The 142,275-nt window shown below is 42.5% G+C and overlaps 11 protein-coding genes across 18 annotated transcripts; 7 read left to right on the top strand and 4 right to left on the bottom strand.

Moving 5' to 3' along the window:
- Positions 1-9,618: 9,618 nt before the first annotated feature.
- On the top strand, positions 9,619-11,205 carry chrm5a (cholinergic receptor, muscarinic 5a; the record flags this gene model as incomplete). Its single annotated transcript, XM_079285944.1, has 1 exon — positions 9,619-11,205. Exon 1 carries the CDS (start codon positions 9,628-9,630, stop codon positions 11,203-11,205), a length of 1,578 nt encoding a protein of 525 aa, XP_079142070.1. The 5' UTR covers positions 9,619-9,627.
- Positions 11,206-12,657: 1,452 nt separating this feature from the next.
- LOC306790479 (fibrinogen-like protein 1-like protein) lies at positions 12,658-14,102 on the bottom strand (the record flags this gene model as incomplete). The annotated part of the gene is made up of 2 exons (XM_079286770.1): positions 12,658-13,352; positions 13,958-14,102. 2 exons carry the CDS (start codon positions 14,100-14,102, stop codon positions 12,658-12,660), a joined length of 840 nt encoding a protein of 279 aa, XP_079142896.1.
- A 717-nt stretch (positions 14,103-14,819) lies between these two features.
- Positions 14,820-17,758, bottom strand: LOC306790697 (KATNB1-like protein 1). 2 transcript variants are annotated; one of them, XM_079287143.1, is made up of 10 exons: positions 17,633-17,758; positions 16,901-17,013; positions 16,766-16,803; positions 16,397-16,673; positions 16,183-16,298; positions 16,050-16,100; positions 15,876-15,965; positions 15,618-15,722; positions 15,325-15,418; positions 14,820-15,248 (listed from the first exon to the last, which is right to left on the bottom strand). In XM_079287143.1, exons 2-10 carry the CDS (start codon positions 17,006-17,008, stop codon positions 15,216-15,218), a joined length of 912 nt encoding a protein of 303 aa, XP_079143269.1. In that variant the 5' UTR covers positions 17,009-17,013; positions 17,633-17,758; the 3' UTR covers positions 14,820-15,215. The 2 variants fall into 2 exon arrangements, with proteins under 2 accessions (XP_079143269.1, XP_079143268.1); XM_079287142.1 differs by having other exon boundaries at positions 14,820-15,418.
- On the top strand, positions 17,342-32,455 carry acp7 (acid phosphatase 7, tartrate resistant (putative)). 2 transcript variants are annotated; one of them, XM_079287140.1, is made up of 15 exons: positions 17,342-17,493; positions 18,178-18,269; positions 18,413-18,534; positions 19,251-19,451; positions 19,535-19,717; positions 20,791-20,816; positions 22,052-22,149; positions 27,833-27,895; positions 28,701-28,815; positions 29,019-29,132; positions 29,716-29,782; positions 30,170-30,237; positions 30,327-30,398; positions 30,785-30,922; positions 31,028-32,455. In XM_079287140.1, the coding sequence occupies exons 3-15, from the start codon at positions 18,426-18,428 to the stop codon at positions 31,091-31,093; spliced, it is 1,320 nt and encodes a 439-aa protein (XP_079143266.1). In that variant the 5' UTR covers positions 17,342-17,493; positions 18,178-18,269; positions 18,413-18,425; the 3' UTR covers positions 31,094-32,455. The 2 variants fall into 2 exon arrangements, with proteins under 2 accessions (XP_079143266.1, XP_079143267.1); XM_079287141.1 differs by lacking the exon at positions 18,178-18,269.
- A 44,833-nt stretch (positions 32,456-77,288) lies between these two features.
- On the top strand, positions 77,289-86,101 carry thbs1a (thrombospondin 1a). Of its 2 annotated transcripts, XM_079287125.1 has the most exons (22): positions 77,289-77,423; positions 77,523-77,606; positions 77,890-78,449; positions 78,572-78,650; positions 78,739-78,828; positions 78,924-79,033; positions 79,363-79,488; positions 79,925-80,021; positions 80,145-80,318; positions 80,414-80,590; positions 80,685-80,858; positions 80,947-81,227; positions 81,314-81,532; positions 81,643-81,750; positions 82,154-82,313; positions 82,439-82,557; positions 82,925-83,159; positions 83,299-83,526; positions 83,612-83,883; positions 83,981-84,078; positions 84,185-84,324; positions 84,422-86,101. In XM_079287125.1, exons 2-22 carry the CDS (start codon positions 77,543-77,545, stop codon positions 84,427-84,429), a joined length of 3,519 nt encoding a protein of 1,172 aa, XP_079143251.1. In that variant the 5' UTR covers positions 77,289-77,423; positions 77,523-77,542; the 3' UTR covers positions 84,430-86,101. The 2 variants fall into 2 exon arrangements, with proteins under 2 accessions (XP_079143251.1, XP_079143250.1); XM_079287124.1 differs by having other exon boundaries at positions 84,185-86,101.
- Positions 86,102-88,689: 2,588 nt separating this feature from the next.
- On the bottom strand, positions 88,690-112,701 carry fsip1 (fibrous sheath interacting protein 1; the record flags this gene model as incomplete). Its single annotated transcript, XM_079287324.1, has 10 exons — positions 88,690-88,910; positions 96,505-96,657; positions 108,057-108,218; positions 110,673-110,798; positions 111,031-111,170; positions 111,747-111,836; positions 111,940-112,021; positions 112,142-112,311; positions 112,402-112,441; positions 112,540-112,701. The coding sequence occupies 10 exons, from the start codon at positions 112,699-112,701 to the stop codon at positions 88,794-88,796; spliced, it is 1,242 nt and encodes a 413-aa protein (XP_079143450.1). The 3' UTR covers positions 88,690-88,793.
- Positions 112,266-119,816, top strand: LOC306790811 (sushi domain-containing protein 4-like). 2 transcript variants are annotated; one of them, XM_079287323.1, is made up of 10 exons: positions 112,266-112,335; positions 114,589-114,730; positions 115,397-115,588; positions 115,848-116,039; positions 116,353-116,544; positions 117,280-117,471; positions 117,626-117,820; positions 117,906-118,038; positions 118,135-118,523; positions 118,601-119,816. In XM_079287323.1, the coding sequence occupies exons 2-10, from the start codon at positions 114,613-114,615 to the stop codon at positions 118,624-118,626; spliced, it is 1,629 nt and encodes a 542-aa protein (XP_079143449.1). In that variant the 5' UTR covers positions 112,266-112,335; positions 114,589-114,612; the 3' UTR covers positions 118,627-119,816. The 2 variants fall into 2 exon arrangements, with proteins under 2 accessions (XP_079143449.1, XP_079143448.1); XM_079287322.1 differs by lacking the exon at positions 112,266-112,335 and adding an exon at positions 113,654-114,003.
- A 311-nt stretch (positions 119,817-120,127) lies between these two features.
- On the bottom strand, positions 120,128-124,076 carry LOC306790057 (hepatic sodium/bile acid cotransporter-like; the record flags this gene model as incomplete). The annotated part of the gene is made up of 6 exons (XM_079286156.1): positions 124,039-124,076; positions 121,948-122,384; positions 121,625-121,829; positions 121,245-121,423; positions 120,439-120,638; positions 120,128-120,267 (listed from the first exon to the last, which is right to left on the bottom strand). Exons 2-6 carry the CDS (start codon positions 122,334-122,336, stop codon positions 120,128-120,130), a joined length of 1,113 nt encoding a protein of 370 aa, XP_079142282.1. The 5' UTR covers positions 122,337-122,384; positions 124,039-124,076.
- A 1,884-nt stretch (positions 124,077-125,960) lies between these two features.
- On the top strand, positions 125,961-130,317 carry LOC306790300 (protein max-like). Of its 3 annotated transcripts, none has more exons than XM_079286480.1 (4): positions 125,961-126,120; positions 127,882-127,989; positions 128,714-128,837; positions 128,931-130,317. In XM_079286480.1, exons 1-4 carry the CDS (start codon positions 126,085-126,087, stop codon positions 129,113-129,115), a joined length of 453 nt encoding a protein of 150 aa, XP_079142606.1. In that variant the 5' UTR covers positions 125,961-126,084; the 3' UTR covers positions 129,116-130,317. The 3 variants fall into 3 exon arrangements, with proteins under 3 accessions (XP_079142606.1, XP_079142605.1, XP_079142607.1); XM_079286479.1 differs by having other exon boundaries at positions 128,699-128,837; XM_079286481.1 differs by having other exon boundaries at positions 127,882-128,022; positions 128,699-128,837.
- A 708-nt stretch (positions 130,318-131,025) lies between these two features.
- On the top strand, positions 131,026-134,877 carry LOC306790162 (ras-related protein Rab-15-like). Of its 2 annotated transcripts, XM_079286291.1 has the most exons (8): positions 131,026-131,140; positions 131,455-131,549; positions 132,165-132,225; positions 132,338-132,398; positions 132,492-132,569; positions 132,691-132,780; positions 133,696-133,761; positions 133,893-134,877. In XM_079286291.1, exons 2-8 carry the CDS (start codon positions 131,462-131,464, stop codon positions 134,049-134,051), a joined length of 603 nt encoding a protein of 200 aa, XP_079142417.1. In that variant the 5' UTR covers positions 131,026-131,140; positions 131,455-131,461; the 3' UTR covers positions 134,052-134,877. The 2 variants fall into 2 exon arrangements, with proteins under 2 accessions (XP_079142417.1, XP_079142416.1); XM_079286290.1 differs by lacking the exon at positions 131,026-131,140 and having other exon boundaries at positions 131,265-131,549.
- Positions 134,878-135,057: 180 nt separating this feature from the next.
- On the top strand, positions 135,058-136,594 carry gpx2 (glutathione peroxidase 2). The gene is made up of 2 exons (XM_079286292.1): positions 135,058-135,505; positions 135,940-136,594. The coding sequence occupies exons 1-2, from the start codon at positions 135,284-135,286 to the stop codon at positions 136,291-136,293; spliced, it is 576 nt and encodes a 191-aa protein (XP_079142418.1). The 5' UTR covers positions 135,058-135,283; the 3' UTR covers positions 136,294-136,594.
- The last annotated feature ends 5,681 nt before the right edge of the window (positions 136,595-142,275 follow it).

Below are 142,275 nucleotides of genomic sequence, written 5' to 3'. Positions count from 1 at the left end.
AGGATGAATGTTCAAATTAAAAAGTTTTATCGACCAGAAAGCAGAGACTGCATGTGGGAAAAGTTCTCTTTGTTCAACAGAGTTCTTTGATTTAGTAACAAGTCGCAAATGTAGCAGCGCTTTGATGTGATGTGTCCTCTCAGAGCTCCAATGTGTTCTGTCTTTGAAGCAATAATTTATATAATTTCAACCAAAGACCTTGTGTTTGTTTTGAGTGTGTCTTCTTTTTTTTGAAGTAGACATGCGAGGTTCAAGAGGATGCAATTGACTTCAAACAAGCTTAACTCTCCAAAACAAGCAAACAGTTCTGTTTGTAACTGGGGTGGAAGATATGCTGTTGATGCAAAAGTGAGCAGCGATAGTGTTGAATTTAATAATCAGATCGAAGTTTGTCAAGAGTAGAAAAATAGATGTGAAAAAAACACCATACTATAATATGTATAGAATACAATACATACAACAATGACATTAATGCCTGGACAGTAAACCTTTTGGGATGAATACAAGTGGACATGGATCAATAACATTTCCCAAATGTTGTTATGATAATCTACATTCTGTGCCTCTAAATGGTGCACATGAAACATCTTTTTTATTCACCACTGACATAATTGCAACACTTCCCCTCATGGAGACAACCGTCATCTCTCATAAGCAGCCTGAGCAGAAACAGCAGGCGGCTTATAGATTTTCCACTTTGAGAAATAGTGGATTCACTCAAACATACTACACCCCAGGATACTGCATGAGAGATGGGCCCCTCCTATTAGAGCATAGCGTGTGAATGAGGCTGATGAGAACAATGTCCTGGGGATGGAAACAAGAATTCAACAAGCAGAGTTACTGTGTATGCATGAATTAACAGAGTCCTGTTTATAAGAAGCAATGTGAAGACTTCTCCTGATCCACGGAAAGTGATGGATCTATTCGACTGAAGGTTGCCTTCTCTCTTTTGAGGATTTTTCCATCTTTCACCTCAGAGTGGGGCAGATGGAGGCATACAACGGGTGGTCCTAAATTACAATAATTAAAGAGACACAGAGCCATGCAAAGCCAGCCCAACGTGATAGCGGGGCAGCGCCAGACAAACAGAGTCAGAGAGAGAGGGAGAAAGATCAGATATTTAGCAATTGTTCTTCTCCTTCTCTGTCTCTCTAGGGTTAGGATACACGGGTCAAGCTTGGTTGAAAAGGTGTTTTTTTCACTCCACACAGTAGAAATTTGGCATTTGCTGATAAGATTGTCCAGCGGCATTGGCCGAGCTCATTTGAAGCTTTCACACCCTTTTTGATGGCCGATAATTCAGACAGATGGTGACTAGATGACCTGATGGAGAAGGGAGGGTGTCTGGACATGCTGCACACGGTGTCCTCAACAGGATCTGCGTCAGTATGCACATGAGCACCTACGCGTATCACACACCTGCGTACAAGGACAATGATGTAAAATGGGGAGTAAACACTAATACAGCTGAGCTTGTTTGTATTTTTCGTTCTTTGCAAATATGCCATCGTAAAGGTGTGTGTTCACCTCTGCTGTGTAAAAGTACATACTTTTATTCGTTCTGTTCTCTTTTTTTTGTTCTATAATTTAAATTCTTCAGATATCAAGATTGTTAGCCCACAAATTACAGTAAAATCAGACAAACGTCTATTTATATACGTTTTTATTACAAGAATAGGATATTATAATGATTATAAATGAGTTAGTGACAGTGTTGGCTTCATAGTAGCTCTGACAGAGTTGCAGTGGGGCTTTGCAAAGGTCAGTTCAGTTTGTTTTCCGGGTGAAAGTGTGGCTCCTTAACTGTGATGATCATCATCTGATGATGATGATGATGGTCGGACTAATTAACACTTTCATGGGCTGTGATCAAAAGCTTTAGCACAATGGCTTTCAGAAGGAGAGCTTATGTTTTGGTCTTGGGTTTTTTAATCTGTTTCCTCTTTTGTAAGTTAATGTGTCAGGTTTACTTCCTGCATCTGTCTTTATCGAGCTGCTTTTCTTTCCACCACACCCGAGTTTCATTTGTTAATTAGTTCCTCGTGTATTTTAGTCTGTGCGTCTCCCTGTTTCAGTGTCAGGTCGACTGCCTTAGTCGCTTGTTTCTACGGGCCAGCCTTGCTCCTTCTGTTTCATTTGTTTTCAGTGTTTTCAGTGTTTAGCGTTCTAGGTATTGAAATGATCTTCTGTTGCCTGCCTGTTTTTTGGACTACCAGCTATAAGTTCTTCTCTTAAATGAATGAATTGAACTCTACCGGCTGCTTCCGAATCTCTGCACCTGCGTTTGGGTCCAATCATTTCATTCCTGAATCGTGACAGCTTGTTCCTTTCCCAACACACACACTTACACGTGCACAGGTTAGCCTGGGTCTCGTCCAGACAAGGTCATTGTTGTTGACGCAGGAGTGTCCGAGGAGTCGGTGTTGGATGTCCTCAAAGGAGTGCAAACCACAAGTCCCCAATAGCAGCTCAATCAAAGTTGTCTATCACCTAATCTCCTCTGTCGAGGCAACATTAAAGTTGCATTGTAGAGAGGAAGAGCTCATGTGCCAGCCAGCCACAGCTGATTGGTACCTAGAGTAGGTATCAGGTGGCTCGCTCATTTACTGTTAGTCAGTGACATGGATACTGCTTCTGGATTCCAATTTCGGTAAGCACTTATGCATTCATGACCCTAAGCAGAGCTTTGATCAAATATTAGATAACTTGCTAAACGTCATACGATCATCAAAAGGCTTTAAACAAGGTATGCGTGCAGCAAATATCTGGAAAAGGGAACACGTGTATCTTTTCATCTCAGGAACAAGTATTTTATACTTGGGGATAAAAGCGAGCGCCACAGTAGGAGGACTAGTAAATCCACTGAAATAGTACAAGGTATTGGCAAGTCATTATGTCAAAAAGGAGTTGTTGCTTGGGGCCAGAGGGAGACAGAAAAAAAGGGAATCGGCAGGCAAGACCGCAGATAAACATTTGTTGCACATCAAAGCCTTGAGAGGAGGACATCAGAAGAGCCGACCCGCATGCCGGGGATCAACTAGATTAAAGGAGGCTCCAAAGTGAGCTATTGATTGATTCTGGTTATCCTGCTGGATCTTTATTGTTTATGGTGGGAAAAAAAATAAATTGCTCTCTAATTTGGCAATATCAAGAAAAGTACAAGGGTAGTATTCACGCCAAGCACAAACACTTCCAGAGTAAAAATAAGATAGCCGAATTGCGACATGTCGAGGCAGATGTTCTTTATTTTGTCATCATGTGGGTGCACAATTGGGTCAGGAGATAAGCAAGCCCCTGTGGACAGATGCAATCCATCTCTGGCTGCGTCGATGTCCTTCCTCATCTTGTCTCTCTCACAGTCATGCAGCGATCCGACAGTGACCTGTGGAAAAAGCAAGCCGATGCAGATGACCAGAGAGGAGGATGCCTGAATGATGCCCCTACATCTGCTATCATTAGAAGCCTTGTGCATATTGTTTTTCCAGAGAGGATGAGATGAGGATGATCCAAATCAAAAAAGGTACCTGGAAGAAAAAGCACTTTTAGGTTTCTGGTATTGGTATTGGTGCTTCATATGACTTATTGGTTTTATTATCAGTTTTTAACGAGAAAGTTAATAACGCATTAAGCCTGACATTATTTCAAATAGACTTTTGTGATTTAATCATTAAGACAGATCCTGAGAATTTATTCAATATGAATGAGCTTGTAAGGCAATAGCACGCCGGTGTCCGCACCTGCACCTTTGTGTGAGTGTTAATGTGGAGCTATATCACATAAAACACATGACTGTGCTGTAAACTTTGTGTCGGTCAGCGATTTATCGGTAATGATGAGCCAGGTGCCTGTCCCTTGGCCGGATGCCTGGAAAGGGCTTTAGATTAGACTGTCAGCCAGTGTGGAGGGGCGAGTTGGAGATGCACAGTGCTCTGTGGAACAGATGTGGCAGGATTTTCATGAAACGCATCGATCATGTCATTGGCATGTGGTCGCAAAATCGTTTCAGAGTGAGAGCCGCATGATGACAAATGTCAATATGACGTATTGTAGGGAGTGTCGTCTATCTATAGTCCACTAACCAGATTCCCCTGCAGCTCTTCAGTCTGTGTGACAACACATGGGACTTTATTATCATTGCTACCAACTTCTATCTCCGTTCTTTATATTTCTTTATTCATTCTATGTCGTTTCTTGTGAAGCACTTTGTGACGTTTTATCCCAAATGGTGCTATAAAAAAGCATTTTACTTACTATTTTATTTACTTTTTGTAATCCAGATAGTTTGGAAGCAAATTCATTTTTTTTCAATGAATTGGACCCGCGGTTCCCAACCTTTGTGGCGTGTGACCCTTCAAATTAAACCTGACATGATCCAATGAGGGAAAATACCTCCAGTATATTCTATAATTCAAAGTAATGCATTGGGAGCAACTGGATTCATAACTGTTATTGTATCTCTCTGATGATTTGATGGGAGCTCACGGAACGGATCAGCAACCGTCATCTGGATTAATACATATGAGGACTTTTTATCAATCCAGGTCAGTCGCCGAATGCCAAGCGAATAATTCCCCAATCAGCACAATGACATGCATGCTGTATGTACCACGTGCACGCACACACCAACACACACATGCAAAGGTCCCAATGAAAAACATCTGTCACTTCAGTGGTCTGCTTATCTTGCCCAGCCATGTCAGCTCTCTCCCTTGAGAGCACAAAGGCAGCAAGGGTGTTTTATGCTCCGCAGATGAGTTTGCTGATAGCCACATTGCTGTTCAAACACAGTCTCTTCTTGCTTTTCTATAAAACGCGTGCAAAAGGCACGCCATTGGATGTAATTAATGCTCTATGTGGTAAAACCACACAAAAGCCAGTCTTGGCTTCACTGCTCTGACTGAACACCACCCTCTCACCACCTCCACACATTCTCCCTCCTGCCCCCACACCTTCCAAAACAGAACCCTAGAAGTCACCCAGCCACCTCCCCCCTCCTTCCTCTGTGGTCTGAGCTGCATGCTCACTGTCCCGAAACATGATGAACCATTCAGCCCTATGGGAATTTCTCCTCCCAGCCAGCTAAAGTCAGCTACATCGGTGTCTGTCAGCCAGAGTAGATGCAGCAGCAGCAGCAGAGTGGAGCAGCAGTGACTTGGCTCAGGCGTCATGCAGCCCCTCAGTGACATTCTGCTTCGACTTGGCTGAGTAGCAGCTCATCCGGCTCAGCTCACACTGGGAGGAAAAGTGCTCTCCTGTCCTCTTTCTTTCGGCTCCTGAGCCGATTGTACTAATTTATGAATGACTGAGGAAGGATGCTGTGCAACTTGAGACTACTTTTCTCATCCGGACGCACGGTGGCCGTGTTGGATGGCCGAGGGGGAACGTGATGCTGTACTCTGCGCCTCTTGAGCAGGGATGACCGAAGCCTCCCGGCGTACACCCTCATCCTGCCCTTCGTCCTCTTTCTCCTCTGCCTCGGCGCTCGCACTTTTCCCTCGGACCCCTCTGGCATGCGAGGGGTTAAGCAAGCAGGATTTTCCCATCCACCTCAATCTTCTCTCAAACTGTGTTGTGAACCTGCTCCTCAGCGCCACACTTGACCCGAAGGCTTCCCAGGCAAAACAATGGAATTAACCATGAACTTTGCTCTCGCCAGGAGACACAGTGTGCCCTTAAAGAGGAGACTGTGAGATCTGATGAAAGTTAACTGTGAGTATGTTCATCTTTTTATCCTTCCTCTTTACATTAGGGACTTGTTTCACAGCCTCCAGAGAATCACGAGCGATTGAATATGCACTTTTTGATGAATGCACAAAGGCATGACCTGGTTTTAAGGGGACTCAGCATCATGTGTGCACAAGTGCATGTCTGAGAGGTCTCTGCATGCATTTTTAATGTAGCCTTTTACCGTAATGAAAGCAACGGAGGATGTGCTGCTGGAAAGCAGTGCTTCCCTTCTTCTGGAAGACTTGGTGTACAGAAAAGTGCCGTACATTAGATTGTGTATATGTCGGGTTTTTTTTGTCAATATATGGTATGTTTTAAAGCCTACTAGTTATTTTTCAATACCTTGAGGAAATATGTGTTTCCATTGGCTGTAAGTCGGTAAATATCTTGCCTCTTCACATAGCATATCTATTTTATAGTATACACATCCATCTTCAACATATTTCTATGTCTCACCCAATTTAATGGCACAACCCTATTTTCTCTGTCACTCCTCTTCTTCTATCTTTACACTTGTCTTTGAAATATCTGAAAAAGGTATCATTTCAACTGCGTATCTAAAATTTTAAATTCCTGTGTTTTTGAAAATGCTTTTATTTATTTATTTATTTATTTCATCAATCAATATTTTCTTCAAAAGTTAAATCACAAGGCTCTCGCCGCCTTTTCCCTTTTTCTCTTTGATTAAGTGGAAATGACAAAACACGATTAAGCGAAGGATTAAGCGGAGAAGCGTGATATTAACGAGTTCATCCAGTCCCCACAGATCTTAGGAGGTGCTGCAGCAAATGTACAAAGGTGCTTAAAGTAGTCACCATGAAAGAAGCAATGGTTTGGTGGGTTAGGGGAAATTTGGACTAGATTGTAGATCCATAGACTTGACTGTTTTTGTGCAGTAATTTCACCTCAAATTAAATTTTTTGTGAAATTGTCATTAGGGAGCTGTCCAGCTGGGATAGCATCAAATCATTTGCTCTAATTTTGCAAACAGTGAGCTAGATTAAGTATATCAACAATCTGAGACAGAAGCTTAATGTACATGCATTTTTGAGCAATCTTGTACCCTCAAGGTGCCAAAGTTCCACCATTTAACTGAAAATTAATATTTGAACAGTATGGCGGTAATTCAAACTATTACCGTTACTTTTGCAGAAAAATCTGACATCAGCATAGAGAAAATTAGGTGTGTTACGAGTTGGGAAATATCATCAACCGAGAGGCACAAACAGCGACAGACACTCATATTTAGAAATGTCTTCATCCAAGAACTCAAATGTGTTTATTGCCAGATCATTATCCAAATGATGGGGCATTAATGAAATGTTGTTGTCGCTCATAAAAAAGAACTCCCCGATACATTAAGCGTTTGCGTTTTATTCCCTTAAGTACCTGCCAAAACCACTGGGGCGTCCATACACAGATCATAATATTCATTTAATGACCATCATTTCTCTTTCGGAGAAGAGATGTAGCCTAAATCATGTTTTTTTCTTGTTTTAAACTAACAGATTTGCATATCATACATACTCGCCACGCAGACACTTGGTGTCCTTTGCCTCCTTTGCTTTGACTTGCCTCTCTTTTGCTCTCTCCTTCTTCTATTGGTTTCGCTCATCTTCTTTCCCTTTCTTCCACAAAAGCCACACACACACACACACACACACACACACACACACACACACACACACACGCGCGCTATTTGCTATCGTGTTTCTGCTGTGCTGCAACCAAAGCTGAGTGTAGATAGAAAAAGGTTACGCATGACTGGGAGGCCTGGTGGGGGCCGGTGTGTGGAGCAACTGCACAGGAGCACTCATGGCCAGGTGCCAGAGGACCTGCAGGAAGCCACCCCTCAACATGTCTGCCTCTGCACTCAGTATGGAGGCCCAGGGCAGATTTTCTTTTGTTTTCTGTCCTCACCCACAGCCCACAGGCTCTGTTAATCACTGAATCAATGACCATTACTTATGGATAGCTCTCACGATATTTTAGGTGGTAGTCTAATACTCTTAGGATGTATCTGTAATGAGGAGGATTTTGTTTTCTTGGCAAGAGTGAGAGCAAGACATCTATTTGGCACTGATTTATACTAATGGGTATCATTTCTTCATTCTCATAACCAAGTCACAGTGCAGGCGGTGTGCTACCAGATATTCTGCAGCATTGCCTTTGTTTTCAACAACCCAGACAGCATCACAAAGCGCTCTCTCCTGCTTTTTGATACCGAACTGCATCCATAAAAAGTTCGTAAAGGGGTCACAACAGACCATATTCACTATTTATAGCGATGCAGAGCCCATGTTTACCCCACACTCTGAGCTCTGAGTGTACCATTAAGATGTTTCCTGCTTCGATTTAGAAGCTATTAGCAAGCTTTACTTGCTCTACCTGTTGAGGTCAAGAGGTAAAACAAGTCTTCTAATATGTGGGTGTGTGTGTGTGTGTGTGTGTGTGTGTGTGTGTTAGCAACACAACAGTCCTCGTTTATCAAATACATGCCTGTCATGAATAATTAATAATTTTTTCTGCCATCAAACATAATCACTGATGGTTCAGCCTATTTACTTTTTGTTCTTTTATGCCAGCTGGTGTATTTTGGTTCAATTCCTGCTACACTGACTTGGGTCCCTACGGTATAAAACGTGTCATAGAGCTCTACAAAATAGGAATAGTGCGTCCAGCAGCCTGTGATGAAATGTGCATGCACACCACCTCAGTGAAGGAAACATTTGTGCTGCGAGTTTCCATATGTGGAGGGTGTTTGCTGCTCTCTACTGGTGCAGGGTGTGTAGTTGCCTGTGGGTGCTGGACATACATACCTCTTGATTAGTTGGTGACTAGTAAGTCCAAACCTTATTACGAAAAGAGCAGACAATATGACTGTATGTACTTAATTGGACATAATCGTCTATGGTTGGCTTTGGAGACAAAAAGACTCCTGACATGTAGGTGTTCAAGCAATTTAAAGAGGGAAATCACCACACACGGGCAACTCTCTCATGGCTGAATGCACAGTATTGACTCCGTTAGAGCGCACCCAGGTTGGTTTTCACACTTATACCCAAGTCGCATTTCTTGTCTTTATTTCTACTTACAGTATTTCAGGGGAAATTATGTTGACACATTTGACTGATAGAACAAATACACTCCTCAATATTATTCCAGTTGATCGACCATTCAATATATTAATGTAATGCTGGGAAGGGCTCCATCTCCTGCTTCTTTGCAGTGATTAGTTTGTATAGAGCATGGACGGACAAGTCAACCAAAAAAATAACTGAAATCACGACCATCATTTGTTTGTTGGAGGATTTTTTATTTTAAAATAAACCAGAATTATCTGCCATATTCTCATCAAGAAATGGCCGTCTTAGGAAGCTATAAATTGAGTTTCTGCTCTAGTAAGATAACAGCAAAGATTAAGAGCAGGGGATACAATTACGTAATGACCTGGATTTTTGAAATGTGCCACAGATGTTTGCAGAGATTGCCTAAAACAGGCCATATGCGTGTACTTGCGTGAACTAATTGTGATGATTTAATTGTGTGAGCTGCATGATGTACAACAGCTTAATGTCTTTTTTCCAGGAGTCGCAGCTGAAACATAACAGAGAAAACAATGCCAATACCAAATGAATGCTTTATGTATTTATTCTGTTAAGGATGTATAAAAAAACACACACACAGTTTGTATATTCTTTTTAATGTCAAGCAAAGTGCAAATATGTGACGCTCAACATGCTGAGTTGATCTCATCTATTGGCTACGAATAAACTCACTTTATTTTTAAGCGATAAGGAATAACATTTTGCTTCTTTTCTCACCAGGAGATCTTTCTGAAAATGACAAATCCAAACACTCTTTTCATGGCTGGATTTTAATAAACACAAGGAGACCATGGAGGGAGATGGTGTCCTGAACTCCACTGTAAATACCAGCACAATGGATATCCACCTGGTCCCCCACAGTCTGTGGGAGGTGATCACCATTGCGACTGTGTCGGCCATAGTCAGCCTCATCACCATTGTGGGGAATGTTCTGGTGATGCTCTCCTTCAAGGTCAACAGCCAGCTGAAGATGGTGAATAATTACTACCTGCTGAGTCTGGCAGCCGCTGACCTCATCATAGGTGTCTTCTCCATGAATCTGTATACCTCGTATATATTGATGGGCTACTGGGCCTTAGGGAACCTCGCCTGTGACCTGTGGTTGGCGCTTGACTATGTCGCCAGTAACGCCTCGGTCATGAACCTGTTGGTGATCAGTTTTGACAGATATTTTTCCATCACCAGGCCTCTGACCTACAGGGCCAAGCGGACTCCCAAACGAGCTGGGATCATGATCGGTTTGGCCTGGCTGGTGTCGCTTATTCTGTGGGCCCCACCTATTCTCTGCTGGCAGTACTTTGTAGGAAAACGTTCTGTCCCTGAGAGGCAATGCCAGATCCAGTTTTTCTCTGAGCCCGTGATAACCTTTGGGACAGCCATTGCTGCCTTTTATATCCCCGTATCAGTCATGACCATCCTATACTGTCGAATCTACAAGGAGACAGAGAAGAGAACCAAAGATCTGGCGGAGCTGCAGGGGATTAGCTATCCCACTGACCCTGGGGTCCCCCAGCCTCAGAAGACCGTTATCAGATCCTGTTTTAGCTGTAAATTGAGGTCGGCTTCACATGACAGGAATCAAGCCTCTTGGTCCTCCTCCAGCAGAAGCAATGCGGCCAAATCAGCAGCCGCCACCAACGACGAGTGGTCCAAAGCTGGTCAGCTGACCACCTTCAACAGTTATGCCTCGTCCGAGGATGAGGACAGCCCCTCTGTGTCTCCGGGGGGCTTCCAGCCCTCCTTCAGGAACCAGGCTTGTGAGACCATCAAGGCTGGAGTGGGCAGTGAGAGCGAGCAGCTCAGCAGCTACGAAGAGGATAGCTTCTTCCAGACGCCACCGAAAAGCAACTCCCAGAAGAGCAGCAAGTGTGTGTCCTACAAGTTCAAGCCTGTGGCCAAAGACGCTCACGTAGAGCACCACAGCAAAAACGGAGACACCAAAACGGCGACGTTCTCCTCCGCCGAGTCCATGAGCGTCCCGTCCACCTCCTCGACGTCGAAGCCCATAGACGCCACTCTGAAGAACCAGATCACCAAGAGGAAGAGGATGGTGCTGATCAAGGAGAGGAAGGCAGCTCAGACTCTCAGCGCCATCTTGCTGGCGTTCATCCTAACATGGACGCCTTACAACATCATGGTGCTTATTTCCACCTTCTGCTCAGACTGCATTCCCCTCTCACTCTGGCATCTGGGCTACTGGCTGTGCTACGTCAACAGCACCGTCAATCCCATGTGCTACGCCCTTTGTAACAAGACTTTCCAAAAGACCTTCCGTATGCTCTTACTTTGCCAGTGGAAGACGAAGAGGATTGAGGAGAAGCTATACTGGTATGGACAAAACCCCGTGGTTAGCTCCAAACTGACATGAACTGTTGTTTTTTTAAGATGGCGTATGGCTGTAAATTATATGTTTGTGCTAATAATCTTGGCTTTATGAACTTGAATTCTACACAGTATTAAAAGAATATTATATCCAGGAGCTGGTTCAATTTATAATTTAAGTTGCTCAGTAATCAGTAGGTCGGCCGCAGTATATGTTAATTACTGCTCCAACATTGGAAATACATTATAAAATTGTCCATAATAATACAAAAATAAAACAGTCAGCGACACTGTAAATAGACTCTAAAATATTAAAAATACCAGTATTTTCCCCTCAAATGGACGCTCTTATGCAGAATATTCTATATTGTACTGTATTCGTATCACGATGCACAGTTTCATATCTTGAGCATGATAAAATTGCTCCAATCTAATAATTTATACCATATATTGGTTTTAAGAAAAGCCGGTATCCTCCCCTGAACTGATGTTGTTACACCTAAAATGTCATAACACATGCAGTTGTATTCTGTCGGTATTGTGTTTGTATTGAGGATGCACATTTTGGAATTTCTATTTTATTTTAAAGGGCTAATACATGTCGTCCTGATGTCCGAACCTGTTCGCTAAGTCAAGTTTGTAACTTGATGATAATCGAAGCCTTTTCACATGTGCCATTGCAATTTGTCAGATGAGGGAATACAGCTTCAGCTTCGTTGTTTTCACATTTCATCTTCCGCATTTTCTGTCCTGCAAAATGTCTGCGGAAAATATTGAGTAATGATTCCATAAATTAAATTACAAATATCACTGAACGCTTCTGGTCCAGCCCACAACCCTTACAAAATAAAAGACTTATTTTACTCAAACTACATGACAAACTTCCTAAACAATGTCAGTGTTTACAAACATTGTGGAGGATTCAAGAGTACACCTTGTTTATTATAAGTTTATTAGTTTTCATCCTCAGGATATTTTTTTTCCATGAGCATTGTAATACAGTATTTTTTTTATCTGAATATCTGTGGTTGAATCAATATGCCATCATATCTTCATTGTATTTCTGGCAAACGTGTAATGTACTGTGACAAATAAAATGCTGTTTGTGAAATGTTCTTTTGTGTCGGCATTGGATGGGAGCTATTTTACATGCGTCATAAGCTATAATGTCATGAAACCGTTTTTTTGTATCTGTGATAATAAAGAAATCTGCACTTGCAATTTGGGGAATGATGAGTGGCTTTGCTTCATGTATTAACATGGTGATTGATGGAGACAAAGCTAGAGCTAAAACCCTACTGCATTTTTATACTGTGTTCCAAGTTTGTGATTCATTTTCTTGTTCTCAGTATTTTGTGATCATGTCCATGAATTTCTGAATAAAATGTGGTGAGTTGAATGTCCAGAGAAATTGAGTGATGCAGCGTTCTGTGGTGTTTGTTGCAAAGAACTAAACTTTTGGCCGTCAGCCAAACCCAGTGTCACACATCCTGTGTCCTTATAGCTCATCCTTCTTGCAGTTTTCACTTTTAATCAGTTTAACTGTGTCCGTAGGTCTCACCATCATCCATGCATACTTGCACAGGTGCTCCTTGTTGCAGTCCTTCTGCCAGTAGATGACATTCCTGCGATTGAGGTTGGCACCAGCACAGGCGTCGTACCACCAACCTCCTCCCGGCACCCCCTGAAACTCCAGCTTGGCACAATTTTGGAAGTAGTTGTCATTGTCTCTGTCTTTAGTGGTGAATCTCTGGTTGTCGTGCAGGTAGTTCTCTGTGTCCAGGGTCAGAGCATCTACAGCCGTGCCCTGGAACAACCCCAGCCTCAGCCTGTATGCCGACGATTCATCCTCCACCAAGAACGGATCATACTCCCCCGTCTTCGTGACGGCGTCTCGGTCCACTAGTTTTACTCCCAGCTTAAAGCGTCCAGGGCCACGGGTGAGTTGATGAAGGTATTCGTTCCCGAGCCAGTGATCACCGGTTACGGCCCCAAAGCCCTCTTTGTATTCAGCCCAGGTACGATCGAAATTCACGCTGCTGTTGACGGTGATATGCTGCACCACGGTCCAGCCTCCCTCCTGCATGGCACAGTAGGCCACGATGGGGGAGTCACCTGGTTTGATCAGGTACACACCGTCAAGGGCCTGGCCCGAAGACGTCATCAGCATTTCATGGCAGTCCCTGGGCAGCGCTGTTGGGTAAATAAATAATAAACATATCAGGCAGAACTGTAGAGGAAATATGTCCAGATTTATCTGCACTCTCTGCAAGAAAACGAATAACCAAACGTCCAACTATTGATTCGTTACCAGACTGTGTACAATTTTAGAACATTAAACTTTGGCGCTCACAGTGTTAGTGTCCTTGTGGTAAACAGCAATGCCAGGAATTAGTCATTACATTGATGGCAACAGCGCACCAACACTATTTCTCAATGTCTCCCAGGTAAACATCTTAAACCTTGATCAATTGCGAAACTATTACAGCTGCTTGTCTGACAAACTGTTACTAAGATACACTAATCACCTCACGGGACGAACTGTCACACATATCATTAATGAGTTACTGAGCAGTTTTGTTCTACGGGCTGGAATTTGACCCACAGGAGACTCCACACTGATAATCTGAGATAAAGGTAATGCAATCACAGGATTGTTTTACACACTGAACCACTATTGCCAGCTCGAGTTTCGAGGATTCTGCACAAGTTACGGGCAAACAGAGTATTGAGATCAAACAAGCAAAGCCAGCAAAAAGAAAAGTCAAAATGAAAGTGAAAGTCACACTTATACATACCTCTCATCCCACGGTTCAGGACCAAGTTGTGCTCATCTGGGGGAAGGAGATTCAGGTTCTCAGCTTGGAGATGCTCCATGTCAACTCCAGTCACACTGAGCAGCAGCAGGGCCGCTGCCAGCAGCCAGCAGATCACACACTTCATCCTTCACTTTCCTTTGTCGTCAAGCCAACAACAGTGTTTAGTTCATGATAGAATGCTGAATTCAGTGAACATAAACAATACAAAAAAACTGTACATACGAAAGTGTTACCTTCAGTGAAGACCCCTGTATGAGGCTGCAGTGTACAGATATGTAGTTGTCTGTACCCAAGTCCTCTCCCACGCTCCGACTGTAGTCGTCTCTACACTTACTGAATGAAAAGCAGAATGCAAACAGGGCTGTCTACTGCTGAGAGTACACTGAATTGCAGGTCCTTTCACAGAGCCTTCTCCTGCCCAGTCACAGCTGGACTTCAGCCTCAGGTTCACATCTCAATAACAGACACCAACCAGCCACTTATCTGTGTCAAGTGAGATAAAGCCTCGTGTAAATGGAGCTTTGTAAACCCATATCTGTGACTTACCTAAATCACGTCAAGACTGAATGAGGCTAAAGTCCAGATGAGATTGAATTGTAGGGGTTCAACTGAAATGTGTTGCTGCTGATCTAGGAGTATATTTAACCGCACTTTAATTTGAGGTGAAGCCCGGTGTTGGATTAAAGTACAGCACATACACTTTGGAAACATATTGCCGCTGTCTTCTCCCACAGAAGAAGGTGATGACAATCTTTGTTTTGGTAAGAAATGCAAATACCAACCACAAACTTTAACATTGAAAATACTAACTTTATTCATCATCAGTGGTGCAATCAAAGATAATAGCCACACATGAAAGCCACTAAGTTTATGGGATACAACTGAAGTGCACCAATGACAAAACTCCTCTTTATGGTCAGAATTACAACATCCTAATAAATAGTTAAATGAAAAGACAATCAAGTCAAATTTACGACACGATTACATTTATATTGCACATTCTTAGCGACCGTGGCTAAGTGGAGAGCAGGGCCGTCCTTCAATCAGAGGATCGGCGGTTCGATCCCCGGCTCCACTAGATAGACAGATATCCCCTCAGGACAGGTACAGTACAATCTAAATCCCACTCATCTGTGGGAACAATAGCAGCTCCAAACTAAGGATTTTACTAAAGATTCAATACACTTTTGGGAATCTGCCACCAGAGAAAGACCCGTTATCTGGCTCTTAGTTGCTGTCAGGTAAGTTGAGACAGGAAAGAGTCAATGACCTAAGGGAGAAGAATGAGAAAATGCAAAACAAACAACGGCAGTGGTAATGATTGTATTCATACACGCAGCACTGACCTTTGCCATGTCTCCAGCAGGTCCGGGAACAGATTTTAGCAAAGGTTCCTGATGCCATAACTCCGCTAATTGCTGATTAAAAGCCTGGAAATTTCTGTAACAAAGTTGAATCAATACTTTACCACAATGGCTGTGTATTCTGATCTACACATTGGGCCAAATATTTAACAAGTGGCAAATTCTGCCAAGTATTAAGCCCTGCTGTATGCATTCATATTTGGACGGTGACGAGACAACTTCAACTAAATGTATGCAGTATGTATCTGTCTGATGTATCATACAACAATACTTACTTGTCCATCGGAAGTTTAGTTGATCCACAATAGCCACTTGTTTTTAGGTCCCCCCACCAGTGTTTCAAAACTGAATGTATCCACTTTAAACCAACAATAAGATACCTGTGAGAATAAAAGGCAATACTCGTTTATTGGTATTTTTGTAATTATCCTTCCACATACTGTCTGTTCCTCTATGTGCACAATGCATTTCATTCTATAGTAATTCAACTGCATATCAAAAACAAAACACCACATTGCAGGAGGAATACTCACTCTTCGTATGGATTGGTGAGGACCTTCTTAACTAAAGGAAAGAGGTCAACACAACAGCCAATGGTGACCCTGGGAGAGTCCTCATCAATGCTGCAGAGAAAGGTTAATTATATTAACACTTTCTCCGCTTGTCGACAGTGCCGCTCAGACGTTTGCAAATTTCAAATCACTCACCTTTTGCTAATCAGCGGGAGAAAATCAACAAACACACCGATGTCTTGTATTCTGCACAAAAACAGTGAAGTGCTTTTGAAATTCTAGTGAAAATACTGTGTCACATTTCTGAAACAGACCACACCTAACGTACCTCAGAAAGTAGGTCAACAGCTCTCCGACGTTTCTCTGCCACAATGTTTGAGATACTTTCAGTCTCAGATTTCTTCCAAAGAGCACATCATTCATTGTGCTATGATCCATTGTCAGCTGAAACTCATTGTTTAGTTCAGATTATCACAGTTATTCATAAAAAAACACAACACAAGAAACAGAAATATAGTCCGAGCTGTGATAGTGTTTCTGACCTCAGTGAGTGAACAGTAGTCGGCTTGTTCAGAACCACTTTTCTCAGTCTCTGGGTTGTTATTGACTTGTAGTGGGAACTCCCAAGGGTCCATGTCAAATATCTCTTGTTGCACGTCCTGCATGCACTTCATCTCATTCTCCTTGTTTGCAGCATCATACATTTTCCCAATCCCGAGCTGCTTCCTTCGAGTCACCGTCAGATGATGGGTCTTCCTCTTACAGGACACCACCCGCTTCACTCTACCTGGGTTGTTGCCAGAGCGACTTACTGGATACCTGGGCAAGGTGAAATATTCAAACGTTCATTTGAAAACCAAACCACATCACGCACTTGCTGTAATGTAGCCACAAAACATGCAATGACCTACCTCTTTGTGTTGAAATCCTCATTTTTATTGGAATCCATCTGCATATGATGGTGACAAATAACACAATTATAAGCAGCAAAAGAGGTCCAGCATACATAAATGCATCTGTGTGTTATAATGTGTCTTCCAGCTCACGTATTTTGTGTCTCTCCCACGAGGATATGTCACTCCGTACTGGGCTGCATCCTGTTGTAAGTCATGTTCAAAATGTTGGTCCTCTCCATCCTCACTGTTGGAGTCCATTATAGCTACAGAAAAAGAAGCCTTGATCAGTTTTAATATAAATATCTACAAGCACACACAGACTTTGTGGTCAAGCCAACCCAACAAGATAATCACAATATGGTTTATGTCTCTAAACCATTATTCACAGCAATTACATTGCATTTTGTTTTGTCTTTAGTTGTTTTAAAAAAAGAATAAAGTTTTCATCCTCCAGTTTTACAGACTAAAACGTATCAAAACACAATTTCCCACAAGCCACTTGGGCATGGTGGTGTTCTGTGGAATGACGTAGCAGGAACTGTTCCCGGGCCAACAGCTGACTTGTGTTGTGAGTGTTATAAGTTAGTCATTTTAACATTGAGCGTTAGCTTACTTATTCGCGTCAGGCTGTGTTTGCCACGTATTCACTATATTTAAACTGTACGTGTAGGTGAAAGACAAAATAAAAAGGCTTTTTATTGCGCGTAACGTACGTAGCGCTCACTTACCGACACTTAACAATGGTAAGTATTCGCCTGCTAACAGCTAACATTAAGTTATGTAACGTTCAATAGAAAAACCAGTGGTCTATGAACCTTCACAGCTAAATTTAACCGCGTTACAACACTTTATCCTGAACGGTGTAAAGTGAACGTTACTCACCTTGTTTTCCAATCCTATGCAGAGACAATAGAGTTAACGTTACACCTTCCCTTTGATTCTACTGCCAACTAGTTAACACCCGATTTCAACTACTAATACCGCCCTGTATCAGAGAATAAAGCACCCCATTCATCATGCAGTGTGCACCCTCTAGCGACTATTGAGATATGAATGGTGCACATTTCAAAAAAAGATGTGTGGTTTCAGGTCATCCCAATTAGCTGATCTCATATAACCGAAAGACATTCAACTGAAGATGCAGTTAGCATAGCTATTAAATTAGATCAGCTGATAGAGTGTTTTGGCTCAAACGAGCATGCCTTTTCTTTCATTGGCCATGCCTCTGGCAGTGCCTTCACTCCGATCAGTGAGGCAGAGGAGCAGTTTTGCCTTTGCACTTCATTGATCTAAGTCAAGCTGTGGCTTGTGAGATAATCTCGGCTGCACTTGAGCTCACTTCCCTGAATGCACAATGAAAAACATCAGCTGCTTTCGTGGACTCATCATCTCTTTCTAAGCTGTCTGCGCTGACTCTGCTGTTTCAGTTCTGCATTCTCATCATTCGGGTTGACTGATCATCATCATCAGAGACCGAAACAGGAACTGTGTGTGTTGTGTGAACTGGAGCTGAGGTCAGGTATCATGTTGACTGTGCAAAACACTGTCATTCACTTGGCATGAAAGCTTTTAACATCATGTGATTACAGTCACAAGAGTGTTTTATTTTCTGGGTGTGTGTGTGAGTGTGTTGCTACTTTCAACAGGTTGTTGTTCCCGCAGGTTGTTCGTTAAAATGCTGTCCGTTCACACTGCCTGGGCCTTGCTGAGCCTTGCACCCCTGTTGGTGCTTGGTGTTCCTCCCATTTGGACCCAGCCTGAGCAAGCGCACCTCTCTTATCCAGGTAAGTGTTTGAACTGTTGTCCTCAGCCTTATGTGTTTTCATTTAGGGAATCCGTTTTCCGCTTAGTAGTACAAACCAGTCTCCAAGTCAAATGAATTGCAGATTTACAGATGTTTTGTACAAATCACTCGATAATACAATGACTGAAAGCACTGGTAGATTTGGAGAGCTGGATGTTTTGTTCCTGTTCTGCAGCAAGTTCACTGAAGTTCAGATTCACTTTCAGTGATCTTGAAAGTCTATATGTTTCATGCAATACAGTAAATTGAATGGCTGAAGGCTGTGAAAAGATGTTATGGGTTTATTTTATGCAACAGCAACATATCCTGCTGAAGTGCCCTGTTGCTCTACCTGTGCACTCAATGTAAGTCATTTAGGTTAAAGGCACCAGATAATGGCCTGGGCTGCTGTACATATATAGTAGCTGATGTTACCCTTGGTTCACACATGTTCTTTCGTTCATTCCTCATGAAGGTGAAACGCGGTAGTCATTAAATGCGTTGATGTCTTGATGAAATGAATACCTGGCCAGTCGTCAGCTTACCTCGGCTCTCTGATGGTTATTATATTTTGCCAGCGGCAAGATCAAAAGCGCAACTCTTGTGCAAAGTCAGGTTTTTCATAAGCACCGCTTGGCTTTCATGGACGCATCAGTAAGTGAATCCAGTTGTCCTGTCAGAGTCACGATTCCAATAATATTGGGCTTTTCTTCACAGGAGCGCCAGGTTCTATGGTGGTGACCTGGACCACCTTCAATGCGACAGAGAGCCAGGTGGAGTACGGTCTTCTGGGGGGTCGGCTCTTTGAGATGAGCAGCAAAGGGCACGCGACGCTGTTTGTGGACTCAGGCGATGAGAAGAGAAAGATGTACATCCACAGGGTCACTCTCACCGACCTCAAACCTGCTGCTACTTATGGTGGGTGCAGCTTTAATATTACTGAATTTCTCTCACAACATCACTCATGTTAGAAAGTTTGTCCTCAACCTGTGTAATTTCAGTCTACCACTGTGGGAGTGATGAGGGTTGGAGCGATGTGTTCTCCTTCACCGCTCTGAACGACAGCACCAGCTTCAGTCCCAGATTCGCTCTGTACGGTGACCTGGGCAATGACAACCCTCAGTCTCTGGCTCGACTGCAAAAGGAGACGCAGCTCGGCATGTACGACGCCATCCTGCACATCGGTAAGCTCGACACTGATACAAAAAAATACTGCAACAATTTGCACTGTTAAAGCAGCAAAGAGGCGTTGTTTCATCAGCTGTTGTCTCAGGCATCAGTAATCCACAGATACCTGGCACAGCTTACGACAGATTACACCAACACAAATCAAATATATGTGTTATTATTGTGTTAACATTGATTGGATGCCGGTCACTTGTGGGGAGCAGAATCTAAACAGATAATTGGTCTGGGTTGTGACAAAATTCGTTCGCCTAAAAATCTGACTGAATCTCTGGCTTTCTAGCTTGATGGATAATAAAAGATGATGAAATAACGTTCACGTTTTTGGTGGCTTTTCAAATGAAACACACGGTTCAACACTGTTTTACAGCCACTTTACAAGTTTACAGAGAATATAATTCTGTAAATCCCTCATAAAGCATGATCAGACTTCTGTTTGAGGCTGACCATAGTCCACTAGTTATAATATTCAAGGTCTAGCTTGACATTTTGGGAAACGTTAGATGAGAAGATTGATACCATTGTCATGACTGCACACTAAATATAAAGTCAGAGCCGACAGCTGATTAGCTGAACTTAGCATGAAGGAAAAAAACTGCCTACTACCATCTCTAAAGTTCACTAACTGATTAGTTCCAGCATATAACTCGGTAAAAGCAAAAATTGTCATTTATTAATTTCAGATTTTTCACGGATTAGACAAACACGATATAATGTGTTAAATAATGAGCTTTGAATGTGCTGGTTCGCATATTTATTTACCTCTAGACAGAACCAGGCTAGCTGTTTCCATTCTTAATGCTAAGCTAATTGAACTAGCTTCATATTTAGCGTACATACATGAGAGTGGAATCGATTTCATGTAACTCTCTGCAAGAAAGCTATTAAGTGTGTTTCCTTAAATGTTGAACTGTTCCTTTAAATGCATATTTCCCATGATAAAGGTGTAAACACAACTTTTTGGAGGAAACTCATTTTGGCACAGTGCACAGATATGCCTTTTGTTGTTACTGTGGGAGAGCAGTCATCTTACAAAACTCTTTCGTTCATTGATTTTTATTATGTTTTACAGGTGACTTTGCCTACGACATGCATGAGGTATTTCACTCTTCTGTCTTTTCAATATCATAAACTTTGATCACATTGTGCCCATGTAAAGGTAACTGACAGCACATTTCTTTCAACATTAGCGTATATCCTTAAAGGCACTCTTCTATTCCTCTAATTCCACAATGACAGATGAGATAAGCCACTTTACCTCTCTCCACTGCCCCCCATCTCAAGACTCACCACTGTTTATTATGAGTGGATATGAAGGCCCTCAGCTGTGGTTGAGACACACAGCTTGTGATTAGCATTACTCTGAAATGCCTTAAGCCTGCGGTGAAAGACGAGAGTCAGGGTCATGTCGCCCAAGTATTTGTTAAATAAAATAAGTGTCACTCAAAACCCAGAATCTTCAGTCTCAATAAATTTGCTCATCTGAAGACCTCCCAACTGTCATCTGTGATATTTAGCACAAATTTATCTTGGAAACCGATATCATTTTTCTAAAATTAGTTCTTGCATTATTCATGCATATTTTTTTCAAATAGGGAAAAATGTTAAATACAATCAGCACTACTACTGCACACATTAATAACCATAATTCTTCCAAGCTGTGTTTTGTAGCTGGAATGTGCAAGTAAATCCTGTGGCTTCACTGATATTATAAATAGATATTATAAACAGCGAGAGAGAGAATTGTGTTTGAAAGGTCATTAATGTTTGTGGCAGGTGGAAGCCATCATTACAGCCGTTAACCACAGTGTGTTTGCATTGGCAGTGTTGGCTTATCTAAGACAAAAATGTCTATGATTTCAGTAAGATCTGTTTGATAAACTATACTATAGAACTAGATTAGAGTAGAACGGACATTTCCATTCAGATCAAAGTTGCGGGATGGTCACAGTGGCGGCCTTTTTTTATGTACCGTTGCCTTTGTGACCGTTGTCGTGGGCTAACTTGCATATTAACTATATTGACTTTTGGCAAGTCGCCGACTCACTGCAATGAGGTTTTGCAGTGAAGTAGTAACGTAACGGAGGGTAGAGAGAAAATGTAACAAGTCAATGCTTCATCCAGAGAAGGACAAGCTAACTAGCTAACTAGCTAGCCATACTTCTCCGGAACTGCGACAACCCTTTATGGCCCCACCGACGTGTGTTGTCACCATAACCTTCTATTTCTACATTCCTGTAGCTATGGAAAATAGAGCAATCAAAGTAATCAGTGAATGGAGAAAAGGTGAAATCTTTGGCGTCATGTTTAACAGCTGAATGTCACTGTTTCAGGACAATGCCAGGATCGGAGATGAGTTCATGAGGCAGATTCAGTCCATCGCAGCCTACGTGCCCTACATGACCTGTCCAGGCAACCACGAATCGACATAGTAGGTGGAAGCTAATTTCCAAATTTCTATATATGATATGAACTCTCGTTCAGTGAAGAATTGTTTCCTCAACTGTGTTGGATTTACTGGCATCTAGTGGTGTGGTTGCAGATTGCTACCTATTGTTAGATCCGGGGGTTTTCCTGGCCTGATACGGGGCTACTTATTGACTCAGCTATCTGTTAAAAGATTGGCAAGCTGGTGTTCTTTCGAGGAACTCGCCTGGCTCTGCTAACTACCGTTACTCCTGACGTCTTCCCTGCTTCCTCCGGTAAACACGCACTCGGCCGAGGGGCCACCCTAGCCCCGGGCGCACCTACCTGTCGCGTCAGTTATGGTAGCTTCCTCTTTTGGATCCGTGCTCTTGGTAAATTGCCAGGTTTGGTTTTAACGGCTTGGATGACATATAAAGCCGTAAGGGATTGTTAAGTGGATAGGTCATTCGGATAACCATTCAGAACTAAGTTGTTAGACATACATAGATTTAACTTTTTACTATCACGAGGAACATTTACTACGTAAGCAAAATGAATGCACTTGAGAAATTTACTTTAAATGCAGGTTAGATATTTATTGCAAAATATATTTAGCAAGGGCAAAGCTTCAGCTCACATAAAATAATAATACTACTCATGATTTCTTACTTTCAATTCTTTGATTATACTCATGTTTAGATGCCGAGTCCGCTCGGTTGGAGCTGGCTTTGGGTGCGGTGAAAAGTTCTTTTTTGGAGTTGTCAGGAGCGCTCGCTCCTGCCTGCTCGACAAACGACGCCCGTTCAGCGATCTTCGAGGCTCAGTACAAAGTGTCAAGGGCGGCTGCGGTTCTTTCGTTGTCCAGATGTTAAAGTTGAGCAGGGAGGATAGGTGGTTCTTCGTCTTCCAATCTTTGCTTACGAAGGGCCATCTTCTTCTTTCTTTGTTCTTCCTTCTCACTTGGATCTTCCCTCTCGGTTGGATTCTTCCTTCTCGGTTGGATTCTTCCTTCTCGGTTGGATTCTTCCTTCTCGGTTGGATTCTTCCTTCTCGGTTGGATTCTTCCTTCTCGGTTGGATTCTTCCTTCTCGGTTGGATCTTCCCTCTCGGTTGGATTCTTCCTTCTCGGTTGGATTCTTCCTTCTCACTCCAGGACCCAGTATGTCTGCATGAAAAGATGTACAAAGATATATTATATATTCGCTAATGCGAATCGCGGTTAGCATTTCCCCATTGGCCGTAATGTTAAAATTAGCTTAGAAGCTAGCGACATGTTATGATGTTCATCGAAGAAGACAACTTTAGTACTGTTAAAAGCATCTTGCTGTTCAACGGGGACACCTGCGGCTTATAGACCAGTGCGGCTTATCTATGTGCAACTTCTTTTTCCTTTTAAAAATCGGCTGGTGCGGCCTATATACCGGTGCGCTCTATTGTCCGGAAAGTACGGTAATACATGCTTGCTTTAAAATAATTATTCGATTTCATCTTTTAACTTTTACGCTTTGTGTCCCTTTAACCTAATTTACAGGCCCACCATATATTCCTCATTTAAGGCTGGTCTTGGGATCGCAACTCTTTTTGACACTATTGAATGCCCCTCCTCTCACCTCTCACCTTTCCAAGACTGCAGTAACGTGAGCCGCCAACTGCAAAGCTGTGGTAACGCCGTTCACCTCGCTCAGACGCCATCCTTACGATAATGACACAACTTTAGGAGGTCACGGCTCGTGGTACCACAGCTTTTGCACTAAGTGGCTCACTTTACTGCAGGTTCACAAAGGTGTTGGAGGACTACGGTGGCCTTCAGGTAACATAAAACCGCAAAAGGCCCTCTCTAAAGCCCGAGTTTAGTCTGTTTGTTCTGGGCTACTACAGAAACATGGCGGACTCTGAAGACGACATGCTCCCTATGTAAAAATACAGGGCTCATTCTAAGCTAATGAAAAGACAGCAATTCTCAGATTCAGCTGATTATACTCTAATGAAAACACAATAATAAACATTATTTCTGCTAATAGGCGTCCCGAAATTGTACACACTGGACCTTTTAACAGTGACATTCGTAGTCAGTGAGACAACTCGGAAGGTGTGTGACTCTCTCCTGTCAGGCTTCTGCTTTCGATTAGCTAATGTTTTCCTTTTTTGTTTACATTTTATGCCACATTCTGCTTCGGGGCAAAAGTATGATTCAATGGTTTTGGGCAAAATAGCAGTACATCCATATTGGTGAGAGAAGGTTGCCAGACACCTCATGACAAATTGCATTCAGAACTGGCTACTGTAAATACTGTGTGCGTGCTTTTTTTTTGTGTGTGTGTGTGTGGTGGTGGGGGGGTTGAACCCCTGAAAAACAACCTTTCTGGTGTGCCGCAGATTTTCCATAAAGAACACACTTTGGTCTGCTGAAAACTCCTCACTTTACAGTTTGAACAGATGGGAGCTATTTTGGTCTTTAAAGGCTGGAGCGGCGTCAGGAACCACCAACATGTCAACGAGACAAAGCTCTCCAAAACAAACCTTTATCTGACGGGAAACCATCAGCTCACAATCTGTTTTTCAGGTCCCAGAGACCAACTCTGCCTGCGTTCTTGACTCATCATCGCTGAACGCGTTGCTCACATTTATTGTCATTTTCTGGACTGAGAGACAGGACAGCGAGGAGAGAACAATGCAGAAACGTGTGAAACAATTAGCTGATTTATTGATTGGACAATTTAAATAATTTTTGATGATTTTAGATTTAAAAAAATCCTAAACATCTGCTGGTTTCAGATTCTCAAATGTGAGGATTTGATGCTTTTTTCAATACAATGATACAATACATTACAATAAATCGTGCACCAGGGTGGAAATTTGTCTTAAATAAAATTGAATATCTTTCAATTGTGAAAGTCTGTCAGCCAGACAAAATTGTGTTTTGGTGGGCATTTGTCCATTTATAGATAATTGGTTGAGGTTGATCTGATCTGCAGATTTATTGGTAATAAAAACAATCATTTGTTGTAGCCGTAAAAAATTGTAACAGCCTTGTTGTACATTGATATTCTGACATATTTTTTATTGCGTCTTTGTCCCGTTAGCATTTGTATTATGCCCCACAAAAATAATCGTTCAGGTTCGTTTACATTTTCAACCTAACAGGGAACAAAAATATACCGCTGTCTGTGAATTGTAGTCTATCATTTATCCGTGAGACATTGTCAAGTTCAGTTCAATGTTTTGTTGAAGATGATACAAGATGATTAAAGATCTGTAAAATGTAGAGCGAGAGCAAAACTTCCAGAAGCCACAGATACTTCCCAGCACATCTGCTGGAGCCAGCCGTGTGCGTTTATGCATTTTGAAACGTTTAGAGCTGCCTGATCTTGCACCATAATATTTACTTGCCGCTGCTGTACTGAGACAGTCCTCGCCTGGCCTTGCCATGTGAAATGTGACCACTGCCTGGTCTTTATTAAGGAGCTGCTAACAGTAGTCTCTTTTTCTTGGCTCCGCAACCTGATATCAAGAAAGAGCTCGCTGCATTACACAACCAGAAATCCAGCTCCCCTCTCTCCCTCTCCTATACGTAAAAAGTGTGTTTTGCTCTGTGGTGTTAAGAATCCAGATATTCCCAGCAGCTGGCCTCTGCTTTTTTCTTCCTTCGCTTTCTGATGTGCTCCCTCTCACTATACGTTGACCACAAAAGTTTTCATTCAGCATTCCAGCAGGATGAGAGCAGTGGATCCACAGAGGATGCTGAGGCCCCAATCAAGACTGTCTTTGTTCACCGAGCACAATGCGCTTCATCGGCCCCTCGGAGGGTCAGAGAAATGGCCGTTGCTGTCCTGTGATGGGAGTTAGTCATTTCCTTTCCTCAAGACTTCAACTGGGTCCTTTCATTTCTGTAACGGCCTGGATTAGGCTCATCAGATGATGAGTCTGGTTGTTCTCATTGACCTTGACAGCCACCAGATGTTTATCTCAATCTTGGTTTAACGGAAAAGCAAATCCACATGGAAATAAGCATGCTTTTTGTTACAGATGAAGATACGTTGGACTCCCATAGTGCAGAATAATGAAACAAATATAAAATCCATGTTTGTACCAGATTTTCCACGTTTAGGCTGCAAAACGAGAGACTTTAAAGCCTGCAGTTGACTTTATTTCCACAGGCTAAACCTTTCCCTCAGGGCGTGCCTGGTTATAGCACTAGAGAGTGTGTGTATTGTTTAACTGGATACAAAATTGATTGTTTATCTCTACTGACTGTTTTCACCGTACATTGTTGCCGGTACACGTCCTAGCCACAAGATGGGAGTATGAACCCATCTTACGACTGTTGTTGGTTCAATACCATGACTGAGAACGTCCGATCATTTAGGAATAGATCTCACCCTTTAGCTCTGTTTTAGATAGCATGGCTTTGTGTGGTTGGATCAGAATATACTGTACATTTTAGTCGATGCCTTGTTGTAAATGCAATGATGCTCGTTTCAAATACTTTCCAAGTAATCAACAGTTAAATGTGAAATTGTAGCAACTGGATTTTGGGTCATAATAGTATGATAGACACCTGAGAGATCACAGCTCACAAACTGGCCTCTGCTGGATTACCGCACTTATTCATATTAGTAAAGGTCTCTTATGATCCTCATTTTGTGTCCCTGTTCTCTAGCCTTTGATCTCTCGTTACCCCTAACCCTACATTATGAAGTCCAGAATACTTTTTTCTCCCTTATGTAAGATAAGAAAACAATCATTCTCACCTCGCTTCCTTAATGGCCCGTTGAGACTGGCTCCTGCTTTCATGCTGAAATGAAACACCGTGAAGAGAGACTGGCGTGAGGGAGAGCTTTCCGTGAACGAGTTTTTCTCTTTTTGCACGGTGCTCCCATTGTAATACTTGGAGAGTGCTGGTTTAGTGTGCGTGTGATTGTGCGCTCGTGGATGTTTTTGAGTATTTCTTGATGATTTTGTCGTCTGGTGCCGTGCAAAGAGTCTAGCAATGAGTGGTGGAGATTATGGCAGCAGTGAAAGATAACTGCAAGTACCTTATTGTACCTGCGTCAAGTAGGAACTACCACATGTCAGTGCTGAAACCGCTGTGGTGCCTAAGCTTTGCTTCCTCTAATGGCCGCTGGATCTAAAATGATTCTGTTCCTTAAAGAGGATGCCCTGGTGTATATTTAGAGGCCTTTTTTTCTTGACTGACAAGTGTAGTGCGCTCAGCCATGATGTCTCTCGGGCTCCACCCCACGTCGCCCCAAGTTTGATTATCTGCCCATGATCCTCAGCTTGAAAACCTCCTATCAGGAACCGATAGGGTGAGGTCACAGAATCTACGTGCATGTTTTTCTACAGCCTTTAATTTGGACAGGCAGCCACTGATATGTTGGCGACAGAAAATTGTACGGTTTCTCAGAATAGCTGAAGTTTGAAGCAGATGTCACCACCACAGCTTGATGGTCATCTTTATCTGATGACTTACCACCCAGAGTGCTCCACGAGGTTGAAGTGAATGCAGAAAAGTGACATGAAACAAAAGAACTGCACCGAAACTAGGCAGTTACTTTAAGAATTGCTCGTTAATTATATCTCGTATCAAAGCTGAAAATTGGGTTTGCACCACAAAATAAAGAGAGAGCAGGAGTCTGTGTGTCGGTGCTGAACCTAGATTGTGTGATCAGTCCGTCGAACTTTTTTCTGCCCTTCTTTGTCTGCAGTAACTTCTCCAACTACAGGAATCGCTTCAGCATGCCAGGCCAGACTGAAAGCCTGTGGTACAGGTAAGAGAGAACAGAATATGTTGGCTTTATGGAACAACACAATATTTGACTGAGTCAATTGTTGCTTTAGTTAACGTGCTTTGACGTGCTTAACCAGCAGTTTTTGGTTCGATGGAAGTGAAAGCTAGCTGCAGGGACAGAGCTCGGAAAGAGAAATCATTTATTTTCCGACCTGGACGCCACGTGAAGTAGCACGGGCAGATTTACCAAACCGCCTACTGTAGTTCAGAACACATTAATAAGCTGTAAGAGGCAGCCCAGAGGAATTTGCAGCTTAGGAGCGCTCTCCTATCTCAGGGACATGGGCACCATACAAAGGAGCTATACATCTAAGTAGGTGACTCATAGTCCACTACAGACCACCTTTTCTCAGACAGTAAGATAATACCTTGCTAGACCACGGGCCAGCTGCCCACTGATCAGTCCCTATAGGCGCAGACGGGCCTGCTGGATGAGAGCCGGTTAGCAACAAGGGGAGGCAACCTGAAATCCCACAACTGCTGGAAACTGTTCAGTTCATAACATGTAGCACACATGTACAGAACACATGCTTTTATGCTTTTCCATTAACGCTGCAGGATGAACACGTAAGCGCTCGTATTACAGCAAGGAGGTTATTCCCTCAAGTGCACCTGGCACCGCATTCAGCAGCAGAATGTCAGAGACGAAACATTGCCTGGATTTGAGAGTATTATTCACACTTATCTGGCGTCTAAAGTGGGGCCTTGCTCTTCCGCTGACTTTCGGCATGCTTTTCTCTACTGGGCCATACTGTGTTTGTCATTTTAACGATGTGTGTCCGCAGCTGGAACCTGGGGTCAGCACACATCATCTCCCTCTCCACTGAGGTTTATTTCTATCTCGAATTCGGCCAGGAGCTGATCTTCAAGCAGTACGAGTGGCTGGTGAAGGACCTCGAGGTCAATGACCACACCAGAGTTACATGTGTAGACGATTGGCTAAGTGTTCTCTGTTTCCACACTTGCTCCCCGCCTCTCTTTTTACATTATAGATATAAATCTACTCATTCCACTTTCTGTTCCAACACTAAATTGTCTTCCTATCCCGATGTGGCACGCAATGATGTATGCATGCTTTTTACCACTTCCTTCTCCCAACCTAGGAGGCCAACAGGCCAGAGAACCGAGCAGTGCGTCCATGGATCATCACCATGGGACACAGACCCATGTACTGCTCCGATGACGACCAAGACGACTGTACTCGGTTTGACTCCTATGTGTGTGTGAACCACAGAATCCTATATGTTTCTGTATGACAGGTCGTTTTTTAAATTTATTTGTAGGAAACGGGAAGTAAAGAGAAGCTGTGTAAAGCAGGAGGCTACTGCGTGGTCTCAAGTGTGGACATTCCTGTTGTAATAACTTAGCTGCATTCCTGATGGCAGACATTTTATTACCAAAACTATATTATATCATCACCTTAAACACTTTTGATTGCCTCCAAAGCTCTCATAGTTTATTTTGCAGTGTTCTTTAGTGAGCAGCACATTTTTTGTCGGTAAAGGTTTTAATTTATCATCATAAAGGTATCTGTAGGATTGTAGGAAAACTTGAATTACCCCTGGATGGCCAGTCCACATCGCAGCCCATAATAAGCTAATTCACGGTATGCTGTCATAATCACTGTAATTTGGACCAAATACTTTCCACTTAGACTTACTTCCCTCAGCGCTTGGCTCGGTTTATACCGAAGCTGGCACATGCATGATGGGGCTCTGTCAGGTAGTGTTTCAGGTGGCAGGTAGTGTTTCATATGCTAATGCCAGGTCATGCTGACATCTTTCCTCTGTTATTTCTCAGGTCCGACTGGGACGGAATGACACCCAACCGCCAGCTCCAGGTCTAGAGGATCTATTTTACCGCTATGGTACGGTCTCTATTTGACAACCAGCTGTGTGCTGCTAATGGGTGTTTAAGTTTACAGATTAGCAAGCTCAGACAGACTAATGTCCCAACAGAGAGCAGAGCAATCCAAACATCCTTTATTAAAAGAGCAGGCCTTTGGTCTGGCTGATATCCCTGCAAAATGTTTTTCCTGTATTATATTTCCCAGGCTTCTGTTTGTTGCATTTAATTATTGAGCTTATGGTGGTGCAACTCTGACAGTTTTAGTTGCTCTGATTTTAAGCTTTTTGTTAAGATTGCTGACACATCTCAAAATGAAATGGGCAGAGGATCTGAGAAACATCAGATCACACAGCAACAGTTATGTTTTCTCTGTGGAAGGTTGCTAACGATCAGATGTTTTTCACAGGAGTGGATGTGGAGTTGTGGGCACACGAGCACACATATGAGAGGCTTTGGCCTGTCTACGGTGACAAGGTCAGCACCTGCATTCTTAATTCACCACACGCTTACATCTACAGCCTTTGTGTTGAATGAGTGAAAGAGACGGATGTTTTTCTCTTTAGGTGCACAATGGAAGCAAAGAGCAGCCTTATGTGAACCCAAAAGCTCCAGTACACATCATCGCAGGCTCTGCTGTAAGTACCTTCACATCGCTGCGTCACTGTTTACGTTTCCACAAACAGATCAATGCATAAATTGACAGCAGCATATACAAAAACAATGTTATGTATTGTTCGCAGTCCTTTCTGTGCAACAATTGGTCTGCCACATGAGTTTAGTACCAGCTGTTCCTCTGGTGAAGTGGGTTCTGATGTGGTGAGCGGTGCGTGCTTCGTCATCCAACCACAGAGGGATGAGTCATCGGCATATCAAAATGCGGCCAAACTCGCACCGAGGCTCAGCCGCAGTAGTGAAGTCTGTGAAGTGAAGTAGTCGCACAGGGCTTCGCGGACAGAGCTGGAGAAATGCATGCGGCTCATCGCTAACAGATTCAGTTGACTCGCTGTCGGTTCCTCTGCAGGGCTGCAGAGAGAAGACCGACAAGTTCAATCCCAACCCCAAAGAGTGGAGCGCTCTCCGCAGCACGGACTACGGCTACACCCGCATGCAAGTAGTCAATGCCACCCACATTTACTTGGAGCAGGTCTCCGATGACCAGGTGAGCACACATGGAGGAACATGCACACCAGTAGAGCAAAGGATACATTTAACGGTCAAAGAGTATTGCCTCAAGTCATGACAAAGACCTTTTTCTGTGTTCCAGTATGGGAAGGTGATTGACAGCATATGGGTGGAGAAGGAAAAGCACGGCTTCTCCGCCTGGTTCTGAAGACGGCTTTAAACTTCAGACAAGCACATTTTTTGCTGCGTCACACCAATCATGCACTGATGGAAGTTTTCTTTCCTATTCATTCAGCTTTTCAAATTAAGATTCAGTGAATCCTTTTACGTTTTATCCATTTAGAAGACGGATGATCATCTACTGCGAATGTATATAGTAAAACATGCGTTTGAATCATTTGTTTGAATGGATCTCTCATTTTGCCCTGTCTTCAAAACCATCATCACTATAGTGTAACTTCAGTTTTTTAGTTGAACTTGTCATGGTCAGGTAGATGTACTGTAGGTCCCTTCATTGCTGCCTGAATAATCTGTTGACCGTAGACATAAACGGCATGAGTCTGGCAGACACCAGACCTCATTCCCTTCAGAGCATTTTCTTCATTTCGAAACCTGGAAATGCACTTACACAGATCAAGTCTCCCTTCTATCAGCCGATGAAGATTCTGGCGTGGAGAATGCTATCAGGATATTGGAACCTCACTTTATTGTCCATCTGTGTGGCTGTCCATGACCTGAGTCGAAAAAGACAGAAGTCTACGCCTACACAACAGGACTGTTGTGTAACTCAGGGATGCTTGTGGCTTTGGGCACTTGCAAAGTGAGAGAAGGCGCTTTCCGTAAAGGACTGTTGCTCACGCCATGACTTTCACCACTATGTTGGTATTAATTCCTTAAAACAGCATGCTGCCTGCGATGATTACTGGCGGACAACCAGGGCACATCTGCATGAGTCTGTGTTTTGAGTTATCAAGCTGTCTGTTAGCGCCAGAGAGCAATCATGTCTCTGCATAATTCTACAGTCTATACAAAATCAATGATTTGTTAACGCTACACACGTGAGTTAACACACAGCACGTTATGTGGCAGACGTTTCCATCCAAAGCACATGCAGTACTGTGAGAGGATATATGTTAATCACTCATGAAAACACTGCAGGGAAAATGCCCAAATGAAGGACCAAAAACCAGCTCACGCTTGATCATGATGTGTCACAACAAGTTAGCCATACGAAGCCCAGAGTTCTTGTAGAGAGGACAAAAGTAGCCGGGCGTAAGTGGCATGTCTTCTCTCTGATGTCGATACCACGCAGCGCAGCTGGGGTCTGGCAGACGAAGGAGACACAAGCGCACAGTGATCACACCTCACACTTGCATGGTCTCGGTGTGCCGACCCACTGCTAACTGCCACTCACACCCGGCCTTATGATTGTACAAGTATCTCAGTAGAGAAGGCCCCGCGCCACTGAGTTCCTGACCTTTGACCCGCTCATGCTACACTCTGTATGTCGATGTCTCCCACTGAGTGACCGACGCGAGAAAGAAGCAGCGCTAAGTGCAGACTGCAGAGACCAGCCGGGGTGGGGGGGGGGGGGGGGGGGGAGACTGGGGAGGAGAGTATGTGCTGCCAGACTGTAGCCTCCATTGAATCATTGTAATTATTTACAATTGTTAGCAACCACATTTATAGTCTAATAAAAGACGGTTGTTTTCCATTTCACGTATGCTGCGAAAAACGGACGGATGGAAAGTTCTTGCCTTAAATAACATGCGCGTCACATCACGTTCCTCATCCTTGAGTTTGCGTGATTTTACTAAACTAAACTGGGGAAAAAAAGCATTGATTGCAATCCAGGAAAAAAAGAGCAAGGAGAAAATAACATGTCACTTCAGATTGCATGCCTGTTGCTGACTTATGACGTGCTTATTAACGTCTATGATGGAGGAACAGCAGGTTTGCGGTTGTGTGGCGAAGGGCTTTTTGTTGACAGAAATAGATTCCTGCCTTTAACGAGGCTACAGATTTTCTAGCACTTCCTCGTCTACTCCATGTTAGCCAATGTATTCCTCTCACAGTAGGGATTTGGCAGGTCAGAAGTCAGATCTTCTTTCTTTCTGTCATCACACTTCACACACAAGACACAAAGCAGACTGGAAACTATTTCACTATTTCAAATAATAGCTGCTTCTCAGTGGTTGTGTACATCAGTAGATTTGTTGAAACCAGTGGTGTACGAGGTCAAGGAGATGTGGTGTCCTCTTGTGCACTGACGGCAGTTTAATGTGCTACATTTGACTGGACTTTGCCTCCGTTAGTCCTCATCAGGTTGGTATAACACTGCCAGTTGATGACCACATAACCCTCACAGTAAACTTCATGGCAGCACGCTAATTTCTAATGACACATCAACAGGTATTTATCCTCTCCCAAGCTAATGGCTCAATAAACCCTAAAAGTAATGAACTCTCTAAAGACCACATGTGGGAAGCAGACTTCTCTTTCTGTACACCAAACAGCCGCGAAGCCTCTCTTTAAGACTCCTTCGAATTTCCTTCAGTTACATTCTTATCAACGCTTACAGACATTATTTATCTATTTTCAAGAGTGTAGCTCTCACACTCAACAACAAACACCCTCAGAAGACAGAAGAGGGCTTTTGTGTGGTATTTCTCTCCATGGGTGATCAAGGGGCAGCACTTGATCACAGGGTTGAACCGGGGATGCTGAGGACATGTGTAATAAATTGAAGGCCCTCAGATGCTTGATCTCAGGGGATATTTTATCAATCCAGAAGCTCCGCATTCTTCCAGAGTCAGATCGCCACCAAGACAAACAGCCAAGTACAGTGTGCTCAGGAACATCACATTCTTACCCACGTCAACACCGCAATGACTTACAGGGCTTCAGAATATGGCATCAACAGGAACACAGCATGTGCGCTGTGAACACAATGTATTGCCAAAGTAAATCCCAGGTAAATGTAAACCAGCTGAACAAAACGGGTGAACATAGATTATTGTTTTGCCTTTTTTGTGAGTTTTTCTTCCGTCGCAAAATGGGACTCCAAAACTGTATTTCGTATTGCAACTCTGTTTTGTACAATGGCTTTAATGGAACCTTGAATAAAGTTATAAACAATTGAATTATTGACTTATGTTTTGGTTTTAACCTAATGCCTTTTATTTCTATTATGAGACACCACAGCTGTGATAATGCAGTGAAATCTCGGCCGGGAGCCGTCGGGTTGAGCTAGAAGTAGCTGCAACTTTCAGCTTCACAAAAGTGAAGAACCGGTTGGACCTGAGTCAAAACGGTTAATGAAGACCGTTGGAAGTAGAGAAAGCTAAGTAAGCAAAATAATTTGCTAATGGATAAATGGTTGAAATGGCTAAAAGACATGCATACGTAGTATCTAAAAGTATATCAGTAATGGATCAGTGGTTATCTGATCCATTACAACCGAGCTATTTAGGTTGAAATAGCTAAAAGTAATGTATGAATGACTTAGATAGATGATAGTTAAAAGTAATTAACAATGGTTGAAACATTCTCACTCCAAGTGGTTGAGTGCAAACTTGACCAAAACAACCTAATGATTCACTGTTCAGTTATATGAAAAATATAGATGATATCCATTAATATATAATCACTGTTGGTGTTGAGGATCCGTCTGTATAGTATTATGGTTCATCAGTCATCCAACAAATATAGTGCACAGTGCGTGATTGTTTACAGATGGGAAAGTTCCCCTGCAGTTCTGGCCACAAGCACATAAACAGGCATCTCAAAAATGAAGCTTGCAAGCATCAGTGGCAGTGCTCCTGCAGTCATCCATCCTGATTAGCAATGCTGCAGTCTATCAGGAAGACATTAAGTTAACTACTCTTGTTTAGTCAAGCAAGAAGAACTCGGCATTAGACCCATCAACATCATCATCCTGCAATTTTACAGTGAAAGGGCTTGGCCCCTATTTTTGTGTGTGTCCTCATATCTTCTCATTTCAAGTCATCAATCGCCCCCACAGAAGAACGTCAGAATACACAGGTACTGTTGTTCTGCATACAGACAAGGTTGCTCTTAAAAGCTATGGCAGGCCAACCTGAGACTCCTCTCAGTCTGCAGGAAGTGCTAGCTGTGTGCCAGGGGCAGAGATTCAGCTCATTAACTTTTGAGCCTCAACGCTTGAGGAGCCTTGAGAGCCGAATGACAACAGGGGTGTGCTACCACATCGGCTGCTGTTGGCAGGCAGAACTGGCCCACGTCACTCGGTTCAAGAAGTCCGTGTTTGGGTCTGTTAAATCCGAAAACGGATCTCATTCGGCAGCCCGCTCAGTGTGGGGAAGCTAAAATCGCTAAGCCTGATCCGTCAACAATATGACGTGCAGCTTCTTGCCAGTGACTGACTGTGAAGAAAGCCTTGCTATGCTGAAATGAGCAGGATTATGCATTGCGCAAACTATGTTATGTTGTGGGCTTTGTTATCACCTAGCTGTCGCCACATCAACCTGTTTTGTGATCACACCTAACCTACTGTGGAAGCTGAAGACATTTACCCTGTTCTTTAGTCAGGCCACAAGGATCCAACTCATTTAACTCCTGCACCATGCCCTCAGGGCTCCGTCATGCCCGGTTGGTTCAGACAAATTGCAAAGCTGTCTTCTCTTACAGACTGGCACTGCCGTCCGAGTGCTCTCCCAGAATGCAGCGTGCTGTCGAGAACAATGCCAGGCTCATTATGCCTATCCTGTGTCCTAAATGTTGCGCATGCCAGGCTGTCTGTCTTCTTTAACTTTGGTTAATGTTACGTTCTCACAATTGGATCCAAATATCAGCGAGGCTTGTCATTGTTGGCCCTTTTTGTTAACAATGTAATGTTCTTGATAATCCTTGTCTGATCTGCATTAACGCAGAGCACAGGCTGTTTTGCGGTGAGTAGCCCACCTTTGTCGTTTCGGTACAAAGCCATCACTCTATCGGCACTTGAGATCTGAGCTCCAGCGAAGGAAAGGTCAGTGGGTGGTTTACATGTCCAGTGTTTTACAGGAATGGTAACACAAGACCTCCTTTAAAGCTGTGGTTTTAAAACCATTTAGATAGGAATGAGGTGATTAACGGTCATAATGGATTTTGCACTCAAAACTCTAAACCTTTACCCCCTTAAAACTGTCTCCAAGAGAGCCTGAGGAGTCTTTGAGTGTTCTCAACAATCCAGGCCCGTGTAGACGCTTTACTTCACACTGCTCTCATTTGGAAACAAATAGAGGAGTGGAAACCGCAACCTTTTGAACATTTTAAACACATGCCTGCTGCTACTTTTTGACACGACAGTCCCCCAGTAGCAATCCCAGCATTGCCCAAAGGAAGTAATTTGCTCTGTAGGCTATGATATAAGCGAAAAGGACATGGTATTCACAGTGCTACTGGCGGGGTGGTGAGCACCAATGGCTCTTTCAGCACTCAGTAAAAATGCAGCATGTCAAAGCTATTTCTTTTCCTTATCCACCTGAGGTAAGTTTGGCATTTAAGATTGTCCTCTCACCTTAAGTTCATGTGGGTTTGGAGGGCAGCAGTGAACACAAAAACACTCAGAGGTGCTCCATGTCGCCCCTGGTTTTGGCTAAAACATTGGTCAAGAAAATAAATGTGTGCATGTGGGGAGGAGCGGTGCTTGGGATAAAATAGGCCGATATGACGGGGAGCATTGAAAGCTGTCTCTGTCCTCAAAGCCACATTTCAGGCTGTAAAGGTAATCATCCCGGGGAGACGGTATCCAGTGTTGTTTTTGAAAGAGTTGTGATCATACTAGACTGTCTTACTGACGGTAAAGTGGTTTTCAATGTTTATGGAGAAATTTAAATGAATGGGCAATGTAGATCTCCAGTGTACCTTGAAAAAAAAAAAAAAAAGTTTTCACCAGCCTGTTGGGTGGGAACTAAGTGGCTGGCTTGCTACAAAAACACAGATGTCTCAGATCACTGAATAGAAAATATTCAGAGAATCTGTCCAGCAATAGCAGGTGGTTTTGTCATTAGATGACATTTATTTCCTTGGCCCGATGACATGCTACGTTTAGACTCAGACAGGTATGTCCCCTGTCTAGACTCGTGAGGATACCGTACGCCTGTCTACGTAGATCACCGATAAATCTGACTTGGTTTTAGGGACAAGACTTGGTGACGTGGATGAGGTACAATGTAAGCAAACAACAAGACAATGCAAATGTTGTGTGTTCTCTATTGAAACATACAATCATTTGTGGGATTGTTTTAGCTATAGTATCAGCATGGCACTAGAGGTGGTAATGTCGGTCAAACTACCACTTTGGTTCAGATTGAAGGACATCGACAAATATTGGATGGATTGCAATGAACGTTTGGACAGACGTTCATTGGACTCAGGAGATTGCGCATTCTGACTTTGGTGATCCCTTGACTTGTCCTCTAATGCCACCATCAGGTCAGAATTGTCATCATTCCATTACTTTGGTTTATGGCCACATGACTGCAACACTACTGGCATTCCTATTAGCCTCAGCTGTACTTTGGTTTGTGCTGATTGGCAAATGTTATTGTGCTAACACAAAAACAGATTGCCATTGTTTGAAAATACAAAATCTGTGCAAGTAACAGAAGCACATGCCGCAAAAAACCGTCATGGAACCTTACCGATCGCAATGTTTTTTTCCCCAACCATGGCAAAGGCATGACCCGCCCTCTGTCGCCTTGATACTCACTCCTCATGCCAAACCCTAACCAACCCAACCAAAAAGGTAGAGTCATAAGGCAGGGTGGTGGGTCATGCCTATGCCAGTCGGGGAGGTCCTATGACGTCATTCTACATAATAATTAGCCATGTGCCTCTGTTTGTTGCAGGGAGTGTGTGTATTTTTGGAACAATGGGTGTTTGTTTCAGGATAACGGGACCATGGGGCATTTTTTGGACTGTTGGAGACTGTTGGAGTAACAACTGAGACGTTAAACATGGCAAACATTACACCAGCTACCTGTTAGCATTGCCTATAAGTGCCTAAGTATAGCCTCACAGAGGTGCTTGTGTGGCTGCAGACTCTTAGATTTGAATCAGAAATTATATCAGGATTTGAATTTTCAGTGAATCGACAAAAATAAATGTAAGCCACACATTAACAGCATACAATGTTGTTCTTCGATGATAACATAAACAGGTGGTTGAAGGTTATTTTACCCTTTCATCACAAGCAGCCATGGAAACTTTACAAAAACACGTCTTGGAATGTTTGTTCTACCGAACAATAAGTGTGTTTGACCACCCATTAAATGGACCACGGCATGAATTTTGGCAGAGAGAAGCACATCATCCCGTGGCTGGGAATTGGTTTTGTCTGGCTACTGGCCGCCAGAGGAGCTTGTTTAAACAGACCCAGACTGAAAGACTTAATGACCATGCTGACAGCAGTCATTCGAGATGTCTAGTGAGGCTGGAGCGCTGTGGCTGAGAGGGAGAGGGAGTGAAAGGGAGAGATGTTGTGGTTGCCGTCTCTTTATGTATGCTCCAGAGAAAAGAGGCGCACGAGATTCATTTTTAAACCTGACTTAAATATTTGTTCTCCCACCAAACCTAAACCAACAGAACATAGGATATACAGTCCCGTGGCAGCCTGCTGTGTTTTTCCTGCCACCTCAAACGTGTTCTGCTGTTTGCTCCAATGTCATCTCAATTGAACATAAGCATGAGGACAGAGAACAGCTCGGACTTAAAAGCAGGTTTGTGTTATTGTAAGGTAGTGGTGAGCTTGGATTACATGCTAAACATAATTACACATATTTTTTGGAGTAACTTTTGCTGATTTGATTGATTCCCACAAACCAATGAGCTATTTACACGTGCCTAACACGTGCTGACCAGCAGTGGATGGGCATATGAAGAGAAGACGGTAGCGGGAAAGGCTATTAATCTCAAGAACTAAAAGAGCTGTCTATTTTCTAAAAATAAAAGACAACACTGTTGCAATCAAGAGTTTATATTTTTACTTGATATACCCCTTTAGCGTAATAATCACGCACACTATTCTTCATATGTTTTGACCTGTGATCCTCTGGGTAATTCTTATCTCGAGCCCCGCCATTCCCGAGTCTTAGGTCCTGCAGGAGACCACATATACATGAAATGTCCTCAGCTCTTCGGGACTCGTTATCTGATAGAGACTTGGTCTGCTTCTACTATTTGATCCCTCTAACTTGGACCATGCCAAAGCAAAGAAGATGATCCAGATATCAAAAGCTCCGAGGGTCTCATCGGTTTTACTCTGTACTCTATATATAGGCTCACTGTATAAATTATACCAAACCAAGACTTATTTTTTCTCTCAATATAATCAGATTCGCGAAAAAAGGTCCACAGAGCGGAGGGGAACCTCAAAGTCAGCTTTGAAGGTGCGTAATATGAGATTAGGAGCGTTTCTCAACGGCTCTCAACATGGCCAGCGGCTCGTAACCAATAGCGCTAACAGTGCTAACAGTGCAAACTACAGGGAACGTGCTGACAGAGGTAACGGTTTTAACCTGAGGGGAAACCAGAGGGTTGGTTCTACACTTCCGCAATGACGCTGTCGGTCGGGACGGCGTTATCAGCCGTTACTGCCATATGAGCTCAGTGCAGAGCAGCGGCCGTTAGCTCACCAGTGGGGCACACTGACATGCATGAACATCTCAGATAACCACACAGACAGAGGGAAAGTGACTACATTCTCTTCTCAAGTAGACATTATGCTACTATATCTATACATAGCAAATAGTTGTTTGCTGCTATATTGATCCTCACACTGTCGGATATTGCTTCTTTAAGATTAGTGACATGTTTGATTCATACATAACAGAATATCAGGCTAAGGCATGATGGGAACAAGAACAAATGTGAGAGTGAGAGAGAAGAAAGCATGAGTCTGCAGAATAAAAGAAAATATCTGTTGGTGATTTAAGATTTCCCAGCCTGCATAATCGTGACTATCCTCCACATTCCAGCCTGTAAGAGGACAAGATTAAATACTTTTGGACAAGAATGCTGGCTGACCTTCCGGCTTCGGTTGGTGCTATCCTCTTCAAAAGAATGTCACAAAAGTTGTTGTGAACAAACTGTTTCTTTTGGAAATCTTTTTTTGCTTTATCTTAAAAGTCAATGAGCGTTCATCCCTTACTCAGCAGTCTGCAACACTATGCAAGCGGGCGCTTTGATAAAAATCCCGTCATAGGAGAAGTTTAATGTGACGCCTGTCTTCACTTTTAGGCATCTGGTTATTGCGGAGAAAGAAACAATTTGATTCTTTAAGCTGCCTTTAAGCTACAGGGATGCAGTACAACATGTGGGATGCACATGATGGATCAGACATGAAGAGGAGCAGTAAGCAGGAAGCAACTGCTTTAGGCTGTATTGCGCAGCTAGACTGAAACATACAATATATCTGAAAGAGCTTACTTTCGCCAGACTACAGGAAGTGATGGGAGAAATAAACTGTGTCAGCAGCTCATCTCAACACAGTCCGCTCATATCCCCTCAGTTTCTAATTTTAGCTAACATGAAACCCGTACGGGGTCAGCTATGGGTTAACATGAAGGTGAGATATTCTTCTTGTGTTTGGTTTAGTACTTCCTGTCTTTGCTCTGTGTGTCCACATCATTTGTCTCCTCTGTGGTATGTAAACTATCACAGACTGAGACAGCTCTTGCCCTTCTCCCCTTCAACAGAAAGTATTTAAAATGATATCAGTAGTAATAAACAAATGCCACACATGTTAATTCTTTTGACGTTGAATAGATATTGTTATTAGGTTTTTAAGAATAGGAAAGATTTCATTTGCACAGTGCAGAATACGGAAAATAACATTTTTGAATGTGCATGTTTGCGTGTGTGACTTTTGACTTAACAAGTGTGTGGACTCATCAGCACACACTCCAGTCAAGTATACACAAGTGGAGTGTCTTTCCAGTCGTGGCTTAGATTCCAGCCATTTCCACGGCTGTGCGGGATCCAAACACCAGTCAGTCAGTCACCCGGTCCTGCATAGAGGCCTGATTCACTCCTTTGTGCTGTGTGACTCAAAGCCCTTTGCACTGCCTCATGTCTCACTCCCACTGTCCTCCGCAGAGTTAGGCTTGCCATTTGACCCGCTGCCAACTTGGACAAGCCCGCAGTCGAATGGTCGACTGCGGGCTTGTATACAGCATTTCCACATAGCAACAGTTTGTGGACATACACTCTGAGGCATGCAAAAATGACAAACAGATGGCTGTGGAAGTGAAGTGATTTGCATTTTTCCAAATAAAATGATTGATTGTCCTTTTCTACATATTGATTTCATACTTTTAATCAATATTGAGCTAAGGAAGGCCCTAAATCAATGATACAGGCACTACGCTGTAGGCTCTAGTGAGAATCAACACGTGCAGATTATTGCTTTTGGAAAGTGAAGAATTGACTCTTTCATAAGGTGGCAGTCGAGAAAATCCCTTCAAATTGTTCCAACAATGAAGAAAACCCAAAATTTGTCAGATCCAGCCAAAGACTGAGCCCAAGCGGGCGGATCTTCTGCCGGGTGTTAAAGAGGACCAGATGATGGGGCGAAGTGTTTGCAGCCATAGGATTTCTGATTTTTTCTGAAAAGATAGGAACAAAGGAGCACAGCCGCAGATGTTGAGGCTTGTTCTGCTGCCCTGAGGTCTTATTTGTATTCATCACAATTCAGATTGAGCACTAACTGAAGGTGATTATGCAAGATCGGCTCCACAGTTCTGTCTTTGTCAGTTCCTTTAGTAATAGTTACTGATCTCAGTGGACTTGCCACTGCAGTATGTTTTGAAAAATGGGTCTGAAGTGGTCCCCTGGACAGAAGAAACCCAGGGTGAGACGAGGTCGAGACGAAATGACCTCAGAATCCAGAGACAGGTTCTCTCCTAGGAAGCTGTAAAAAAAGCTTTCCTGTTCCTATATTCATGAGATTTAGAACTAATTTCTATACTTTCTCACCAGAGCTGTGTGAAATTGAATGTCAGACTAAGCAGTCACTGAAGTCAAATGAATGGGAAAGTTATTCTGGCCAGTGTACAGCGGCATGGTGTCATGTAAGACTGGGAGCCAAACACCACAGCTCACACACAGGGAGGGAGCGTCCAGTCTCTATATATCACTCAAGAAAAAAAGTCCCCTTAAACATTCATAATGGCCCTCATCAGGATAACAGTATCTTGATTATCTGAAACTGTTGTTGATGGATAACTCAACACAATCAACCATCCAGAGTCGAAAACAAATTACACGTAATTGATCATTTGTGTTACTGGATCAGCAATTACATTTATAAACAATCATCATTCTCTCAGAGCGTGGCAGAACCCAGACATCATTATTAAATCCATTCTGAGGTCAGATTTCTGTTTCACATCGCTATAATTAAGTAACTTATGAACTAACTCTCAACACATATTCTTCTGGACTTAGTTGGTATCGAATCTAAACTCCCAGAAAACTTGATAGGACCGAAAGAGTTTAAAGAGTGCAAACTTGATAATCATATACAGTAGGTAATGAATACATTGTATTGCTATTGCTAAAGAAATGCTGCTCATCAACATTATCAAAAGAAGCGGGGCGTGATTTCATGAAAGTGAATTGATTGACAGTCACAGGCGTAAACATTCACAGTAGTTTCCATCAGAAAGAACAAGGCTACCTCTTTGGATGATAATTGCTTCTACTTGAATTGATTCAATTCAATTCAATTTATTTTTGTATAGCCCAAAATCACAAATTACAAATTTGCCTCAGAGGGCTTTACAATATGTACACATTTGACATCCTCTTGTCCCGGAACCCTCACATCAGAACAGGGAAAACTCCCCAAAAACCCCTTTAACGGGAGAAAAGAGGAAGAAACCTGTGGGAGAGCAATAGAGGAGGGATCCCTCTCCCAGGATGGACAGAAGTGCAATGATGTCATGTGTAGAACAGGATAGCCAGCGCAATGCCATCTAGAGAAACTATATCATTAGAGAACTGATTTCGGAGGTGTTCTGGGCCGAGTAGAATAACTTCAGTTTTGTCTGAGTTTAACATCAGGAAGTTGCAGGTCATCCAGGTTTTTATGTCCTTAAGACACGCTTGCAGTTTAGCGAGCTGGTTGGTTTCGTCTGGTTTGATCGATATATATAATTGAGTATCATCTGCATAACAATGAAAGGTTATAGAGTGTTTTCTGATAATATTGCCTGAAGGAAGCATATATAAGGTGAACAAGATTGGTCCAAGCACAGAACCTTGTGGAACTCCATAACAGACGTTCGTCTTCATCGAAGCTTCATCATTTACATAAACAAACTGAGATCGATCCGATAGATAGGATCCAAACCAGTTCAGTGCGGTTCCTTTGATGCCAATATAATGTTCCAGTCTCTGCAACAGGATGTAGTGGTCTATAGTGTCGAACGCAGCACTAAGGTCTAACAGGACAAGAACAGAGACGAGTCCTTTGTCTGATGCGATTAGAAGGGCATTAGTTATTTTTACCAGAGCTGTCTCTGTGCTATGATGCTTTCTAAATCCTGACTGAAAATCCTCAAATAAACTATTGTTACACAGAAAGTCACACAACTGATTTGCAACTGCTTTCTCAAGGATCTTAGAGAGGAAGGGAAGGTTAGAGATCGGTCTATAGTTGGCCAACACCTCTGGATCCAGAGTGGGCTTCTTAAGAAGAGGTTTAATCACAGCTACTTTGAAGGACTGCGGTACATGACCTGTTACTAAAGACAGGTTGATGATATCTAATAAAGTTGTGCTAATTAATGGTAGCACTTCTTTAAGCAGCCTAGTCGGTATAGGGTCTAAGAGACAGGTGGAAGGTTTAGACGTAAAAATAGTTGAAGTCAGTTTGTCAAGGTCAATGGGAGTAAAGCCATCTAAACATACATCAGGGTTTACAGCTGTTTCTAAGGTTACTCTATTTGTGGAAAGATCGGTCGAGGGCAGGAGATTATTAATGTTCTCTCTAATAATTATAATCTTATCATTAAAGAAGTTCATGAAGTCATTGCTACTGAGGTCTATAGGGATACTCGGCACAACAGAGCTGTGACTCTCTGTCAGCCTGGCTACAGTGCTGAAGAGGAACCTGGGGTTGTTCTTATTTTTCTCTATTAACGATGAGTAATAAGCTGCTCTGGCATTACGGAGGGCCTTCTTATATGTCTTAAGACTGTCTCGCCAGAGTAACCGAGATTCTTCCAAGTTAGTGGAACGCCATTGATGGCTGTGTTTACTCTTGGCTAATTCTGCAAAGCTTTCATTCATTAGAGACTACTTCCACACAGACAGAAACAATCTGTTGAAGTCCAGTCATCCTCTAAGTTATGAGTTAATGTTTTGGATCAACGAGTGTCTCTGCTTCAGGCCTACTGTTGAGCTGAAAAACAATGGTGCCCTGTGCTCTGATGCTAAAACATCTTCAGCTCGCCAAAGTCAGCAAAGCTAAATTTTTAATGCTTGACTAGAGGCTCCAAGCAACTGATTGCGCAATCTAGAGATTGTATCTCCCTTCTCCAAAAGGCAAAACACATTCGGTTCTTTCCACTGTTTTTTACTTTTTCATCAAAAACTGTGGACAGATGAGGCGGAGCAATAAACTGCCCACGAATAAGTGGAGGAAGGCCCTCGGGTAGGTCCAACAGCACTCCACCTGGAAAACTAAACAGGTGAAAGGATGGACAACTGCCTCTGAATTCAGGCTGTATTTTCCACAAAGCCTCGTGGATAAACATCGAGCAGAATGAGAGTGAGCTGTCAGTAAGCAGTGACAGATCCAGCTCCTCTCCACAGCTATGCCTACACTGTAACTCCTCAAATAAGCAGCACACGGCACGACACCTCCCTTTGCAGGAAAACGGGAAGGATGATGAGATGGAGCGAGACGGAGACCTGCCTGTCCTTTTAGCCAGTGGAATAGGAAAACTAAACACCTCGGTTTAAACATTCAATAATGGAATCCACTCATCCGTAATCAACAGCCCACACAAAAATGGAGAGCTCACTTTTGTTTTTATGATTCATTTTAGCTCTATGCAGTAAAATAAAAAAGTATTTGCTCTTGAGTTCCAACTCACAGGATAAAATGACAAAATAACCAATCTGAGGTTAATCCACATCCTCCATTCCAAGAGTTACTACAGCTGCCTCACGGATGCTAGCTCTTTAACCATGCAGGCGGCACGGCTCAAGGCATGACGATGATGGGCTCTGACTTTGGCGATTCCAGTTAGAGAAATCTAAAGAACTGTTGGATGAATTGCCCTTAAATTTGCTACAGACATTCATGCTACCCAGAGGATGAATCTCACCGATTTTGGTGATCCTTTTTTATCTCCAGTACCACCAACAGCTTGAATTTGTAGTCACTTCTTGATAATCCCTTAATTTTTCCGTGTCTGTCTTAAGGCTGATCTGTCGAATACTTTGTTTTATGATGCAATACCTGCAAAACTAATAAGCCTCAGCTGTTCTCTGTGTTTCGTGCTAATTACCAAATGTTAGCATGGTGTTTGAACACGGTAAATTTACCTGATAAACATCAACATGTTAGCCTTGTCATTGTGACCACGTTCCCATGCTAGCATTAGCATTTAGCTCAAGGAGGCCGTAGTGCCTACAGTGAGTACAGCCTCACAGAGCAGCTAGCATGGCTGCGGACTCTATAGCCTTGTTTCATTGTGGGAATTGTTACCATAAACGTGATTGAAACGACCAAAGTCTCTGGTGAAAGGGATGGCTGTTTAATATGCTTCCATGTGTTTTGCCTTTACATGTACTTTTCACTTATGGGACATGAGTGTAATGGTCAATATAAAATGCCATAATGTAGAGTTAGGAGGTCTTAAAAGAGGCAGCGAGGCTTTCGCTTCTTAAAAGAGTTTGTTATTTTAAACCCCTGCCTGTCCCTTGCTGATGTAGGTGGCCTCCGAGGGGAAAAAAAAAGCTCTGATCTCGATGATGTACAACTTCAACTGCTTCTATAGGGAAAACAAACTCTTGAAAGGAGGCAGTAAAATGAATTTGCAGCATTGTGCTGTTGGCGGCAGAACACACAGGGTTTGTTTCAACAAAAATCCATTAAACAAAACATATAAATTACAGTTGGACTTACATGAACGAAAATCTAATCATATATTTAATCATTAGAGGCCTTTTTTGTCTGCAGTGAAGATGTCCATAGAAGGGCAAAGGGGAAGTGATGTCGTCAGAGTGTAGCGATCCGGCAGCTGGTCTCCTGTGGAATCCTGGGCGATATTGGGGATGACGGAGACCAGCTGCTGACTCAGTGACTCATTTTTACCTCAGCAGGGAGAAGGAGGGAAGGAGAGAAGGAAATGGGAGAGCAGCAGCTCTCGCCCAGACAAAGAGCAGACACAGCCAGCTCCAGCGGGGAGAGTGGCCAACGCAACACTTCACGATGCAATTTTAAGTCTGCTATATCAGTTTGTGCTGTCCTTTTCCTTTGGCACCAAGCTTGGATCATGTTGCAATGTAATCATTTGATGTAAGCACAAGATATTATGAAAAAGTCATCGTAAAAGTATTCATCTTTTGTATTATCTCAGTAATTAGTGTGGGATAACTGGAAGCTGGAAACTTGGAAGGAAGGGTTTCGCGTGTAGCCTTTATCTTTGTGGCTAAGTGACAACGCCACAAATATCTGTTTCCCTTTCTTTCCTCTCTCTCTCTCTGTCTCTGTTTCACGCTACAAATTATGTGTGCAGGCCTGTGTTGTGTCTGGGTATTGGCATCAGCAATAATTGTATGTTCTGACAAATGAAAATGGATCGGCGGCTCTCGGTCCTGGCTGTTTAGAGTCACGCAAGGGCGTAGGTTTCCTTTCAACATTGGTGGGGACACATATTAAGTGGAGGTCGGGGAGTCCTCCTCCAGGAAAGTATCAAACACTCCATTTCCTCAGGTTTGATGAATTTTAAACACTAATTTATGGTGGAAAAGTCTTCATTCGTGTAATGGAATATGAGGAATAGAGTTATAGAAGGCTATAAACCTATAGATCACCTTTTGTCATTTAATGTTATCTCTGCTGAGTCATCACACATGTAGATATGATTGACTCTTGTGTCTTTTTGGGAGAATAACACCTTTAAATGTTCAATTGGCACTTTCTGCACATTCAAATCATATACCACATATTCTCTGATAAGTTGAAGAACAAAAATCGACCTGCCCTATTGTCTTCTGTGCGTTGCCTTAGTTTTCTGCGCTCTGCTGATATAGTTGTTCCCCCTTCAGACGGTGAATATGTGTGCTGCAGTCTAAGCAACAGGACTAAGGGACGGGGACCGGGTTCAGACGGGATCAGAACCGTCGTGTTAAGCAGCTGTTTACACCAGAAGTGCATTTCTTTCTGCCAGTCAACAAGCTATTCTTCTCCTCTCTCCTCCTCTCTCTCTCTGTGTGTTTGTGTCTGTTCACACCAAAGATAATGTCAACGCAATTGTTTCCTATAACGGTATGGCGATATCAACTTTACACGGTGATAGTAATGTTATGTTTATAGCTTGTTGTTCTGCCCCCAAGCTGCCACATATGAATTCATGCAACTCCTGACTGGATGATAACAGCAAATTACTCTGTAATTCTTCTTTTTACACCATAAGTACATGAAAAAACTACTCAATTATAGTAACAAATGTACTTTTATTTAACTGGTATTGTACCTAAGTTTACTTATGGCTTTTATGAGGTAGTTCCCATTTCCTATTTTAATGAAATCCAGTGCCGCATTGTTGACAGCAGCTAAACCCAATTTAGTGCATGAACTCTGGCACACCTCTCTCTCACTCACACACACACACTGTTCACCTCCACAATTGTGTCACAGATCTCTCTCACTTTTAAATCCGGGAAAGGAGCATCTTCTCCTGTAAGACTTCAGATTGGTATCACACAGCTTGAAGATATGATTGTGCATTCCACTCTGACAATGTTTGTCGCAGATGTTTCATTTTGCAGCTCTAAAGTGGCACATCCTCACCGCAGAGCGCCTGGGTGGTGTGTGAGTGTGTGTGCGTGGGTGTGTTTGAAGATGAATGCAAATGAAAACAGTCTTGACTTTGTGGCCTCTCCTCACTATTTGCCACCCCATAAATAAAGAGACTTGTGATTACAGACGCGTCGTCTTTGATGAAACTCTTCTCACTCCTACGGATAGATCTTTCTGAAACACTCTGCCTTAATCATCATTAGACGATACACTCCAACGTCGCTGTGGCTCAGTAGCACATCTCCGGTTCCACGGTGAATATGACTCTGCTTGAGCGACGATCAATCAATTCATTCAGCGAGCAAACATCTCATGACATCACCCGTGACTGCATTGGAAAGAACCTCCTAAGATAAACAAATGTCAGCCTCCCACATTCTCAGACAAAACAAAACAGACAGAGATAGAACTATTCTTCCAGGAAACTAATGCAAAAAAAAAAAAATGGACAAACAACAAACATACACAGATAATAGCCAGCTGAAAAGTGGAGCAAAGCACATACCATTTCTGTCTGGGAGTGTGTTTTCTTGAGATGACACAGTAGCCGTGCCCTTATATGGCAGCTGCTGTGCTCGTCCTGTGTCCCGCTGAGAGGGACAGCCACTGTGAAAGTCCCAGAAACGGCATACTTCAATTACATAACAGACTCGGCAGTGACTAAGAGTGTATGCTAACGGCTTAAACCTTCATCCAGGCTGGATTTGTCAATGAAGGCGGCTGGAATGTCTGGTATGGCTGGTGGTACCACCAGCCACACTAAACAGAACAATCTGCTGTTTGTTAATCCAGCACAAGAACAAACAAGCGTTTATTGTTTTCCAAAGTGAGCTTGTGTAACCAAATCAAAGAAAAAGAGACAGAAATGAACAAGCCAGACTGCGGGTCCTGACACTGATACCAATGATTATTCTGTGAAGACGTGACGACTTCTCGAAAATAAGTCAAATCAAGGTTTTCCACTCTGCCTGTAAAGTCTGAAGAGGCCTTTTTGAATCTTGGTTATCTGATGGTGCGTTTACCGAAATCGCCATGAGTCAGAGTTTTTCATAAAATGAACTGCCGGTTTAGATTATGTGTTGTTGTTGATACACACCATTTGATACACACCATTTGGAACATGTGTAGAGTTACAAAGTGATTTGTCATTTTTACGATAAATAATGTAATGTAAAAACCACAAACACGTTGATTCCAAAAATGGAAGGTGATGCGGCTACATTTTTTTCACCATAGTTTCTTCAATTTCTCATCACACATCGGCAACACGTTAGCCGTATTAGTACACAGCCAAAAAGACTGATACAGATTCCTTGCTGCAGCGCTGAGCAGCATTTGGGAGTTTGTGTTGACAGGCAAACATTGTTGCTATGCAGTGAGGGAATCATCAGATTTAGCTTGTTTACATCGTTCGCTGACCTGTGCTCTCTGAATACCAACTAATACTACATTTTTTATTTGCCGTACATTCGCGAGAAAACCGTTTTTGGAAATAAGGTTACACGAACAAAAGAAAGGCCACCACAGGTACAGGTAGTACATTATAAAAAACACTAAAGGACAAAAAGCCTGAGGCACTCCGATGCCAGTCACCGGCAGATCTTAAGTGATCCAATAATTGAGTTATTTGCAATCTGTCGATATTTGTATTTATAGACACGCAATATGAAATGCTTTTAACGACCAATATGTAGCCAAGGAACTTATGGAAAATAAACTTGCCCGGTCAGCATGCAGTGTTTCCAAACAGTATGTTTCAGTAAAAAAAACTTATTTTTATTGGACAAGTCACTGCAGGAATTTGCTGCAGGAAGTGCAAATGGCTGATGGGAAAGAGAGCGCAGCTGGGCGTTTGGCATTATTTAACAAATTACTGGAGCTGCGTCTCTTCAAGTCCAGTCACTTGTACTAAAACCATCGTGCGAGGAATCACCAAAGTTCATGGTGTTCCTCCGCAGGAGTGTTAACAACATTGTTATCGTTGGATACGTGTTAAGAGTAAGTGTAACAGTTCATGGAAAAAAAAATCTGCATGCTTGATATGATAAATGGACAACCGATGGTCCGCCATCAAACTATATGTGCCACTATTAATTTGAAAACACGATCAAGTTGACTTCAAATGCTGACAAGAAAAAGAGAATTTATCAGATTTCTTTCTAAAGAGGCTATAATCAATATTTTTAGATTACAAAATGCAAAATGACATGGCTGCTTGTATGTCAAAGGAGTCACTTTTGGTCATGAACCCGTAGTGAATTATCATTTTGCAGTTCCCCCTCAGTTCTACAGAGTATTTTAGTGTCTTTACTTTACTTTTTGGGTGACTCTCACAGCTCTCTTCAGCTTTGTTTCTAGCAGCAGAAAGCAGCCATTTTAGGCAACAAAGCTCTTAAAACCCACTTTCCACTATCTGCACAGAGACAAACAACACAAAAAAGTTAGCAACTAGCTAGTGAAGATATTGTGACATGTCGCAGAGCCAGATATTTCTCTCTGGAGTTGGTGGAGCTGAAAAAACAGTGAGTGAATATTGGACTTATATTTGCAAGGTGGCCAAACACTCAAGACTAATATTTCCTGATCAATAATAACATATTGCTGAACTGCTGAACCAGGTTCCCATTTTGGAAGTATATGCAGCAAAATGTTACACCAAGTCAATGCAGAAAATGTCATGATGAAGAAAGAGGCTTTATAATCCTCTCCAGCCGTGGCTGTTCTTGTTGGCAGCGTATTTCTTCTTGATCCTGGCGGCATTTTGAACTTCCCCGGGGAAGTTTGAACCCTAGGCCGTGATAAATGAGCGAGAAGTGCTGTAATTCACTGTTACTCTCCAATGGGTCTAGACTGGTGGTCCTATTTTCATTCAGACAATTTGCATGATAGCTGATGTTGTCAGTACTTACACAGAGTTCAGATCAGGATGATTGAGTCGAAGAATTATTTAAAAAACGAAAATGAAATCCAACGAAATAAAAAGGCAGTGATCTATTTCTCAGGCTGGAAAAAAACCTGACAGGTTGATGTTTGTGAATCATTTGAGAGTTTTCCTGTAAACCTGGTAGAGTCAGACAGTTGACTCAAAGCCCAGCGAGAAACCTGACATGATATATACAGTGTTAAAGCTGTCTTGTTTAAATTATATGAAGTCGGATTAAAACAAGGCAACTGTGTTTATGTGTAGCTTCTCTCCATTCATAGCTGTGGTCAGCCACAACATTCCTGCCACAGATACCACTGTAGTCATACCTGCTTCTATGCACAAACCGCAGCAGCAGACAGACACCCAAATAATTATTCCATTTGTCCAGATGTCTATATAGTATATACCATTCAGCCACCCAAGAAATGGTGCAAAGTTGAAAACTGCTTATATTTGAGTGAAGAAAGTCCGGTGAGTTTCATCCCGATGAATAACGCAAAAGCTGATGAACTATTAGTAATAACATCATCACTGATTCATCACAGTGGAGGTCAGACGACAACACTGTTGCTTCACATGGAAGTTGAGCTTGGTTTTAGGATGGATTTACGGAAATAAGAATTCAATAATAGCTCCATAAAAGGAGCATTTGGGGGAAAATGAACCGAGGTGATACGCCTTGACTTTAAAGACGGTGCGGTTTTTAATTCTTTGTGTGTGGCTCGCCAATAAATGTCAAGGAGCATATGCTATCTGAAAGACAATATGCAATTTGGGTGCAAATTAAACTGATTTCCAAGTGTGAAATATATAGAAACATTCCTTTTTCCATTTGATAAATTGAAATAAAGTGAATAAGTGAGGCGCCTGAAGAGTGAGGTACTGAACGAGTGATCACTCAACATGATTCAGGCTGCCTGTTATCACTACCTTGCTCACTCATTCACGACTCCTCAACTAATGGACACTTGATTATTGAGAATTATGATCATAATTTTGCATCACCACTGACAGCTGTAACGTCGCACGACTGTAATTTTCGCATCTATGAAATGCAGCTTATCACATTTGCATTGTAAGAAAACAACTGGTGCTCACGCCATGGACTATTTTCAGTCAAATGTTTGAGGGCACTATAGAGTGGAGACATTTACACACATTGGAGCGTGTACAAATAGCACATCAGCGAATTAAGACTAAACAAAAACAACCACGGATGGTGGGAATGTCAGTCATTTTGCAAGTGTTATGCAGGCAAAGCCATAATTACAATTCCACCCGAAGGGAACATGAATGTTTGTACTGAATTTCACGGCAATCCACCCAGTAGATGTTGAGATATTTCAGTCTGGACCAAAGTGGTGGACTGAACAACTGACTGACATTGCTGTCCCTGGAGCTTGCCTCTGTATCCATTTGTTATCTATGATATGACTACTGCATTGCATGCTATGATGCAGATCAGCTTTGTATGAGTCATTTGTCCCTTTGGGTGGCAGTATTCACCTTCACAGCTGAAGTCATTTCCTTTTTCACAGAATACAAGTTGTTCCGAATGTCATGCGAGTGAGGTAATGACCAAAGACTTTTTCGACAATCTGGAAAACCTATTGAGGTAGATGAATCAATGTCTATGATTAGTCGTGTCAAAATACAGTTTCTGGTCCTTTGAGGATCACGTTTTCTGCTGCTGAATAGACTGTTATTCCAAAAAGGTATTACAGACTTTGTTTTGGCTTTAAAAGGTCAATATTTCATGTGGAGTATTGAGTAACACGTGTCGCGGAGACATTTTTATTTCTTGTAATGCAACACTTTTATTTCATGTGCATAAAAAATGTCTTCCAGGAAATCATTATTGCAACATTAGCTTTAGCGCTGGATGCATTTATTTTATTTACAAACATACTCAAACATACTCTGTGTGTCTGATTGATAGAAGAAGCTGAAACAAATAGGAACAGTTTAATACCTGTAAAAATGTAAGACATTTCTGTTCATCTTAAGATGTATTTTGGGAGATGTTTCTTTCCTTTATTACAGAGTAATCAGGAGAGGGCTGACGTGTGGAGGGAAACAGAATGAGACACAGAAAGGTCCCTGGCCATATTTGAACGAGTGAGATTATATGTTACACATTTAGGATTGGCACCACTGTTCACCTCGCTTGCGTCACTAATTATTGTGTTTTATCTTGTTTGTTTAATACGGCTTCTGGCTGGAGCTTCATATTCATGAGATCCATCTTAAAACTTTAGCTTTAAGCCCCTTGAAATTAAATTCACCACAGGAGCAAATTAAGGTTTATCTAGGTGTTTAAAAAATAAGTATTTATTGTTTCCTGATGTGCAAAATGCACTTTCTGCCAATCTCACCAGCTGCTAATCTTTGCCTGTTCCTACACTTAGAATACCGAACTACATAGTAATTCTTATGCAACATGTTGCTCCAGACATCTAATGAGATCCGTTTCAGAAGTCATTGTTTATGACTCTTGAAAAGTTAAATCTGTGCCAGGGGCATTGACATGATTTAATAAAAGAACAATTTCATGGTGAAAAGGAAAGTGGAAAAGTGGAAAGTCTCCTTGTTAAGGAGGATAATTTAGCTTCTGTGGTTGTCTCATATTGACTTCCCCCTGTTGTGTCTGTTTACAATGAGGCCTTATTAATAGAAGTATTTTGGTGTTGATGAGTGGAACATTTGATCAAATTCTGATGTGTTAATATAATAAATGCAGTCATCCTTTGGGGGGAAAAGGGCAAAACACAGGTCTGTTCATACACACACCCGCTGGTTCCACTCCCCAAACACTCGGGTCTATCCAATGACTTCATTGGCATTATAACTTGAGTTGTTAATTATTATATTATGCTAAGATGACGGAGAGAAATATTTAGCTGTTACAATGTCATTTTTCTACCGGAAGCATACGCATCATAAATAAAATGATATATCATCTTTTGTATGAATTATTAATCAACAATCAAATTAGTTTTAACCTTTAATAAAGAAGTACTTATCAATGTGTGTGCCCCTTGGTCCAGAAACCTCAAAAAAAGCTTGACATTAAATGCATGTTTTGTGTAAAATAGCAATATAAGGCTGAAGGCGCCCACAGAAGGTCAGCGTGAAACCAACACAAGGAACGCTGAGGTCACAAATGGTTCTAATTACACATAGTCATTTAATCAATTTGTTATAAGAATATTGAGGAGTGCAGCTTCAATCACAGACGTGATTATTGAAGATGTTTTATTCGGCTAGTGATATTGCTATCATTGATATCTGCGGTGGTTTAGCTAAACCTGCGAAACAGAACCAGACACAAGGCAACATGTTGTCCTGTTTGAATGGGCTGATCAGTAAAGCATGTGTTGTTTTTTTGGTAAGGAATGGAACATCTGATAATAAGCCATCAATCTGTGACCTCTACCTAATGTGTTTCTCCCTTTTGTCTCGTGATATTATTGAGACTACAGATGAGAAAATTGTATAGTTCTGGCACACCTAGTCCACATGTGGTGTCTTTTTTCAAGATCCTGTTATAGGAATTGCAAAATGAAAGAAAAAAAAGCCATCAGGCCGCAATTGTTTTGAATGAGGCTGAGCGGTGACTGCAAGCAAACTCACAAAAAAACACTGTGAGGTCTTCCTCTGTGAACCTCAGACATGACGTGTTTGAGACAACCTGGCCACTGAGAAGGCTTCAACTGTTTATTAATGAGCTCCTCAGACCCACCACAGTTATGTTGCTGGATGCTTATAAAGACATGATCTAATCTGTGAACTTCTCAAACCTGTCAGATTGCAGCTTTCCTCTTTGCCGCACAGCCTGCAGATCACTTCATAATGTCATCTAAGAAGGTATTGTCACAGATGTTCGCAGTTGTAATAGATAGAGATTGTTTGAGAGTGAGGCAGCGGTCACATTCGCAGAGTTTTTCTTGCCTGCCGAGGAAGTTGTGTTGGAAATATTAACGTGGCGGTGAGGCCAAACGCAAGTCAGAATCATTAATGGGCCGATACCCAGCATTTGTGGTGTGGATATCTCTTTCTCTGCTTCTCAAGAGTGAAATCAACACAAAGGCAGCAAAGCTATCGGAGCACTAAGTGATTCAGCAGAAGGAAGTTGGTTGTCTAATGTCTACAGAGAGGTTTGTGCAGAGGTATGCTCACAAGTTTTCCATGATTGCATGTTCAAATCACAATAAATATCCCTCTCTGTTGAGCTACTGAGTCCGAGGTAAAATGTTATGTTGCCTTGCCAGATGCAATTGCCATTTAGAGAACCTGGCGAGGTGCTTACAGTGTAAAATACCTGCTTTGGTGCTTACCGCTAGCAAAGGGGGGGGGGGGGGGGGGGGGGGTCATCATCACACCAAAGTGTTTGGCACTTCCTTGACACACATGCCAACCACATGCGTATTTAAATTATATATATATATATTTATATATATATATATATATATATATATATACAGTCTGTAGGAAAGTTCACAAACAGTGCAGTCGTGTTTCCGTGAATCTAAAAGGAACTTTTTGGCCTCTTCCAGAAATAGGTGAATTCTTCTTGGGTTTACATTTCTATTTATTGCCCCTGATGTCTCCATGTGCTCAACAGAAAAAACTGAAGATTTTTCTCACCATATAAGAACTGTGTCATAAACTCATCCGTACGGTAAATGGTGTCATTGGAAAGAAAGAAAGAAAAGAGGTGCAATGAACGCCTCATAGCGGTCCTGAAGTTCTTTGAGCTGTCGATAATTTGCAGCGCAGACAGACACCATATGGAATTGTATTTGTGTGGGGCTATAATTCCAACACGGCAGCAAATGGGAATATTCTTGCTGTTTCATGCTCTGACTTTGTATGCTATACATAAAAAAAACTCTTTTCCTCAATGGTGAAATCATACTTAGACGACCCACAGGGTCAAGAAAACCGCAAGAAAGGAGCTTAACGCAGGCGACGGCTCTCAGTGTGTTCATCCCACAACTTTCCATGAGTTTTTCTTTTCAGTTTAGTTGAGTAGAAATTTGGCTGTTAGGTCCCCTATTACTGTTGTAGGTATAGGCACAATCAGCTTTTCCATGTGGTGGACATTCCAGGCCACATCTGTTTTCAATACAGCCAAATGTCCAGCTGTTTCAGACCTATAGGCTACCAGTCTTTTCCCAGTCAGTCCACTGAAGCTATAGATGTGAATGGCATGAACATTGTATGAATTCATGCTGTGTAGTCACAATAGTGTTATTCTACATTATGATATTGTGGGAGCATTTACAGTAGCATATCTGGTCAGAATAATGAGAAAGGTGTTATTTTGTTGCAAGCACAAGATTAAAGCTAAAGATATTCTCAACACGACACATCTGAACCCACTTGTTTACTCCTTTCATGACACCGTAAGCACATTTATTATTAAAGTAGCATCCAGGAGGTTGTCATTTGCTTGTGGAGGTTAGAGAAATTACAGCTCTCTTATGAAAGAAGTGAGCATACATCATAGTGAGACATCTGCTTTTGATGTACAATTTAAAAGACACAACCATGTCTTTTCTTGTCTAGCCACGGCCGCGTGATGAGCATCACATCCCCAGTAATGAGCTTGGCCCCCCAAATTGACTCGGAGAAGACGCTGCACTATAAAACTTGCTTCCTCCTGCGCAATGAACGAAACACTCTTGTGCTCACGAGCATGACTTTGTGACAGGTTTACAGTCAGTTTTAAGCATTAAAAGGCGTTTTTAACACATCAGATCAGTGCAACAGAGTCTGGTTTCAGTCTCTCATCAGCAGCATTCTGACAGGACAGAGGTAAATAAAATGACACATTTACCTCCTGTTATCCTACACATGATTCTGTTATCCAGTAAACATTTCCTTCTTGGCTTGTTACTATGCACCATCATTCAAAGTATCTTTTGCTCTGTTCATTACCACGGTTATCTTTGTTCTGGCTGTCAAGCAACTATTCCCTCCCCTCATCAACCCAAAATAAACCCTTTGCCATCAACTCGCCATCACCGACGTGAGACTTCATGTGGTGACGGAGTCTGGACTCGTCTGACCCTGGTCCTCATCTGGACCGAGTCAGGGGAGCGAGTCAGACTGGAAAGATAACTTTACTGGGGAGCTGTTCATTTATCTTTTCCCAAGCAATCTTTGACACGTTCCTCGACTTTTTCCATGTTTGTTGTGTCTGGTAGTTTAATATGAGACGAATCAATACATGTTCCTGTCTACTGGACAAATGGCTGTTTCTAATCATCTGGTGGTCAAACTAAATCACACAATTCTCAGTCCAGGGACTGAATTCCTGATTTATAGTAATTGGCAAGCTCTGCCAGTATACATCCAACTGCTTAAGTCAATAATGCCTTGATCTGCTTCCAGCACAGCCTCCCCAATGCTGAACTGTTTTACAGATGAGGAGCACAATGCTTGTTTCTCAGCAGATAAATCTATCCTCTGGAGCAGCATTTTTAAGTTGACGGTCCATGCTCACAGGTCAAGGTCTCTTGTGTGTTTATATCGGTTAATCTCAGGGGTCAGTCTTCTCTCTGATCCCTCAGGCCACAAGCATTCAGCAGCTTACACCGCTTCAGTGCGGATGGTGAGGAGTCGCATCGTGGAATTTGTCACATTTCATCTGAGAAGCTTGATTTTTGGCAAGCACGATGCATTTACTTTTAACTTGTAATTCAAGAAAATAAAGTCGCAAAGATAAAAACACGTCATCTTTGTCAAGTCTCTTATTTGAAAACCTTGAGTTTTAGTGATTTAAGCTGAGCGGTGATTTTCAATTGTTCGTCATTGGTACCAAAAACAATTACTTCTGTTTTATCTTTGTTCAATTGAAGAAAATTCTGGCACATACAGTTATCATGGTAGTATCATATGATATGGCAGGTTGTGTAACAATGTTATTATGTCACTTTAGGAAAATAGCATGGGCTTAAGCAGGCAGAGGACAGTGAAAGTGCTTGTGGAACTTGGAAGAGGGGACTGAATGATTGTGCAACTTAGACAGTGATGTACAGGACAGGGGACATTTTATTCATTTTTATTCAGAAATAACAGTTTCTGAACAGTTTTTGGTTTTAAACGATTCCTTTTTTTTGACACAACCTCTCCGGCCTTTGAAAACACCCTTTCACAGGGTACAGAAGATGCTGGCGTGCACAAAAACGCAAGAGCAAGTCTACATACATTTTGATACAGGAATTGTTGCCTCTCCCAGTACTCCAGAGGCAAAATCTGTACCACTTCCCGAAGCAGTCACGTGGTACAGCCGGGCAGCGAGGCTTCGGACGTCATCATTTTTGGCTCCTCCCCTAAATGAAGCAAGCCTCGATACGCACTTCGAGGAAACGCCCCCTCCATTACTCGACACACGCTTCGAAGCGTCGGCACATCTGGTAACATCATTAATATTCACCATTCGAGTCTTCATTGCATTTGCCTGCCTCAAAGTCTGTTCTTGTTGCCTGTTTTTAATAGTTTTCCGCAGAGAGGATTACGATATGTTAGACTTTGGCTACACTATACTTTGTTGGTGATGAATTTGTTCTCTTAATGAGATTTAAAAGAAAAATACTGAATATCGCGAGCCATATCCTTTTTTTAAACGATGAGGTATTCGTGGGCTGAAGGTAGCACACTCCGTTCTGTCCTTCCTGTCTGTTTCTATTTATGTCTGTAATACATCATTTGCAGTGGCGGCTGGTGGAAAATGTTCTAGGTAGGGCCATCCTATCAATTTCAGCAAACATCCCAGTATGATTTAATGCAAAAAAAATGTAAGTATCAAACACGCATTATTACTTGGCAGTTAAATATTTAACATGTATTCCAACACGAAAACAATCAGTAAATAACACTTATATAATATAATATAACATGTTCATTTATTGAGATGCCCCTATGGACCTTGTTATAGGAGGTAAAGATCAGGAGAAGTAAACATGAAGTGTAATTATGAATACTGATGTTAAATTAAGCTATGATGAGTTTTCACTGTTAATTTAACATCTCTATTACATGTTGATGCCTCCATGACCAAGTTAAGCAGATGAGACTGAGGACAACTATGTAGAAGAAAAGATGTTCACTTTGCCGAATATGTAGCTTGACAGAGTTCTCAAATGTGTCCTGGTGTTCTCATGTTTCCTTACCTCCTCATCCCTCACTCCCCTAACTGTCCGTGCTGGATCTGTCCCCATTGTTTTAAAAAGCTAAATAAATGATGAGCATGACGTCATCCAGCTAGCCAAACCTGTCTGGTGTACAGCTAGTAGTGAAGCTTCGCATGTACTGCTTCCCTTTCCCGCGAGTCTGCTGTCTGATTGTGAGGTCAGGCTGATCTGATATCAGCTCTTTGGCTGCAGAATCTCCACCAAAGTTCTCCTCTCAAACGGGTCTTGGAGGAGGAGTGCTCGCGCTGCCGCTCGCGCGTAGAAACTTCTCCTGACGAGAACGCGCAGCGAGGGGGGCCTGATCGTTCTGGCCCCAAGCTGAATCTATTTGAGGGCGCTGATTGGCTAAATTGTATGTCACTCATTTATATCTTGAATCAGCAATTGGCTGAACTGCTTCATAGACCCGTCTCTTTTGGGCCAAAACGATCAGGCCCCCCAAGCTGCGCGTTCTCAGAGTGTCGTGCACACAGACGGAGAGCACGAGCAGAGAGCACACAGGCAGAGAGCACGAGCAGGAAAAGCATATATTTTGCGCAGATATCATATTTTACACACATTACTGGGTACATTCCACAGTTCAAAAACACAAATATTTTTTTTTTTTTTTTTTTGTGTGTGGCTCATGGTGGGGCCATGCCCCATGGCCCTCTATTGACCAGCCGCCACTGATCATTTGTGATTGCTATCCTGAGTGGCACTTAGACAGGAGCTCGTCCAGCTATCATTTACGTTCATCAAATCTGGAATGTCCAAAACTCCAATAATTGCTACTCTGGAAAACTGAAGGATGACAGCCACATTAGATCACATCATCCATATTTCTGCACTTGCGTAGAAATATCACTCGTACTTGACCACAGTCCTTCATTGGGCTTAAACATGTTTGTGATTAAAACTGCGCAACATTGCCTTCTAAATCTGAGACTTCAAATTTGATGACATTTCCCAGCAATACTTATTTAAGAGTTTATTTTTCTACACCATCAGTTGTTGATGTATATTATTTTGGTAGATGGCTAGCGCAGTTTCATTTCCCAAAGACCTCGTCAAACTCGTCTGCCATACGGTAAGAGAATTCAAACATCACACATCTGTCGACTGTGTTGCTTGGTATGTATTATTTGTGTCTTATTTTACAAAGAGGTGGTGGCGACAGAGGTTTCTCCTTCCCTGAGGCTGCAATGATACAGAATCTCCTTGTCTTCCATGGAAAACTTTGTTATGTGGAGATTAAAACACACACAGTGAGTGCTGCTTGAGTACTTTTAAACAAACCCAGCATGTTTATTTGGAGATGGACTCTACTGTATACTCGGGATTTAATCAAGTTGAGCAACCCACAGGGTTGCATGCTTCCACTATTTTAAAAGTTTGACTGTTTGGCTGACAAAGCTGTTATATCTGTATGTAAAACTCTCAAACTGGAATGCCTGTACAACATGCTTAATGTTGTAAATTATACCAAATCATTACATTTAAGCATTGCTATGCATGGTGATGCAGTTTCAAGATTATTTCTATTGACTGGAACATTTCAATTTTTTTATTACAACTATTTAAACTTGTGTCCATTTACGCAGATGACACAGTCTTGTATGCACATGGCTCCTCTCTGACTAAAGCTGCTGTTTGTCTGGATGATTTTGCCTGAAATGTTTTTTCAGACATCTTTGCATAACCTCAAATGTGTTTTTAGCCTCACAGGAGTGAGTAATTCATGCCTTTTATTTTTTTTTAGCTCTTCTTTCTTGGACTGCTACAGCTGTGCATCGGCACTCTACTGTCAATACAGGTTTGCCGGATTAGGATCAAACTGGCTGGAGACAATGTGTGAACAATTAAACAGATATGTATTGTGATGGCTTTGATCATTTGTAAAATCAGAACTATTTAATAAGATTTTGTTTTGACGAGCTAAAGTGAAGACAAGATAAAGATGCTTCATCGTTTAATTGAACCTCAGCCTGGTAGGCCCCACTGGGAGACCTCACATGTTACCTGTGCCCATCAGACACCCATTAGCCAGAGGGTCTTTCAAGCGTGCAATTTCTACAACACGGACTGCATTTAATATGACTAGTCAACAAAGACTAGACCTTTTGCACAAATGCCGTTTTGCAATCCTTGAAACTGCGTTACACAGAGGTGACTCAATGACAGTTGGCCACAAAGGAGGCGTTGGTGCCAATTCTGCTAGAATACTCTGTTAGTCAGACCACAGCTGCAGAGATTAATCTTCACTTTCCAAAGTGTTTTAAAAGCATGTTAAGTTAAAAACACAAATATTGTTGCAGTTTATTTATTATATACTTTTTAAATCATAACTATGCTGTGAATTATTACAATTTGTATTCATACAGTCACTATTCTCTATCAATTTAAAGGGTAAAATAACAACATATCCTGCTTTTGTCAGATATTTCATTGAAAACTTTGCTTAAAAAGGTCGAACTTTATTGATTAAACGCAACAGGTTATTGTTTTAAAAGGACTGGCTGTGAATCCTCACCTTCCTCCCAACTCTGAGCCCAGCAGCTGAAAACACCATAGCAGATACACACACACACACTCTCGAGTTAGTAGTTGTTTGCATTTCTGCGGTGTATAGTACTAGTGCTCCTGTGCAGACAACACAGCAGCAGCGCTGGCTGGGACACATGAGAGCCCCTCAAAACTGCAGTTATTAAACCACTCCTAAAGAAAGCTAGTTTAGACTCCGCAACGATGAAAAATGATAGGCCAATATCAAACCTCCCATTTTTAAGTAAAATAATTGAAAAAGCGGTTTTCCAATAGCTGACCGACTTCTTGACCGTAAATAACTGCTTTGATGTTTTCCAGTCAGGCTTTCGACAGCACCACAGCACTGAAACTGCTCTTGTTAAGGTCTTCAACGACATCCACTTGAACATAGACAATGGCAGAAGTTCAGTCTTACTGTTACTAGATCTCAGTGCTGCATTCGACACGGTCGACCATGCCATACTCCTAGAAAGACTAAAAATCTGGGTGGGACTCTCTGGCACAGCACTTAACTGGTTTGAATCCTACTTGAAGGGCCGAGAATACTTTGTGTATGTAGCTGATTACACATCAGAGCTGACTAAAATGACATGTGGTGTTCCCCAAGGTTCAATACTGGGGCCTCTTCTGTTCAACATCGACATGCTTCCACTAGCTCAGATTATGGAAAACAACAAAGTGTGTTATCATAATTATGCAGACGACACACAAATCTACATAACTATGTCACCAGGGGACTATAATCCCATACAAGGGCTGGGTAACTGCATTGAACAAATCAACAACTGGATGTGCCAGAATTTTCTTCAATTAAACAAAGATAAAACAGAAGTAATTGTTTTTGGTACCAAGGACGAACAATTGAAAATCACCGCTCAGCTTCAGTCACTGATGTTAAAACCCACAAACCAAGCCATAAATCTAGGTGTAGTTATGGATTCAGACCTCAACCTGAACAGCCATATCAAGACAATTACAAAATCAGCCTACTATCACCTGAAGAATATATCAAGGATTAGAGGACTTATGTCTCAACAGGATTTGGAAAAACTTGTCCACGCATTTATCTTCAGCAGACTGGACTACTGTAACGGTGTGTTTACAGGTCTCTGTAAAAAATCCGTCAGAAAGCTGCAGCTGATTCAGAACGCTGCAGCTCGAGTCCTCACTAAGACCAGGAGGGTGGATCACATCACTCCAGTTCTAAGGTCTTTGCACTGGCTTCCTGTCCAACAAAGAATTTACTTTAAAATCCTGCTGTTGGTTTACAAAGCACTGAATGGTTTAGGGCCAAAATACATCTCTGATCTGCTACTACCTTATGAACCATCCCGACCCCTCAGGTCGTCTGGGACCGGTCGACTTTCTGTTCCCAGAGTCAGAACTAAACATGGAGAAGCAGCATTTAGTTTTTCTGCTCCACATATCTGGAACAAAGTCCCAGAAAGCTGCAGGTCTGCTGAGACCCTCAGCTCATTTAAATCAAGATTGAAGACTTTTCTGTTTGCTGCTGCCTTTAATTGAACCACGTTCAATTAATATATTAATCAATTTCCTGCATTTCTGCATTTTACTACTGCATTTTATTTCTTACACTGTTTTTTAATTGTTTTTGAAATCTCCTTTTCTTTTGCCTTGTGTTTTGATGCTTTTAATGGTTTTATGTGAAGCCCTTTGAATCACCTTGTTGTTGAAATGTGCTATACAAATAAACTTGCCTTGCCTTGCCTTGCCTCAGGAGGGAAATGGGATTCTAATAAATCCTTCAGCTGGGAGACGGGGGAGCTCTATAAAAACTGCCTGCCATTAAAAACACTCGGCTGTCATGGCTTTGTATTCAACACTGAGTGATTTTGTTGTCAACCACTGCTGGTGCGTTTCTCAGAGTGAATGGAGCAATTAAAGGTTATATTTGTTAAGGTACAAATGCAGTTTTTGGTGAAGACAGAAGTTGTAAAATGGCCCGTGATAACATGGGGAAAGTCGTTTGAAGTAGAACATTTATATGGGAAGGGATTTGGAGAAATTCAGCTTTTTAGCCATGCAAGCAGTATAGGAAAGACCATGTTGGTGGGTTGTTCTGTCCGCCACTTGGACTGGACTGAAAAACGTCTTACTTCGTGGATTCAAATGGATGAATTATATTGGCTTCGGCCTTCCCCTGACTTTTCCTCTGTCACCACGAGGCTCACATTTGAGGGTTTGAGTGAAATGTCTCAACAAAGTGCATAAATGTCCCCCTCAGAGTGAATTGTTATACCGTAACTACCCTGACTTTGAAATTATAATTTGGTTTATGAGTAAATCTCAGCAAATGAATGACATTCCCATCAGTTTCTGCTGTTCTTTGTGTGAATTTGCAAATGTTAGCATGCTAAACCATGGTTAACATTAAGCCTCCTTAACATCAGTATTTGGTGTAATCTAGCCATGAGTTTGCAGATTGCAACCAGCTGAAACTTCTCCAGGGAGCCGTGTGTGTGTATAGCAGAACTACGGCAGCCGATGTAAAAAAACCCGCAAATGGCATGATCTAGAGTCCGTGTTTGGTTTGTCTGTCCTGTTTGAGGAGAATACATACCGACACTTGTGTTGATTGTCATCTTTTTGCATCCTGTTGTCAACTCTCTGAATTGCTGTGTCAGTATTCTTTCATCGTGACATAAAACCGCCAGCTAATGAGCTTTAGAGGCTGGAAAGTAACCACATGGTCCTGTCCAAAACCTGGTCTTTGCTTTCTATGATGGCCAATTTAAAGTTCATATTTCTTAGCACACAGTTAACTGATTTGTTGTGGTAACCCATTCCCCATTAGCACTCGCATGGTTAGTTTTAATTATAATACATACTGATACATCAGCCAAATGTTATTCAAATATTATGAAAGGTAATAATGAGATTACAGTGATTTATGAGACCTAAATGGGCTCTGTTGTCATTACCGGTACTAAGATTACTGTTAGGAAGGGCTAAAACTTTATGATATATTGAGATTGACATAACTTGCTCAGTGGGCTTATGTGTCAGGACCCAGAGCTGAGAATGGAGGCTTCATGAGTCTGGTCTGTTTCCACCGAATATGTTTCCATCATTTCACTTGTGTGTATGACTTTATTGTGAATTTAGATGGACCCGATTAAAATAATTACAACCTTTTTAAAAATGATGTATATCTCATGTAATTCGTATCCCTAGATATTGTAGAATTGAAAAGTGAATAATATGGGGCCTTTGGCTTTTTCTGCCGGGCACCCGAGCCCTACCAGCAGCTTTTCTTGGCTGAGTTTCTGATGGCGTCTGGAAAACGTATATCCCTGCAAGGGGCTCCATTAGATGCTGCTGCTCATTGCTGCTGCTCAGCAAGCAACTTTATGCAACCCTTTATGCCCCCCAATGGGAACGCCACCGGAAAGTGTCAGTCACAAGACTTCGACATCTGCAACCTGAGGGAAGCAAAACACTTGGCTTCTGTTTCTCCACTTTCCCTGACACAGCACATTGCCTGGGCACGTGCCCACTGGGCAGGACCTCCAATGGAGTATCACATGCAATGTAGTAATGGTAGCTTGGCTTGAATATATTGGTGAGCTTGAGAGTAGATCCATTGGAGAAACCGCTCTGTCGTCTCCTATTCAAAGTCTCATCTGTCAGCAGCCTCAGTTGGCTCGTGCCACATCTCCTTTCAGCAGATGACAAAATACCATAGACTGTATAGAATATGGACGTCACCTATAGGTTTTTGAGGAACCCTTGTGATGCTCAAAGTGGGTGGCTCTGGCTGTCACACTCTTGGCAGTGATGAAAATGACTAACTCCCAGCTAATCCAAAAATAGGCAAAGAATCGTTGATGATGCTGAGGTGGGTCCGGGTGACGTATTGCGGGACAGCTAGCGAGATGGCACCCACCTGTCACTCACAGCAGCTACGCCCTCGATTATGCCTAACTTTAATCCCTATTATAACTTAAATGCATGAGATATATAAAATGCAGCCCCTGTACAGTTGTCATGAATGGAGATATTAGCTATAGACCAAAGCAGTATTTTGCACCAGGCTGGACATTTTTCTGCTGAAATGTTTTGCTTTTTAACATGGGGGGGAGGGGGGTCTGTGATAATGGACCTGCTTTTGCAACCAGCCCTGAGTGGCCATTTTAAAGAACTGCAGTTTTGCCGATACACTCAGGCCCAGATGTCTGAACCAGACAGAGCTTGGTACCGCGGTATCTCTGACTTATCCTGGAGCTGTGATGTTAGTTCTGGTGTGTAGTGTAGAAAGCCTCTGAGCCTTTTTGATGTGAATATCAAAATGAACTAGACATTTTAGAGGAAATATCCCCAGTAAGTGACACAGGGTTTAAGATATTTCCTGGCACACTTCTTGTCCAATCAGTATTGTCTGAGTAAAGAAGTCGGGGCAACAAAAGGGCTTCAGTGCAGGAGTGCTGCGCGGTGCAATCTCTAATTGATTCACCAGTTTGTTTTCATCAGCATTTAGAAGAGTTTGATGAAAGAGGTTTTGACCTTTCTGATGATTTGGAATGTTACTCATCCCTTGATATTTTTTTAAATCTCTAGATGGAGTTTTCTCTTCTCTTCCGCCTGGAGTCATCTGCTGAAGAAATCTCTCTCGACTTTTGGAAATGGATTTGGACCATGAAGCTGCACCGAGGACCTGCGCTGCAGAGTGGAATGAAACGCACTGGTAGAGTTCACCGAAACATATATTCGCTAATGGTGATCTGACGGGGGCCATAAACCAGAGAGGTACAGGAATGTATCCTGTAGCGAATGCAGACTGTAGCCTAATAAGCCTGAATAATCACGTGGAATAAGCTTTTAAAACAAGCACCAAGTCAGGGGGCGAATGTGTCCGGCATGTGGTTTTTGTTTAGTAGCTCTATCCGTTACCTTTCAACCAAGAACGACGGGGATTACACTGATTCCTGTGCTGCTGTAGCGTCCGACGTCAACCGGCATCAAGATCTAATGGAATAAATGGCCATGCGAGTGTTGGATCTGTTCATGACATAAAAGTGGCTTCGTGTTTATCTTGTACAAGCGGCCAAAGCTCCCAATAGGAAAATGTTGCATGCAGCTGTGTGTTGACTGGTCGTAGTGTTTTTCCTCATGTGCAGAACAAATCACACAACTAAATTAGGTTCAGAACATTTCTTGTTGGCAGTTCATCAGAGATGGTCTGATTGCCTGGCGGAACTGTTGTCCTCCAAATGAGATCTTCGCTGATAAATTGTCGTATGGAAGAAAAACTGTCTACATTTCCATTCCATGCAACAATTGTATGAGCTGTACTTTCTTTGAGCTGTATTTATTTTCATTGTATAGTCTCTGTTGCAGCATCACAGCAGAGAATACTATTCCTGACTTGATGAATAAGTCTGCCCCTCTTTTTCATTTTTCGTTGGGGGAGGCCTTTTTGTCTAGAGGCATCCCAACTCACCTCACTTCAACACAAATGTGGAGTTTCCATTTAGGCCCCAGAGACATGGCTCGAGCGTGCTTCGGCTTTACCGTAAATGCTCAGACATGACAGCAAGAGTTATAACTCCAGGGAACCTCCGATTTGTGGGGCATGGAAAGATCCGAACAAGAGGAAGGGGGTGGGAGAGGGTTTCCCGGTACTCTTAAAGGGAGATGAGCCGATATTTCAGCCCCTTTTTCTGAGAAATCACCAGTTTTTGGTCAGAGTGGAGAAACTCTAAAAACGTGTGGAAAATTCCTCAGATTCTTGAAACTCTGGTTGGGTGTACAGCATGTTCTTCTCTTGAGTAGTCTCTTGACGGTATCTATTGACTGACAATTGGGGAACTGTACCACACATGTGGCCAACATATGGAGTGAGAGTTTAACACCTAAACCTGCCGTGTGAAATCCCTCTTGATGCAAATATTTAGTTACAAGTCCCCTTTCAGAATGAATGCATCGTAGTTATGGTTCAAGGAAGCATTTGAAAATATTTAATAAAAGTATCACAATATGTCTTTGGTGCTGACGTGTTTAAACTGATCAAGTCACTGGTTCAGTGGGGCACTTAGAAGTGTTTTGAACATCAGTCTAATCAGCCGTGCTTTCAGTGAACATCTGCATGTGCCGGCGTGTCCCACATTACGACTGACTGGAAGTGATGCATCGTTCCACTGAGAGTTGCAAAAAGGTTTTTGAACTTTTTGAGTTTTCGCAACATGCACGTGGCCCAGATTGCGGCCAGTACACGAGTCATCTCTGTGGCTCAACAAGAACCCGCTACCTTTTTGGACATGGAGTTGAGATCAGTCGGAGAACAGCGATCCAGTGAGACCCTTCACTGGGGAAAAGTAATAGTGTCGAGGTCACAGGTAGCACCATTCGTGCCGGGAATCTCAGAAAATATTTCCCCCGCTGAATGGATTTATCGTATGCCACGAATTCAAATAAGTATTTTGGCAACAGTATGGCACTGAGGAAAATCTGTTGAATTCTTGTCTGTAGAAAATGTACAACCTGTTTAATTTTAACATGATTAATTACCCGATAGTCGTGCACAGCTCTATTTATTGCACTGCTGTATTCTAGACACTTTCACTGATGTTAAACCACAAGATGCTTTAGTGCCCTCCTGAGCAACCAAGACAACACGCGGCTGAGCTATGTACCCCCGGGCTGCTGCTGCTGAACAGGACTCATGTTTCGATGAGTTATTATATGCGAGCTGTTCAGCAGTTCTACCTGGCACCATCGCGTGCATATTCACTTGGGCTTGTAATGTTGATTGTGAGATTTCGTATTTAGTTATTACTCCAATGTAAATGTGGTCTTGAGTCATGTTGAGTTGCTTGTAAAGTGCCCCCCCCCCGCCCCTCATCAGTGTTACAGTACCACCTGAAAAGACTGAAGTGACGCCTTTCAGGGAGCTGCAATAACTCATCTTAATATAAACGATATGCACGCAGATGACAAACTTTGGCTCAACAACCCCCTGCAGCTGCAGGAAGAACATTGAGTGCGGTGATACATTTTCAAGATGTAGGGACTACAAACGGCAGTCAGCACTTTCTTTGAGTGCTCTCCAAGCTGCAGATCTCTGATCTGCTGCTACCTTATGAACCATCCCGACCCCTCAGGTCGTCTGGGACCGGTCTACTTTCTGTTCCCAGAGTCAGAACTAAACATGGAGAAGCAGCGTTCAGTTTTTCTGCTCCACATATCTGGAACAAAGTCCCAGAAAGCTGCAGGTCTGCTGAGACCCTCAGCTCCTTTAAATCAAGATTGAAGACTTTTCTGTTTGCTGCTGCATTTAATTGAACCACATTCAAGGATATTAATCAATTTCCTGCATTTTACTCCTGTATTTTATTTCTTACCCTGCTTTTTAATGTTTCAATGAATGTTCTTAATTGTTTTTAAATCTCCTTTTGTTTTAATGGTTTTATGTGAAGCACTTTGAATTACCTTGTTGTTGAAATGTGCTGTACAAATAAACTTGCCTTCCCAGGCCCAATGGTAACGGCCTCAATTGGACGAAAGGGAAAAAAAAGCCAGGATAATAGCTGTGTTGGGTACATTCTTAGGCCGCAATCCCAGACAGTGACTTCAGTGACGCTCTAAGACTTTGTTGTTCAAAATACAGGGACAATTGAAAGGTTGTCCAAGTAGGTGACTGATGGAAAGAATGAGCGGTGAATGGATGAGAGGAGATAGGAACTTTTTTTTGTTCATGTTACGCACACTTTGGAGTGAGGGGGCTGAGAATAATCCATTTGTATATGTTGTGTGCTTCCATGCCACATGGCAGAAGAAACTTTTGTTTTTTGTTGAAGTTTGATACTTTTCCTGTGAGACTTGACAGACGTCTCGGCACTGACTTGAAGAAGCGGCACAGACGGCAGTAAATAACGTCTTTATCATGAAGATAATAAAATAAACTGCTGCCATTAATTAGCGTCTTCAATGTGACCCTGACAGACTCTGTTGATTAGTTTCCAGGAGAAGAGCAGTGGAATGGCTGTAGATGGCACACTGCCCAGCACCGTGGACACTTACTCTGCACAGTTAACTGTTTTGAATCAGCGGTCAATACTGCGTGGTACAATTACAGACTTTTTTTCTTTTAAGTAATGCCAAATAGGAAAAACCCTCAAAGTATATGCCACAGAATTGCAAGAGTGCATCCACTCAATCTTCACATGCAAATGTCTGGACAGGCACCACGTGTAAACAAATAGGAAAGGTTTGCATTTCTATATGTGGAAAAAAAAAGCACTCAAATCCATATGTTTTAAAGTTGTACACTTCTCCAATCAGGTCATGCAGTGAGAGACAAACTTGTCTCATGTGCAGTACGAGCTGAGGAAACTCGTGCAGAAGTGTATAACCGATAGCTTGAGGCAAATCTGTACAATAAAGCTCCTGGAAAAAAATTTAAATCCCACCTGGTTCTGCTCAGCAAAAACATCTGTAAGAATGTAAGGAATTCCAAAGATAGGGCAGCTTTTGCGTCATAAAAAAAGATTTGAATCAGTGCCTAGTGGACACACAGAATGATTATCTGCAGTGTGAATCTTGAAAAGCACCCCACAGATTGGTGGGACTTTGAGTTTTATTGAAGTCGGTCAAAAATGAAAGACAAAAAAAATTCTGTTCATCTTTAAAGTAGGACAGTCATGTGCCATGGATCGTAAAAAGGAATGTGAATGACACATTTACCTCAAAAAGTCCCCCAGCGCACTGAGGGGTGAAGTGAAGGAGTTTCTTGTCCCAAACCGGCCTCGGTGGCGGATCGTCACTGACGTGAGGAAGTGCCAGTGACACGACTCAAAAGGATTGGTAATGTTGTTCTTGTGTCTGCTGGTTGTGTACGTTCTGCTTGCTGCCTCGTTCACCATTTAACTGTTTGCTAACACGCTCACGTTACAAGGTGATAAGCCCATGCTGGGTTTACAGCTTGTTATTCTGCCCCCTAATTTTTCTAAAGTTGAAGCAAATTTTAGTTTAGAAAAATAATCTTGTTCAACATTACGCTTTCTATATCCGCTTGTTCCAACTCTTTATCCACGCTATATCATATTTACATTGAGTGAAATATTTAAACCGTAGACTCGGTGTGTTTTATGGCGGCACACATCCAATGAAAATATTCCACATGTCGACTTCCAGATACTTTAATACACACACTTCCCATATAGTCTACCATATTTTGTATTTTTGGAAACTGGGATCTCCGCTCCACTAGAGTTTCAAATAAATTTCTGAGGCTTTAAATGGAGTTTATAAGCACCGCATGACTTTGTACTGGCTGACACACCCTCGTCTCAGAGGGGTTTAAGATGTGAAGAAATATGTCTTTGCTTGTTTTCTATAAAATCTATAAGTAATCTCGGAGTAAGTAGTTTGCCCAAGCCCAGCAGTCCTGTAAAGATCCAAATAAAAAGTACTGTAGGTGTTTAAAGTTGCAACATAGCAGGGCTCCCTTTGGGCTCATATCTAACTCCAGGAAGTGATTTTTGATAGAATTAAACAAACCTATGATGCCATGGGAAAGATGCAAAGCGGCCCACTGTGGAGCACTGTGTTATAAGTGGCTGTTAAGCGTCTGAAGAGGTGGCGGCATGGAGACGTTTGGCCTCACCTGGCTTCCGTTGCTGAAGGCTGTTTCACTGAGTTTAATATCCTTCAGGGTCAAAATGGCGTGAGCACACTTCCTAAAATTGGTGTGGAATTTTAAGAGAAGGCCAAGGAAAACAGGGTGTAAGAGCAAACTAAAGTGTAAGTGTGTGTGGGAGGATGAAATAGTGCCATTACCTTTTTTTTTTAGTTTGTTCTAATACAACCCAATGCACAATGTCATCGTGAGCTGTTTTCTTTATAAAGCTATTTCCTACTGAGGAATTGTGGGAGAGACGGGCTGGGATGGTGCTCTGTTAGAAGGGTTTGCATGGGATCTCTTCCCTCTGAAGAACCCATTTCCAGGTAGTGTTGAAAGTCTTCACAATTGGTGGTCCTCCAGAAAAAGAGGAAACAAAAATACAAGACATTGCCATTTTTAGTGAAGTCTTGTGTTTTGCAATAGAACCGGATGTCTTCCAAAGAACTGATGATTCCTGAAGAAAGAATCTCAGTGGCCAAACTGTGCTTACTGTACTAAGCGGAAGAAGGCAACTTGCAACTGAATATTTCCATTTTTGCGTCAGAATATTTCGCTGTGAATATTGTGTCACCCGCTTCCTGTGACTGAACCTTCATGACTCCTCCTGACTGAAGTTGTATTGAGATGAAACCTGGAGCTGCTTCACTTGTCAAAGTTAGCTTTTAGTTTTCACCGTAGTTGTCAGGATCCAGGATCCCTGTCTGACCCGTTGTGTGTTTCCCCTGATCTCCTCTCCTCATGTGTTCTGTCATTCCCCTGTTTGTTATTGTGTGCCATGTGCTCTGTGTTTGTCCTCTGCCTGGCCACACCCTTGATTGTGCACAGCTGAGGACCCTCCAGCCGATCACCTCCTGCAGCCTGACACACCAGACTCAGGGCCCACTAATGAGTCTCCTGTCACTATATAAACTCTGGTCCTGCAGTCTGGGGTTGTCAGGTCGTACTGTCTTTCACCCGCTTCAACCCCGTGGCATCCGCTGCCCTCCTTGTGTTCTACGGATTACACTCCGCCGCTCTGCCCTCCTTGTGTTCTACGGATTACACTCCGCCGCTCTGCCCTCCTTGTGTTACACGGACTACACACGCCGTCAAGCTACCAGCCCTCCGGTGTCGAGCCACGGGCCTCACACCGTCGATCTGCCACTCGGGTGTCGGACCACGGGCTCCACACCTTCCTGTCTTAGTCAGGCTAAATAAAACCTGTTTCCATTGACTTCTGTCTCCTGTGGTCTTGCGTTTGGGTCCTACCTGTGAACTCCTGTGACAGTAGTGACGCGTTTTGCCTCTTCACAGCCAGATATCTTTCTTCTGTTGGCCAGGTGGGCAGAAATGTGACTCCAAATGAATGCTAATGTTGTCCCGTGTCTGCTGGATGCGTGCATAGGCTAACACATTAGCTATAACTTTATAAGCTGATAATCACCCATTGTTCTGTAACTATAAAGTATTAAATAATCCCTAACAATGCAGCTGCCTCTGGCTCTAATATTAGCTGTCTGACTTAATGTTGTCTTAAAGTTAAGTTTTCCTTCAACGCAGTCGTGCAGCAGGAGTTTGTCGAACCATTTAGATACACTTTCCAGAAAGTCATTATCCACTTGTGTGGTCATCCGGATGATGAGCCTCGATTCTTTTACAAACCAAACAGTTGCTCGTGCCGCTTTCAAAAGACCTTTAACATTCCTGCATGCAGTTTTCCTCTTCCAGTGGCGTGTGGTCTGTCAGCTCATTAGTCAAAGGTGTGCATTGAGCAGGAGAAATGTCACAGAACAGCGGAGAGCCTTTACCGCCATCACTCACCCGGCCTGCAGCCCTATGTGCTTCTACAACTGGCATACGAGGAGCACCATGGGTGACTTGGTGTCAGCCTGTAAACGGTAAGAGAAGACGAGCTTTCGGCGCGTCCGTCCAACATAATCAGACTCTGACATCACTTGCCGGAATCAAGCTGACTCGCTGCAACCAATTAATCATTTTCCTCCATGCATACACAGCCAAGGAGGAGCTAGCTTAATGCCGCCGCAAGACGCTCTCATCCTTCTCTGGCTCTTCACAGTGCCGGTGTTCAGCAAAACAGATTACCTGAAACTGGAATGTATTTTTGCACGTCTAAACATCAAACATAATTGATTTATGGTGCGTATAAGTGCAAAACATTGGAAAGCATTTACGCACAGGGTATTTTTAAAGATTTTTACCACAAGTTATTTTCGCCAGGCCACGCCAGCTCCAAAGCCACTGGTAATATCCATATTTCCTTCTTTTAGCCCTCTGAGGCCAAGCATGGATTACGATCAGTGATTTACAACAGCCACCGGGTCCAGGTCATTTGAGTGTTCTGGCATCTGCCAAAGACAAAACAGCTGAAAGACTTTTTTTTAAAAGTTTAGTCTGGCAACAAACAGCCTTTAGTTCCTTTTCATAAATGATATCTTACGATTCCCAAATTTACTTGGAACAGCATTCAGCCACCCTGTGAGATATGAGTTACGACAATATGTTGCGCACAGAGTTCAATATAGAGCTGACCAGACAGGATGTATGGGTTATTGTCCGTGCTTAAACGGCTGTTATAAAATAAAAGATGATCAAAGATGGCCTTGCTGGTGACCCCATCTGATAGTTTATCAGTGACTCGTGTTGTTCTGTCTCTGACTAGTAGCCGCATAGGCCTCTTACTCACACTTTCCACTTACATTCTCAAGCAGTTATAATTTGTATTCCCCAGAAACATGACTAACACAAGCTCGCTCCCCCTCGGCCCCCCGGGGCATGTTTTAAGATAAGAGTGATGCGTTCAAGCAAGGCCCACTTGCCAAATAAAAGTTGTTAATACACGCTCGTCCTTCATACACCTTTATTTTGTGCTAAACGCACATGTTTTTCTGCTGTTTTGAAAACTGCAGCTGCGGGGGACAGTACAATGGCGCCTATCCAGATTAATGGTGGCACGGACTTCAAATGTCTGATGAATTAGTCATTGCAAATGATGGTAAACGTCAGGAGAAAGTCTTAACCTGTCTGTTCGATAACACCGACGTGCTGCTTCATATCGCCAAACTGCCCATCCTCAGATGTTGCTCCACTTCAGCGTGCTGTTACCATGCTGTCATAAACACAAAGCGGATGAAGCTTTGAAGATGGAAAAAAACAACACATTGGCTTGATTTGCTTGTAGTGAATAAAAAAGGTTTTTAATTGACCATAAAATAGATTCTAAATGATAAATCTCTATCATTTAGAAAACATTACATACTGTGTGTAATGCTCTGATTTTCAATTCTTTTATTGAAATCTTTAAAAAAAATGAATAGGATTTACACTTTGTAATATGCTTGATAGTAATACAAAAAAAAGCAAACAAGTGTTTATCACTGGAATGCAAAGACAAATCCCCTTAACTTCAGACCCATATTTTGGGGATTGTCCCAGTAATACCTTACAGTTGTCTTCCAAGGAGCTGGTTAAGCCTGAAGCGATGTTAAATTGTGCAGTATACTTTTAAATCCTTTCACCTGCCTGCTCAGAGTCATGCCAGCTCATTAGTCATCACTCCAGCAATGTGTGTGTATGTAAGGTGAAGCTCTCACTCTTTTGTGTGATTGTCAACGTTGCCATGGAGTTCTTCCTTCGTTGATGTCCTGACTGTCTGCGTCATTCCTTTTGGATTTGTTTTGACTGTATTCATGTTGCCAGTTTCAAGTCCACTTGACTACTCGTTACATCCCGTCAGTCCACATTATAGAAACAGTGCTTGAGCATTATCTCTGAATGCTTTGTTTGAGGTCTGTTTGTAAAAAGACTCGGCCTGAGCATGTTCAAGATCGGCTGCTCAGGGGAATAGTCTGACATCTTGGGAAATGTGTTTATTCGCTTTCATCTCGAAACTGTTCACCCGTTTTAGGTATGAGAGCGGTGTCACTCTTCTCATCTAACGCTGGCCAAGAAAGTGAATGTGTGTTTCCCAACATGTCGAACTATTTTGCTGAACACATTCTATGGAAGTACATCACTCTTTTTTTTTTGCTTCCTGCTAGTATTGCTGTTTTTATTTGTTTGCGTAGCACAGCCATGGTTGCTACTCATGCTGACTATATTATAAACTTCCTACAGTGGCTGGTTTCAAGTGGTGCTTCAATAAACCTAAATCTCGAAACAGACTTCATGGTACCAAGTGTTTTAAATATTAAATAGAAAAGCTTTTGTGGGCTTTGACAGCAATGTAAATTTAACATTATAATGCACATTATTATTTAACATTAAACAGTTTGACACATAGCTGATCCAGTGAGGTACAGACATCTTAAACACATGAGGTCATGGCTTCCTGTCAGTATCTGGTGTTTTATCTTGAGCCCATGCAGAAAGGAGCAGAGAAATTCTGCGATTAAACACAAATGAACTCTCCCACTCCCTGACGAGTAGATGTAAGCGCCTCCAGTTGGAAACTAACGCTAAGGGATACACTCCGAGTAAACACTTGATATCTGCCTCTGCTGTTGTTTTGGCTCACTTCAGTGGGTATTCATCAGAGCTTGGCAAGTCTCTGCACCTCCAACACGGTCTTGTCAGTTTCACCTCCCATGCTGTGAGCTCACGTTCACGCCCACAGGGAAGTGACTAGAACACACCTTCCTATGATACCTCCAAGGATCTTTCCCATGAAACCAAAGACCCTTATACCACCTTCGTCCCATTTCACAGCCATGAAGCCATTTTACATTCGAATGACAGTTTGACCAGCATCATTACCGCCGTATCACTTCCTGTAGGTTCAGGGTTCACTAAGGTGAGTACTACATGCTGTAAGTCCTCACAGAGATCATAAAAAGCCTAAGGTCCTGTGGTGTGTGTGTGTGTGTGTGTGTGTGTGTGTGTGTGTGTGTGTGTGTGTGTACACCGGCTGAAGAACAGGTATCCAGATGTTGTGTGTCATGCTAGTCACAGGTCATTACACCAAACATATTTTAAGCAGGCCCTCTCATATCATTTCACAGAAGGAATGCACCTCTGTGCTGTGTGTTTTTCAGAATATTCCCTCTCTTTCTTCAGCTTTCATCTGTATCCACAAGTCTGCATGCTGGCTTGATCCCAAGAGTAAGAAATAAAAAGCCAACTGCATCTTTGGTAACGGGTGACGTGAGACCAGTCTGTCATGAGGATTGGTCTGGGAAAGAAGAGGGAGAGAGAGGGCACAGGTTAAATGCTCAGCCATAAACAATGTCATGATTTGGAAGGAATCTGAGTTTTAATTTGAGTTCAAAACAATTACAAAGATGCTAATTAATACAGTCTCAATGATCAAAAGGTATGGACAGTGACTTTGTACATTCACAACTAACTTTTCCACTCATTTGGATTGTCTCACTCTTATTCAAGTCTACTTTGGTACTTTGCTTGGTGTGAACACGCATGTGTCATTCCTTGAACAATTTTTACACTTTATAGACATAAAGGAACCTCTAAACCCAGTACACATTCATTACTCAATGAGTCCCCTGGCGGCCAGACTAGGTATAGCTAAATGAGAAGCACACCATAAACCAGTAGCTAAAAAGCCTTATGTCATAAATATGAGCTGGAATTAATACATGACTGAAGGTTATGGAATATAATTTAATGTTTTATATGACTTTTAAATCCCTGCATAGCTAATCTACCAAATTCATCGGCTTAGTTGTTTTGGATCATTAAAATAAATCTATTTATTTTTATTTTCTGTTGAAAAATGACAGTTTCATAAAATTAAGACTATTTGACGAATCATTCAACTTTCATTTGACCGGAAATGACCATATCTTGGCGCCAGTGCGTGTATGACATAGTTGTCCGGTGATGGAAATTTTGCTCAGGAATGCATTTTTCCTCCTCTGTGTGTGCGTCGCGGATGTTTCTGTGACTGGCTGTGAGGTAAGAAAACAAGTCCGTCCCTCTTTCCTGCAGCCGTCCCATTGGTGCAGGCAGGACGTCAGGAATGTCCTCTAACTGTTTAAATAGCACTTGTATCGGTAGGATAAGTCAGTAGAATAAGTCTAAGCACCGGAATATATCCCGGACAGGAGTTCATAGAGACTTTTTACCCAAAACGAATGAGCTTCGACAAGTTCTAAAGGAAGAGAAACGGGATACAAAATCGGACTTTTTTCTGATCTATTTTCAGAGGGGATTTTCTTTTTAAAGGTTTGTAGACTATTTGAACTGTTACATTTTTTTTTATTAATGCCGAAATGTCGCCTAGATGTCCCGTAACGGCGTGTTTGTTATTCTTGGTTGCATCAGGGACCACTTGAGGTTTCGACATGATGCTGTGTGGCATCTTTTTACTGTTGATGATTTGGAGCTGTGAAGGAGCAAGATTGGCAGGTGAGAATGGAAAACGTCTGTTTTATTTAATTTTATTGTATTTTTACCTGTAAAATCTTTAGAAGTAGTTCCACATTTAAAGTAATCATTCCTGCAGGGACTTTAACTGTGATACTCACACGCTAATATTATTTTTCTAATAGGATTATATTATAATAAAGTTTCTTGTCATTTTTTTCTGTTAATACTAAATACATTATATATTTTTTTGTGTTTAATACATTTTCATGCACACTGTAAATATGAGAGAAAAAAACGGAACTTTTAATTTCTTTGACCGCAGAGAGTCGGGACGACAACAGTGTGTATGACTTATTTGATCTGGCCCGGGTGAACAAGAGACACAACGGAGTGAGTTTGGTCAAAGGTGCAGATCCCTACAGCCCCGCATACAAGGTCATCAACGCAGACCTGATCCCCGCACTCCCCGACAACTACCTCAGGGACCTCCTCGACTCCATCCAGGCTGAGAGGGGCTTCCTCCTCCTGGTCAACCTGAAGCAGTTCAAGAAAAGCAGGGGCAGCATTTTGACCATCGAGAAGAATGACGGCTCCGGACCCGTTTTCGAGATCATCTCCAACGGGAAGGCGAACACTCTGGATGTGGTCTACTCCACCATGAACCAGCAGCAGCTCGTGTCCATCGAGGATGCTGATTTGGCCACTGGACACTGGAAGAACATCACACTGTTCGTTCAGGATGACCGGGTGCAGCTTTTTGTCGGCTGTGAGGAGATCAATGTATCAGAGATGGATTTGCCAATCTCCAAAGTGCTGTACCAGGAGGTGGCAGACGTTGCCCGGCTCAGGATTGGAAAGGGAGCTGTAAGGGACAAATTCATGGTAAGTTCCAGTGTTTTGGCTCACCCAATTACTAATGATGAAAAATAATATTCAGTCACGTAAGATAGAATCTGAATCCCATAGAAATCTGTGTCTCTTAACTGGAATGTATTGTCCCTCAGGGAGTGCTTCAAAATGTGCGCTTTGTCTTTGGGACCACTCTTGATGCTATACTGAGAAATAAGGGATGCCAGAGTGGAGGTAAGTCTGAAAAATAGATCAACTGCCGTTAAACGCCACATTGTGCTTTAGTGGACAGAAATGAATGTGTCTGCTCTCCTCCCTACAGCTACCTTAACTGATGTCATGACCCTGGACAACCCAGTCAATGGCTCCAGCCCGGCCATTAGGACTGATTACACTGGCCACAAAGCCAAAGGTGAGCCCTCTCCTCCCCAAAGTGCGTCTCTGTTCCTCTCATCGGTTTTAAGCTCTAAGAGGTGAAGTAATTCATTGGGCCCTTCTTTCTTACAGAAGTGCAGTCTGTCTGCGGTTTCTCTTGTGAGGACATCGCCGGCATGTTTAAGGAGCTCAAGGGACTCAGCTTTATCGTGAAACGGCTGTCGATTGAGCTCGGCAAAGTGGTAAGCTCCAAGGGCCACCAGGGTCTGCTCTTTGTCATTATTCACTCCCTCTTTTCCTCCCGTCGCCGTCTTTCCCTCCGCTTCCAGTTAACGCGTTCCCAGTGCGTAGCCACTTGTCACTGTAATGGCAGTGCTTGGCCAAGTCCTTAATGAGACCCATGTGAATACACAAATATGCTTGGCTGTCGGTTGCATTTGCACTGCTTCGCTAGAGCCAAGCAATGTCTTAATCACGGTGTCGGTCAGTGATTCATTTGTATTGGAACGTTGGCAAAGTGAAAGTTTTCCGTGCCCTATCCTAAGCAACTCTCTCTCTCCTTTCCCTCCAGTCTAAGGACAGCACACTGCTGGTAGAGCAAATGAACATTCACAGTGGAATTTGCATCCACAACGGCATTGTGCACAAGGACAAAGATGAATGGACCGTGGATAGCTGCACCGAGTGCACCTGCCAGGTGAGTGTCATGTCACACCTGCTGGAATGCAACCTTTAAACAAGCCAGCTGAGGAAAGACGCCGCCGTGTTTCCTGTGTCCCTGCTGTAATGAAGTGATAATGGTGTTTATGTTAGCACCCCCCTTTATAACCGCATCTCTTCTGTCTGAAAGCCATCAACACTTCTTCTCAACGAGCAACAAAGCCACATGGGGGCTTTTTTTCTCCCACCGGCAACCTCTAGTGAAGGTTGCTCATGTATTTTGGAATTAGTTAGGTGTTAGTGCGAGAGTGTTGGTGAGGATTATGTTTTCTATCAACACAGCAGGAGTGTCATGTCACTGATAAAGATCCCTCCATTGTGAAATAGAGCAATTAGGCTTGGAACAGCACCAGCTCTGGAGCCAGTCAACTCACTCATTATTCTTGCACTAATTCAACTGTTCCTCTATTCAGAACTCTGCTACCGTGTGTCGCAAAATCTCCTGCCCTCTGATCCCATGTGCTAATGCCACCGTGCCAGATGGAGAGTGCTGCCCTCGCTGTGGAACACGTAAGCTTCTTTTTAAATCTGCTCGTTCCTTTCATCGGATTGTCTTTGTTTCCTTCTGGATATCTTTTCCCCGAGGTAATTTTTTGTCTCCCCCCCCCCCCCCCCCCTCCAACCCCCGTGCAGTGAGTGACTACGCAGAAGATGGTTGGTCCCCCTGGTCTGACTGGACCCATTGTTCGGTGACTTGTGGTCGGGGCATCCAGCAGCGCGGACGCTCCTGTGACCGCATCAACAGCAACTGTGAGGGCACCTCTGTCCAGACCCGTGACTGCTACCCCCAGGAATGTGACAAACGCTGTAAGTCGCTCAGCATTTTTTAACACAGCCATTGTGATGATAAATATTCTCCGTTTGAGAGCATGATGAATTAATTTTGAATGCGTTGCTCACAGTCAAACAGGACGGCGGTTGGAGCCACTGGTCTCCCTGGTCTTCGTGCTCTGTGACCTGCGGTGAGGGCGTCATCACCCGGATACGCCTCTGCAACTCCCCCACGCCGCAGATGGGTGGCAGGGACTGCCAGGGAGAAGGACGTCAAACTGAAATCTGCCAAAAGTCACCCTGTCCTAGTGAGTTGAATTTCAGTAGCAAAGTATAAACAATATGTCAGAGTGTCTGAATTCAAGGGGACAAACTGAATGTTGTTTTCGTGATACTTTTTAGTCAATGGAGGTTGGGGACCTTGGTCACCGTGGGACACCTGCACTGTCACCTGTGGTGGAGGAGTCCAGACCCGCAAACGTCTCTGCTCCGACCCTGTCCCCAAATATGGAGGAAAGGATTGTGTCGGTGATGCTTCTGTGTCTCAAGTGTGCAACAAACAGGACTGCCCTATTGGTAAGCATTTAAGATTTCACAAAAAGTATAGAAATAACTAATTCTCAACAGATTGCCCTTTTAAAATGTAAATTATTGTTTTCTACAGATGGTTGTCTCTCCAGCCCATGCTTCCCTGGAGCAAAGTGCAACAGCTTCCCCGATGGCTCTTTCAGGTGTGGCAGGTGTCCACTTGGCTACTCTGGGAACGGCATCGCCTGCAAAGACATTGATGAATGTAAAGAGGTCCCCGATGCTTGCCACACACATAACGGAGTCCATCGCTGTGAGAACACTGAACCCGGTTATAACTGTCTGCCCTGCCCTGCACGTTTCTCCGGTCCTCAGCCCTTTGGAAGAGGAGTGGAACAGGCGACTGCTAAAAAACAGGTTTGAGTTATTACTTGCGCACTGTGCGTGTGGCTAGTACACTAGCTGCTTGCATTTGTTTTTAAATTCTGTGTCATTTTCTTTAGGTTTGCAAACCCCGTAACCCTTGCCAAGATGGGAGCCACGACTGCCATAGGAATGCAAACTGCATCTACTTGGGCGTCTTCGCCGAGTCCATGTTCCGCTGCGAGTGCAAGCCAGGGTATGCTGGGAATGGCCGTATTTGCGGAGAGGACAGCGATCTGGACGGATGGCCCAACACTGACCTGCGTTGTGTGGAGAACGCCACCTACCACTGCAAGAAGGTAGCCAGACCCCACATGGATATGCATAAATAGAAAAGGCAATTATTACCCATCTGCACTCTATTATTGTGATGATTGCCTCCTTCACCGCTCCTTTGCTCCTTTTACAGGATAACTGCCCCAACCTTCCCAACTCTGGCCAGGAAGATCATGACAAAGATGGCTTGGGTGATGAATGTGACCATGATGATGACAACGATGGCATCCCCGATGATAGGGTGAGTCATCACAGCAGTTTATTTTAGCCCCAAAGTGTGCTTTCCTCCATACATAGAGACCAGACATAGCAATCAGCAGCAGCCATCCTCCCTTTGGGCAGTAGGAATGTAAAGTCTCTATGTTTTTGTGCTTTCACCAGAGAGTGGAAAACATGTAGCATAGGATAAAGCCAGAACTGAGAACTATATGACTTGTTGCCCAGAATTCTTAGTGTGGATTTGGAAAGTTGGGCAAGAAAAATGCTGTGGTAGAAATTACCAGCTTGCTTGCAGTGGAATATCCCATTCCAGCAAAACTTAGAGAAAACACAAGCAGAGTTTTGTTCCTATAGATATAGTTTATTTGATTAATGATCCTTTTTAGTAATATAGTTGTGCTTTTGATCTTTCTCTTTAAAATTAGGATAACTGCCCAAGAGTGTACAACCCTGCCCAGTATGATGCAGACAGAGATGATGTTGGCGACAGCTGTGACAACTGTGTGTTCGAGGCCAACTCTGACCAAACAGACACTGACAACAATGGCGAGGGTGATGCCTGTGCTGTTGACATTGATGGTGATGGTAAGTGTTTTTTTTTTTTTTTACCAAATTCCATCCACGTTATCTTTAAAGCCTTTCCTTAGTCTTTAAAAAAAAGCATTTGCACAGTCCTGTAGGCTAAAATAAGTATGTTTTCTTCTCAACAGGCATTCTGAATGAGAACGACAACTGCCCATATGTTTACAACGTGGACCAGAGAGATACCGACAGGGACGGGGTGGGAGATCATTGTGACAACTGCCCTCTGGAGCACAACCCCGATCAGGTAACGTACGATCTTATCTGACCATTACAAGCCATGCTGACTAACATAGATCGATGTGTAACGATGTAGAAGTTCCTGCTTTAATGGCCGAGAGTAGTTTGACGGCTTTGAGGGGAAACAGTGCAATGCCCCCTCTCTCTATTCATCCAGCTTTGGAACAAATATGAATGTGTAATTTTGCTGAGGTGCAAGGGCACTGGAAACTTGTCTGAAAGGACATTGCTTGCATACCTGAAAACAAGGGGACATGCTACATTTAAATCAGTAGCACCTCTCACAACAGTGAAGGGAGTTATTTGAAGTGAGGACAAGAGTCTTATAGTGCGAGTGGGAAATCTCATCATAAAGGAATTCTGTTCTCCTGCAGTTCGACTCTGACTCAGATCTCGTAGGAGACAAGTGCGACAACAACCAGGACATTGACGAGGACGGTCACCAGAACAACTTGGACAACTGCCCATACATACCCAACGCCAACCAGGCAGACCACGACAAGGATGGCAAGGGTGACGCCTGCGACCATGACGATGACAACGACGGCATTCCTGATGACAAGGACAACTGCAGGCTGGCGTTTAACCCCGATCAGCTGGACTCTGATGGTGAGTCAGTCTTGCAAAGTTGTCGTCTTTTGAAACATTTGTGCCATCTACCTGATAAATAGTGCCTTAGTTAATTGGGTTTAGTTTTGTTGCTCCTTTTCCATCTTTGTGATTTCCATATTCCATGTTGTCCTCTCAGGCAATGGCCGTGGCGATGTGTGCAAAGACGATTTTGACCAGGACAGTGTTCTGGACATCCATGACGTGTGCCCGGAGAACTTTGCCATCAGTGAAACAGACTTCCGCAGATTCCAAATGGTTCCTCTGGACCCCAAGGGCACCTCACAGATTGACCCCAACTGGGTGGTCCGGCATCAGGGCAAGGAGTTGGTGCAGACTGTCAACTGCGATCCTGGCATTGCTGTTGGTACGTAATACACAGACAGTCATCTCGCTGCAAGGACATAAAGTGGTAGCGAACCGCTTCTAAACCATCTCTTTTATAAATTCAGGTTACGATGAGTTCAGCGCAGTGGATTTCAGTGGAACGTTCTTCGTCAACACGGACAGAGATGACGACTACGCTGGTTTCGTATTTGGCTACCAGTCCAGCTCACGCTTCTACACAGTGATGTGGAAACAGATCACACAGACTTACTGGTCGCACACACCCACAAGAGCTCAAGGCTACTCGGGCCTGTCAATTAAAATGGTCAACTCAACCACTGGGCCCGGTGAGCATTTGAGGAACGCCCTGTGGCACACCGGAGACACCGCCGGACAGGTGAGAGTAGATGCATTGACTCAGGGTTGGAGACATCATTCAACATGTTGTTTGAACACTTTTCTCATCCTAACCATTGCGATTTTTTCCTTTTCAGGTTCGCACTCTGTGGCACGACCCCAAGAACATCGGCTGGAAGGACTTCACTGCCTACAGATGGCATCTGACCCACAGACCCAAGACTGGACTTATTAGGTGAGTTCCAAACCTCAGAAGCATGCCTTTTCATTCAATTATCAAAATCTGCATAATTTATATCATAGCGCCAATGAGCTCATGTGATCACATCTTCTTTTTTTAGAGTGGTCATGTATGAAGGCAAGAGAATCATGGCTGATTCTGGAAACATCTACGACAAGACGTACGCTGGTGGGCGGCTAGGCTTGTACGTCTTCTCTCAGGAGATGGTTTACTTCTCAGACCTCAAATACGAATGCAAAGGTAAGCACGAAATGATTATTTGATATTTCAAAAAAATAATGCTTCCATCGCCTTAGACTTTATTTGTAACGTGTTTTCTCTCTATAATTTCTTACAGATACATAATTGGACCACGGAGCCTTCTAGCAGAATGTCCGTCAGTATGAATATGTAACACAAGACCTGGATAGATATCTCTTTAACTTTTTTTCTTTTGAGAACTGCACATTGGAGGAATGACGAGCAAGTGAGTTAATGTGAGGTAAACTGACCTCAGGACATTAAGCCAAATGAAAGTTCAATGATGATTCTGCACCAAACTCAAATTGTGAGCGCAGCTCTGCTCAGAAGAAATTGGCCCTCTCACTTTGTTGCTCTGATCTGCATTGAAGGGGGGAGCCCACATGTTATTGCTTTGCACACCTGAACTGTTGGCGGTATTCTTCTGTGGACGAGGGACCAAAGGGAAGAGTTTTTCCATGTTTTTAAATATTATTTCTGAGCATTAATAGACATCTGCTGTGGACTGGTCAGTATGAAGAAAGCAGTAGGATAACTTTGGTAGGCTGGGGTTGAGGGACCATGGACAGTATGGACTGATTGTTACTATCAAAGAGAGTGAATGTTGTTTGTGTGTTTGTGCATGTGTGACACCCAACAAGCATAGTTATGAAGACAACCGTGTCATTATTTTTCATTTTGATTTCTTTAAAGACCCCATCTCCACACAGACCTGCAGACACGAGGTCTCGTATTTAGCCACGGCTTGGGGCTGGCCCAAAACATTCAAACGCCTTCTCAGGAAAGAGCACAAGAAGAAATGAGGAGAGCAGCAAATTTAGGACAGCACAGGGCCCCGAAGCAGGTGCACTTAACACTGCTTTGGACCGGCAATTATTAACAAATATTATGTTCATACCTCTAATCTTTACTGAATGTGTCAAGGGATGTAAACAGCGAAGGCCAGTCTATTTCCCGTCTCGAGTAAACCATTGTAAGTATGGCTGTTTGTATGTACTTATTCATCATAGAGGCTTTAATTCTCACTCATCTCTGCATCTTGAAATATTGGTCCCGACCTATTCCAATTTACTGAAATCAATATGCGCTAATGGCAAAATAAAGCATTCCATTTGACCATGAAAGTAAAAGATCACTTACAGTATCTCTAAATATCCGTACAGTGTGCATGATTGGTGTGCCTGAGCTTTTTGTGTACAGGCCTACATTTCTGACAAGGGAAAATCAAAGGAAACCCTTTATGTACAAATATTACCTCATTCATTGTTTTTGTTTTGATGCCAGCAATGCACAAGAATCACATGTCTTAGCATCAGAGTATAAATTGGTTGGCTTCTTTTTTTTTTTTTTTTAAAGCAAGACTTTAGTATCATTTTTATGCTGTGTATATAAGATATTTTTGTAGAAGCCCAAACAGGAACGTAAAGGATTAAAGAAATGTTATCTGGACTATGTTGTGCTATATGTATTTCCTGTGCATTTGTTTTGATAAATTATTATGTTTGTTTTATGTTGAGGTTATTTCATTTGTGTAGATATATGCTATTTAAATAATTTATCTAGAAGCGTAGCCTCATATGGAAGCGTTTCTGTCTGTATAAACTTATTTGCACACTGACATGAGGATGTCTTTGTTATTTTGTTTTTTTGTATGTCTTTTTTAATTATTAGTGAAGCTTTTCTATAAACTTTGTACTATAGTTTCTACCAAAAGTGCTGTTTATACTCCTACCTGGTATTTTGTAATGTCAAGTGAACAATAAACACTTTGAAAAAGTATCTTGGTCGGTTGGTGTCTTGTTTGGCAAACAAACAGTTGAATCGTCTCAAGACTGATTTCTCAATGATTTTTGGACGTCATATCTACTCTGATTGAGGCACTCGCCTCGCCTTAGAAAAGCAAAAGGAGCCGAGCCATGCTGGAATCCATTAGTTGAGTCTGAAGTCTTGGAAAAAGGGAGTATCCTTGGGAGTCAACAGCAGGAAAACTCAACATGAAGTATAACCCACTTACACAGCTCGTCCATACAGATATCACACATTACAAAGGCATTACCTTACTTACCCCTTCAAACTACAAAAACTCCACGTGAGATTTAGACATTATGCACTGTAGAGTAATAAATTCACTCTCCTTTGGGATGTAAACTTATGGCTGTGGTCCACTCTTGCCAGCAAGAATGTGCATTGAAATTCCACAGTTTGTCATTAACGTCTCAATAAAACTTATTTCAAGGTAGATGAGGTATCCGTGGACTTGGTCTGCTTAAAGACCCTGCACCAGTTTATCACCAGCAAGCAGAATTTCCGACTGCTAATTTAGATGTTTCACAGGGCCTGAAAGAGCTGCAATCTAAGGCAACAGTGAGGGTCGAGCCAGAAAACCCAGACAGTCTCAGTATGCCGCAGGTCTCTTTACATTAGAAGTGACCTCATTCTTACCACATGGAGCTCACTGTGTTTCCATTACCGCAAATGAGCGGCATATCTTCCCTACTGACGATATATTGTGTCAACATCACAAATGCTGTTTGTAAAACAGACGGAAATGATACATAATGCTGCATGTGAATCTTATGAACTGATTACAAATGACACAAGTCGTTCGTCTAGTGTTTGTGTGTGCTGTGTTGGACCTGGTCTGATATCCGGGCAGATAATTCTGCAGGTTTCACTGATAGTAGGGTTCTCGTTTGACCTTGGAGGCTCACCTGGCCGGCGTGTTTTCAGCCCAAAGGAATGTGAGATAATTCCTGCCGTTTAGAGGGGGTCAGAATGTGTGGGTGAGGTGAAGAGTGAGGCGAACAGGCCCGCAAGTGTCCAGTGCCGGGAGAGAGGACAGGCAGGACCTCTGGGCCGAGATCAGCCAGGTGCAGACTTGCTACTCACAAGGAGCAAATAGGAACCGTGTCAACAGCTCGCTAATCTCCTAAAAATCATCATTCTCAAAGCTGGCCATCTTTTGTTAGTTGTTTTTTAATGAAAATTAGGCTGGAAAGAGGGGACACAGGGTCCAGTTTCAGAAGATGCTACTAATCTGACCCACTCTGAAGCAGATCACCTATAGAGGCAGGAATGACAGGAATGCTAAAGTGGATCTGACTTTCACTCTTGTGGAACACACTGCATCCCTGTGTCCTCATTAACAGCCACACATTACTAACGGAGGCATACTATATTTTATAGGACTTAAAGTGAACACAATATAGTGTTCAGAATTCAGAAACCACGAACCAGCTGCTATCAGCTGAGTGTTTATGTGAGCAGTAGAACATTCTGCGGCCACCGTACCCGGTTATTAGAGTTCATGGCTGTAATTTTCTGTTCCCATCTATGATACTTAGGTTAATACAAAGGGTGGCCCTGCTGCTCTGTTTCCTCATGCAGGGCCATAAACACAAATGAAAACAATGGGATGTAATCCTGCTGCATATTAAACACAAGGAGACCAATTAGGATACAAAACAGCAGTTCTCAGGGTGGAAGTAACAAATTACATTTATTCTCATTACTGTAACAAAGTAGTTTTTGTGTACTTGCACTTTATTGAGTATTATTAATAATCGGTCATTCTACTTTAAATTAGTGGGCTACTATTTCTCACAAGTGTTGTACTCCGCTACATTTCAAGTCGCATTCGTTACAGAGGAAAAACAAAAGTCTCCTGAAAAAGTCCCGATAAACTGTGTGAGAATGGAACAGAAGGAGACAATCAGCAGCTGTAGCAGAGAAGAAGCTGCAGCTGCTTCTGCGGCCGCAGGAAGGCAAAGCTCCGCGTGCAGAGAGGTGACACTCCGGAAATGATTTGTTATAAATGTTTGAGTTCACGTGCACGTGAACTAAGCTTTGAGAATGTACGACTGGAGAAGTTGAACCTGGAGCAGACTGTGGGGGACTTAGCGGTGCCGTTCAGACAGGTGAGTACCACAACAGCTGATTTCTCCGACGTCAACAATCACTTCGCTGCCTTTTTTTAACGTAGTTGCGTGTGCGCGCCACGCGAATTTTAAAAACTGCAGTCTCTCCTTTGCGTGTGTGTTATTGACGCAGCCACTTTGGAGTTGATATTGTTATTGCCATGCTTTTAACGTTTGCTTAATTACATTTTTACACCAGTACTTGTACTTTAGTAAAATGTATTTAAAGTAACAGTACTTTTACTTGACAACAATATTCTAATACACTTTCCACCTCTTGCCAAATAAGTTAGAAATACAATTTCTTTTACAATACTGACACTTTGTAGCGTGTGTATAAAAGACTGGTAAGTTATATCTACATAAATAGGAAAGTTTAATTGTCCCAAAATGTCTATTGTGATCGGGTTAGATATATTCTGGTAATTCAATATGTTTACATCCAGTCATTTCTCTCTCACAACCCCACGAGTAGCCTGGTGGTGACATCCCATCAATGTTGCATCTTGATGGGCGTTATGATAGCAGGCCTTCAGGTGGATCGGGGCTTTCTTAGGGCGTTGATGGTGTCGTGTCATTCGTCTCAAGATCCTGGGTCCCGCTCTCCATCAGCTCACATTCATCCAGCAGACTGAGTAACTGCTCCTCAGTAAGGTCTGGTGACTCATTCTGCAGGAAGACACAAATATAATGTATGTCGGGTTTAAGAAATATAGCTATGATTTTAATAAATAATAACAAAGTCAAGAATATGTGCAAACACAACAGTTTTTTTTACAACCAATCATGTACAGTAGACCTCTGGCAGCAGCGAGGTCACATGGCCCTATAATTACAGATATGACGAAAGAATATTTTTCAGCTGAACAGCTCCTCCCAAAATGAGTTCCCATTACGACCATGCTTTATTGGGCTTAAAACTCAGTTCTTGATAATGTGTTGAATCAATGAATGAACTGTGATGACGGTAGCAGTTCATAATAATAATGCTGCGCTGCTTCCCTGTGCCTAGTTGGAAGTCGTCCAGGGGAAAACCCTTCCAGTTGGATAAAACTGTTGTTTTTCTACTGATAAGTCAGACTCCTCACAGGCAGCCTTCTGGAAGTGCAAGTGAGTTCAAGGAGAGAAGCCAACATTCTTAAAGTCAGTCATGAGGAAAGGAGTTCAGACTTTTAATATATGTCCGTATCTATTCATGGGACTGATGCTTTATCTGGCAACTGCAACTTCTGATTTCATATTCTTATTGACCGTGTACACTTTTAACACCTATATCATAATACGGTGAGACATGACTAATTTACCATTGCATAAGTGCTCACAGACAGTTTCCATCTCTTCACGTGACAATGCTGTACTTTGTCTAGACGGCTGCAAAAAACCGAACACTCAATTTGTTCCAATAATATCAACTCATTGCCTTTGATGACATTAGCAGTATGCCAAAAAGGTGTCCAGGAAAGCCAGACCTTAATCTCTAAGTCAAATAGTAGGTTAATCATTGTCGTCCTCCTTTTAGCGTGTGCACTTTTGTTTCTAGCTGTCATCGCACACTGGCTGAACAGAATGTGCCTGGCCTTAAAGCACAAATGTCCTGATTATTCTGTCCCTTATTCTGATGCCAGTCAAGGCAGGAATAATGGATTTGTTTTGGTAGCGGAACAATCTGTAAAGACAACACTGACATATCATCCATTTATAAAGTTAAAATACGATTAGTAAGTCCAAATCTACTCTCCTTTCAGATCAGTTTTGGTCTCCATCAATTCCAGAGGGAAACATCTGGCTCTTTAGCTGCGAAATGCTCCACTGTGTTCACCAGATCGCTAACTTTGTGTGTCTGCTGTTTGTTGCAGGGCAGGTAGGATAGCCCACTGATTGTTTTTCAGAGCATCTTTGCTGAAAATGTGTGAGAATCTGTGTTAAATCAGCACAAAGACAAAAAGCATTCGGAATCAGCTAGCTTCATCTTGTTTTGTACGGATTAAACAAACAAGACAGCACGTGCTAATAAGTGAGCTTTAGAGGTGCTGGTTGGCGTATTTTGTTACCTTTGGACAGACTCAGGCGAGCGGTTACCCCTTAGACTTCAATAAGCTGTACCGTAATATTGTACATCCAATTCCCTGCAAGAAAGTATACAAGTGTATTTCCCATAATCTCAAATTGTTAATTTAATATAAAAGTATTCGTTAGTGCAGTCTTGAGATCCTCGGACACAAGTTCAAAAGCAGACCTGCATTTTGGTGTTGGAAAAAATACAGCCTGGCACCACAGCGTGCATCCTCTCAGGCTCCGTCCTGAGAGACTATTATGACCATGCAGTTGTTTTTACCTCTTACAACACATCCCGCTGAGTCACTCGAGACAAAAATCGCATTCCTGTGTCTCATCTATCCCCGCTAGTTCAAGCTAATACTCTTCATCGATCATTTGTATTCCTCATCGGACCAGACCACCCTCTGAGGCTCTCCAGCCCCTCGTCAGGACCCGGTTGCTAGATAGACATCTCTACCAGAAAAATCATGTCCATGTTGAAAGTCCTCCAGTAATGTAATGACAGACACCCTTTAGATCATGACGGGTTGGGCCGTGTTACTCATTCATGACCCCTGCAATTACTCAGAAGCTGGACATCTTCTCCTTCCAATGGGCAGGAGACCACAGGGCCCATGTTTTTCTCCTTTGACATGCATGGAACAGCCCTTTGCCTGTCGACTTGATCTTCACCTCGAGATGGTGAAAGAACATATCCTATACCCATGGTGTGTGTAGGCGTTTTGGATTCACTTAGCTTTCCTTCCAGGTTTATTCTGTGTTTAATAGGTGACAACCACCCACAGAAAAATTAATATTTGCTTGGAACTGTATCATAAATTTGCAAAAACATAAGTGAGCCATTACTGCAACTTGAAACGTATGGCACAAAAAAAACACACTGGTCAATTACAGGCCTGTCAGTGTTTGAGTGCTTAAGGGGCAATAAAAAGGTGTCCCACTGGCTCGAGTATTAATGGCCAGAAATACCTTTTTAACCAGTACCAGCCGGTTAGATGGGAACTACAAGTTAGACTTCCAAGAGAGAGGAGAGAAAAAGCGATGAGTGTTTTTTTTTTACGGCTGTGACAAAATACTGTGACTCTTTCAAAGTGGTTGACCTCAGGTGCCCTTAATAGTAGGGAGGCCAAGGGTGTGTGTGGGCGACTGATAAGTGTTTTCCTGTCTGTCTACTCTCTAAAGAGCCAGTTTAACAAAAAGTATTCCCAGTCGACACCGCATTCATTTCAGTAAACGGCAAAGTAAAGTGCTGCGAATACAGGAAGGCCGTCCAAAGAAAATGCACAATATGTTTGACTGAGTTGGTTTTCCAGCGAGTACCGTCCGTGGGTTATCACTGAGACAGGAACAACAATGTTGAGCCTGGTTGGAAGTTTGTCAACGCAGCGTTATCATAAGACTGATTCCCCAAGGAAGCGTATGAATAGAGCAGGGGAAGAGAAAACTTTTATCGGAACTGGAGAAGCTTCTGTTTTTCAGCTGCCATGAGTGTCTTTAGTGCAAGCAAACACTGCGAGAGAAGATGTAAATACATACATATATAGACTCGCGTACCGCTGACAATTCCTACTGGCCTTTGACAGCTTTATAGAAAGACGGATGTTGTTACCGAACACATACAGAGAAATAAATAACAATGCAAGAATGAAATTTACAGAAAGAAAACCATACATATTTATGAGGATAACAATGTTCTGTTTTATAATGACCTTTTTGTTAAAGTGCATTGAAACCCAAGTTTCTCCCCATACAGTAATATTTCTCCCTCACTGCCCGCACTGCTTCCCTGATGCTCAGAGAGTTGTTGTGAACATTTTGATCGATTTTTAAGTTGGAACAACAAAGCATCAACGAGGAAATAGCTTTGACGTGGCTGCTAATGAACCCGACACTTACTTATTTTAATTATCTATATTCCACGCATGAGCGATTCCACAAATGATGACAGCAGCCATCGCTGTAGCCCCAAGCGCAAGATGTCTGGTGGTTATTGTCAGAATGCCAATATTACAGCTGCAGACGTCTCGTACTGCTCCATGAGATCTGGCTTTCCCACCTGCTATCCAGACCCAGCGGGCTTATTGTGTCAGCCTCAGTCTGACCTGTAGCCATGTGCAGAGAAAGTAAGTGTAAGGGAAAACCTCTGTCACTGCCCTGTTTAGCAACTCCTTACAGTGCGTTCATTTTCACTTTGCGCCCTGCCATTTGTCACGCCAGTCCTCCGCCTTGTGGATCTCAATTACACCAATAGTGACGATGAGTTGAATGTCTTGTCTGCCCTCCAGACAGGAGTTCAGTTCCTCTCCCAACAAACAATAGCAGGGTGGGTGAACCTCTACAACCTTTTGGTAAAAGATCAAGGTTCCTGCTCACTCTCCTGGATCAGTTTCCCACCTGGTGATGAATCTGACAAAGCCAGAACTGTTCAGCCCTCCAGCTATCTGCCCTGCAGTGGACCACCCCTGTACAGCTCACAGTTGGCTCCTGTACACAGAGGGTGCTGGACCGGTTTACCACAAGCGTGGGCTGCTCAACTTTCAAGGTTACTGACATCATTCACATAACTCAGCTTTATCGGCTAGAGACCCAGGGGCCAGTTCTCCACTAATGGAGGAAGGAATTCTGTGCTATGTGCTCCCCATTCAGATGTTGAGCCCGCAAGCTGGCAATACGTTCTGCTGTAGCACACAGATGACACTGAATGCATCGAGGTTAAGACAAAACCAAGTTTGTCAGATAATGTGGATAATATAGATAACTAGAAAATGCTGGAACTAGAAATTGTTGGAATGCTTAACAGCATTCCAACAATTAGCGCCAGAGACTTTCTGAGTTACCTCATTAATGTCAATCTATATTGGTGATTCCTAGCTGAAATCCCAATAGCATCATTTTACCCCATCATTTCTTGCACGAAGCCTACTGTATGAATGAAAATATTGTGCATGTGCATGAGCACAATAGGTCCTCCAACATTTTGGAAATGGACAGACGTCTTAAATTGCTAACAGCTAACTTGTTGAAAAAGGGGGGACTGTCTTTTCTCAGTGTTCGGAAATTACACAGGGCTATGATGTAGCACTCTATGGAAGTTGAAAGTGCGTATAAATTGTGTCTAAAAATGCATTTATCCTGATTTTTGAAAGATAGAAAGAAGACAAAATGTTTAACTAACTGCTTATATCTTTTTCTGGCATTGATCTAAATCGTTCTTAACTTTTTTTGTAAGGAGAGGTTGAAAACAGCACTTTTGATGCCGTACTAAATACACCAGCGCATAGATAGTGGTTTACACTGACCAATGCACCAATATTTCAAATGCCAGAACAAATAACATATATGGCCATGTGTGGGAACACTTCTTGGTCTCTGCCACTCATTAGAACCGGTGACACGGGAAAAGAAGAGACAATCGTGGTTAACCCTTTTTGTTAAACTGTCTCTATTTCAGAAGATCATAAAGTGTAAAACGAGGGCAGACAGTGTGACAAGCTAACAGCCAGTAGCCATGGCTGAAATGAAGAGTGGATAAGAGGTTGAGAGAAAGAATCCCTTTTCTGGCAAACCCAACCAGCCTCCTGTGGAAAAAGAGTTGTGAAACTGCAGTGTTCGTACAACCTAACCCAACAGACTCAGGCCACCTTTGACCTATCACGGTGGGGTTTAAGGTTCTCACATTGCTCAGAGATTTTTGAAGAAGTCAGTTCAACAATTGGAAAATAAATGCTTTCTAGTTTATGGACTGTATGGAAACCTGAAACATGAAATAAGAGTGTATGATTAATGATGTCGGCCTGATCAGACTCTGAAGATTGCCCTGCTGGAACCATCCGTCCTTACTGTAAATGTTGGGATTGTCCTTCCTTTTGCAGTTGATCCAGGAATGCAGCCAAATGAGGTGGCAGGAAACCTAGCACCGGGTCAGCCGTTGAGTTCACTGATTTAGCTTTAACACTTTAATATAAACCCGCTGAACTCTCAACTTTATATGTGTCATTAACAGAGAACAATGTCAGTCTTATCAATAATACCTTTCTCCAGAAAAATAGGCGAGGACTATCCTGCACAGGCGGATATTATTAACAGCAATAGAAGGAAAAAAACTGGAAAAGGGAAAGCTGACAAAAGAGATTCTTTGGCAAAGAGATACATTTCGCTGGAATGGGGGTTTTGTTTGGATTGAGAGAAAGGAGAAGCAGAGATGACGCACACAATTACAGGTCTCAGATCTGAATCCAACACGACACATCTTTATGTTTAACTAAATCACTGCAAAAAGATAAATCAGGGCGACCTCCAGACAAGCATTTGAATTTTTAACATAATACGCTGAAGTCAATCAAACTGAAGTAGAGCAGATAATCTGTGGTCACTGCTACAATGTAAGAGACTAACCTTTTGAACATTTTCCACCTTTTATAAAGGTGCTTCACTCTGGCAGCAGGCCAGACGAAACATAGAGCAGCAAAATGATGAACTAATACTTTAATAGTATTTGTATTGGTAGCATTTGGAGTAACTTTGACTGAACTGCGCAATTCAACACAAAACGTAATTGAATTATATTCACAAACTCATCTTCTTAGTGATCATGCTCTTATAGCACACCAGAGAATTCCATTTGTGTCTCCATAATTAGGCCGGGAATAGGTTCTGGTTGCATGGCATGGTGCCGTGTTTGATGTAAGGGTGTGGCTGCCACTTAATGTTTTTTATTACCTCGCTGTTTGTGAGCATCTTTTATCTTTTAAATTAGACATATTTACATCACGTTGTGGTTCATCACTGTGAGAACTGATGTGTCTTTAAATTTAAGTTCACACGTTTACATTTGTACGGCATCGACAGCAGCGCTGTGAAGAAGCAAACAGGTAGTTTGTTGAGCAGGACCGTAGAAGCTCCCACATTGGAATGACAAAGTCAAACCACTGAATCAATCTCAAATGTTTTCCTTTGCTTTCCCCAAAAACAATAAAGTCATAAATGTCAGAGAAAGCAGAAATCAGACCCATCCACCTTTTGTTCTCGAGACATTCTTGTGTCGTACCTTTAGCTACAGGGTTTGGGGAAAGTACGACCCTTCTGTGGTTGTAACTCTGCAGTGGCTCCTAAAAGCAGACAGAGCTCAATGGTTTCTAGGGAACACTGTGGAGGGTGGACATCGGATCTAAGCCAAGAATGCTTCGCCCTTGCATCAAACCCATGGACAAAGCCAAGCAGAGAAAGATATTTAACTGAAAACAAACGTAAATCAAGATTTGACACACAACTGTAAAGTTCAAATGTCACCAGGGCTCAACACTAACTTTTAAAAGTGGTTGCCAAGCTTTCGGTTCTCAAAACTGAAAGCACAGTTGCCATTTCTATAGTCACCTTATATTTTTTGTAAATTAAGATACAATGCAGCTGCTGTATATGCCGGCTTAATCATGAATATGTAACGTAAAAGAACAAAAGCTTTATTACAGGAGCCAAACACAATTCTTTGTAGTTTGTTTTATCTGACACTTTAATTTGAACCTTAAGTGTTAATGTGTCCACCCTCGATTGCTGGTATACAAAATAAGTAGTGCAGCTGTTGACATGTTCTTAACAGACGCCTCAACGGTGAATCCAGCAAGCCACTGGTTGCTTGTTCATCCGTTCTCTCCCTTCAAAGTTATTTATTTTTTTACCTTTTATGCTGATTCCCACCACAGATCCATCAGTCCTTTTTGATTGTTGGTGCCTCAAGTGACACCAACATCAGCTTGTCCGTCATCGCTACTTTATGAGATGACCTTCCGTCTGTCTTGATCCTGCTTCGACGGCTGAATCCCCTCTGACACACTGCTGAAGAGACTGGGATGCACGTTTTTGCTGTGTGCTCTCCCTATTTTTCATATGTTAAAAAGTAAGGCCAAGAATCGGCTGCTAATATCTCAAAATAATTGGCAATGGCAACCTGGCACCGCTTACTGTCGAGCCCTGGCGAGTGATACAAAGAGAGAAGGAAAAATATGGACCTGCAGAGACACGAGTATTGCATTTGATTTCATTGTCCCCTTGTGAGAATGACAGAATGAGCTTGAAGTGCACTTGTAATAATTTGGGATACACGTGTCTGCGGATAGAAGCACTGAGGTGTGTTATAACGCACACAGACAGTGTAGGGATGCAAGTAGTTGTGTGTGTGTGAGAACATATGCAGCTGCTTTGAACTCACAGTCCTCTCCTGTCCCTGGTTCAGGATCTCCAGCTGCTGTTGGATCTCTTGGAGCCGCCTCTCCTGCCCTCTCCTCTCCTTTATATCCTGCAGGACCTTCTCTCCTGGCTGCAGGTCCCCATCACACTTCCAGCCAGCCTGTGAGCCGTGGCCCTGACACACAACCGACACGATTGGTTCTCACAGGGAGCAAACATCTCATCTCACGTGTTTGGGTTCTCTCCTAGAGCTCCACTCGCAGCTTATGGCTTTCGCTAGGAAACATTTAAATAGGGATCAAAATCCTATACAACAGTTCATCACAATCAATTTGAGTGCGGGTTTTCCATTTCTCCAAGGTTCTTGAGTTACAGTATGCCTATCTCTGTTAAAATGTCATCATTGTGGTTTGTTCTAAAGTGTATAGATGAACACCAATCCCTGCTTTTCACAGCACTGAGCACATTCTCAGACCCGAGAAAGCCCAATACCTCGCGGCTACAGTCCATATGGGGCCCAACATGAATCACACATTTGTAGCAAATGTGTGAACTAGGTTGACACAATGGACTCCAAGCTGCATCCAAGGCAAACTTTGAAAGTGGGTCAGGAGGAAATGGGAGACTCGTGCCTGGAGGACCATCCACAGCAGCTGATAAGCAAGAGGCTTGTCCTCCTGACCACAGGATGGATGTTTTTCATATGGGCTCGATCGCAGAGATGGAGAACGAGCCGAAGTAAAGCCATTCAATTTCAAATGACATTTAGATGTCGGTTATATCACATATATATATATAAACAAAATTGCTTTGATACAATGGAGGTATAGCTTCTGCAGACGTAGTATGATGAATAGTAAGTGCTGAAAAGCAACCATAATTGTGGCAAAGGATAGGTCTTACTGTTCATATCCTTCCCCACCTCACCCACAATTCATTTATTTATATAGTATATATAAGTATAAGGCAAGATTAACAATACTATAGAGACTGACCAGTGCGTGACCCCATGGTACAGTCATATTTTCACCTCCAAAAATACACAGTTACTCTATGAAAGCACGAGCGAGGTCGAAAAAATTGTTGGGTCTGGGAGGATGTTGCCAACCGCAGGACTGTTTTGGAGTGTCAGTCCAGCGCCATGTGGTTGAAATCTCCATCTCTCTTGGTTAGTCTGGATGCCAGGCAGGCGTATGTATGATCTAATAATGTTGAAATTGATGGATGTTTTATGAAATGTTGACATCTCAATAGGGACTTGAATGGTAGGTTACCGGAGACAAAAATACCCAGCAAAAATTGTGAACTCTAACTATAAGTTACTAAATTGATCTTGACACATTTATGATAGGATGTAATCCAGTTAAACTGGGTCGGGGAGTTCAGTTAAGTGGAGCTACTATGTTGAGAAAAAGAATGATCGCTTCTGCCCTTGTTAACATAAGCAAAACAGACGTGTGTGTGGCCTCACCTACCAGTGCCCTATGCCTCCCTATAGGGAAATAATGACAGCTTCTATCTGAAGACTCTTTTAAGTGGTCGTTACTAGAGCCCTTCAGTTAAGACTCCCTCATCCAGACTACACCAGCCAGGACCACGACGGGATCAGACTCCTGTCATGCACCAGAGTGAGAAACGCGACGTTCCAACCAGGAAAAAATAAAAAAGAAAGTCTAGCTTTTCCACCATCCTCACACCACTAAATGCATGTTTCAAAAAAAGCCTGAATCTTTGGGAGAAACTGTTTATTTCATTTGGAAACGACAGCTGCCCTACTTTACAAGAACTAGAGTGCAACCTTTAAAATAGTCTGCGGGGCTAAACAATGATAAATGCTAAATCAGTGAAACATGTTTGAATGAGTTTGGCATGTACAGTATGTCACATATTTCCCCACTAAACAAATTCTCTGTGGCTAAATTAACACCCTAGGACTTCTGGTGGGTGCAAGGGGAAAGTCCACAGTCTCTTTGTGTAAACAAAGATAGATGGCCCACAAAGTACGTCATCTTTCCTGGCTTTTACCTTCTTCTTACTGTATCTCTGCCTTGTATTAGCTTAGTTATAACATAGGAAAATCGAGCGCCCTTCAAAGTATTCAGATTCTATTAGCTTGTTTATTCCAATGGATGAAAACAAGACAAGAGCCCAATCCCAATGTTCTCACTCACAGACTTTGCGGGCTGTCCCACTGTCAATTTGTCTCGTGCTTGAGAGCAAACTTTCCGTAGGTTCGCATTTCTGTAGACTTTGTCGAAGGGAATTACCCACAGTTCATAGCGTTGTGATGACTTACCAGGGGAAGCCTGGAGGCATTTACAAAAAAGGGTTGCATTCTTTGTTTGGCAAGATTGTATGACGCTTATTATTAAACAACTTTGAGCAGATTGCCTGCATACATCGTCACTTGTTTATGAGTTTGAATGAAGTGTGTTTTACCGATCCCTTACAGTCCATTAGTGTCTAGACGGGGGGGGGGGGGGTTAGCTAATTGTGGGTTGTATTCATTCAATCACACAATACAGCCTGGCGGAGCTCTGCACTCTACTGTGTGCACCTTTCTAGTTACAGCTGAGACTAATGGGAATGTTATTAGCTTTGCAGGCATTTGGTCATAAACCAAAGTAGATTTTGACCTGATGATGGTGCCAGATGAAAAGTTGCAGGATCACAACAGTGACTATGATTCATCCTATGGGGGACATGAATGCCTGTACCAAATTGCATGGTAATCCGGCCAATAATCGATATTCCAGCACAAATGTCAACCTTGTGGTGGCACTGGAGATTAAGTCAGCAGGCTTTCCTGTCTAGAAACCATGAATACCTCGACAACATGTACTGCCAATCCATTCAGTAGATGTGGAGATATTTTACAGGATAAGTGAAAACTTTGACCTGCTGGTGATGCTACACGAAAGGTCGGGTGATCACCAAATCTCCAAGAAGCCGGATTTATTCTTCATTTATTTTTGTTATGGAAATCCATCTAATAGTTGCTGAGATATCTTCAAGTGTGTACCAAAGACGTGGACATACAACCACACTGCTAGCATAGCTAAAAAAAATCACAACAAAAGTAAACTGTATTATATCAGTGTCATTAAAGGTTATCTGCACGTATTAGTTGAAATGATTGACATTAAATGCCAAGATAAACATATTTTATATTGTTGGCAACCTTATAATACTGCATGTGAATGTGAACTTGCTTTGACAATTGAAAACCGTATGAGATTATGCGTGTTAACCGGACACAGTGTTCAGTTTCTGTTTCATAGAAGACTGATATAACATATTATTTGCAGTACTTTGTCCACAATGTTTCAAAAATGTATAATTGATGAAGCGGTAATAATAACTGTCCATCACGTTTAGATCAATTTCCAGCGCATTGGCAGGACAAACAATAGATTAGTCTACGATCTTGTGCCAGTCAAGTTGTAGTAATGATTCAGTTCTTGGAGAAGGGAATAATGTTTCTTGACCTTAATATACTTCAGTGATTGTTTTAATACATTATGGTATGTGTGCTTCCTTTTCCTGGATTTTGCACTAACTAAATATGAGGGTAGACTGAGTGACTTCCAAACAGAGAGGCGAGGGTTCAGCTTATACGAACATCAGCTAAATGCTGCTAATTGGCCCTCTTCCTAGGAGCCACTTGACATGCTGTTGAAGATCTCCAATAATCACTCCACCTATCTGGCTCACAAGAGCGCTGGCACCCCGCAAAGATCTAGACTTTGTTTTCTTTCAGGATGAAAAACATATCAAAACATGATTGTCTTTTTAAAAGTACGTCACCCTGTTGATGAAATACCAAATGCCTTGAACTTTGATGCTGCTTTGGTGTCCCGGGTTGATATGAAGTGCAGCATTCTGAATATTACGCTGACAAGTGAGCGTATCCAGAATGGATGTTAATTAAAACAAGAAACGGTCGTTCGTGCGTGATGTGGCGACGCCTGAGAAGCCGTCCTCGTTTCACCTCGTGGTACCGATTTTGCTTTCCCATAATATGAAAAAAAAGAATGCTTTGCCAATTACTGTGCGCAAAACCATCATTCGTAGATTATTTGTATCCGATAACTTTAATAAAGCATGCCTTTCACATTCATTAACTGGTTATTGATATCCTGTGATCAATTATGTGATTGCAATTGGAGTCAATACATTCCATTCAGCGGTTGTCATGGTGTGAAACCGCTGCAGCAGTTGATGGATCATCCGCTGTTTTCCAAAGTGATGAAATTGCGGTGATTATCTTCTGTTTATAATTCCAAACAAATATTGGATAACGCTCGGCAATACTGAGTGTGCTGTGTCTTGATGTTCCCATGAAAGGAGCATATAATCATATTAGTTGTTGTTGTTAACTAGTGGAGGGAGCCATTGAGATTGGTAGCGTAGTGTGTATTCCCTGCGCCAATATGGATTGCATCTGTGGTGCAATTTGCCAAATATAGCAGCTGGATCCTCTCATGCAGACACATTCTCACATCAGGAAAACAAGACGAGTAACTACAGGTTAACTTTATGTACACATGTCCTGCTGCTATGTGTGGTGTGTATATATATATATATATACATGGCAATAGAGTGTGCCAGCCCACTGTTTGCTTCAGGATCCTTCTTATATTAGGTGTTTAGGTGAACAAGAACCACTGCGAGAGCTTTATGATCTTGTTCACACACTCGAGACGAACTAATTATGGATGGCACGGCCTGAGGCAGCTAATCCAAGGGAGTGGCAACAGTAAAATCATAAATGCTACTAACAAACTAATTTGTACAACATGTGGTCTTTTCAACCACGTTCTTCCTACAGTTCTCGAACTAGCTCAAATCAGAGATAGATGGACAAGCTGTCATAGGAAAGAAAATAGAGACTTCTGGGCATTTGCACAATTCAAACAAAGGAAAAAACACTCAATGTGGGTTTCCTTGAAAAACACTTATGTGATGTGGACGCTAACCAGCATTTCAGCAGTTTGTATTAGCATGCAGTAGCCACCAAATAGCTCATTGATCTTAACTCTGGGGGCTAAATATCTGCTTTGTAATACACTGAGTTATTTAGTAATCTAATACAATCCAATACAACAGCCCTGCAATAATTCCCATATTTTTAAAGAGTAAAACTGAGGTACTGATTCAAATCTAGGATAGGCTGTAAAGCAGTTCTGTAGTTAGTGGTAATGTAGTGTTGTTGTACTGCATTACTTTGAAAATCCACTCCATTTAGGATGCTGTGGATTTAATTTGACTATTTGTAACTTAAGTTTAACTCCATTGGAGATTCTTTACCTTTCTAGAAACTGATTGATATTGGCTGGAAGCGGGCAATCCTTCTCGTTAACGACCCTTGTCTACACATTGCAAAGGGACAGTGCTGTTATGACGAAGCAGGAGGCGGCCTTACTGACTCACCCCGAGATGTCTGTGTTGTTCAGAACGGCATGCTCCTCTCTTTCTCTCCCTCTGATTCTCTGCAAATCTCAAGCATAGTAGAAGCTCTGGCTGTGCCACGTGGACCCAGGCTACCTGCCAAGGCCTGTCCACATGCCTTGCCACGAGCACTCCCTGTGAGAGCTCGGGAGTAAGCTGTTCGGAAGCTATGGCTGAGAGGCTCTTGACTTCTCTCATTTTCCCGTATTCTCCGTCCCTCAGACATTTTGCCTAGCTATGACCTGCAGGCATCTGCCAAGTTCTGAGACAGAGGTGCCGTTACACTACCAATACGTGTTATATACCTACAGTACCTGCACGCTGACAAGAGCAAGGTAGTGCAAATGGACCCTGCACCACTCACCTTTCACAAAGGCTAACTCTTTGTCAGTTCCTCCCCCTCCCTCCTCTGTGAAGTCAGAACTCAAATCGATCTAATACTACTTGATAAGAGACAATGTGAGGGTTTGTATAACACCGTCTTAACAACGTCCTTGTTATGAAATGTGTTTGTCTGAGTCGTCTTTTCCTGCCCGAGAGGTCGTGTTTTTACGTCAGTATTTTGGATCTGTGCTATATGACTTGGTGATGGCTGAACATTCCTGAAGTATTAGAAGATTCACTTGTGGGTCATCTGGATGTCATACTTGACTATGGGTGGTCTGTAGCTGTCACTGTTTCACAGATCAAAACCTCCTGGTGCATCTTAAAAACAAAAACAGCATGTTGAATGTGATTCTGGGTTAAAATATCCACACCACCAGAGTGTTCTCAGTATCTTAGCAGAGCAATCCAAGGTCGACAAATGTTTGATCCGTTTGAAGTTTTCACTGCTTGAGTTGTGGAGGAAAATCTTGCCTCTGTCTCTGGCTTTTGCATCATGTCGTCAATATAAGCTAATTGAAGTGTTTGCCAAATAATTACAGGCAAAATAAATTTGAAGTGGACCATGTTAAGCAGACCATGTTAAATATTCATCAGAAGCATCTAGAGGGTAAAACGTCCAAGCATCTTTCTCTACTTCTTGTCCCCCTGTGCCGCATGCTGTCGGGCACAGTATCTGACTTACATTCCAGTGTATTTATTGTACAATTACGGAGTGCTTTTTTTTATAATGATTACAGATAAAATATGGGACTGTGAGCATTGCCAGTGCAATGCTTGACAGTATAGTTTGCCAGCTAACCGCTAGACTGGCTGTGTCCGATACCACAACATGTAGTTTTTCACACTTTGGTTATCGCACGCATTAAACACATGAGATATAATGTGGTAATGAGTTTAAAAGTGTGGTCAAACAGAGGGCATAGCACGTTTTTGACTTGCATCTTTCACACAAATTTGACTGGTTGCAGTTTGTGCCGGCCCTGTTGATTCGCCCCAAACGATCCAGTTGTCAGCCGTGAGCTGATTGCATCTTTCAATTGACTGCGCTACCTTTTAAAAGTTGCCTCATGTTTTTGGCTGAACACAGCTCGAGGTGCTTTTAAGCAGATTGGTTACCTTCGGACAGAGCCAGGCTAGCTGTTCCACTCCGTTTCCAGTCTTTGTGCTAAGCTAACCGACTGCTGACAGTGGCTTCATATTTACTGTACGGACATGAGAGTGGTAGTGGCCTTCTCATCCAATTATGGCAAGAAAACAAATGAGCAAGTTTCCCAAAATCTCCAACTATTCCAATGTAGTCCGACACAAAGAACAGTGAGTTGCGATACTATTTAACAATGTTTTGATGGTCTTTAATCTGGATCATTGAAAATTGGCAAATATTCTCAGCATCATTTATTGTTAGCAGATGATTTTGTGACTGAATAATCCACTATGAAGCGTGATAATGTGGAACAGTCGAAAATAAGATCTCAACCATAACTGGGGGGAAGAATCACTCTAAACCACTTAACACAGCTGATTCTGTGGGTAACACCAATGGGAGAGGCGCTTATAAGAAGACAATAAACTGTGTCTCGTGGGAATTACAGGGTGGGGAAGGGTGTGGAGTCTATTCTTCTTTGCCAAGTTAACCTTGTGAAAAACACCAAGCATGCCCCATGACAAACCTGACATCTTCTTCTCTCCATGCAGCTGTTAAGCCAAACTCCTGCAGGATATGATAGTCACAAAGGTTGCAAAGATGATTCTTATTAGCAGAATTCCGACATTTTCATGAAAATACAATATTTATAAAAACATCCAATTCACTGGCAAGTCTGTTACCAGTGTGATTAACGGAGCAAGACTTCAGTCACTAAGGAACAAAATAGTCACATCCTTCTCTGTTGTGAATTAGCATATTTCAGTAGGGACATGGACATCATATTCCAGAGAGGACAGTCTCTTCCGCCCTGCAGCGGATAAGATGTCTGTTTGTTTTCCGACCGCTGTCATTGCAATTGAAGAGAAAAATATTGTTCTGTTCAAAATGACACTGCCTCTGACGTACGCCATGATGTAAATGACATGAATACTATCTGTAGCACATTTCTGAACATTACGAGTATGTTAAGGTCAGCAGGTAGGGTACCTGCTGACCTTAATATACTCGTATGTATTTCTCTCATGTAACACAGCTCACACTTGATGATATAAAATAAGAACTAACCCGCGTTTTAGATGAATATAACGTGACCAGAGCTTTTCCACAGCTGTTTAATTATATGACCCGGACCAAATAAGATAAATTTGCAAACTATCTGCTGACCACATTGTGTCGGTCGAAAGGGCGTTTTCTGTCCAAAACTCTGCTCCCTCACTTAACATTTGCCGGAGTTAAAATCATGGGTGCTCATCAGCAACCACACAATGTGACGAAGTGACCTCATAGTCTTACATCAAAATATAGCCAACCAATGCACAACAAAAACACAGCTGGAGTTACTAAGCAAACATAGGAGTTGATCCGATGCAATCAAATGCCGTGGGCAGTGACGGAAAACCGTATTGTATCATGCCATTCATTCATTTTCATTGTAACCACATTTAAGAGAATAGGCGATGTAATTCTGACACACACACAGACAGACACACAGTCACCCAACACCAGCTCATTCTCATGACAGAATCCCCCTCTTCTGGCTTCAAACTGGCTGGTGCAGGCATTACCACACAGTGGTACAGTAGGAGTGTACTGTACGTTAATCCTTTGTGCCAACAGATGTTTTTAATGACAGAAGGCCTATTTCGGCTGGAAGCCTGAGAAAATGAAGAATGCAACAGCAGCAATGCTGTCATGAGAACAATATTAACAGCGTCCAAGGAAAACACTGTTAAAATTGTGTTTTGATTCTATTCTATTCAGATGATTAGAGGAGAGTTTTTAGCTTCTTGGCCTTTTTCCAGAATCAAAAATGAACAAGAGGTCAAAGAAAACAAGGCTTTGTCTCGTCGAGACTTTCCCCATGACTCACCATGTGGCCGTATGATGAGTGATACCGTGCTTCTACAAACATTGATTCTGTGGTTTATGGCATTATGAGAGGGATTTGTCTGTGCCTCATCAGTCGGTGCAGACAAACATGCACCTGCCACTGCATTGACTTAAAGACCTGGACAGAGAGAAAAGACAAATAATTGGTCCCAGTGTGCTTTATCGCTAAGATGTCTGAAACCTAGAATCCACAGGGGACCAAGTCTGTTCAAGACATTTTCACCTGTCCAAAAATGCACACGGTATGCTTTCTTACATCATACTCTATTGCTATTGGCTGCAATATGTGAGGCATAAACAGTTTGCAGTAGTCTTTCCTGTATATATAGTAAACCTTTCTGCATATACATCTCCAAATGAAAGGGAAAGTCTTGTTCCTTTTCTGGAGCTGGCACTCCTCCACCTCCACCAGCTCTGTAATTAGGATCTTATGGGGGAGCTGACTCTCCGCTGTGGCAGTATCTCAGCTGGTGCCTGGCTTCACAAGACTGCATCCAACCTCACACGACCCGCTTAGCCAGAGAGGCTAACACTAAGGTGACTGCGCAGGAATGCACAAGTCTGCTTTTTTTTTACTCAGAAAATCAATCACGACTTATTGGAAAAGGATGCCGCCAAGTTCTGAGATCACAGACTCGAGCCTTGACTGATCCTTTTACGAGGGAGTGCTCACTGGGGGAGGTGACTAACGGCCTCTTCCATGTAATACGTGACAGATCTGGCATGGCCAGAAAACAAGAGACAACAGCAAACATGGACATCTAGGCCGTGATTTAATATGATGGGGGGGGGGGGAGGAGTGATCTAAGTGTTCTCTTATTGTGCACATTAGAGGAATGAGCGCGCAAACAAGCAGGTTCCTGGATTACTGTCCAAATGGTTTCAGTTAGGAAATCTGATTGATGCAAGCTACTGCCGAGAATCAAGCTAACCGCAAAACAAAAGCATAAAACAAAAGCACACTTACTTTTATGACCCCCTTTAAGATTTACAGGCCCCGATCTGGAACGAATGACTGGCTCTGACAGATGTTTATTGTCAGTGCAGTCTATCTTTGATATCTGCCACACCAGAGAGACGGGATGAAGGTAGGCTAAGGAAACAGATACTTTCTAAGAAATACAGGTGTGTGGTTCACCAACGTTTCACTTTATATTTGACGAAAACACAAAAATACTGTGAATTTTGAATGCTTCGTCGTCTGATGGTAACTTCAGAGACGGACGGGTCGCGTAATTGTTTCATGTTTTACATCATTTGAAAAGGAATGCTTGCATTAGGCATTTCAGCACTAATGGAGAGCAGGTGATGGATGGATGATGGGGAGTTTGACTTTCTCCAAAACTCTTTTAACCAGGCAAGATGATTAAAGGGTGGGAAGGGAGGGAAGCAGGTTACACAAAGTAACGCATCCATCTGCCCAGTAATCACACAGTTTTGTACTATTTGGCTGAAATCCCCTCTACACCATGTGTGGGAGAGCACAGGAGAGAAGAATGACTTACGATTCATCGATTATCAAAATATTTGGCGTTGAATTCTCTGTCAATCGATTCAGTTTAGCTCCAAACGTCACATCAAAATCAAACTTATTTGATCTTATTTTGAGGCTACAGCCAGCTCGGATATTGAGAATCCATGTCATCTAAACAGACAGCTGGAGGTCACGTCATAAATGACCTCAACTTCAAATTTTAAGCTTTGTTTTTCTGCCATTTCGTGACAACATCGGGTGAATAACTGAGCAAATTTGAAGTGGGGAAATCGGGAAATAATTAGGGCAGCAACATAAATACTCTGGACATTGTGAAATAGATCATGAGCTATTCCAGCACTGGGATTCAAGTACTGAAGTTTTTCCTTGTCTACATCCAGTAGTGCGAGTGGAAAACGGCACCTAGGGTTCACAAAACTGCGTTGTAAAGTTTTTATGACTTCAAAAAACTAAAATGTTCCATTGACAGGCTATGCAAATGATGCACATGCCATCTGGCCTTTAAAATGTAGTGAGATAAGGTCCTGAGAAAACCAACTGAGCTCACGTCTAGGAGCGGGCCCGAACCTAGGACCAAGGCATGGAAAGCATTTACAGTTACAGTTACATATATCTGTTAAGTTGGTCCTCCGCTGTCTGATGTGGTAGCAATGTATAGATCACACTCTAAACTCAGACATATGTTCAGTATTTAAAGGCTTGAGCATCAGGGAGGCCAGTCAGAGAACTGACAACATGTTATGAATCACAAAGAACAAGAGAATAAACGGGCGATCGGGTGTGAAAGTAGACTTCTTTTTTTTTTTTGTCATTGCTCGTATAGAAAATAATAGTTGTAATAATGAAACAATAGTCAGAGCAAAATCTTTACAGTAAATTTACAAGGAGCAAATAATGCACCAGAGGCTTTGTATGGCCTTCATATCGAAACGTGGATGGAAAAGTGAGGCAACCCTCAGTTCCGAGTAAGAGCAGCTTGCATCATTCTGTTTTCCCCACTAATGAAGACGGGAGCGACTCGCTCAGGGTCAGTAACAAAGGATTTTACAAGAGGTTGCCATCGATGCCATACTGAGCTTGCAATAAGACATGATGACCTTCGCCTCAGTGCAGTCTTGGATGGTGTCTGGGGCAGTTTACGGTGCTCTGTGTAAACAGATTAACAGAGTTGTAATGCAGACGGTAGTGCTGTGTGGATACGTACCTGGCGCATGCTAAGGTTCGTATACCAGCTTTGCACTGAGAGAAATTCTTCCACAGGAAGGAGAAGGCGAATTTTGGAGTCGACGTCAGTCAGCTGCTCCAGGTCAGATGGCTCCGGAGTGTAACCCAGACCTGTCGGCACTGACACGGCCCACATGTCCTCCTGGAAGACAATCACTGCCGAAATAAGTCACGGCCCACTGGCTTTATAAGCCTGCCTCATTTAGTGGCAGCCTTAATAGAGGACTGATATAACTCTCGCCTATTTAGCAACTTTGTGACGGTGACGTCTGGAACAGGGAACGGGTACAAGTCTGACTCCCACGCTTGGTATTCACCTCTGGAGGGTGAACAAGGTGCTGATCCACTCTTCTAGTCCAATGGCAAAACTTTGAATTGCCTTCTGCTCACGTGACTGTTTGTCCCAGTGAGACTCTCCTTATGTCTTATGCGAAACAGTGGGTGGGTGGTGAGCTCATCGCAGCCCAGCGGTGAGATAAGATCTTGCAGTGAGCGTTTTAATGCCAAAGAAGATCACAACTCTGCAAACGACACATGTGTGACGTCTGAGGAGGGAGCAGAGGAAAACTGGCAGGAGAAAACAGCAAACGCACAGGGTTCCATCAACGAGGTGGAGCACCACACCGGGCCAACATTTTAACAAATGAGATCAACAAATTCTTATGCGATTTATTGGTGTTTCATCTTCGCAGATCTATTGTAACCCAGCTTTCTCTGGCGTGCAGTGGTTCACTTGGATATGGCAGAAGAGCTCAATCCCAGACCTCAGACAGGCTTTCGCTTTGTTTTTTGTGTTCACGCGCCTTTTTGTATTTATTTATTGACAATGGGACACAGGGAGTCACAGACCATATGTAAAACATTAGATTATTCAGAAGAAACAAGCACATTTTTTATTTTAATCTTAAAATGAATAGTTTGACATCCTGTTACGTGCTTTCTTGCCGAGAGTTGGATGAGAACGTTGATACTAATCATTTGTGCAGTAAATATGAAGCTGCAGCCGGTTTAGCTCAGCAGAAAGACTGGAAACAGGGAGAACAGCTATAGCCTCGGTCTGTCAGCCAAACAACAACTTGCTATTTTCACAGATTAAATACGGTAGAAGTATTGTGTTACTTTGGACAGAGCCAGGCTGGCTGTTTCCCTGTTTTCAGTCTTTATGCTAAGCTAGAGTATAGCTAATCGTCCCCTGGCTCTAGCTTCGTATTTAGCGTGAGAAATCGAGGGATCAATCTTTACATCAACTCTCGACAAGAAGTCAAATCAGCCTATTACCCATGTCAAACTTTTCCATTGATGAAGCAAGAGATGACATCCACTAGTGCAGCACCGAAATGGTACGTGATAACTGACTGCTGTTGATTTACTGCCTCGGGTTACCACAGAAAACTGTGGAACTTGTTAGGACGAGAGTCTGTAACATAAAAAAAAGTGTGTGAGGCAAACATTGAGCAGCAGCTTGTGGTCGATGTGTCCAGTGGGATTCTGCCAAGAACTGAGTGAAGTCCTCAGAAGTAAAGACGGATCAAAGTCCTGGTGACATGAATAATGTGCTTGCTCACGCTATGGCCATTTATAATAGCATGCCTCGCAATAACAGGAAGTCTTCCTCCTTCCAATAAAACAAAAACCCAGAGCATCTGCGCTCCCCTCAGTTTGGTATCTGCCACCACAATTACTGCAGTATTGTTCTAAGAGTCGAGGCAAACATCATAAATAGAGCAGCAAGACATGAAAAAGAGACTCTGGCAAGCTGTCCCACGGATGCAGAACTGTCGGGGTTAAGATAAATAGATCCGTGTGTGAAAGGTAAATATGTTCCCAACAGGCCTCATACCATCAGACTTCAACCTGGTCTCACAGCTGCCAAAAGAGCGATAAAAGCAAATTTCAACTTCAAATATATACTTTTTGAAAGATTAAGATGGTGTAAGTGGATTCTGAGTGAAATGGTCTGCTGCTCTATGGCACGGGGTCACAGATGAATCATCACAGGAAAACAAGAGGCCTCAGTCTCTTTAAGCTCTATCAGCACTCTCTTTCTATACGAGTGCCTCTGTAGCTTATATTAGGGCGATACGAAAGATCCTGGCCTCTGAATTTCAAATAAACACCACAGAGGGAATTGTTACAACGATAATCAAGCCATAACATGCAGCAATCCGTGAACTGCATAAGGCACTTGACATCTGGTTGGTAATCTGAACTGCTTTGAGGCGTCATAATCTTCTGCCCGGAGGCCTCCTGAGATTCCAGGCAGTCATCAAAACATTGGTGTCCGACCAATGCTACTCTATGTGCAGCTCTGAGGGTCTGGTTGAGTCACCTAATGTTCTATCAAATAAGATCATGGAAGAAACATTTTATTCATGCCAAGATTGGTGACACTGGATTCAATATTTGCTTTATAATTAACGTTCTATGCTACCAATGTAAATATTCGATCAAAACCTTGGCAGAAGCCAGTGGATGGGATTATCTGCTGCTCCCCATAAGACTTTTGGACATGAGGGGGAAGTATTAAGGAACTTGGAAAAAGATCGACTCATCCTACAGCATATGTTGTCTGCTTGGGTTTCATGTCAGCCTATACCTCGCTGTCTGCGCTTCTGGCACTGTCCTCTTCCTCTTCCTCTTCGTCTACTCCTTGCAGGAGCTCGGCCAGATGCTCTTTCTCCGCCTGAGTCAAAAGAGCTTGGTCCCCTTCACCAATCACTAGCTATTGCATTTGAGGAAACAAAGAAAGGGGACAGTGTTCATCCTTCATAGATCAAATCATTATTTGCACAACATTTCTATGATTTTCAGCAGTGCCCTACTAGGCTTTAAATAAATCTTTCTCAGAGACAAATATTTTCTTCACTGGAAAAACTAACAGTCAAGAGAATTGCTCTAAGTCATGCGAGATATACCCCAGCACTGCATTTGGCCCAACGTGAACTTTGACATACCTCAATGTTTCTCTTGACAAAGTCTGTGTGTTTTTTCTTGCTTTTGGAAGCTCCCCACTGGCTGCCTTCAAAGTGCTCTTCCCCAGAATCCTCACGGCTTAGTTCAGAAGACTCTGTCCAGCTGCCTGGCTTCTTTTCACCTGTCAGGCAAGCCACACTTTAAATTCCAAAAGGTAAATATTGAAAAAGTAAGTCAAAGCTCTAATAATAGTAACAAATCAAACAACACAGAAATGCTATGAGAGTCAACCATGAGTTCTTATTCCATCATCTGATCCTCTTGAATAAAGTGTGGAATTAAAAAAAACAAATTGTAGTGTATTGTAAATAAAAATGTACTATTCTACTAATAGCCCTGCAAGGCAGCACCGTGGGGGTGAAGACTGTGATAAGAAGCAGCCAGCCTGCCGAAATGTCTCTAAACAGAGAGACAGTTACTGTGCTGCTGTTTATTTTCAATATCATAAAAAGCTACAAGATCTTGATTCGTTAATGTTTCATAAGCGGGCAAACTGTTATGCATTCACTTTCTGGAAAATTGAGTCAGTGCACTTATTATCTGCCTCAGAAAAACATCTATAAGTTCCATGAAGTCATGGCGCCATCAAGTGCACAATCTAGGCAGTACAATTGAGAGCATATATTTTAAGACCCACGATTATAATGTGAAAAATGTATGCTGCTTTTTCTTTTGTGTTTGATTCGCGCGGACTAACTTTGCTCCAAGTATTGCCCGTCTCTTTTGTGCTCACAGTCGGGAACTTGAGTTTCAAAAACAGGCACAAAGTCATCCTCCTCTTCTGTCCCTTTAAGATAAAAAAAGAACATATTTAAGGTGTCACACAGTAACTGCATGAAGCCTAAATGCAGCACTCTTGCTGTTCTGTATGCTGTTGCCTATAGGCTTACCAGCGGGTGCTTCCAGAGCCAAAAACAACCGTGTGTTCATTGCTTCTTGGGCACATTCACAGTGACCTTCGGGTTTATTCTGCTGCAGAAAAATAAACAATATAACATCACACCATACGTGATAAGAGTGACTACCTGCTTAAACAGTACTGGTATAGTGGACTGGTAATGTAAGTGGAGTGAATGCAACGACTCTGTCTACCAGGAACTGTTGCCAGAGTTTTGCTTGAAGTTCTTTCCTTTGACGCTTGACTTCCTTTTCTTTGCAGATCTTTGCAGACAGTATTTCATCAAGTCGTCTCATTTCCTCAATGGCTCTCTGTAGTTTGGAATCTTCATTCTCTTCGTCGGTACCTTCACTGGAACACTGGCCTAAATGATGCACAATAGTGTGAGGTAACTTAATAAAAGACTGGATCCTGTGTACAGCTACTCCATGAGAACACTTACTTCTGTCAGGACCTCTGGCTGAGGAGTTGATTGTAGTTCCTTCAGAGCTCATCTGGCTCTACAGGGAATTGTTTACTGAAGTTAAGTAAATGATCCAATGGTGTATGTCAAAAGGCATATTGTAATGTCAATGCATCGTCTTTTAATTACCTGAATATCAGCAGTGTCTTTGGTCAACACAACAAGGGAAAATGGAGTTGTTGCACCAATTCTGTCACTATGTGGCAATGACACGCTGGACACACGGCTACCCGTCTGCTCACTCGATGCAGGGCGAGAAATGTCTTCTAAATTACCTTTGATCATTTCCATAGTGTGAATTGTTGGCTAAGTAAACCCACTTGTCAACAGAAAAATCCCACCGTGTGTCCGCCTATTTCTTGGTAACTATAGACGCAAACACTCCCGGATGTTGTAACTACGGAAATGTGCATTTGTTACTGTGGACCGCAGTGAACTCAGCAGACACTTCAAATTGAGTGCACCTATATGCTGAAATTCACGGTAAACGCATTCAAATGGAACAGATCTGGAGCGAGCGAAGGATTTTGCAATGTTAGCGGAGGGATTAACGTGAGACAACATCCGGCTTTCAAAATAAGATGTCAACTAAGCTTGAAATATTTACGTGAGACAACATCCTGTTTCCATAATAAGATGTCAACTAAGCGTATTGCATTATGTGGAAATAAGATTAAATTAATTATATTTACATGAAGTATAAAACATGTTACCTGCATTTCGTGAGTTAAAGGGAAAATACAACTAAATTGTGTCTTTATTCTTTGATTTGAGGGTTGCTGGAAAGATAATGAAATTAATAATATCTGACTTACTGATATGTGTTCAGGACATTTCTGACCACATCCAAAAAAACATGTTAACTGTACCAATTAAGATATTTTATGAAGTACAAACTGTTAACAAGTTTTTTTGGATGTGGTCAGAAATGTCCTGAACACATACATATCAGTAAGTCAGATATTATTAATTTCATTATCTTTCCAGCAATCCTCAAATCAAAGAATAAAGACACAATTTAGTTGTATTTCCCTTTAACTCACGAGATGCAGGTAACATGTTTTGTACTTAATGTTAATATAATTAATTTAGTTGACATCCAATTTTGCAAACCGGATGTTGTCTGACTGTAATCTTTCCCGCTTATTTTACATCTTATTTTGAAAAGCGGATGTTGACCCACGTTAATCTTTCCGCTAACTTTGCAAAGTCCTTCGCTCGCTCCCGATCTCTTCCGTTTGAATGAGTTTACCGTGAATTTCAGCATATAGGCGCACTACAATTTAAGTGTCTGCTGGGTTGACCACGGAGATCAGAGTGTCTGCTGACCTGACCGCAGTTAACTATGGCCACTGGACGAAATCGAGGCGGCGCAGCTGGTGCCTCGATCGATGCAGCTAGCTACCGTAGCAGGTAACAAGCGAGCCAATAGAGAGCTATCTAGCGGTTAGCTTTAGCAGTGCCCCTCTGCTCGTTATATCATATTATCGTCATTTCGGCAGTAACTTTAAATGTCGTCGATGTTGCTGAGGTATTGATACATGTCTACAGTGTGAGAAAGCGAGTGTGGAGGATTCGAGGCAGTGTTTTGAGGTGGGTAACGCTATTTTCATGTTTAGCTAACGTTAGCAAACCAAGAGCTAACTTCACGATTAAAATCAGCTAAGATGTGCTCTGTTGGATATTCATATTTACTTGGTGGTAACACAGTTGCCAGCAATCAACCATCTACACTAACTTACACTGAGTATGTAACTGGGATATGTTTTGTTTTGTTCTGTAACGCTATCAAACGTAGCTATCATAGCTAATAGGTTACACAGAAAATGGGTGTGTAGCCACTGGATCAGATTGAACCAGAGTTATATTTTATATGTGGGAGGTATAATTAGCTAAAGTCGTTACTTCGCTGACACGATCAACGGCGTTAAAGAGATGAATAGGTTTGTCATATCCGCTAGCTTGCTAAATGATTATACCATTATTGCTAGTGGGTTTTTTCTCAGTACTGTCATTGTGCTCCTGTTCCACAATCACACCCATTTCATTGGCAGCTGCCCAAGCTCTGCAGAGTACCTGCGTCAGGCAGGTGGCAGCCTATGATCGAGGCTACTGGGATTGCTTTTTCATCGTGATGCATGTGTACCCTTTTCTGATAATATTTTCTCATCATACCAGGTTGAGTTGACTCTGCAGGGGAAGATGTGCAATGGAATGACAGAGTCAATATCAAAAGCCTTTTGGGCCCACACCTCAGCCACTGAGCGGTTCTTTTTGTTGCTGCTGACACTGACTGCAGTGCCCACGGGGCAAGGATCAGGTAAGAGGCAGCGTGTATGGTTGCACACTCCTACAAAACACAATGTGTTATGTCCGTGTTACATTAAGCTTTCATTTCTCTGCTGAAGAAATATTTTGAAATCACCTTAGAATACAGACCAACTGGGTGAATGTCAAGGCGACCTGACACAACTTGACGGGACGCATCGCTTGTTCAGCTACACAGGGGAGACTTAATCAACTGCCTCCTAACATTGATTTAGACATATGGCAGATTATCCTATCAGATTTATCATCACTAGGAGTACAGCCCTAATAAACAGCTGATATCATTGTCATGTACGTGTTATCTTTTGGTATGGTTTACTATACTTATTATGACTAATATTTAATGTAACTATATAATGAACTACTTTTAAAGCTTTATAGTTGTGGAATACATTAAAAGCAAATCGGATTTCCACCATGACACTGCCAATCCACATCAAATACAGTTTGTTTGCTCCATGACAATGTATCTCATTGCCATGACATTTTCTGGGCACATGTGGTGCCACTGCAAATACTTTCAGATGTTTACCATATAGGCCGTTCTGTGTCTGGGTAACACGTGTATCAAACCACGCTCCAAATATGTGTTGTATTAATTCTTCTGAAAACCTGAGCAGTTTCACAGAATTTCTTTTTTTCGGTCTTCTCTTCCCAGGATGTGCGAGGGTGTATCTGGTCCAGAACAGCTGGGTAAACCTCACAGACACCAACAGGGGCTCGTTCCCTGTGGGCACAGTGCTGCAGTACAGCTGTGACCATGGTTACCTGCCGGACGGACCCAGCATCCTCACCTGCACCACGCTGGGACGCTGGACCTCTGAGCCTCCTCATTGTATACGCAGTGGTGGTAAGATAAGATATTTTGTCCACGATTGTCTTGTCTGATTTGTTAAGTAATGAGGAGTAACTGTTGTGAGCAGCTGAACTGATTTAAAATCCTTCTTTCATAAGTGAAAACATATTTATTTTCACGTTGAATTTTGCGTCGCTTTAGTCTCTATCATGATTTTTTTGATAATTCTGCTTACATATAAACTAAAAACAACACAAACCACTTTTAGAATAAGGCTGGTACTTTCATACGTGTTGAATCTTTTTCCCATCAGCATGCTTACCCCTCTCCAAACCTGAAAATGGGGGCTACACCTGCCACCCATCCCCCTGCCGGATGTTTTCCCATGGCACTGTGATTGAGTTCTTCTGTGACGAGCGCTTCGTTCTCAGTGGGGACTACAACTACCTGACCTGTCAGGATGGACAGTGGGACGGCCCCATGCAGATCAGTTGTGTTAGCCAAGGTGGGTCAGTCCTCAAACTCTGACGTAGAAATAGGTCAACGCATGGGTCTTAAATGCTCACCTGTCAGCAAAACAATGCAAATTAGTCCAATTAGAGATAGTCTCAACCGTTGACGTTTGTACCGTCTTCATTTAATCCTTCTTCAAAACAAATCATCTTTTCATCTTTTCTTTAAATTCATTACATTTGTTATTACATTTCTTGTTCTATTTTTAACTCATAAACATAAATGTCCTATACAAACAAAACCTACATTTATTATGAAAACTAAAGATTTTAACGGTACTTTTGACTGTTTTTCTGTTTTTTCAGGTTGTATAAGACCGTCTACCGTGCAGCATGGCTCAACTAATCTGACAGACACCAATAGGAGCTTGTTCCCTGTGGGCACCGTGCTGCAGTACAGCTGTGACCCTGGTTTCCTGCCAGACGCACCCAGCAGCCTCAGCTGCTCCACGCTGGGACACTGGACCTCTGAACCTCCTCGCTGTATACTCAGTGACGGTAAAGACAAACCTCCTCATAGTACCGTCTACACTTCTGACCCTCTTCACACCTGGTACCAACATGTGCTGTAACCTGAATCAACAGATATGATTGGCTTCATGTGTATTATAGTTTGACATTCTTTATTATTTTATTTTGATTCAGTTGTCAACATGTAGTTCATTTTTAAACCTACTGTAAGTATCTTCTGTTTTTATTTCAAACATCTGTTCTTAAAACCTACAGTTTCTTTACATTAATAACATGGATGTGGATTTATTCAAAAACAAGTTCAAGTCTTCCTGTAAAATCACGTCAGAGACTTATTGGGGCTCTGATCACACAAACCAACTCCACAAGAGGTCGGAGACACGTTGGTGTCTAAAATCAACATCCAGCAACTGCAATAACAGGAACGGACATATTATGACCAACACGCTGCCCAGATTGTAGCATACTAAGAATATCCTTGAATAGAGACAAACAACTTTTTAATGACTAACAGATACACCACAGTGAGACATGGTGACACACCATACAACACTCGAATGTACGTATTTATTGGTTCCCTTTCTTGCAATTGACAGTAAGCCAGACTCCATATAAGGTAGATAAGTTGGCAACTATTCGTTAAACTTAGTTCTGAACAGATAATCGCATCAACGGTTTATCTGTGACACTTCAATGTTATGTTTTCCTATTTCCTGTATTAGTTAACAACTGTATTTTTGACTGTTTTCTGTTTTTTTTCAGGATGTATAAGACCCTCTACCGTGCAGCATGGCTCGACTAATCTGACCAACACTAACAGGGGCTCGTTCCCTGTGGGAACAGTACTGGAGTACCGCTGTGACCCTGGTTTCCTGCCAGACGGACCCAGCAGCCTCACCTGCTCCACGCTGGGACACTGGTCCTCTGAACCTCCTCGCTGTATACGCAGTGACGGTAAAGACAAACCTCAAGATATTTAGTTTTTTTTCATAAGCATGTAGAGGTTGAACAGAAGAATAAACAGGAATGTGAAAGTGGGCAGCACTGCATGTCCTTCTTGTACATTAGAGTTCATCCATTTATTGTTTTCCTGTCTTTCCGTGGACAGTATGCCAGCCTCCATTTCAGCCAGAGAATGGGGGCTACGCCTGCCACCCCGCCCCATGCCAAAGACTCTCTCATGGCACTGTGGTTGAATATTTCTGTGAGGAAGGCTATGTTCTGAAGGGAGACTACAAATACCTTACCTGTCAGTACGGAGAGTGGGACAGCCAGATGAAGCTCAGCTGCCTCATGGAGCGAGGTAAACTGTCGCTCACACATTTGAACAATTGGATAATTGCAGTAAGTTCTGCGTTGATAACTGTCGATTGTTCTCTGTCTCACAGACCGCACTCCAACTTTACCATTAGGGATGCCCGCCTTGTCCATAGTGGCATCCACAGCCAGCTCGGTGGCCCTGCTCCTGCTCCTGGTGGTGCTGTTTGTACTTCTGCAGCCAAAACTCAAGTCCCTCCATCGGTGAGTCGGCCCTCAAAACACCGAAGGCTCTTAAAAAGGAGAGTAGTCGTAACAAGTTGACCGATTCTTAACTTTCTTCTGCTTCTCCACACCTAGACGGGATCAGGGTGTGTCCGGCCAGCCCGTGTCAATCATGGTGGAAGGAGTCCAGGTGTCTCTGCCCTCGTATGAGGAGGCAGTGAATGCTCGCGGGGCCTCAGCCTCGCCTCTCAGCTCTGAGTCTCGGGTCCAGATAGTGCTGTCCGAGGGTCAGCATGCCACAGCGCCGGAGGCTGGCCCCTCTAGGCCTTCATCCCTCAAACAGCAGCAGTCGGAGATGGCTGTCGTGCAGCCTGTGCCATCGCCCTCCTCCTCCTCACCCTCCTCCTCTACCTGGGTTCCAGAGCACGCAGGCGCTGCCGCTCCTTCACCCTCACAAAGAAGGCCGTCTGCAGGCAGCAACCAACACCGCCTGTCTCTGGACTCTGAGATGGACTACGCTGATGGTAAACACAACACAGACCAACACACTGTTTTTACTTAAAGATCCACACGTTGTACTGATGGAAAATGTTCTCTTCAGATATGCCGTTGCTGAAGGAGGCCTGAACAATGCTAAGACAACCAGCGTTGCTACTGACCTGTACTGGTGAGCGGGCGATGCCTCTCGAGAGTTTGTCAACACAGCTGTCAACACAGACGAGGCTCTGAGTGAAGCTGTGAGTTACTCGGAATAGCTCCTCGGTCCATCCCAAAGGAGAACAGAGACGGGATTCACCTGTACATTACATGCTTACATTTTGAGGCTCAGTTTGAAAATGTAGAACAAAGCCAGAAAGAACAGGCACCACCTGCAGGAGTATGTCTTAAAGGCTTAAAAGCTGCAAACTCATTTTCAGAGCTAATAATCTCGTCAGTGTCTCGGTCACTGTTACTTTTCTTGAACCACATATTGCACCATTTGAGACGCACATCGGCAAAGATGCATGAAGTCCAGGTAGTCTAGCTCGTTGTCCAAGTCATGCGCACTTACAGTTATTGTCCCTCAAAGATTTTTGTGATCTATAAATGATCATTTAAGACGTTGTTGATCATTACTCGCGTCATTCCAGATGCCACTGTACAGTTTAAGGCTGCTTGTCCACCCAAGATTCTCTTTGCTGTGTTTTTTTCATCGGGTTGAGGGCAAACGTTTTCAGAGACGAGACGATTCAGGTCTGCATTTGATACATTTCACTCTCTGTAAGTGTTCAGATGTCTTCTCTTCATACCCTTGTCCTCAATGGCCTTAGCTTTCCACTTCTATGCACAGGTATCTATAATATGTCAAGTAAGGAGTTTTAAAAAATGAATGTCTGTTAAAAGCGTCCACGGCTTAGTGATCTAATGTGTGGCTTTGTCAGACACATCACTTGTACACCAGAAAATAATTTTTCTCTTAATTTATTCAGGCTGCTTGTAAAATAAATGTAATGTTTTAAGTGTAAACGGGGAACTAAGATGTTTTATTTAATTGACTTGTAACCAGAGTGCTGTTGATCAGCCATGGCTTCTTTTGATGCGTCCACAACTCTTGGAAACGTTAAAAAAAAAAAAAAAAAAAAAGAAGAAGAAAGTACGTCTTTTCACTTCGCCGCTTCAGTGTTGGTTCTACTGCAGGCACGTTGTATGTGACGCTGTAAATATGACTGAGTGTACAGATCAGTGTGATGTCTTTGTTTGACTCTCTATTGAATTTTGCTTTTAGACTGAGGAGTAAAAAAAATGTAAAAAAAAGTTTTAAGTTTAGTCTATATAACATGCCCATTTTGATTAAATATTATTTAAGATGTCCAAATTGGCTGTTTCCTTCTTTATTAAGCTTTTCACATCTTTGGAAGATGTGAGATTTCTCTTTGGTCTGATTTTTGCACACAGTCTAAAAAGAGCAAATAGCACGTCAATAGGTTTTATAAAGTCATACAATTAGCAGATTTCAGGAAAACAGCAGATTTTCAAAATATAAATACAAAATGCAGGCACTACCCGTAGTTAACATTGCATAGAGTTGATTAAGTAAACTATAAAAGTATTAGTTGTTGCACATGCTTCCACAGTCTTTCTTTCAGCATCACAGGCCGAAGTGGAGACCGTGCAGACGATGTGGAGACAGTGAGGGCAGTGAATCGCAGCTCATCTCGGTTTCCCTCTCCAGCACTGGCTGGGTTGTCATCTGTGAACTGTCATCTGTCATGGCTGTTTCACCACCTCCTGTTGCATGTCAACACCGTATGTGTAAGAGAAGGGAGATGTTAGACTTCTGCTTTCTTTGCTCTCCGCCTACAATTTGTGTGGAGAATAGAGCTCATGTGCTCATCTGACCCCTCCGGCCCTCCTCCCAGCCTCGCTCTGCAACAACACACAGGCAGCTGTGACATTTACCCTCAGCCGGTGGCTTGACTGCTTGGTGACATCTGAAGCACAGGGTCAGGATGAGGGCCTCGGTACACTGGAATATGTAGTATAACAGAGGGAAGAGAAACATGGGTCCGATGACTTGAGGGGGAAAGGCCACTTTTAGGATGGTAACGCACAGCTGGATGTTTTGACAACCCGTTTCCATGGCGATTGTTCTGCTACATCTAAAGAGAGGAGTGATTTGTCATCATTTTTGATAATGCACCAAATATGGTATTTCTGCTCAGTTTAGATAAGAGTGCAGATAGTTGACCGTTCCAATAGTTAACCACAGAATGGTCAAACTGCTGTCCAGATGTTGTAGTGAGGACTCATCCTACCCCCCCCCCCCCCTTGTGCACTGCTCCTTTATAAGTTGTACACACCCTGCACCCTGTGTTCGTCCTCCCTCAGACTGCGTTGCACTCTGTATGATGATTGAACCGTCTCTGCGCAGAGAATAAATACTCCAAAGACAAACTTCTTTTCCCAATGTTCTTAATTTCAGTATCAGGACTCACTCAGTACTATTAAAACACTACTCGTCCCCAACCTGGGGGTCAGTCCTCTAGGAGGTCCCATGATTAAACTGATGGACCACACGAGACTAAAGCGAACATTAAACAAAATATTCCATTTTACAAAACGATAACCCTGGGGGTCAGTCCTCTATAGGATGAAATAGCCTACTTGATATGTTCACCTCTTCAGGTCGCCAAAACAAATCCTTAAATTTAACAAAATTGAGAAAGCAACTCAAAGAAAGGTACATCTAGCGTGTATACACTTACTGTGGACTGAGTCTGCATATGAAAGACATGATGTATCCCAGCATAAAGCCAATCAGTGGCATCAGTGCAGCCACGACCAGAACATCGGGTGTGAGGACCATCCATATAATGTCTTTGACGACCAAAGCAGCCAGGCTGAACACTATGATGCCGGAGATTATCAGGATGCTGAGGCCAACCTGTCGAGGAAGTGAAAACATATGTTACAAGCGTTCATTTTTCTCCTCTAATGGTCCTTGAATCTCAGCATTAAAGCATGAAACTTCTCTCTTTTTCCCTACTTCAAAATTTGGCAAATAGCATGTGGAGGTGTCACAAGTCAAAATGCCTGCTGTCTACAACAGATTACATTTGTGTGAGGCACATTTCAGGAGTCTCACTTTTTTGATGACTGGCGAGTAGTTTGGTTTGTAGTGATTAATGCCGATGCCAATGGCACAAGGCACCAAGGTGAACGTGAGAGCGGAGATGATGCCGACGTATGGCACAGCATTCTTTAGACCGGTGAAGCCTTGGGAGTAGATATAGAGCAGCAAAGGCATCAACATCAGTGCCGCGATACTGGAGCAAGTGGTCATCACGATGCTGGGAGGGTGTCAGAGAGAGGAGAGACATTAGTAGACCGACCTGCCGGAAATGTACACGTCTCAAATGGAACATTTCTGTCAGGAATCAATACATCAACAGGGGGGGGGGGGTTTACCTGAGGTTCATGTCACCCTTCATGGCCAGGGAGAAAATGTTTGATAAGCATCCCCCTGGGCAGCAGCCACAGATGAGCACAGTCACAGCCTTGATGGGATCCATCTGTAGCATTTTGGCTAGAGAGAAAGCAGTCAGGGGCATGATGCCGAACTGGGCCACCAGTGCAATGGCTACTCCTTTAGGCTTGAGGAGATGGGTCTTGATTTTGGAAATCTCCATCGTACAGCCAAGGGAAATCATGGTGATGAAGAGGATGATGATGGTGAAGATATTAAGGGCTTTGTTTAGGGATGGGGGGATGCTCAGGACACCCATGCTGCCATTACCAGAGACATTTCCCTGTGTGGAGATGTTAGCTGTTCCCATGTAGACACCTGTCACGTTCATTGTGGTGCTCTTCCCAACGCTGTGTGTTTGCTGCGCTGCGGCTTTCACCTGTCCCACAAAGCAAATATGATACAAATACATTAACAGCAAAGCAATTACAGTTTGAGATTATCGTCATTAGACTTTTACACACATATATAAATGCACATTACATTTTATTTCACTGTTTGGTTAGGAGGTTTGAGTACTTTATTTTATTTTTAGGTTTTTTTATGCAATGCGTCTCATATCGTTTTCATATAACTCACCCACAAACCTGCTGATTCACATTTTGCAGCTTGCAAATGTCCGAATGAGGAGCTTTTTGATAATTCTCTACAATCCTCATCAGTGTTTCCTATAAAAAGTCTAATAAAATATAGAAGTAAAACATATATAATACAATATAGAAGTAGAAAACAGCAGTTGCTGCAGGCAATTATTGTTTCAGATGTTTGCCTTTTGTGTGTTCCATAAGTAAATGATTGAGGAAATGGAGCGTCACTGTTATTCCTGTAGGCATTGATACATAGCTCTAACTATTCCATATTTGTCTTAGCAAATATCCGCAGCCTGTTTGTGGTACTTAGCCGCAAGACAAATACAAATTATTTTTAATAAAAAGAAATTGCCTCAAGATTGACTCAAAATAAACAGTGCCCATGCTTATTTTAATAAATAAACATTTAATTTGTGTTGTTAACGTGTTGTTCTTGCATAACAATAACTTGTGTTGGATTTTAATAATCATTAATCTAGAGTTGCAACTCATTCTCCAACCCTGTCTTAGTTTCTCATGATATTACTGAATAACCTGCATTAAATAATTGAATTGGTTTCAGATCCAATACAAGCTTTACTCCACACTATTAGAGACCAGTCTGTTTTATTGCTCTACAGATAGAACCTTTTCAATTTCAGACAAACAAATCCGGTACATTGATCAACGTTGATTGATAAGTAGAACTATTCTAACAAGAATGCACAATAGCATTGATGTGAAACCTAGCCAGACACGATGCCAGCCGTTTTCAGACCTGTCACAGTCCGACCTCTCCCATTGATCGGCAAAAAAAGTGACAGAGGCAGCAGTTGACCCCTTCAGGTGACATCCCCATCGACTACCAACCTCAAAACCCAATTAAGCTGCTCCAAAAAAGCACCGTTACAACTGATTGCGTGTAGGTGGCGTAATTCGACATTATATAATCCTCCAGTACCACTAAAGAGTGTTGTGCAACCACTCGGCCATTGTCCTCTGTGCAGTCGTTTACAATTTAGCTGTCAACGCCACATTTTACCCACAAAGGATTTGAGAAAAACACCAATAATTTCTCCTATCTATCCTATTACTATATTTGTTCTAACATTATTTATATAATGTATTGTAATATCATAACTGCAACCTTTATGTCTAAACTAAAAAAGCCATATTGTTGCACTGCATGACATATTCCTTCATTACAAAACACATTGCAAATGTAGTTTAGTTGAGAACAACTCCACAATTGCATCATGTGGTTTCACGGGTTTGGAATTCAGAAGAGGTGAATGATTGCACTGGCCGTGCTCAATGTAATGAAGAATAGACACAATACTTTATCATTTTCTTCTTCTTTTTGACTTTGCGTCGAAATTTCTGCCGAAAATATGAGAATAAAATAGCGGCAGTCTGACCCTTTAAAAAGAAAAGATAAATTGAGAAATAAAAGCACTTTCTTACCTTAATTAAGTTCAGGCCAGTTTCTGCAACTTTGCTGTGCTCACTAACACTCTTGTTTCCATTTCTCCTCACATTCTTGCGCCTAACTCCTTTTGGACCTCCTGCCCTCCCCTCTCCGTCACATGGGCTGGTGACACCATGGTAGGTGTAAACATAGCAATCAACTCCAGTAGTAAACCATTCAAACCACGCTCAACTCCTTCCACAGCTACTGTTATTTATACATGTTAAACAGAATTCTAGTAAATCCTGCTTTTCAGCCGGTTGCTGAAAGTCATCTCCGATCCATACTGAGTTGTTCCCTTAGTTCCTCGGTTTCAGGGCACCGTGGGAAAGTTTGGCATCGATGGGCTCAAAAATGTTGAAAGCATTTGTATCTCTGAAGAGGCAATTTATTCATTTGGCCTCACTTGCATGTGTCAACAGACAATTAATATTACGCAACCAGGCAGAGGATTCCGTTTGGCTGGCTGAGTTTTCAGTCTTTTCAAAGGGGGCCCTCTTTTTTTTGTGAGACTTGGGTGCTTTGTTCAACAAGACTTTTTATTTACAACTCACAGAGCTGATGCTGCTATGTTACACAAAGGCTCAAATGTTGTTGCCTAGATATCTGAAGCATGGTAGAGATTAGGTCAAAGTTAAGGGTGCCAAAACCTCAAAGCACCTCACATGCTGACATTCAATGGAATCTCGCAGGGACAACCCTCCTCTTATGTTGCGGAACATGTATTTTTCATGACAACAAGTGAGTTATCCTAATTGAACTATGATATATGGAGGGGTGAATAACTCCATTCCACTCAATACTGATTGAATTGTTCGTAATGGTGTTGGTGACAAACTATATTTATTAGGATTTTTTGGTTTCTGACAACTTTTGGATGATTAAACAAGCACCGGGTTACATTGACCCGGGAACATTATTGCTGTACCTGAGAAATGAACATAACAGGAGGGTTATGTGATTTGGTTCTCCCACATGCATAAAAGTCTTGGATAAACAATCTTATACAACAAAACACAGGTGCAACTGAGGAAAATCAAAGCACAATTACAATAATTACATGATATGCAATTGTAATTACCATTTAATGAATATCCACATCTAAAAGTGACAATGTAGATATGTTAATGTAGAGACACCCTCTGTTGTCTAAATATTAAATGGAAAAGTAAATGCTATAGTGTTGTTTAAGTTGTTTTTAAGGATGTAAAACAGCCCGTGAATAGCTTTTGTCTGATTCATATGAAACAAATTCCTGATAATAAAGCGCTTCTATAGTGCTGCAGTAGTGTATCAGTGATGGCTTGCTGCAGAAGCTATTTAAAGGTCTTATGGAGGCAAGTGTGCAGTCATGAATGGTGAGTGGGGGAGGACAGCAATAGTCAGCTCGGCCTCCATCTGGCCTCATAATCATATGCTGGGAGGAGATCCTAGTTATTGTAGCATACACCGCTGACAATGACCGCTGGAACAGCAGACTTTAGCACAATGCACGTGTGTCCTTATTACCGCAGAGTCCTGCGTTCATGACAGTCAGGCTATATTTAGAGAGAATACGCTCCATCAAATATGTTGTTCAAGGCACCACTGATTTATTTAAAGCACTATAATGAAATGCTGTTTCTACTATATTTATTTATAACTGTACCAGAAAGGAAAGACCATTATGATCCATGTGAGGCTAAACGTGCTAAGACTGCCGTGTTTGCAACTTGTAGGCTATAACGGTATATTGTGGTGGGCGCGTCCAAATGCGTGGGATTGTGGGAAATGCAGTTCACATTCCAGAAGCATCACCTTCGAAAAGCCGGCGTGCGTGTTGGATAATGACTTCATTACCCACAATGCCTTGATTTGTTGCGCCTGCGCTGTTTATGTTTTCCCGTCCATGTGTAGGCGAATCACGTGTAGAGAAACCGTTGATCGTCATGTTTCTGCTGTAGCAAAGCTCCGTGCTAGATTTTATTATTTGCCTCCAGTTGTCACTGCACTTTGTTTTGACAGCTGCTTGTTTTCTTTTCTCGTAACCTGTTTACCGAAGAATGAGCGAAAACGACGACATCGACGTCGACAGCGATGTATGTGGTTTAGTTTCCTCTAGAAGTAGCTAGCTTAGCCAAATTGTTAGCCGAACAGCAACTTTAACATTCCTGCCAACCGTAGCTATGTGATTGAGTTAGTTAGCTAGCTAGCTATCGGGGTTTCTTGGCTGAAACTGTTTTTTGAGACACTTCGAGAGTGAGCTATTTGGAAAAAATTATGTTTTTGAAGTGTTAATTGGCTGGCTGGCCTGTTAATGAATGTCGAGCACTTAATTGTGGTGAAGACGTTGCCCCGTTTTACTGATGTCAAGTGGGGTCAAGTGAGCCGTCATTTGCGCAACCCAGTTAAACCAACCATCGTTTTGATTTATTTTGCACAGCCATTTGTGTAATTACGGTACAGGTGCTGGGAGCAGCCAGAAAGACGTAGACCGACTCGCTCAGTATTATATTACAAATCATTTACTAAACATGTCTACTTTCAAATAGAATAGACAATTCCCTTATTTCTTTCACTGATGAAACCGTTTTCATAATAGGTTTGCTGGAAATCCCAGTGGATTTCTGCTCAGAGAGCCGTTGTCTGATGTTATATAAAAAGGTGGATTTATATGTTTTTATAGTTGTGAATACGGTCTCATTGTATTTAGCGTAACGTCAACTTTGTTCAAGTCTTCAGCGAGAGTCTTTAAACGTCCATCTTGGCCGCGTAAAGCAATGTCACCGTAATTGCACGAATACACGGGCGACGAAACCCAAACGGCGGCTGTGCAAATAGGACAAGACGGATGTGTTCTTGTTTTGTCGACCACGGACATGCCAAGTTCAGCTCCCATTTCCTTGCAGCTTTCTGGACTTTTTTGAAATATATTCTCCTACAACAAGAATCCAGTGCTGCTGCAGGACTTCACACATCATTTGAAAACATAGTTGTCAAATGCAAGATCACGCATACTGTACATGTTAATTTGAATTCCCCATGGTTTACAATCCCAGCAGCATTGAATTGCACATTGATGTGCTGCTGTGTTTTAACTGACAATCCATATGAAATCTGCTGACATATTTCTCAGAGCCATGGATTCCCCTCCACCCCCCCTGTTTGATTAAGCTGGGATGTCCAGTTTTAGCTCCTCTTAACACACATATACTGTTAGGCCCGCTAAACCCACATTTTTAAACAGTTCTAATGTTACAGGATAGGCCAAACCTAACATGGAAATATTATTTCCATGTTATAAATGACAGCTCTTATTAATGATGTCCATTTCAATAAAAAAAAACGTGTACAGCTATTTTATTCTGTACTATATTTGTGCTATTTTCATACATTTGTACGTTATTTGACCTGGCAAATTGTATGATAACTGAGGAGATCAAGATTCAGGTTTATTTGCCTCATGCAGCCATGTAAGGCTTAAGGGTGTGAAAACTCGCCTGATGGCCTGCAACGGATATGCACGCATTTATGTAGCTTCGGAAGCTATTGAGCATAAGATTAGATTATTCTTTTGCCAACTATTGGTTCTAGTTGTTTGACAAAGTGCTTAGACTGTCAGGGCATGCTGTTCCAACCCTTTAAGCAACTAAAACCACCCAGCACATCTCCAGTTAAGATGTACAAATAAGGATCCCGTGAAGGATAAGATCACTACTTAAACGACGTATTTGCATATTGCAGCTTCTAATTTTTCGCTCTCTTCTAATTTGTTATAAATCACAAACCTTCTTGTGACTTCCCCGGTTCAACATATAGGACATGTGGTTTAATTATACACTTTTCCTGTCTCTTTGCAGGCAGACAAGCGAGCCCATCACAATGCGCTGGAGCGCAAACGCAGGGACCACATAAAAGACAGCTTTCACGGTTTACGAGATTCTGTGCCTGCATTACAAGGGGAGAAGGTGAGAGGAAGTTATATGCACTTTCTACATTCCATAACTCTTCCAACGAAGAGATGTTGAATCGTTTTTAAAAGGTAAGGCCGTCTATCTCGGGGCGCAGCAACCTTGTCCACATAAAGAGACACTTTTAGATGTTCTTGTCTAGTGTGACCATCCATTCATCTACCTAGATGCTAGCGAACTATTGGCATAAATCTGACCTGCATGAACTTAGAGGCAGAAAAACAAAACCAATGCCAAATAGTCAGCGTGAAACCGTTGGCTCTTATCTGCCTTTCTGCAATTTGTTGACAGCTGTCTTCGAGGTCTTGCCTAGAATAATGACAAAAATCATGGGCTCTATTTAAACGATGGCTTGCCAAGCAAAGACATCCATACGTCCATTTTATCAGTCAGCGAATCATTCAAATTAAATTGGCGTAATTCAATATGCAAGTGTGTGATGATCAAAATGGAGGAAATTAGTGTTTTAGTGCTGTTGTGCAGTGTGTCAATGTTAGCACATGTGACAAAGGTTGCGGACCCCTCGGAATAGTCCTGTTGTGTTTTTCAACCCTTATTTAATAATCCAGATTAAAAACTAATTGCAACATACATGTATGACACTGTGACCTTTGCAAAACTGTTTTTGCACGATTGATGTTGTTCTTCCTGAACGAACAGACACTGCAGCTTTTCCCCCATGGCTCTCTGAAATTTTTGCTGACAGAGTTCTGTCAAACAGGCCTCCCGAGCACAGATTCTAGACAAAGCCACTGAGTACATCCAGTACATGAGGCGAAAAAACCATACCCACCAGCAAGACATCGATGACTTAAAGAAGCAAAATGCAGTGTTGGAGCAGCAGGGTAAGTGGAGGAGTTGCATGTTTTTTCTTGTTTTGTGATGCGGCCTTTCAGTTACAATTAGCGATATTTGGTGTTTGTTTCTGTGAATTGCAGTGCGTGCCCTGGAGAAGGCAAAGGGCAACACTCAGCTCCAGACAAACTACTCTTCTGACAGCAGCTTGTACACAAACCGCAAAGGCAGCGCGGTGTCCGCCTTCGACGGCGGGTCCGACTCCAGCTCCGAATCAGAGCCGGACGAGCCGCCCAACAGAAAGAAGCTGCGCGTGGAGCCCAGCTAGACTCGGCTCCACCTCCAGTTCTCCTAACAGACTCTTTTTGCCTCTCATTTTTCAGACTCTCACCAGCCCCCGAATCCTCTCACCTGTCCGCACTAAGTCCTGCCTTCTAACGCCAGTCCACGAGACAAGGTGGAGGCCTGTGTGAGAGAGATGCTATTATGTATAGAACGCTTCTACCTTCTTTTTTTTTTCCTCCTGGCAAAGCATCCTGTCACTCCGTTCGTGGCCCCAGCGACAACTTTTAAGACCCCCAAAGAGGCAGCTTAGCAGTTTTGAAGGACTCCCCCCCCCCCCCCCCCATATCTTTATTATAACCTTTCATAATCAAAAGGAGATGACAAGGTATGACGCTTCAGTAAAGCTACACAAAAATATGGGTTGTTTTTTTTCCTCCTTGTGGTTGTTTTGGACAACCTCTGCAATCTGTTGGAGTTGTGAGACTTTTTGACCTTCGACAAAATGGTAATTAGGGTTATTTGACCTTTTTAATATTCATACTTTTCCAGAAAAGAATGTGAAGTTGCTTTTGAAAAATAAAAAAATGTCTGTAATGTAAAATGTAACCCCCCCCCCTGCCCCCTTATTCAGTGTAGGTGGCTGAAGTGTTTGTCTTTGAAGATGTCTGTGTAATCAAAGAATCCCTCTATTTATAGTGATGCACCAACATTGATTTCTTACCCTCATGTCTGATCTCCTCTATGTTTGGCTTGAGATTTTCCAGAGAGCACAGGAGGATGAACAAGTTGACCTGCTGTTTTAGTGGGTTTTCCACAGGTACAACTATTTCTTTTCCTCTATTTTTATTTTTATCAGATAAAATGAGTATAAGAAGAAGGAAAAAAAAAATCCCCTATTGGACACTGAATGTTACACAATGCAGGTGAGGGGCAGTGACCTTTATTTTTGTTGATGGAAGTTCGTTTCCGTGTGTAGTATATAACACTGTGTACTCTTTAATGGTGTCAGTTCTGCAAGGAAAAGCCTTTCCTTGAAATATTTCCCTGTGCCGGGAACGTTTATCTTTTCTTTCTTTTCTTTCCTTTCTTTCCTTTTTGCAGAGGTAAACTAGTGTGTACGTAATCAATATTTGTTTGTTCCATTCTGTGGAAATTACAGGTATGTTGTACATACTGCCAACGGTTGTCTTGCAAGTTAAGGCATACCTTTATTATGAGACTATAAATAAAACTATTTTATCCTTTTGGGATGTATTTGTGACTCGACATGTTTTTAATAACAACCATATGGGAGCTATTGTACATTAAGCTTTCTAAGTTTCTTCTTTTTTTTATGTGTTTGTGGAGGGAAATGGCTGAGTGAACTCATTCACAATCTCAGTTAATGAAATAATCAGATGTGTTTAATCAAATTTGAGAAACTGCTAATAGAAAGCAATCAAGAGGGATCATTTAGTGAACACTATTGAGGATATTAAATGTCTCTAAATCACTTGTGAATTGAATATTTAGGTTTCTTTGTTTTTCTCAGTTTCAGATATTAACTGGACAATAAGAGACAGGTGCCTGTACTCGGGATGCTATTGAAGACACAGAGGTTATATCCTTATTCATATTTTAGGGAGTTTGGTGCTTTATGTCAACACAAGTTTACATTGTTGGAATGCTTAACAGCATTCCAACAATGACCGTGGATTCGATATTTAGTCTTATCTGGCAACATTACTTGATGGCAGTGTGGAGGAACAACATAAACAGAAAGGGAAAATGGAATTTTGTACATTTTAAAGCATTTTTCGCTTTATAAAAATGTGAAACGTAAACTAGTTTTTGTTGGTGTTCTGGGGTGGGTGGTGTTACATTGAGGCTATGTTGTCTCATGACCTCAGTATATCTAACACCTGGCTATAGCTCTGCATGTAGCGAATGTTTAAATATTGATTTTGGGATCAGCTCATGTGTGACGAGCCCCAGCTGACGCTCCCACTGCAGGTGGCAGCCTCTTCAAGGATGCCGGTCGTGTGCTGCCTTCTTGGGACGTAGGAAATGTTTTAGAACACATAAGAACGTAATTAAAAATTTAATAATTTGGTCTTTTTTGAGCGTAAAGACTGTAAATGAGAAGCTACAAAAACATTGTGTGGATTGGATACACGTAAACTACTCAGCATTGTTCATGTTTCTACAGTCTTTAGCCTATAATCTGACAAACTCGAACAACTTGTACTTTGTATCTGACATTTCCGAGTACAGACTAGGGTTTTCCGAGGGGCACTTAAGGCAGCACACAGCAGCGGTGTGTTCAAAGCTACATGGAAGAGTCATGCTGTGACTTATGTTTTAGTTTGTGGTCATGGCTAAAGAGTACGACGTTTTGTTCAGGCTGCTGATGCTCGGAGACTCGGGGGTCGGGAAGACGTGCATGCTGCGCCGGTTCACGGAAAGTTACTTTGATCCTTCACATATTTCCACCATCGGTAAGCCCTCCAACAGGTTTTCACTGACGCCTGTTTCAAAACTCATCCTGTGGCTCCGTGTTGCAGCCGCAGGTTGAACCGGATAATCATCAGTGAAATATTTGTTTACACTATGAATGTTGACTTTTGAACTGAATTTTCAGAACAATTGACAGTTTTTGTTCATCGTATAAGCAGGCCTACTCAGCTAAATTAGTACAAAGTGCCTCAGGCCATAACCGCCGAAACTGAGTGCTTAGACTTCATACATATATATATACATATACATACAGTATGTATATGTATATATGTATATGTATATATGTATATGTATATGTATGTATATATATGTATATATATATGTATGTATATGTATGTATATATATATATATATATGTATTCATTAAGGATAATAGTGTCTGAACAGCACCTCATTAAGTGCTCACAAACACACAACAGCCCACGTAAAATACCGCAAAGCAGGACTTTTCACCAGTTTGTCACAGTTGCTTAAGTGACTCCAGTTTAACCGTGTGAAGGTGTTTGCGGTTGCGTCGCAACCTGCTTCTGTTATGTGTTGTTGACTCTGCTTTTCTGTGGAATGAAATGTCATTTTCCCCCTTTTTTATTTTGTAGGAGTTGATTTTAAAATGAGAACACTAGAACTAGATGGAATCAAGGTGCGAGTACAGTTATGGTAAGTAATGTCTCATTGTATTTCATGTACAGTATGCTGGCTCGCATGTTGTGTAATCTTCTTCTGCGGATGTGTGTGTGTGTGTGTGTGTGTGTGTGTGTTTTGTGTGCAGGGACACGGCAGGTCAGGAACGCTATCAGACCATCACCAAACAGTACTACAGGCGTGCACAGGTGATCATCCCCCCCTACGAACAAGTTACCTTCATGGGTTCGGGTTAGTGTTAGCATTCCTTCTCTAACTCTTCCTCGTGGATTCCTGCCCAGGGTATCGTCTTTGTATACGACATCACAAGCGAGTCGTCCTTTCAGCACCTCGTGAAGTGGGCCAGTGATGTGGACGATGTAAGGCAATAAACACTTTCATGATACTTGCTGCACACCTGCTAGCTTACTGTGAGCTACAAGATTGTGAGGTTGCTTATCTCTCCGCGATCTGTCTTTCCTTGTTGTTGTTGTATTGCAGTATGCCCCAGACGAGGTGCAGAAGATCTTGGTAGGAAACAAGTCTGATGAGGAACTCTGCAGGCAGGTAACAAAGGAACAAGGAAGCAAGGTTAGTTTTAACCTTATTTTGTGGGTTTTATTAGGGTTTTTATGGTCTTTTTGACATGTAACTTACATAATAAGTGACCATGTATTTTGTAGGGTGTCCAGTACTCAGTAGTTTTGTTGTTTCCAATTTTCCGCTGTACATTCAGTGACATTAGATTACCAGGATAAAATGGTAAGCAGACATTTCTAAAGGATACACAGCTAAATCTCAGTTTTGTTTGTTAGTTTGGCAAGTATTTCACTAGCTATGGTATATAGGCATGGTACAACATGAAAATGATCCTGGTCAAAGCAATTCCAATTCACAATATTATCCCAATAATCATCAACAAATGGCATTTAAACTTATGGAAATCACTTCACCTTCCATATAGTTAAGAAACTAAAGTTTTTATTGCATCGCACATCATTTTTAGTGAGTCATTTATTTGCGAAATCCAGTCAATTTTGAATAAGGTAATCATAAGGTCCCCCTGCACAAATATAGGATCAATAAATAAAACATTGTGTTCTATTAACATCATAATTCCTGTATTTATTTTAATCGTGGTCTATTTTCTACTTCTGTACATGATAGCGAGCTACACAGCCTTTCTTAGTTGCTCGTGACTATGTTCACGTTTATCCCGATGATGGAATTTCACCATAATCAGCTCATGATAAAATACTACACCGTCCCATGTATTAATGTATTAATGTAGCTTTCATGATCACTTTCTTTTTCCAAAGTGGACCCAGCACATCAGCTAATCTGTGTGACTGTTTCTTAAAAAACAAATTGATAGGCCAGTTGATAACTACTAACATCCAGTCTCTTAAATGCTGTTTTTATTTTATGCTTGACAAAGCCTAGACTAAAGCTATGAAAGACCTTTTGTTGTGCTTCTTTCTCACCACATCCACCTGGATATTGCAGCTAGCAGAAACCTATGGGATGGAGTTCTTTGAGACCAGTGCTTCCACCAGCAGTAACGTCACTGAGGTAGGCTACAGGGTGCATCAGCAAAGAAGCTGTCTGCCACATTAGAGATGTGCACACATACTGCGGAGAACTCCCTGCTACACTGTTATTTATTGTCGTGTGTTTTGTTTTTCGCTTCCTACTTCCTTCAGGCCTTCACTCGCGTGACAGAACTGGTGCTGCAGGCTCACAAGAGAGACGTGGATGACTTGTTGGGATCTCTGGATGATTATCTGGAGAAGGCTTTAGAAGAAGAGATAGGCAGTGACGGCACTGTAGACAAAAGCACTCAGAAGACCTGCGCCTGTTAGAAGAGGGGCAATCGCAGTACTATGGCTCATACTTTAGACATAATGTTCCCCACTGTGACTTGACTCCTCCGCCTTCCTCATAGATACTGTGATCCGTTGCCCAGAAGGGTGCTCAATTGGTTTCACTTTTTGTAAGTACCGGTAGGTGACATGGTAAATGCAGTTAGCAGCAGCGACCGGCAGAGGGCCGTTTCTACGGCCCGATCACTGAACTCTGAAGCCAGTGAAGAGTATGTCTTCAGTGTGTTTGCTCTAGCAAAACTATCAGTGCACATCCTCTCTTGATTGTCCCCTGCTGAAATGCACTATGCATCTACAAATCTATTGGTAACATGTGGATCCATCTCCAAAAAAACAAGTTTAAGTTGCATATATATAAAAATGCTACAACAAGGTAGCCAGAGGACAGAGTTGAATTATGTATACCTCGAAACTCTAACCAAGCAGTGGTGGATTGTTTTACACAATGGGCTTATTTTCCTCAAGGGAGACAGTGTTGTGCCATGTTCAGTGACCTTTCTCAATGCCGTGCATGTTTGTTTCCCATCCTGAATGTATATGTGTACGTGTAAGTTTGTGTTACGAATGTGACTCGCATTGCCTATTGTATGTTACACATTTAAGCAGCGTTACGACTGCTTATAATCATCTTTTCAGGGTTTGCTGAGGTGCCACAGCTTGTCATTTTAATGTAAGGATGTTTCAAAAAAAAAAATCAAGCAATGTTTTAAGTTAATAAATTTAAATTGCCATATTTAAAACGGGTGTCTGAGCCTTGCTGAGTCACTACATTTTGGATTGAGAGTGAAGTTGGGTCCACGGAGAGTTCAGACAGGTTCATTTATTTTTCATCAGCTGCTGTGGAAGAAGACTCGTTCAATTTTTAAGGACTGAGAAATCTGAAACGTGTCATAGAGATAGCAAACCCAAATGCATGCCATAATATGTGCCATTTCCCCATTTTCTCTTTCCAATGAGCGTGTCAAATACACACCCAGGGCAACACTTACTCACGTAAAATAATTCCAATGATTACCAACACATTTAGGTTGAAGGATATTCTAAAATGTAAACTCCTTTCAAAGCTCATCTGAAGTGAGGTGTGGATCAGTTTCTTTCAGAGTCATTTGACACCCATGAAAGGCAGCAAGTGACTCAGGTGACCAAGCAGTTGGATACAGTCACAGGTTGAGATCCCGTCTGCTTCCAGTGAGGAAAGCACAGGAGTCGAGATGACGTTCATCGCCAAGACCTTCTACGACTTGAGAGCCACCACGCTGGAGGGAGACTCGGTGGATTTCAACGTGTTTCGGGGACGGGTAGTCCTGATCGAGAATGTGGCCTCTCTCTGAGGCACCACCGCCCGGGACTTCAGCGAGCTCAACCAGCTTCAGAGCAAGTACCCCCATCGCCTCGTGGTGCTGGGGTTTCCCTGTAACCAGTTTGGATATCAGGTCAGTTGAGCAGCATGGTTCGGGTTGACCTTACAGTATCTGGTCTAGATGCACTGGAAGGCCAGAAATCTCATGACATGACTTTATATACAGATGTTTTTTTTATTCACGTCAAATATACTGTTTTAGTTCACTTATCGATACAAAACTTCACCCATTGTGGTGCTTTCTCTGGATATGAAATACATTTGTCAAAATGAGTCACCTGAATTTCATCAGACGTTTTTAAAGTCAATTTGAATCTACTATTTTGTGAATCGTCATTGGGTGTGCCTTACCCAATGAGAGTGATTCATTCAAGTATTTCAAAAGAACAGCATGACTGCATACTGTGCAAACTGTAACCAGCTTAACAATGGCCTTTAAAGTCTTTACCATATTGCTGGGGGAGTACAAAACAACGGGACAATATGAAAATGAACACTGTTTTTCAGGAAAACTGCAGCAATGGTGAGATCCTGAGTTCCCTGCAACATGTGCGTCCAGGCGGTGGCTTTCAACCCAGCTTTACCATCTTTGAGAAGTGCGACGTCAACGGCACAAGCACACACCCAGTCTTTGCCTATCTCAAAGATAAGCTCCCCTATCCCGATGATGACCCCACCTCCTTCATGCACGACCCCAAGTTCCTGGTTTGGAGTCCCATCAGCAGGACGGACGTCTCCTGGAACTTTGAGAAATTTGTCGTTGGGCCGGAGGGAGAGCCCTTTAAGAGATACAGCAAAAAGTTCCCCACCATTGACATTGAGCCTGACATTCAAAGACTGTTAAGATTAACCAAAACCTAAGAATAGCCTCCACCTCTTAATGACTTCTCATCAATCAGTCAAAGCTGATATGCTTGTCCTCCTCACTTTTAAGCCTTATTAAATGACGGTGATATTCTGAAAAGCTGAGGGAATATTATCTGAGGCCTTATAAGTGCTTAAGAGTAGTGGAGGAATAGCTGTGATGTAAAATGAATTATACAATATAGAAACATGAATAGCAGGTTTTTTTTCCCTTTTGCATGTCATTCTGCTCCCTGTCATATCGGAGCCTGGCCAGCAGATGGTGCTACTGATTTGACCATACAAGTAAATGACTCCTGTGACGCTTTTATGAATTAACATTCACCTCACACACACTCACAAAATGTTTGCCCTGGAATAAAACCCTAAAAACCAATATTCTCTCTCACTGATGCATCTTCTTTTAAGCATACCATATAACCAGCGAGGCAGCACATATAAAGATGCATTGCTCTGATGCAAGGTTGACAAAAATAGATGTAGTCATGTCTGAAACAGCTCTGTGTAGGCATAGTTATGAGGCTTGACAAGCAGTGGGAAGGGTGTGGAATTATGATGCATGCTTTTATTGCACATTTAATAGCTCAACAGGCCATTCCTCTGCATTATGCACCCTCTCCTCTGCTGATTCGGTCTTTATTTGTTGAGATCTTCTTTCTTAAACATTTCCAAGTATCTGCTGACACCAGTAGCCCGCACAGCAGCAGGAACGCTTTACTACCACGGTGACACTTGAAGACAACTCCTAAATCATGCATTTAGAGGAGCATCGGCCTTGCCACTGTGTAATGAGCTCTTATCCAGCTCTGATTTCCTATGCACAGCGTGCATTGTTTCCAAGGTCTGCAGATTAGCGGTGGGGTTTTCTGCACATCCACTCGCATCCACATTAGCTGATGATGTCAGAGCCACAGGCTACACAGGCCAGGCAGTGCCTTAATGTCTTAGGCAGGTTGCTGCGGGGACAACAGTGAAACAAAACAGCCATTTGACACTGTTTTAGATGTTTGTAGATCGCCTGACTCGCCATCTTTGCATATGACATTTGCGTATTGTCGTGATGCACAAGGACATTTGATTAATATATTTCCCTCAAACCTACTGGTCTGTGGCTTACAGCCCAGTATTGTTGCCTATTAGAAACAGCAAATATTGGAGGAGGAATACCAGGGGCCTCTCCTCCACACTCTGCACTGCTCCCCTGCACACTCAGCCTGCAGACAAATACCACCAAAGATCGTTTAGGCTTAACAGATGAACCACTGAAATGGATTCTCGAAATTCTAAAATAATGGAAGACAAAAAAAACACACCTCGTCACAGAGGACTTTGTGTCAAATTCTCTCGACAATACTTTTGATTTGCATATTTTTCGGTCCAAATAGCCCTGCAAGTAACTGCAGAAACATGATCTGAATATCTTTATCTTTGGCCCACACCTTTGAATACGCCCACTCGAGCGACTTCAATTCTGTCCGAAATCAGACATTGATAAACATAAACAAGTGTGTACTACAGAGAAAAGGGTGTAACTAAACACCCGTGTTCTCAAGGCAGAGTGAGAGCTCCTCGTTTCACCGCTCGTCTCCTCGTCTACCCACTACAGGTGAGCACTGTTGCCACGGTAACGTTTGCTTTGCCCACGATGGCTTCTCGCGAGACTCCAGGGCAGAGAGAGAGAGAGAGAGAGAGAGAGAGAGAGAGAGAGAGGGAGAGAGAGGGGGGGGAGTGGATGATCTCATCCCTCCAGCAGCTGCATAGCGCAGCCAGGCAAACCCGTAACTTTCTATCAAACTTCCAAGTTGCCTGTCGGAGGACGTCACCGGGGCATTATTTTCGGTTTGAGCCGGAGCGAACACGTTTTCCCGAGAAGGTGAAGGAAGGCGTGCTGCGCAGCGCGTGTATCGGACTTACGGGACCTTGTTACGAGTTTAAACAAAAGGAGGAAAAAAAAAAAATCCCGCTTCGTGTTGTGTGACATCCACAAGCTCGGGGAGGAAAGGTGAGTCGGGAACGTGGTGCTCGTCATGTGCGCGGTGTGTAGCTCGTGGTACGAGGTGCCAAACGTTCCACACAACACATCTGTCTGTGGACAAAGCGTATCTTTGTGCCGTGTGAAGGTGCAGCGTGGAGCCAGTGCGCAATCAGTGCCAGTGTTTTAGTTCCACTAATGGGGTTGGTGGTGAACGAAGCGGACTCGGAAATGAACGTTTGTACCCGACTCACTGGGTCCATCTGCGGCTATATGTCAAGGGCATTGTTCCCCTCAGCACTGCTTTTTTTGGGGCAGACGCTGTACATACAGGTGGTGTCGTGCACACTACACCACCACATATAGGACGTCTCCTTGTGTCAGTGTCACCAACCGAGTCATCTGTAATGTTTCAGCATGGTGGTGTCGCCACGCGAGGACGGATTTCACGCAGGTGGTTTCCTTGTGCCACATCTGGCCCCGAGAGCTCTGGTTTGTTTCTGTTGCTTCTGATTTAGGCCAAGCTGAGTGCATGCAGGTTCATCTTAACAAACAAACCGTGTCAAATGTCAAACAGGGTGTCCACTATATAATCACGGTCCCCCAGGACACGTTGAGCAGATGTTACCCAATACATACTCTCCATTTGCTGATTTATTTCTGCTTAATGTGCAAAATATGTCACTATGATTGTAGATGGACAGTTTTGGAATAGATGGAGAATACAGATCATGGCTACATGATAGATTAGGAAATATTTGGCAATGCTGAGCAAGAAGGTAAACACAAGTTTGTTTGATTAGTAACAAGCAGGAAACAGCGCCAACCGTACAAAGCTCAACCATAAGCAGTATTGTGTCTAAACGAGCATATTTACATAATCTCAGCTGTATCATACCAGTTACAACTATGCAGGTGGGTGCATTGAACGTCCCCTCTCACTGACTCGTAGTTCCTGCTCCAGTGGCTTGTTGGAGTTGGATAACTTGGCCGTGAGTCGGGTGAGAAAATGAAGCTTTGGAGTCTGTTGCTTGTGGTAAGGAGCAAGGATTTTTAGCATTCTTAATAGGCTTAGCTGACCTGCGGCGCGGTGGGCATGACTGATCATACACTGCACTGCATTTTTTTTTACTAGTGAGTTTAATTTCAGCTTTGTCCCATCTAAATCACAGCTATTATTCACGCTGGACTGCTTCTTGCTTTCTCTGATGGGATTTCCTATATAGAGGAATAATCGTATGCAGTGGCAGCAGCTTTGTATCCCTATTGGGGAAGAGCATGCATGCTCTGTTTTAATCTGCCACAATGGACCGACAAGTCTGTGTTTGATGACGCTGACCGACATCCCATTCAAGGTTGAGATAAGACATAACTGCGTGGGACTACACACAATTTCGGGAGGTCAAGTCCAAAGATCAGGATTTGTGCCGCCTGCTCTCATCCAAATGCATCGACGTGCAAAACTCTACATGAGATTGTTCCTCGAGAAAGAAGCCATAGCGTCTCACGTCTACCAGGGGAAATAGTCCCCCTGGTTTATTACTGAAGGACGGTGTTTCTATTTTCACTTTTATTGCATCATGCTTCTCACACAACAATAACAATAGTTATTGTGCTTAATTTAAGAACAATAACAATCGATTTTGTGCTTAATTTTGTCGTAGAGGCGCTCCAACGTGCACAGAGGGATGCTTCCTGTTGCTAAACTGAGCTTATGCTTCTATTGTCTCGCGTGCATTGGCTCGAAGGGAATCGCTCGGGCAAAGATGAAAGACAAGAGGAGCATTGTGCTGCTTTATAATTTGCCACTGTGGAATGTGTGCGCTGCAATTATGCCAAGTGGCTGCCATGAAATGCTTAAATTATCCGTTTTAATTAATTTCACAACGGAAAATTCTATTATTGTTATGATTGATTCTCAAGTTCAAAGTGAACTTATCTTTATTGTTTTTGATCATAGTGTGAAATAGGTTTTGTGCCGCTGTCACTTCTAGCTGCCTGTTACTGACGGACAGAACCTTCAGAAGTGGCCCTGGATGATCTGGTGCACCAGTGTGGCTACAAGGCCACTTTCGTCATGCTTGTTTATTCTATGGCAGACACCAACATGTGTCATGTGTTCATGTGTTTTCACACGACCTCCAGATGTAGCTTGAAACATATCACTTTTTTTAGAACACAAAATAAAAAAGGGAAGCTCCGTCAGTTTTAAGATGAGTGATGGGTCTGGCCGGTATGAGTCAGTGATAGTCAGAAGTCAGATGACTTGATGGTAATGTGGCCTCCGGCGTTTTTTTTCCCGTGCGAGTGTCTTTTTCGCTGGTGACTGAGACTGAGGGGGTTGATGAGTTTGATTGTAATGAAGTGTGACTATACGGGTCTGCGTTTCCTGCTTGCTAAGCTGTTGGAATGCTCCGTCTTTGTCTGGATCGGACGGTCCACTGTATACCAGCCAATGGAGGGAAAGCAGAGGGGCTTCGGAAGCTACAATAGTGATGATGTGATCTCTTTTCAGCGCACTGTCACAGAGTAAATGCATGCAGACAAGGGGAAAATTCCCCTCTTCGCCCAACCTGCCACAAAGTTTGGGGAATTTTTACCTCGCAAAAAAAAAAAGCTCTGCAATTCATACACTGTAATTATCAATACCGGAGATTCTGTAGGGCTCACCGCCACTGAGGGAGTTTAGCAGTGAGACAGGTGCAAAGTGTTGCTCTTGACTCTGGTCCGGACCTCATACCTGACTGACAGCTGTGTGTCCATTTGGTGGTCCGTTGCTTCTACGCTCATGCACGAAAGCAGCCTCTCTGTGCCCGGGTTCTGTCATGCTGCGTCCAACTCTCCAACCCCAAACCAAAACCCACAGTCATGCAGAGATCAGACACTGTGTAATTCCCCTTCTCTGCTCCCATCAAACCTCATGCATGCCGAAAATAGTACGACATGGCGTAAAGATCGGAAGATTGGGAAGAAAAACGTTTAAAAAAAGCTTGACAAACAGCCACTTAAGAACAACTTAAAGTGAGAGAAGATTAAACAACAACACGTTGTATAATAAAATCTGGAATTCTTCTGATGATGATGATGTGTTGCTGCAGGCCATCCCCGCTGCCACACAGCGATGACTTGCTCGGCCATGTCTCAACATGTCTGCCAGTTGCGACACCGTCTCTGTGCTCGGGCCTGCCCGCTCCCTGGACTGGATCAGAGAACTCTGCTCGGAGAAGGATCAAAACATCAAGCAGAGTTAAAGGCCCCCGTGCAGAGCCCGCGTGAGCCGCGGTGGAAAAATAATTCCACTTCCAAAAACCAGAGAGGTTTTTTTTTTTTTTGCTGTTGTCCCTCCTGTGGACAGAAATCTGAGAAGCAGGCAGGAATGCGTGAGGGCTCGGCCATGGCTGAGCTCAAAACAGATCTCAATGCATAGACAGGTCTGTTCAGCTTGTCCTCATTCCTCTGCACGCGTACAACTGTTTTTGTTACTTTCAGGTGGCACTTTTACCATGTGATTTGTAGTAAAACAGGAATGCTGGCTCAACAATGCACCGTGTGAAGTGTTCCCCCTGCAAAACACTACTCCATGACCGCTGTCTGAGCTGCTTAAAGTTGTCTAAAATAGTCAAAGCATTCTCTCTGTAGTTTGTGTGTTGTGCTTTGTTTCCCTCCTCGTATCGCTCTAACATTTCACATCCTTTGCTTTGGAACCAGGGAGTCCATTTCCACCCGGCGAGTTCCTGCTTCCCTCTCGGCTTTGCTGGAGAATGAGACCACTGTGAACCGAAGGCCTCCTTTGCTAGATTCAGATGACTTTTTAAACAAATAGTAGTTTCAGGTGGACTGAGTGAAGGGAGTAGGGAAATGTCCCACTCTCACTATTCCTGCAGTGTGTCCATGTAGTTCAGTTTCATAACCCCGACAAAGAAAAAACATATACTATATTACAATACTGAAATAATCAGGCTATACAATTTACAACAGACCACTATCTGATGAATTAGGTCATAGTC

Source organism: Melanostigma gelatinosum (assembly GCF_949748355.1).
Source record: "Melanostigma gelatinosum genome assembly, chromosome: 16".
Classification (NCBI taxonomy): Eukaryota; Metazoa; Chordata; class Actinopteri; order Perciformes; family Zoarcidae; genus Melanostigma; species Melanostigma gelatinosum.
The sequence above is the reverse complement of the archived record's forward strand: the minus strand, read 5'-3'. Positions and strand labels throughout refer to the sequence as shown.

Excerpts from the sequence above, each read along its gene's own strand:
- LOC306790162 (XM_079286290.1), top strand. The coding sequence starts at position 131,426 with ATGGCTAAAGAGTACGACGTTTTGTTCAGGCTGCTGATGCTCGGAGAC. Across the intron at positions 132,781-133,695 it reads CAAAGGAACAAGGAAGCAAG|CTAGCAGAAACCTATGGGAT; the intron begins GTTAGTTTTAAC and ends TGGATATTGCAG. Across the intron at positions 133,762-133,892 it reads CCAGCAGTAACGTCACTGAG|GCCTTCACTCGCGTGACAGA; the intron begins GTAGGCTACAGG and ends TACTTCCTTCAG.
- thbs1a (XM_079287124.1), top strand. The coding sequence starts at position 77,543 with ATGATGCTGTGTGGCATCTTTTTACTGTTGATGATTTGGAGCTGTGAA. Across the intron at positions 79,489-79,924 it reads GCACCGAGTGCACCTGCCAG|AACTCTGCTACCGTGTGTCG; the intron begins GTGAGTGTCATG and ends TCCTCTATTCAG. Across the intron at positions 81,751-82,153 it reads ATGGCATCCCCGATGATAGG|GATAACTGCCCAAGAGTGTA; the intron begins GTGAGTCATCAC and ends CTTTAAAATTAG.
- LOC306790697 (XM_079287142.1), bottom strand. The coding sequence starts at position 17,008 with ATGGACTCCAACAGTGAGGATGGAGAGGACCAACATTTTGAACATGAC. Across the intron at positions 16,674-16,765 it reads GAGGATTTCAACACAAAGAG|GTATCCAGTAAGTCGCTCTG; the intron begins GTAGGTCATTGC and ends CACCTTGCCCAG. Across the intron at positions 15,966-16,049 it reads CTCCCGCTGATTAGCAAAAG|CATTGATGAGGACTCTCCCA; the intron begins GTGAGTGATTTG and ends CTTTCTCTGCAG.
- LOC306790811 (XM_079287323.1), top strand. The coding sequence starts at position 114,613 with ATGTGCAATGGAATGACAGAGTCAATATCAAAAGCCTTTTGGGCCCAC. Across the intron at positions 116,040-116,352 it reads GATCAGTTGTGTTAGCCAAG|GTTGTATAAGACCGTCTACC; the intron begins GTGGGTCAGTCC and ends CTGTTTTTTCAG. Across the intron at positions 118,039-118,134 it reads AAACTCAAGTCCCTCCATCG|ACGGGATCAGGGTGTGTCCG; the intron begins GTGAGTCGGCCC and ends CTCCACACCTAG.
- acp7 (XM_079287141.1), top strand. The coding sequence starts at position 18,426 with ATGCTGTCCGTTCACACTGCCTGGGCCTTGCTGAGCCTTGCACCCCTG. Across the intron at positions 19,718-20,790 it reads CGACGCCATCCTGCACATCG|GTGACTTTGCCTACGACATG; the intron begins GTAAGCTCGACA and ends TATGTTTTACAG. Across the intron at positions 30,238-30,326 it reads GGCCTGTCTACGGTGACAAG|GTGCACAATGGAAGCAAAGA; the intron begins GTCAGCACCTGC and ends TTTTCTCTTTAG.
- LOC306790300 (XM_079286481.1), top strand. The coding sequence starts at position 126,085 with ATGAGCGAAAACGACGACATCGACGTCGACAGCGAT. Across the intron at positions 128,023-128,698 it reads ATATGCACTTTCTACATTCC|AGTTCTGTCAAACAGGCCTC; the intron begins ATAACTCTTCCA and ends TTTTGCTGACAG. Across the intron at positions 128,838-128,930 it reads TGCAGTGTTGGAGCAGCAGG|TGCGTGCCCTGGAGAAGGCA; the intron begins GTAAGTGGAGGA and ends TGTGAATTGCAG.